This window comes from Vigna umbellata, chromosome 4 (genome assembly GCF_029865625.1).
Source record: "Vigna umbellata cultivar VRB3 chromosome 4, Vumbellata_1.0, whole genome shotgun sequence".
Lineage (NCBI taxonomy): Eukaryota > Viridiplantae > Streptophyta > Magnoliopsida > Fabales > Fabaceae > Vigna > Vigna umbellata.
This window is the reverse complement of record NC_142168.1, coordinates 12,058,558-12,202,736: the sequence shown is the minus strand read 5'-3', so window position 1 is coordinate 12,202,736 and position 144,179 is coordinate 12,058,558. Positions and strand designations below refer to the sequence as shown.

General features: G+C 31.5%; 9 protein-coding genes, 2 long non-coding RNA genes, 1 other non-coding gene and 2 pseudogenes across 22 annotated transcripts; 5 read left to right on the top strand and 9 right to left on the bottom strand.

Annotated features, from left to right (window-relative positions):
• Positions 1-2,705: 2,705 nt before the first annotated feature.
• Positions 2,706-4,676, top strand: LOC124821029 (transcription factor DICHOTOMA-like). 2 transcript variants are annotated; one of them, XM_047292827.2, is made up of 2 exons: positions 2,706-4,170; positions 4,481-4,676. In XM_047292827.2, exons 1-2 carry the CDS (start codon positions 3,126-3,128, stop codon positions 4,483-4,485), a joined length of 1,050 nt encoding a protein of 349 aa, XP_047148783.1. In that variant the 5' UTR covers positions 2,706-3,125; the 3' UTR covers positions 4,486-4,676. The 2 variants fall into 2 exon arrangements, with proteins under 2 accessions (XP_047148783.1, XP_047148782.1); XM_047292826.2 differs by having other exon boundaries at positions 2,709-4,170; positions 4,275-4,676.
• An 11,532-nt stretch (positions 4,677-16,208) lies between these two features.
• On the bottom strand, positions 16,209-16,280 carry TRNAE-UUC (transfer RNA glutamic acid (anticodon UUC)). The gene has a single exon. It is a non-coding gene; the product is annotated as a tRNA-Glu (tRNA).
• Positions 16,281-17,025: 745 nt separating this feature from the next.
• Positions 17,026-23,470, top strand: LOC124822298 (uncharacterized). Its single transcript, XM_088113861.1, has 7 exons — positions 17,026-17,690; positions 19,436-19,582; positions 19,955-20,304; positions 21,659-22,403; positions 22,495-22,591; positions 22,675-22,729; positions 23,111-23,470. The coding sequence occupies exons 1-7, from the start codon at positions 17,213-17,215 to the stop codon at positions 23,171-23,173; spliced, it is 1,935 nt and encodes a 644-aa protein (XP_087969987.1). The 5' UTR covers positions 17,026-17,212; the 3' UTR covers positions 23,174-23,470.
• Positions 23,471-31,685: 8,215 nt separating this feature from the next.
• Positions 31,686-38,278, top strand: LINC1 (little nuclei1). The gene is made up of 8 exons (XM_088112542.1): positions 31,686-32,181; positions 33,523-33,732; positions 33,884-34,137; positions 34,237-34,507; positions 34,592-34,675; positions 34,936-37,022; positions 37,129-37,309; positions 37,708-38,278. Exons 1-8 carry the CDS (start codon positions 31,969-31,971, stop codon positions 37,951-37,953), a joined length of 3,546 nt encoding a protein of 1,181 aa, XP_087968668.1. The 5' UTR covers positions 31,686-31,968; the 3' UTR covers positions 37,954-38,278.
• Positions 38,279-40,160: 1,882 nt separating this feature from the next.
• LOC148199257 (uncharacterized) lies at positions 40,161-54,877 on the top strand. Of its 10 annotated transcripts, none has more exons than XR_015785851.1 (7): positions 40,168-41,480; positions 41,565-41,850; positions 42,161-42,563; positions 44,497-45,690; positions 46,953-47,197; positions 47,669-47,743; positions 53,931-54,877. It is a non-coding gene; the product is annotated as an uncharacterized LOC148199257 (long non-coding RNA). The 10 variants fall into 10 exon arrangements; XR_015785850.1 differs by having other exon boundaries at positions 53,909-54,877; XR_015785856.1 differs by lacking the exon at positions 53,931-54,877 and having other exon boundaries at positions 40,179-41,045; positions 41,107-41,480; positions 47,669-47,840.
• An 8,170-nt stretch (positions 54,878-63,047) lies between these two features.
• On the bottom strand, positions 63,048-65,163 carry LOC148199256 (putative disease resistance protein At5g05400; annotated as a pseudogene).
• Positions 65,164-82,305: 17,142 nt separating this feature from the next.
• LOC148199255 (putative disease resistance protein At1g61300) lies at positions 82,306-85,480 on the bottom strand. Its single transcript, XM_088113402.1, has one exon. The coding sequence runs from the start codon at positions 85,458-85,460 to the stop codon at positions 83,391-83,393; it is 2,070 nt and encodes a 689-aa protein (XP_087969528.1). The 5' UTR covers positions 85,461-85,480; the 3' UTR covers positions 82,306-83,390.
• A 131-nt stretch (positions 85,481-85,611) lies between these two features.
• Positions 85,612-90,185, bottom strand: LOC148199254 (putative disease resistance protein At1g61190). The gene is made up of 4 exons (XM_088113403.1): positions 89,966-90,185; positions 87,960-88,169; positions 87,045-87,089; positions 85,612-86,237 (listed from the first exon to the last, which is right to left on the bottom strand). The coding sequence occupies exons 2-4, from the start codon at positions 88,153-88,155 to the stop codon at positions 85,612-85,614; spliced, it is 867 nt and encodes a 288-aa protein (XP_087969529.1). The 5' UTR covers positions 88,156-88,169; positions 89,966-90,185.
• A 6,868-nt stretch (positions 90,186-97,053) lies between these two features.
• Positions 97,054-104,974, bottom strand: LOC148199253 (proline-rich receptor-like protein kinase PERK8). Its single transcript, XM_088113394.1, has 8 exons — positions 103,167-104,974; positions 101,954-102,367; positions 99,260-99,346; positions 98,898-98,968; positions 98,669-98,745; positions 98,185-98,332; positions 97,680-97,841; positions 97,054-97,579 (listed from the first exon to the last, which is right to left on the bottom strand). The coding sequence occupies exons 1-8, from the start codon at positions 104,191-104,193 to the stop codon at positions 97,337-97,339; spliced, it is 2,229 nt and encodes a 742-aa protein (XP_087969520.1). The 5' UTR covers positions 104,194-104,974; the 3' UTR covers positions 97,054-97,336.
• A 5,833-nt stretch (positions 104,975-110,807) lies between these two features.
• On the bottom strand, positions 110,808-111,630 carry LOC124822594 (large ribosomal subunit protein eL37x-like). Its single transcript, XM_047294614.2, has 4 exons — positions 111,495-111,630; positions 111,280-111,415; positions 111,109-111,210; positions 110,808-111,029 (listed from the first exon to the last, which is right to left on the bottom strand). The coding sequence occupies exons 1-4, from the start codon at positions 111,495-111,497 to the stop codon at positions 110,983-110,985; spliced, it is 288 nt and encodes a 95-aa protein (XP_047150570.2). The 5' UTR covers positions 111,498-111,630; the 3' UTR covers positions 110,808-110,982.
• A 1,184-nt stretch (positions 111,631-112,814) lies between these two features.
• On the bottom strand, positions 112,815-114,786 carry LOC124822593 (protein trichome birefringence-like 19). The gene is made up of 2 exons (XM_047294613.2): positions 114,122-114,786; positions 112,815-113,775 (listed from the first exon to the last, which is right to left on the bottom strand). Exons 1-2 carry the CDS (start codon positions 114,656-114,658, stop codon positions 113,545-113,547), a joined length of 768 nt encoding a protein of 255 aa, XP_047150569.2. The 5' UTR covers positions 114,659-114,786; the 3' UTR covers positions 112,815-113,544.
• A 3,813-nt stretch (positions 114,787-118,599) lies between these two features.
• LOC148199252 (uncharacterized) lies at positions 118,600-120,573 on the top strand. The gene is made up of 2 exons (XR_015786008.1): positions 118,600-119,931; positions 120,402-120,573. It is a non-coding gene; the product is annotated as an uncharacterized LOC148199252 (long non-coding RNA).
• A 1,391-nt stretch (positions 120,574-121,964) lies between these two features.
• On the bottom strand, positions 121,965-124,683 carry LOC148199251 (putative disease resistance protein At5g43730). Its single transcript, XM_088112609.1, has 2 exons — positions 124,055-124,683; positions 121,965-124,024 (listed from the first exon to the last, which is right to left on the bottom strand). Exons 1-2 carry the CDS (start codon positions 124,676-124,678, stop codon positions 123,782-123,784), a joined length of 867 nt encoding a protein of 288 aa, XP_087968735.1. The 5' UTR covers positions 124,679-124,683; the 3' UTR covers positions 121,965-123,781.
• Positions 124,684-135,806: 11,123 nt separating this feature from the next.
• Positions 135,807-137,923, bottom strand: LOC148199250 (putative disease resistance protein At5g05400; annotated as a pseudogene).
• Positions 137,924-144,179: the final 6,256 nt, after the last annotated feature.

The window sequence follows — 144,179 nt, the reverse complement described above, 5'->3', positions numbered from 1 at the left end:
ACGAAATAATATTGCTCAGAATAGAACTCTTTAAATTATACATTAAATATATTTTTAATAAAAATTAAAAATTATAATATCACTTTTCTCTCTCTTTTTTCATTTTTTTCTCTTTTGAAATCTCTTCTTAATTTGTTTTTCTTCTCTACACATTTTGATATTTATTTCTTTTTCTTATATATTAACTTATTTTCTATTTAATTTGTTGATTTATTTAATCTTCTTACTTTCATTGATTTTTATTGGATAATTTTTTTTTACAAATTCCAACTTGATACTCTCCTAAGAATAATTTCATATGTAACATTTGATAACCATTAAGAATGATTTGTCGTGTTGCAGTAGACATTTTTATTATAATGCATTATTCTCTCTATTTTCACCACAATATCAATCATTTATGTTATTTTTCTTTCTTTTATTTCTTTGTTGAATATACAAACATTTTTTTAAAAGAAAATTGAATTTTGAAGTAAGTGAATGATTGGTGGTGGTTGAAAAACATGCATCGTTTAAGCAAGTATAAATTGATGGTATATATACCTGCATGGCCCTAACTGTGAAGAGTGAATCACTGAAGTGAATGCCGAAAAGCGATTACTAGTTTACTACAAAGGGAAGGGAAAAGAATGAGGTCAAGAGACAGTTATGTCCCTATCTTTGAAACGCAACCTCAAATCCTTCAAACATTTACTTTTTTTGGTTCGAATACCGTCAAACCCTTTGTGTTCCCTCAAACATTTGGAGGAGAAAATCAAAATATATAACCATAGCTATCATGTAAAAAACAAAGCATCATCACTGATTCATTTCTTGTTGTGACAACTTCATTCGCTAGTAAATATATTGGTGATTTGTGTCGAGTGCAGATCAGAAGGAAGATGTAACCCCCACCCTGCTGTGCAGCAAGCGAAGCTGTGTCAGACATTGAAAGAGCTTTCTAGCTATATTGAAAATGACAGTAGCTGATACGATAAGACCAAGTCAAAGGAGCACTAAGCTTTTGCTACTAATTACCGATTTCTCTTTCACTCTAAGATCATGTTAAACACATTTCAGGTTTATCAAATAATATGCAGAATTATCTATACATGATCAACAGTTTAAGATCACAACTGAATGATTTCAGTTTTGATGAGAAATAAAAGAGAATGTAAGTTTGAGTAAGTCTTTATATGCTGTGAAAGTGTTTTTTACATTCTTTAGTTTTACACTTATATTAATAATATGCGTTTTTAAAAATATAACAGAAAATAATTGGATTGCTAGGTTTTATTAAGTAGTTAATAACTTATTTGTTGATAGTAGTTTATGTATAAGATGTTATGAAAACTATATATGACATGTCAATATGAATTTTTTTACTTGTTTTCTATTAACTAATTAAAAATCACTAAAAGGATATTAAAATGCCTTATAATGCATGATTAGAAAATATAATATAAAAAAAATTATCTTTGTACTAGTACAATTTAATTAAATGACTTGTAAATGAAAATCCGCGATTTATTTATTTACACTTTGATAGTATGATGAAACCATGTAAGCAAAAAAAAATACATATATCGAAAAAAAATATTAGTCATTGAGTGATTAGTTTATGTAAAAATAAGTTTTTTTTAATCGCTATAAACACTTCCCGTCTAATTAGGATTTGTGATACTAAAAAATAATAAATATTGATTGATGTAAAGTTTTATTTATATTGATAACGTAATTTATTTCTTAGAATAAAATCTTATTCATTAAAACGGGCATAACTTTAACATTTATTAACTACTATACATGACTTTATAAGTGATGGGATTTTTTATTTTGTAATTCAATCAGTAATTAATTTAAAATTCATAATGAAAAACTAAATTTTCAAATTATTGATCGAGAAAGTGTGGTATCCCTATCCTTTGAAATTTCTCTTTTCTAAAAGTTTAATGTAAAATAAGATCTGAACCGAATAAGAAGACTTGCACCATATTGAAAGCTTCTTAACCTCATGTTCCTTGGGAAAAGTGAATCCAACAATTTTACTGTGCAATTTCTTCTGCAGAAAAAAGTCACCCCATCTCCTTTAAATTTGCAGAAGAAAAATAAAAACACGATAGTTAAGTTCTGTTAAGCTATCCATAATCCAATTTAATTATAACTTCTTTCGGAAACATATTACTTAGAATCTATATATTGTTTATTTCACATTAAACACCCTAAACATAGAATAGTAAAATTGATAAAAAATAATAAAAGCGGAAGAGAAAAATAGAAGAAATGTTTTACTTTGATCGCTGACAATATATTATGGTGGCATTTTATAATTCAGAAAGGGAGATAAGAAGAAGAAAAAAAGTATACAAAAGAAACATACAAAAAGTTTCATAAATATAATGCAAACGTCATAGTGTTAGTGTCAATCATTCGAAAAGTATCATCACTGTAACTTTGATTAATAAAATATATGAGGAAAAATGATGGTTATCTGAGTAAACCTAATTTCCCAATTTGTTTTTAAAGTGTGTGCAACCGAAGTTTAACCCTAAATCCAACGGATCCACGCGAAGCCAGAGAATTACACCAAAATAACGTACACAAAACACATATATTAACGGGCTCAAAAGCTCCATGATTTGACCTTCTTCTGTTTACATTGCTTCCACATAATGAGGCACACAATCCACCAATTATGTGTGTCTTATCCTCTGTGTTATGCTACTCATACATACTACACTCTTTCTTTCTCTCTCTTTCTCTCTCTCTCTCTCTCTCTTTCTCCAGAGTCCCCACCCTTTTGGTACCATTCTTCATGGTCCTGCACCACCACACCTGATAAATATGAAGCTCTATTCCAAGTATAATGGAAACTGTGAAAAGCAGACCATACTTCCAACATTGGCCTAAAGCTTTCATCACTTTCTCAAATAAAACCACTTTCTTTTTCCTTGTAATCCACTACCAAATGCTTCATATCTATGTTGTCTTGAAAAAAGTGTATACTTAGAGCTAGGGAAGCTAAGTGGGAAGGTAGATAAGAAACTGAAACCTCTTCTGCGTTTGGGGTGGTCCTCATTCTGCAGAAGCTGTCTAGGGTTTTCTCCTTCATCCGTTGGAAATTGCAAAAAATCTGTTTATGTGAGATGTTCCCTTCTTCTAATTACACCTCCTCGGGCTCTTACCCTCGTTTCCCTTCTTCGTCTTCTTCTGCTTCGCCCTACCCTTCTTTCACTTTCCTTCACCCTGAAAATTCTTCTGCCAGCACCACCTTTCTCCATGATCCACTTTCTGTTACCTTCATACCGACTAATTATCATGCTCCGATTCCTGAAACACTGGCCAATTGGGCAGTTGCAGATTGTGCCGCTGCGGCAATGCTCAATCAGGATCTCGGTGGTGCCCTTTATGGCATCACCAAGAAACCTGCGAAGAAAACGGCCAAGAAAGACAGGCACAGCAAGATTCACACTTCTCAGGGCTTGAGGGACCGGAGGGTGAGGCTGTCCATTGAGATCGCACGCAAGTTCTTCGATCTTCAAGACATGTTAGGGTTTGATAAAGCCAGCAACACCCTTGACTGGCTCTTCACAAAGTCTAAGAAGGCGATTAAGGAGCTAACTCGAAGCAAGCACAGTGCTGATAGCTTCGAATTCTCCTCGTCTTCGGATGGTGAAGTGGTTTCTGTCATCCACCAAGACCAACGACAGCAACAAGGGATGGACTTTGAAGAGGGGAAGTTGAAAGAAGCTGCCTATTGTGTTAAAGCAAAGATGAAGGAATCAAGGGAAAAAGCAAGGGCAAGAGCAAGAGAAAGGACTAGTTGCAAGATACTGTGCAGTGGTGAAGGGAAGGTGCAAGAGTTGAAGAAAAAGGGCCCTGCAACTGAAAACCATCAAATCCTGAACCAATTAAGGTCACCCCTTCAACTTCATCCTCAAGATGTAGATGGAGGAGTGCCAAGAGATGATGACTTCAACGTTATTGAGGAATCCATTGTCATCAAGAGAAAGTTGAAACACTCTCTGATGTCTTCCATTCATCACCAAAACGCTGTGATCCCTAAGGAAGCAAGTGTGAACAACAGTGACTACCACTCCTTCCCCAATTTGTCGCCAAATTGGGAAGCTAATAATGGTGCCAATGGACGCTCCACCTTTTGTGCGATAGCCAGCATGAATCTATCTGCAGGTAAGTTTTTCATTTCCATGAACAATACCTGAATTTCTTTCTTTCCTATTGAAATCGGTGATGACATCTAAGTGATGCTTAAAATCCTATGTGTTGATTTTTAGGGCTTCAAATTTTTGGAAAATCTTGGGAGGAGTGCACCAATCCTCATCCTACCTAATATGTTAAATTTCAGTATTATCCGATGATTGTCCCTAGTGTTTTGCAAGGAATACCATGATCTTGGAGGAATCTTTCTGTGTTTTCTACCAGTAACTTTTGTTGTCCTATATTTCTTTTCCAAAATGTACTGATTTTTTCTTTGCTCTAGATTAACCGAGGGCATGTGACAGAAAAAGGATGCTGCGTGTATAATTTCTGACCAGTATTTTAAGCGTGGCTGATATTATGTAAGGGTCAATTTTATTTACAAAGAACCGTCCTTTGTTGCTAGCAGATTTCAATGTTTACATAATTAGTTTATGATCATATATATATATATATATATATATATATATATATATATATATATATATATATTGATTTATATATTGTATTGTTGGAACTCTTAAAGTGGCAAAATCCTGTGGTCATTTGAGGAGACGGATGCACAGAAGAAAATTCAAGATCATTCAGTCATTCATTGAGTTCTAAACTATGTGTTGGCATACATGTGCTGATTACCTTAGAGATATCATTCTGTTAGAAAATTTCCGCTTTGAAAATTTCAGACAAAGATCTTTTATAATGTAACACTTAATATACACACTCAACTCACATGAATGAATGTAATTGACCACCTTAAAATTTAAGAACTGATCAAATCAAGCAATAATTTTCAAACCTAGATTAATCACTAGGAATTACAAAATAGATTTAGATTTCACTCAACTGTGAAAAACTTATCAAGTCAAGAATTGAAGATTAAGAGATTGAAACTAAATATATGTTGATGATCCTATAGAATTTAAAAGGGATTGAACATGATAACACTAATAAATCTCGTTAAAACAAATTCTATTATTATCTTAATCTTAATCTTATAGAGGAAACTTCACTCAACTTTATAAAATTAATTTATAGAGGAATGTTTCTCCCTGTTTATATGCTCTAGTTAGTGTGTGATGTCTTAATAAGCTTCACTTATACACACTTTTAATTTTGCATAATACAGTTATTGCTTTTCTCACACACACATTGTTCTATTAGTTTCAAGCAAAACACATGGTAATTTTTTTTTTCAGTTGTAAATTTATTCATCATAACGATTTTTTATAATATGTCTGAAGGGTTGGGATAATATGATTTGGGAAACGCATACAAATAAAATTAATAAAGAAGTTAGATCATAATGTAATTGTTAAACTTTGCTAATAAACATTTTTTTATCAACAAAAAGAATAGATATATGTAGAGGAGAAATTGGGATGCCTCAACCTTTATGCATAACTGCATGCCAAAAGTAAGGTTTATAGGACAAAGTTTATAATCCCTAATGTCATTACTACAAGTATCATAAGCATATGAATCATTTAAACACTTCTATCAAGTATTTTCAATGGCTTAAAAAAATAGTTAAGTGATTCTAATATTTTTAACATGATAGTATTTATTTTTATTAAATATTTCATTTCCATCAATCTCTTACATTGGTGAATCATCTTGAACCCATGCAATTTATATATAAATCTTCATTTTATTAGCATTCTTCCCCTAAAAAAAATAAGACGAGTTTGTTACTGTTTTACTTAGTCCATAGATTGTAGTTATTTTTATTAGAATTCTAAGATATCTATTGTAAGAGAAAACAACAATATGTACTTGATGACCACAAAGAGCAGGGCTAAATAATGATCATATAATATTCAAGGAACTTTGTGTAAGACTTGGCTGCATTATGTACGTAGTTATTGTATATCACAGACTGAACTGAATTTATGAGCCAATATGATGATATATTTTGTCAGCTACATTGTATTATAACTAAATAATAATCAGTTTAGCCCTTTGGAGTCATTGCACTAACAATGACTTTGTCAGAACTTTTTAAAAAACTCAGACGTTTATGGATCGATATCTAGCGTTGGCCAAAATAAATGTGATCACTTAGCAGAAGCATTTGTATTTAATGTTACAGAGACAAACTTAAGGTCTGACAGTTCAGATAGACTACTTTTTATATAACTCTGATTTTCTACTTACTGCCAGAAACTGGTTCTTCTTTATAATTTTCTTATGTAAAAGAAATTATACGTTATAAGTATCTGACTGTTGAATCCGAATCATATTCAAGAAAGATCTTTCCAATGTGAACTTTTCATTCACTGCTATGTTGTGGAGTTGATAATCTGAAACATATTTTCTAGCCATCTGGTTTGTGTAGATTCAACCATAATTAAATCAATTGAGGCCTATTCTTATTTTCCAATCTCCCCTGCATGGTAATTAACCTTAAACTCTCACCCACCGAGATTTCCTATATTTAGTATGTTGTGTTTGATGGAGAAATAGGTTGTCCAATAAGCTGAGAGGCACCATTCAAAGGGATTCAAGACTTCAACATTTCTAGCCTCATACAGAGGTATTCTGCTACTATTTTGTTTTTTATGGTGAAGATATATTCGAACATCAGACTAAGAACACAGACTGGTTAATGTATCTATGAAGTGGTTGGTTTCTGCAGGAAAATTGTTAGAGAAAAAAGTTTCTAACTTAAGAGTCATGTCAACATGTTCTCTAGATAGCCAACAAAAAAGGTCTAATAAAATCTTTTAGACAACCCTAAAACCATATAACTTTCACTAGCTAGGTGGAGTATAGCTAGAATAGAATCTAGTGTAAAGCTTTCTGCATAGGTCGAACTCGTGTGTCAATCCATAATAGTCAATGTTGTAACCCAGAATTTTAGGGCAGTACAATTTCAAACATCTGAAGTTTCGTTGAAATCCAAGAGAAAATATGAAGGTTCAACTAAAGTTTCAGCAAGGACTGAAATAAGTTATATGCGATATTACTATTTAGCTCTTTATCTTTCATTTTTTTATTTTTTTTTTAGAATTTGGATAAATTGTAAAATAGTGATTTTTTTTTTTCAATTTTAAGACATGATTTTAAACGTTTTTTATTGATTCAAAATGCTAAAGTTGCACCACTAAATTCAATGACAAAAATTATAAAATCTTACTGAGCTTCAAACCAAAAGTAAGTGTTAAGAATCGTGAGAAAAATAATCTGAACAGACAATAAAGAATTGAAAAAAACATATCAGATTCTTTTTTTGTTATTTGTAGGACTTTTTGGTTTACACAGGTTTAATGATATTTATAACTCTACGGTTTAAACATTAGTTAGTTTTTATATTTTCCCTTGTATGTAACCAAATTAATGGAAATGTTACACAAAAAGGACACTACCAATTTCAAGGGAAAAAACTCTTGAAAGTCCCCTTTTTTTATGAATTATCTATGTAAAAAGTAAAAACTAACATCTATCAAGCTGAAAACATGAATAATTGATGATAGACTTAACCAGCCTAAATCCAATGTGCTTGAGTTTTTATGAGTAATACAAAAAGTAGAAACAAAGAAGGTATTTTCTGTACAACTTCTAACACAAAAAAGTACTTCTTTAAGACGCATATAGTAATATCTCAAACTGTTTTGATACCGAGCAGATAGGGCAAATTAGCAGATAAATATATGAAACTGCTAATGTGGTGTGGTGATCTTAATAACAGTTTCATATAATTATGGAACTTTCAAGGACATATTACTCTTGTTTATAGACATTAGTGAACTTAATTACAAAACTACTTTCCATTACTTTCAAAAGCGGTTTTTTCTTTACAGACATTCTTTTTGGCTTACTTTACTAGTGCTTTTTATGTCTCTATATAGATTTAACCATTTCTCTTAATGATAAAGGAGCATTAAAGAAGTTAGATGTTTTCCTTTATGCAACACCTATTGTATTGAATGTGCTAGTTTTAAGAAAAATGTAGAATTAATTTTGAAAGAAATAAAAGCTTACATTATTAGTTGATTTCGGACTATACTAAAGAACCTATATTTAAGATTTAAAAGTGTATTAGTTTGTTATTAATACAAAAATCAACTCATTTTAAACATTCTTAAAGATAAATTATTTGATTTCAAGCAACAATTAGTCATACTTTTATATAAGTTGCGATAACCCTTTTGTTAAACTGTGTTACATAGCATATTAGGAAGAAGTTTTACTTGTCTAAATGCAATTCTTTGAATCTACAACTAAAAGGAGAAAAATATTAGTTACAAGTTAATTATATGGAATAGATTAATCAAAACATAACATAAAAACATAATGCATAGTTCTTATTCACTATTTATTAAGTTTTAATTCTTAGAATCTTATTATCTACGTATTTATGAAATATTTAACTTTTTATTGATACATTTCTTCGCCATATATGTTTGGTTAAGGTTATTAATTTCTCAAAGTAAACAATTTCTTTTTTTTTTTTTAAATAATTCTCTAGCTAGATAAATTACACAATTTTTCCTCCAAAGTAACAGGAACAAAAAATTCAGAATATCACCAGCCATGTACTATGCCAAACTATTTATTCCTTATTTAATATTGTTAAAACTATACAATTTTTGTGTTACTCTTTTACAGCTTAAATAGATATTCTTTCTTATAAGGCCTGTTTTAAAATGTTACTAAATATTGGTATGAATTACATATCTTTCTCATAATTTGCTTATGTACTGTACCAAATAAGTTAACTAAACGGGGGGAAATTGCATATAGTACCTAAGCCGTGTAGGTTCTGTTTTTATATTTAAAGTTTTCTTTTACTAATTATTCCATTAAATGCATTAGATATAATCAAAATAAAATTTTAAATAGGATTGGAAAGTAGCATCTACAATATGTAAGAGGGTAACTAAATATCATTTTATAATTACTTTTTTATCAAAAAAAAAATATTAATCAAAATTAGAGTACTTGCTCTACTTAGCTCTTTATATATACATGTACATTATTCAAAACTTGCTCTCTCTCAAGTCATTAGACTTGTCTATACTTACTAAGAAATAAAACATATATGTTACTATTTTTCTAAAATTTTACGTCACATATTAAAATTATGAATTGAAATGAGATTTCTAATAATTACTTTTATATATATATATATATATATATATATATATATATATATATATATATTATAATTTTGACTGATCAAAACTTTTCATGGACATAATTCATAATGAATATTCTTTTTTTTAATGTACTAAGCTTTTACCTATATTAACGAATCAGAAAATAGTATTGTAGAAGGTAAGTTAGGTAGTGAAAGGAAAGGAAGGAGATCTCATTGTCACCAAAATCATCCCAACTAAATATTTAAGATAAAAGTACTATGCTATATATTCGTACGTTTAGGTTATTAGATTGCTATTGCACCCTACCTAACCATAATCATCCATACAAAATGTGCAGTTCCATTGTACTTTTACAATATAAAATCACAGACACACATATTCCAGAAGGAGAGACAGGGAACATAAACAGGTAAATAAGCATGTCTAGTTAACCTATACTGATAAAAATTATAATTTACTCATACATGATTTCATGAAAATAAAAGCACTAACATAATTAACCATATCAGTTTCTCTCATCATTGCCATTGTTGCATAATCGTATAGTTTCTTAATCTTCAAACTTATATAACATGTTATTAAGCAGGTAACCGAAGGCTGTAACGGTTGATTTCACTAATAAAAGCATGCAACTTTACCAAGTAACTGTTCTGCACAACATGTCAAATACCTAATCGCTTGTTTAAACTTCTTTTGTGTGTATTAACCAAATAAACCAGGGAAAATCAGTGTTATATTAATGCTTTAATACCTTCATTTGGATAAGACGTTTTATTGGTTGCGTTGCTTGCTCCTCGTTTCTGATCTCTGTCATTTTGTAATCTGCAAACAGATAGTTTCATATATGTTACACAATTTTCTAGATTAAAATCATTTATATGTATAGATACAACTTTATATGCATTGATGTGTAACTCAAAATGCCATATAATGTCAAAGAAGATAAAATATTACACATATATAGCTTTATTCTCTTATTCAGTCATCTAACAACTTTAAAGCTTTGAAACTTGAAAACTTTAAAAGTAAGTTTAATTAATAGTGTTATTTTAACAATCATTTTTAACCATATTATTATTATACTTAACCCTGATTTAAAATTTAATGTTAATGCCTATATATAAATTAGTAATAAAGCTCGGGTTTTTTTTTTTTAAAATACACTACTTTTATTGGTTGACGCGTCTACATGAATTAAAAGTAAAACTTATGAAATGAAATCTTCAAACTTTTTAAATATATTCAAGATTTCATTTTAAGAAATTATAATTATAAGTAATAAATACCATATCTATGTCCTTAGTATTTTCCCAAAAGTTACGCTGTGCAATATATGTGAAAGTTAGATGAAAATGAGTATATGAAACTTAATTTAAGTAAAAGAAGAAAAGATAATGATTGCTTACAGATGACAGAGTGAGCTTTATACATGGCTCGCTTCCACATTGTCTCCTCGTTCGATTTTATCGTAAAAAAGTCAATACTTGAGCTGAAAAGTTGTAAGAGAGATTTGCAGATTCGCTTGTGAGCAAAAGAAAGACAAAACATATGATAACTACAACATATGCAATACCATCAAACCATAACACCATATGATAACTACAACATATGCAATACCATCAAACCATAACACCATATATATCACAGTCTGCGCAGTCATCACTGTATGTGCAGTCATAAATTAGAAGAAAATTTATTCTTGGATACTCTGTCCTGATATGCACAATAGATCAAAAGAAAAATAGAAAAAAAAATATAAATTGATACTAAAACCAATTTAAGGATTCGAGATTGAAGTCTTAATAATTAAGTTAAAAGGATAAAGTTATTTATCAGTTATTTTTAATAAGAAATACATATATTACAAATGAATGTGTGATAAACATAGAAAAGGATGTTTTCAAATTAAAAATTGAGTTTGAGTGGTTCACAAATGTATATAAATAATTAAAATTAAAATTAAAATTATAGCTATAGTATATACAGTTATGTTTTTTTTTCAAATTTAATCAATAATTTGAATATTTAGTTAATTAAAAAATGATCAAGAAAATTATTATCGTTTTTATTGTAGTTTTATCAAAATTTGAGCATATTTTTATGTTAAAAGTTATTAATTAATCTAAGATTATTATTGTTTTAATTAATTTATATATATATGGGTAAGTGTTTTTTTTTATTGGATTAAAAACCCTAAACAAGAGTAAATTTTTTGAACAGACAATCATCTTGCCAATTTCATTGTGAAAGTGTTTTCTTCCATTTCTACAAAAGGATTTCAAGCTTTCAAATTATAAAATCAATAAATAAATAATAAAGATTCACACAGAAAAGGGTGAGATGGGGGATAGTGATAATCTTCATTATAATTTTGATTTCCTTTAGTAAACACCACAGACAGAAACTTATGTTTTTAACTTCATCGATTAACAAGTCATACATTAAAAACAAAAAACTGAACTGAAAATCCTCAACATGATAAAAATGAGGTGAAGTAAACAATGAGAAAACCAGCATATACGGTATAGATATATAGCTTATCAGCTACTAAGATTTCACAGGCTCACATGAAACAGAATAAGGAATAAAGAAGCTCAAGAGTTCTTGAACAACAATATGCATATATTGAAACATAAGCACGTACATTCTATCAAAGAAGATAAATATACGTACTTGACTACAAGAAGAACTTGTTGAACAGAAGCAGCTGGTATTGTACGTAAACAACCTCACAGAGAAGAAACTCCTGGAAAGAACACTGTTGAAAAGCAGAGTGGCAATAACCTCGAGAGACTGAGAGATAGAGAGAGATCTAATTAAGCGTTATCACTGAGAGGTATGGCAAAGAGGGCACTAACACTAACAGGTATATAGCACCTGAGATTAGGTTACATACTCTATGCAGAAGTTTTTGATTACTGCATGTTTTGGTAATTTCTTCTGCATGCTACCTAAAAACCATGCTTAGGTTCTGGCACCCTATACCATATATGGGGAAAGTGAGTGGTAATGGAAAAAGTAGTAAGTGGTTTTTGACCACTACTTATTCACCGTCTCAACTAGTGTGCATAACAAATATTTAGGTTTTACATCTTATCGTGTAATTTAAGCTTAATTTAATTTCACTCAAATTGGCTTATAAGCTGATCGTATTTGTATTTATTTTATACACTGTAAAGTGATTTTAATTTTAGTTGAAGGGAAACTTTTACCACATCTTTTCGGCTTAAAGCATAGTCCTCACATGATGTAGATAAAATTAGTAAAGTCAAAACAAGTTGAAACTTGTGAGTTAATTTGACTCATCATAGATTCGAGTTGGATTGAGTTGATTTTTTTTAAAAAATTTTGATATGAGTCAATTTTAAACTCGACTCACCTGGTTGAATTTGTGGTGATGACTAACCAATGCACCTAATTTTTCCAATAAATGTTTTTTATTAGTTATTTTACATAATATTGAAACAAAAAATCTTATGAAATTATTTTTGTATAGAGTAAGTCTTTAATTAGAAACAAAATTTTTATACAAAAACAAATTTGAATAACTATAAAACCATTGAAAATTTGATCGAAAAGATTTTTTGATATTTTTGTGTGAATAATATCTTATGTTTGATTGATCATAAATGTAATTTAAGAACTTTCTCTTTTATTTAGATTTAAATTAGAAATTTTTTGAATTAAAAAAATTATAATTAAGTAAATCAGTGAGCAAACCCGTGGGTCGAGCTGGATCAGATCAGGTGATCCGTTTTGAGAGCACTAAATAACACAATAAACCAATAAACAATAAATTTTACTGTAATAAACTCTAACTTTGACTCTAATTCTATGTTAAAAGATAAATTTTAAATCTCTCTTAATCTTAAAAGTTATAAGATAAAATTTATATAAATCCCTCATAAGAATATAAATAAAACACTAGGAAAGAAAGTTACCCAAAACTGATATCTCAAGTTGTTGGAGGAAACGAAACAGAATTTAAATGATTTATGCAATTCTTTTGTTACTAGTTATAAAAATGTTTTTGTACATAGATATGATGATTGATAATGATGTTGAGTGCATGGCATGCAGATACCTCTGGTGCTGAAGTTGTACGTCTCTCTTTCTCTCTGGGCCGTATGTAGCAGCAAATAAAATATAAAAAAGCTGATCACACAGCTAAGGCAAAGGCAATAATATTATATTTGGGAAAATGATTTTGTAAGATTAGTCTGACTAAGGTGGATCCTTGAGAAATTTCGAAATTGGTACGTTTGCATATATGCAGCAGTGTCTCATTGATTTGTGTAAGGTTGATGACCCATCCCTTTCTTCAGCTATTTTTCTGCCTCTCATGTGAAATATTAGGAGAATGTGAAGACTAGCTTCCTATATCTCTCTTTACCTAACCACTTTTACCTACACAACTTCCTTTCAATACTCTACTTAGTACGGACTTATTCTCACTCTCTTTATTAGGTTTGATCATAATCACTAAGAAAATTTATCTCTTTAAAGTTTAAGCATTATTATTATCTGTAATATTTAATGAGAATAGGTTATTTTGCATTCCCTTCTAGGATGATGCCTGTTTTTACTATCCTTGTCTTATGTTTTACCCTTTTAACACTATTGTGTGTAGAAAAATTATTATACATACCAAAAATCGTAATGAACTCTTAGATGTACACCTTGAGAGATGATGAAAGTTATAGATTTATAAAATAGATTGGGAGTTAACCAAATTCATCAAGGATATAATTAAAAATGAATCAATTTAATTTTACTTACTTTTTCTTTAAACAAAAATATATAACGGTTTTCATTACCATGAGTTGGTGAGTTGCAATGACTCTTAAATATATTTTATTTTTCTAATATATTTCATATATTTATCCTACTATAATTGAAATGAATTGACGTGTATAATGACACTGTTTATTTAATTTACTAAACAATAGGAAGAGATATTATAAAAAAAAAACGTGTTAACTTAATAGAGTTGATTTTTGAAGAAACATGAACAATTGATCTCTAGAAAAAAAAAGTATATAGGTCATAGTTTAGATTTTCAATAATCTTTTCAAAAATCAACCTATATATCACAACAGTGATTTATGAAGAAACTAACTATATATTTGGATGTTAGTTTAGAGTGGGTGACAAAAAAAAGTCAGTCGTCCATTTTGGTCCATCTTAAGTTAAACTTAGATTGAACCAGCCCACCAATTTTTTAAAATTTTTAATTTATATATATATATATATATATATATATATATATGTATGTATATAATTATATAAATATTTATTAAACTTTTAATTGATTAATTAATACTTTTAATATGATAATTAAAATAATTATTATATTTGTATGTTAGATATTTTATTGTAACTATTAATAAAAACTTAATTTAGAATTGTTAATAATTTACCTTACAATATTATTAAATATTTACATGTATAAAAATGTATAAAAAATTAAATTATTTTTTATTTGATTTTTAATTAAGAAAAAAAATCAATAAACAAGTTTCTTTCATCTCGTTTATGTCTGTCAATTTAAAAGGTAGATAAATAAATCAAAACAAATTAACAAACTGAAAATTTTGTAACTTAATCTATCCTTTTTAAACCAATTAACAAATTGACCCTCAAACTATAACCTACTTTATCATTCATATTTTAGAGTAATACATGTTAAAAACAACTTTTTTTTTATTAAGTGTAACACATGTTAATAATGTTTGAGATATTTTTAATTAAAAGTGTGACATACAAAGTATGTCATAATAAAATAAAGTAAAAACTCAATAATATAAACCAAGGCACCAAACAAAAACCGCATTTAAACCATATACTAACATTTTCAACAGCCATATTAACTATTAAGCTCGTGATCAAGAGTAGGACTAAGAACCTGCTAAGATGTGTTGACCTTTTTGTTAAGAACTAGTGTTTATACTCGTTCATTAGCACGAGTAGTTTTTTCTTTTTTTTTAAATTAATTATAATATATATATATATATATATATATATATAGATAGATAATGAAAAGTAGACTGATTTGCGCCCCTGTACTATAATGATAAGAATATTAATAGGGTAATTGATACAATGGTTGATGACGTAACTACGAATCCTGTATTCAATGTCAATGCACTTTCTTCATTAATTAACAGCAATTATTTACTGTGACTTTCTTTGACTGCCACGAAGACCATTTTGACCAACCTGCATAAATTTTAAATTTAAAAACATTAACCTATTTAGGTATATGCCAATCATGAAAATATCTTTTTAGCATTAATTAATTATCAGTGCAGCCAAAATTAAATTAACAAAATAATGCAAAGCCATGACCCCTTTGTTGCAATCATGACTGACATTCTACTTTGTCAGGAAAGACTTCACCGTCACAATTTTACACAGTGAAAAAAATTAAAATATGATTATCACGAGTTAAACTATGTTTTTGATATGAAAAACAATTCATTTTAATGTCTAGCTCTCAAGTTTGATATTATATTTTTGAAACAACTATAATTTTCAATTTTGAAAAACAGTTGATTTAAAATGTGTAAAAAATACTCATTATTTGAACAAAAGAGTTATAACATGTAAAAATAAAGTAAAAAGTAACAACTACAAACATTAAAAATTGTTATAATACTAATAAATGAAGCATGCTTTTAAAGAAATCAAGTTAATTTAAAATGTGAAAAAAAAATGTATAACTCATTGTTTGAACAAAAGAGTTATAACATGTAAAAATAAAATAAAAAGTGACTACTACAGACATTAAAAAATGTTATAATAATAATAAGAGTTATATATATGCTTTAAATTCTTTTAATATGCATATTCATTCATTGGTTAAAGCATAACACAGAACAAATATAAAAAAAGATTTAAGTGAAAAAATTCCGTTGCCGGGAATCGAACCCGGGTCTCCTGGGTGAAAGCCAGATATCCTAACCGCTGGACGACAACGGATTTGTTGATATCAATTGTATCCGAAATATTTTAACTAATTTTTTCTCCTATATTTCATGCCAAAAAATAAATCACTGAAAATTCAAACCAATTAAATTAAATGTTTTAAGATAATTTTTATGGCTTTGTACAATAAATCAGTAGAATAAAAAATCAAGACTGAATAAAAATTAAGATATTAATAGTGTGAATTCTTTAAACAAACTAAAACACCATTTTAAGAAATTAAAAAATAAAACGTAAAAACATACATCTAAATAAATATATTTTTTTCTTTTACTTATTTATTTAGATTAAATTAGAATGAAAAATTAAATTAACACAACTCATTAGTTTTAAACTAATAAAAGAATATGTTTTTAATTTTCACATTTTTATAAAATATAATCAATGTTTTTGTATTTGAATATTAATAGATTTGAAGCCTAAACTTTAAAATCATTAAAGTTCATTTCAAATTTTATGCTGATTTTTTTTTTTTTTGTAATAACTCTTAAAATGTATTAATTTTGATTTATTAAAAAAAGATTAATATATTTTGCACAAAACAACCTTAAAATTCCAGCATAAAAAAATTTAGTCATATATTAACTTAAATTGAGAAAGTCAACCCACTTGTATTGTAAAGTTAAGGCATGACGTTTATCAATAGAGAAATCAAGACTTCAACAATTGGCAAGAAAACACATGAATTAAAAACACATTAGTGCTAATAAACAAACAATTTTTTTTATTTGTAGTTGTTTTCATTATTTGTCTTGGCTGCTTCAACTTCAATTCCAAGTTCAAATCTGTTCACTAATTTTCTGAAGAAAAGAGAAGAAAACAAAAGAAACTCTTCCCTGTTTGTTTACTTTCCTTGCTACCCAGCCATGATACTCTGCCAAAGTTACTAGACCCAAACAAAACCTAACCCATCTACTATTTCTGTCATGGATGCGCGTAGAGCTCCACGCGCCGTTATTGATCCTAAGGTCCGCAGAGTCGGGTTCTTCGCCCCGCCCGACCGTCCTCAATCGGGTCCTCCACACCCGATCAAACTTGACGCCTCTCCCGCAGCCAACTCCCTCTCGCCGGTCATGATCCCACCGCCGCGCCATTTGTCGGAGAATCTCAGCCTCCACGGCCGTCCCGCTCCGACTTCTCCATCCATCGAGGAATCGGTCACTGCCGGGAGCTATTCTAGCTCGTCGGAGTTCTTTCCCGCTCCGATGTCTCCAGCGCCGTCCTCTTACTCGAACAGGGTGGTTGTTAACGACGGAGACTTCTTCGAGGGCGGTAAAGTGGTCTCTTCGTCTCCTCGCAGAGGGGTTGACTTGACGGGAGGGGTTGACTTGATGGCGACGAAGGCCAGTAGCGTCTTAGCCAGCGAATTAACCACGGTGAATGCTGATTCTCTTGCAACTGGAGGTGAGGTTTTGCTACTTTTGCTTTGTTCAGTTATTTGAATGGAGGAATCAATATGCTTTGAACTGAATTTTTTTGTTAAAGTAAAATGAAATTTCAATTCAATATTTAATACCTATGATAAAGTTTTGTGTCAGCACATCTAAAGGGATGAATGTTTATCGTTACATGCAATTGAATGGAATGAAGTCTTGTGTAGTTGCTCTTTCAGCTTCCTTGTCGTCTAGATTTAATTTTTGATAGCTTATTGAGTGTAAGTCAACTCTACTGTGCATATCACTAGTCAGAATGTTTCACAGTATAGTGTTGCTTGGTCTTTATCCCTTCTGCACTACACGCTTTCAGCTTGCTTATTGTATTTCCAAAAGTGAAGCTGCTGAATGTCTTGTTTAATATTGAATTGAAAAGTAGTGCAAGAAAATTCTTTATTATTGTTATCTACTTCTCACAAATTGGTTACATTTTGTCACTAGTATGTTTGTAGTTGCTTGAAGTTTGTGTGACTGCATAAAATTCGAGATAAAGGGGCTGAATATTACCCAGCACCAGAAAAAATCAGAGATTTGCAGTTGTGGCTAGGACTATCTTCTGTTATTCATACCAACAAAATGATAGAACAAGATCATACTCTAAAGGGAAGAAAATAATAAATTTTTATTGGTGATTTTTAAATAGTCTAAGTGTTTTTCTAACTTGGATCTAACCATGGACTCTGCGGTCTTAGGCCAGGGTAGAAGATACAAAAATGAATGATTTCACTGGATGTTATTCAACATACCAATACTGTTTCCGCTCTTTAAGGGTCTAATCCATTCTCAAATGACCAGATGTATCTCCCTCTCAACCCATTTTTTTATTTATAAACAGCATGTTTTATTTATCTGATTATCCCAACCCGCAGCTAACTAACTAATTATTCCTATAACTCACTATGGGGGGTCAACTAGCACAGAACCATGCTTTAGCTTATCTGGTTGAAACATTGATTGTGGTTATCTTGGCCTGAATAGTTCCTTAAATATTTTACTCTTTTTGTAATTAAAGTCAACTTGATAAAAAGAAGAAGAAAAACTAGAAACTAAGTTTCAATGCAAGTGTAATTCAATATCATTGAATAACATGACTTTAGATAAGTAAAAATATGCAAAGGGAAATGATTATAATTGACTTCATGATAGATGCCTATTTGTTGCTATCTAAATCTAAAACATTTCACAAACAGAACCAGTTATTGTTTTTGTGGTAAAATTGGATTCAAGTCATGTCCAAATGAAACAAAAAAAGTTGAATGTTGGAATGAAGTACTTGATGTTGACTAAAGCTATAGTAGTACCTGATGCTTCGTATACCCTGTGGTTACTTTCCAGAAGTAGTAGCCAACACTTCGTAAGTGACTCAAATTATGTCAAAAAAAATCACAAAATGCACCTAATTTTGTGCCCTTTAAATCTTAGTTTTCTGATTTTTTGTACTTTGGGCTCTGATATTTACTACAAAAGATAGATGTTTATTAAAAAGAGAATTGCTTGTGTTTTTTGTCATCTGCTACATTGTCCAGTCAGAACATATGAAGAATAATTGTTGTATCAGTCTAACTTGCTTGTTGGCAATGGTAGATGTCATCATAACATGATCTTTCTGGTTCTTGTCATCTTTCATGTTCTTCCTTGGATGCCTTTTAAAAGGAATCTTTGACAATATGAAGTTATTATTTGGTATTTAAGCATTTTCTCCTTAATCCCCTTTAGAGAGAGAGAGAACAGACAAGGGAGGAGGATCGACCATGGAAGTGAAAGACCAAGCTCTGAGTACTAAACTGAAGAAAGAAAAGACCTCAAAAGCTGAAAGACGAGCTCTTCAAGAAGCTCAACGAGCTGCTAAGGCTGCTGCAAAAGGTGTGTATTGGCGTTTAGCTTGCCCTTGTTTGATTGAGATTATGCAGTGTTGATCAGGTTTATTTTAGGCATAAACAAACTTTCAGCTAGAGCATGTGAATACGTGAAGTTTCTCTACAAACTCAGAAAGTGAATTAAAAGTTGTAGTTGTTAGTTTGGTCGTCTATTTTTACATTTCCTGTTGAAATGTTGCACATTTTTTTTTGTTTGGTCATTGGATCTAGCTTCTTCAAACCCAATGTATAAAATGAAATTATTTTTGGAAGCCTCAATTGGGAATTTATGATGAGATTTCACATATATTCTTTTTTAATATATTCATTGTGATTAACACTGCTTATTAGTTCGTGCCTTTATATGATGTGTTGTTAGCCGAAGGAAATAAGGCATCTGGAACTCTGGCTTCAGTGAATGTAAAACCAGCTAAAGCTGCAAAGCCCCCACAAAAAGTTGATAATGCTTCAGTTGCAGCCTCTGATAAGAAAGGGGTTGATCGTTCACAAGAAAAAGATAGAAAGAAAGATGTTCCTCAACCGCGGATGCAATATGATGATAAAAGCAGAGTGGAGAAAGCCAAAAGACGTGCTGTAGTAAAACAAACTGAAGCTAAGAACAGAGTTGAACTATTCAGGCATTTGCCACAGTATGAACATGGGAGTCAGCTACCAGATCTTGAGGCAAAGTTTTTCCACCTTGGCCCTGTGCATCCTGCTGTTTATAAGGTAGCTTATGTTGTTCTACTGTTCTGTTTAATCTTTTTTACAACTCATGTTTCTTATGTAGTTGGGTTAGGATCCATCGATTCATAATATATGATGTTCTAATGTCATTCTCATAGCTCACCAATTAGATAAGATCACATGATAAACGGGGTTCCTTGCCCTATACGAAGTTGAATATTGAAAACAGAAGATTTTAGCACCAAATTAATTTAAATCAGTGTTTGATACAGCCTATTGTGAAAAGAATCGTAAAACAAACATTCAGCATATTGGAGTTCATTTATTGTATTCATTCAGCTGCAACACGCAACATGTTTAAATCATTAAATGGAAATGGTTTCTTTATACCTAGCCTAATGTAATATATTAAATTCTAATAGTTTAATTTATACAATTTCCGGACTTATGACTCTTCCAACATATAAATTATAGGCTTTTGTTTTCAGCTTTTCATCAATAAAAAATATCATTACTGAAATTTGCATATTCATCAAACAGACCCTTAAGCTTATTTGCAGTGCGATGGTTGAAATTTTGCATGGTGATGCATCACGTTCTGGGGTAAATTCTATGCTGTCTCCAAGCATTTAGGTATTTTACTCGCAGTTAAAGTTTCAAAAGTCACTTATATAGTAAGATTACTATGGTTCTCAGGTGTCTAAAACATTTTAAAAAGTGGACAGTTTATAAAAAAAAATAAAAATAAAAATCCTACATTGTTCTTCGGAGTTTACAATGATGGTGGCACAATTTGCACCTTATTGGTTATAGTTTGGACTGTTTCCAACCCTGCATTGCTGCCTTCATTTTTTTGGTATTGATATTATGAACATGAAGTGGAAGTCAATTGGAAGGAAGGAAGGAGGGGGAAGTTGAATGCAAAACAAGTACTACTAGATTTAGGTAATAGTATGCTTGAAGTAAGACGCTTGAAGGTTAAAGCTATTATCTATTTCATGCATGGTTCATATGAGAACATAGGCCAGGCAAGATGAAGAATATGAAATAGTATGAAGAGTTACAGTCCTTAAATATGTTCGGCTCCTTACAGGGCTCAGAATGATTTCACGCTTCTAATTTTTTTTTTGCACTCCTTTGTCTAAGACATTGAACTATGTGAAAGGTAAAAGTTCATCCTAAATGACATCTGAACTGAAAACAAATTGTATCTAGGGACCTATTGTATGAATGAAGATACTATAAGCTGAATCATGAGTTCATTAAATTTTTTTTAAGGTGTTGTGGCTGATATGGGACGGGATAGGTTAGTTGTTACCTGGTTCAATGTCTTTTATAAATTTTGCACTTTTTATTTGTGTTTTCCTTTAACCGTTGTGGTCTTAATGATAATCAGGTAGGTTTGCAGTATCTCTCTGGAGATATAACTGGTGGCAATGCTCGTTGTATTGCTATGCTTCGAGCATTTCAAGAGGCCATTAAAGACTACGGGGTTCCATCCGAGAAGACTCTGGTGAGAGACTTAACAGCAAGATTGAGTAGTTATGTTTCTTTTCTCATTGAGTGTCGACCACTTTCTATCAGTATGGGCAATGCAATTAGATTTCTCAAAAGTCGAATTGCCAAGCTACCTTTGACGATATCCGAGTCAGAATCAAAAACCTCTCTTCAATCAGATGTTGAGCGTTTCATAAATGAGAAAATTCTACTTGCCGACAAGGTGATAGTCAAGCATGCTATCACAAAAATAAGAGATGGTGATGTTCTTCTTACTTATGGGTCTTCATCCGCAGTTGAAATGGTACTATTACATGCACACGAGTTAGGTAAACAGTTTCGAGTTGTAGTGGTAGACTCTCGTCCAAGACTTAGAGGGAAACTTTTGCTTCGTAGGCTTGTGGAGAAGGGTCTTAGCTGTACATACACTCATATAAATGCTGTTTCCTACATAATGAAGGAAGTTACTCGAGTATTTCTGGGTGCTTCATCAGTGTTGTCTAATGGGACAGTTTATTCAGCAGTTGGGACTGCTTGTGTTGCAATGGTTGCCCATGCATTTCGTGTCCCTGTTTTAGTATGCTGTGAGGCTTATAAATTTCATGAAAGGGTGCAGCATGATTCCATATGCTCAAATGAGCTTGGTATGTAAACAATGAGAGATCACGTTCATTGCACCGATCTCTTTTGCCTTATGTCTGGAAAAAAGTTAATGCTTCTATAATTTTCTTACAGGTGATCCAGACATCATTTCTAGGGTTCAGAGTAGAGAGGATGTGAACCACTTGGAAGGTTGGGCCCATACTGAAAATCTGCAACTTCTAAATCTGATGTAAGACATTTATATTTACATTATACAAAACCAAAAATGTCATTTTATTACTCTGACCCTGCCATTTTCTATATTGATGCCAGCTATGATGCAACACCTTCAGATTACGTTTCCATGATAATCACAGATTATGGCATGGTAAGTGCTACAATTAAAGAAGATTTGTTTAGTTGCTGCTAGCAAAATACCTAAAGTGTGCCTTATTCCTAGTATGGATTCTGTCTCACTTTTTAGTAGAATGACACAATCAGAATTAAGATCAATTTGGACTAAGAAAATCCAAGAGGATAAAAGGGGAAAAAATTACTTGTATCCTTCCTCAAATATTAGATAAAAGAGATACATTAAAATAGTAGACGACAAGAATTTAAACGAGGTTAATCCTCATAATATAGCTGTTTTGTTTTTGTTGTAAAGTAAATGCATTTCTTATAGTCTTAAGGTGTATTTTCCATTCTATCACTTAGTATTGATTTACGATCACGAAAAATAAAAGATTTAACAATTTAATCCTAACAGGTCCCACCCACAAGTGTACCTGTAATTGTAAGGGAATATAGCAGGGAACAGGTGTGGATATGAATGCTCCAAATGTGGATCATCTCAATTCTTGTATGCATGCAGAGACCCAATTTTAGCAATAAAAGTTTTGTGAAGGCTACGATGATGCCATCGTTCTGTATCATTATTTTCTTATCCAGGAATAATGTAACGGTCCTTTTGTTCTTTTCGAAATTTTGGACGCTTGTCTCTGTATTCTCCTGTCGCAGTGAAGAGTGCAGATTGTCGCCTCTCCCGACAGATTTTGGCCATGCATTCTCACTTGTAACCCCTTTTTAGCGGTCTTCAAATTTTGAACAGTTTTGTTTTGGTGCTTCATTATTCTGTTACCAATTTTTGGTTTCGTTGATGGTAAAACTTCATTAGCTGTTACTGAATTATTTTTTCCACGTGAATGATCCCATCGGTAAGCATAAAAAGTTGCATGACAACGTTAACCAAAGCAGTTGTTTCAACTTAATCTGTATGGTATAGCTCCATGTTAGTTTATGAGGATGCAAATATACTTGGTGAAATTTCACTATCCTAATAGGTGTCTCCGAGAAGATGATGAATATGAATTGAAAGAATAGACATTTGATATTTTTGAAGAAGTATCAACAAATGGTAAGAGTCATTTTGTTTCATCTCTCAGCAATAAGTAATCATGTTCAATTTCAATTCTTTTTCTTTTAAATCTTCTATAGAGATCCTATTTTTGAATGTACATTTGTTTTCGATTCAAGTGTTTTCCTTTCTTTGATTTCATATTCATTTTAGTTCAACACAACTACTTCATACTCAAATACAACATAACATCATCCTAATTCAATTTAATTCAAATATATACAAATTCATTTCAATGCTCAACAAAAACCAAATATAGTAAAACTAAGAAATTCATAGGTTTTTTCTTCATAACAATTAAAGTAGAATGAATTTATTAACTCTCCTTAGTTCATTATTGTATTTCAACCTACAACATTAACACGTTCGATTAGAGTTAAAAATCTACTTCTAAAAAGTCTAAATATATAAAAAATATTCAAAATAATATAATATCAAAATCAAATAATAATTTTGATGAATCATATTGTCAGAATCTAAATTTTAACTCAGACTTAGAAAAACAATAAAAATATATATTAAAGAGCAGGAATAAACTTTGTAAAAAATCTTAACGAGATAAAAGAATCCTTATTACATCACAAATTCATTGATGCTATTTGATCAAGGAAAAAAAAAGTAACTCTAAAAATAGTCAGAAAAATTTAAATAAAACAGTTAGAATAGATGACGGTAACTTTATAAATAAATAGTTAAATAATTAAAGATATAGTTCATACACTCAACATAAAATAAAATTGTAACTATATTTATTCTATAAAAGAAACATCTCAATCAAACAAAAAATTAGGTTTCACACAAAAGTAAAGATTTTTTTATTTATAAATTCAAATATAACAAATAGTTAGCTTATATTAATTAAAAATTTTGGTTAATATTATTCAATATCACTAGTTTTAATGATTTTTTTTACTAAAACTTAATATTACATCTAACATCCCAAAAATATATTGTAAAGCTATATAATATAGAATCATCACATATATAATAATCTAGAACAGTCATCCAGCTATAATATAAAGTATTATCTTTCACAGTTATCTCAAAATAATCATAGAATTTAAAACTTTATATACAGACTACTACAAAACTATATACAATATTAAAAACAACTAGTCTAAGCTGCCGCGTCATCTTCATCCAATGCCTGCTCTAGAGACACCCCATCTCCCTCTGCTCACACCCATAGGATGATCATTGCAGAAGAAAGAATACCAATACATACAAAACACAAACACACAACAGGGTAAGCTAGTTTAAACAAGATTAATCATATATTCATTTACTAAGTTTCATATATATTCATTCACATCACATAAACTCTTTATACATGACACTACACTGACTTTGATTGTCCGGATTTAGAATGATTGCCGAGCTATGGCGGATCGTGAACTCGTGGTGGCTTCTACTGCTTTGCAAAGCCATTGCCAATGGGTTTCACCCTACCACACTCACGAAGTTAGTCTGTTATCACTCACCTTGGATCATACTAGAAGCACCCAAGACTAGGACCTCCTGCTACTCCTCACGACATGGATCAATCTTCTCTACTTGAGAATGAAAGACCATTGGAGTTTTAGGATAACCCCCAAGACTGAGCTCCTGCATTCATTCTAAACATACTTGAATCTCAACAAGAGATTTCACTTTGGATCACAACATAGGGCATCACCACGTAACCTCTCCGTAAGGATCATGTAATTACATCCATTAACCATACTTTGAAATCACATACTTTCACTTTAGAACATAACTCATGACAATAACCAATTATGTAATGTAATACAAACTTAAACATACTTCATATTGCACTCAACAATTCATTTAAATCAACTTAAGACTAAAAGAAAAGAGTGAACTAAACCTGGACCATTCGCATAGCGCACACATTCGCAGAGCGAATCCAGAGGTTTCTCGCACAACGACCCAACTCGCTGTGCGAATCCTCAAACAGAGACCCACTCCTCATAATCATTCGCACAACTATTAAACTCGCTATGCGAATAAACTCCTAATTGTATCATACCCCAAACCCCTCACATAACGCCCGAAATCGCTATGCGAGAGCCCCAGGCAGTGGCTCAGACTCCCTAAACACTCGCAGAGCGCACCTATTCACTATTCGAATAAAATTGGCAGTAGTCCCAGACCCCACCCAGTCGCATAGCGCCCTGATTCGCCATGCGGATCATTAAATAGAGAGCAACCCTCTCAAACCATTCGCGCAACGTGTTTATTCGCTGTGCGATGCCCTGACAGAGAGCATCTCGCTAGGGTGACTCACTGTGTGAATCAATTCGCACAGAGAGTCTGCATAATCTACAGAACGAAATTCTGCAGAAATATGCAACTCAACCACCAAATAGCAATTCTATTTATTTTTCCCAACTTCAAACACCCTCATATTGTTTTATAAACTTAATTAGACTTGTCTAAGTCATTCTAAACCTTCCTAACATCAATCTAAAGTGTTTATGAACCAATTCCTACTCTAAAACATCAAATTCATCAACTTAGGGACCCAAATCCCAATCTACCACTTTAAACCTATTTTTGACCATTTTGATGACTCAAACAAGTCACATATACTTTACTTAAACTGCCCCAACAGACCAAATGAGCCATTGGCCTCTAGTTCTCAATTTCACTACCTCAGTTCCTCTAAAATGACCAAAAACACTACCCAATTCACTTAACTTACTATCATGACTATTATAACAGATTACACTCATCTAACATACTCAATTGCAGTGTACATCACATCCAAAATCAGTTCACAAACATCATTCCACAATTTCACAGTTTACATTATAATACATACAATTACATCTACTCAAAACCTAAAATATGACCCGAACAACATAATAACACAAAATTCAGCATACACATGTCATACAACTAATTTAAAGAAAGTGTCTAGCTTCCCTTACCTTAGAGATAAACTGCCCCGCTCACAGAATCACTCCAACAGTACCTTGCACCGCAATGAAACTCAACAGAAACATACAACTCACCAATTGGTGATAGAGAACAGCTCTTAGAGCTTGAATTGAACTAGGAACTTAAGATGAAAACTACAAGACACATGCAACAGAAGAATTTTCATGATCTCGACTCAAGAACATGATGTGAAAAGGGGGAAAACAGCTTACCAACTAAAATCAAGAAATTAATCGGTCAGTTATGTAGCCCTCTACGCTGTGAACGCCTGGGCACCTCCTCATTGTCAATCAGACATCTCAATAGAGAGAAATTATAGAAAGATGTCAGAGAACTCGGAGAAATAGTGTTATGGAGAGATTAATTGTATTTACATAATGAACCGAGCTTTAGAAAGTTCTATTTATATTATAAGATTATTTTAAAATAATATAGTTCGTTTCATTATTCTAATACACCGATCTACTCTAATACTTTATTTTCTAGGTTCTTACATTACAAATAAAAACATATATTGAAAATAAACTGCAATTAAATAAAAAGTATTTTATGAATGAATGATATCATTTAATATGATATAATTAATTAGATTTATTTATATTTAAGTCTATTCACATGATATTTCTTTTACTATATTTAGTTCAAAATAGTCGGTGGTAAGAGTGTGGTAGCGGAAAGAGCACAATTGACGTGATATTTCTTTTACTATATTTCCACATACGATTTAATTACTTTGATAATGAGAATTATAATAATACAATCTAATTTTAATCATAACTCATTATATACTAATTTGATTATTTTATTATTATTATATATAAAATAAAAGTAATTATTAAAAAAATCGTACAAATGAATCACTCGACTATTTCTAATAACTGTTAGAAGAAACTAAAACTGTTAAATACTTTACCTAACTTTCTATTTTCTTGTGACGTAGAATTTTAATTAGTTCTTGTTTGTTACAAACTTTTCAAAAATATTTTTCACATTTTATTTTTGATTGAAATTTTAAACAAACACACTTGAAAAGATTTAGCAGTAAAGATGTTTGAATAATTTGTTTCATCTGAACAAAGTTTAAAAACAAACGAACTCTAATATATGTCTTGTTAATGAATTAGTGCAAAACATCGTATATTGTCATATTATTAAATTTATTCAAAATTTAATTTACAATTTCTGGTAAAGTATTTTTTTTTACAATGTTATATGTCATAATAATATCAAATATTAATTAAAATCATGGGTTTTATTTCGATAAGTTTTACAAAAGAAATTGACAAAAATAGTTGAAAATAATTTTGTTTAAAAATCACAAATTATCTTATAACTTTACCATCAAACACCTTTAATTTTTATTTGCATACGTATATGATAAGACGAGTTAAAATAAAATTTGTATTCATCGTAATATATATGTTTCATATGCTTATGGATCAGAATTATAGTTCAAGAAATATAACTTCGAAGAGATGTAAATTACTATAATAAAATGTGTAAATTATTGTAAACTATTATATTTAACTTTTACTGAAAAAATATAATTTTTTTACTTAAATACATCCAACACCAATGTATTTTAATATTTTTTAGATGATACATATGTATATTATTTCTTAATATAATTATTAGCTGCACAAGTTATTAAAGTGAAATAATTATATTCAGTATAGGAAACAATAATTAATAGAATTAATGAGATATTATTATAAGAAAGTTTTTATATTATAAGAACAAATATTTTCTTCGATGCAGAATTACAAATTCATTAATATTTCGAGAATATACCAAAAATAAAAGCAATATTACAAGAAAGATTTAATGTTATAGACAAATAACAAGTGTTCTAAAAAACTAAATCATAATTTTTTTATTCAAACATATAAATGTACCCCGTTACGATCTTGTAATGTAATTTCATAGAGTTTTAATAAAATATTTCTCGTTTAATTTATTTATTAGTACCACTGGTTAGAGTGATCTTTAACTTAATAGTGAAAGCTGGAAATTAGTAGGAAGATAAAACGGGGAAATTTAAGATTCATATTCCTTAATAAGAGACCACGATATACCATATATATATATATATATTAAAAGAAAGGCTTAATTACCTACTTAGTCCCCATGTTAGGAGGTAATTTTCTGATTAGTACCCGGTTTTAAAAATGTAGGCATTTGGTACCTATGTTTTGAAATTTGTATCAATTCAATCCTATCTAGTTAACGGCGTTATAATTGATGCGAGAAATTAAGGACCTTAATGATAGCCTGGGTGGAATAGCTATCAAATGTTTGAATGCATCTTCATTAACGTCCTTAATTTATCGCATCAATTATAACGCCTAACTGGATAGGATTGAATTGATACAAATTTCAAAACATAGGTACCAAATGCCTACATTTTTAAAACCGGATACTAAACAGAAAATTACCTCCTAACATGGGGACTAAGTAGGTAATTAAGCCTTTAAGAAAAAACAAAACAATGTTTTTTTATGACAAATATTTTTAAAGCTAATCTTGCTACTTTTGAAAAAATAAACTAAATAAACATTAACATATTAAATGTCTTTAAAATATAAACATCTTTAATATTTATTATACATAAATGTTTAGTGTTTTAAGAATTATAAATATTTTTTCTTCTACGATTTTGCAATGCACTCTTATACAATTTTTAATGAAAATATTCTCTTTTAATTTTTTTAATTAGTTTCCTTACGCTGGTTAGCGTGATTTAATTTTGAACTGGATAAAGAAAGTTGGATTGTAAAATAAAAGAAAAATTTCCAAAAGACATGATATAAAAATGATACGAGTAATTAATGCATTAATTCTCCTAATTATTTCTGCAGACCAATGAAGTCGAAGTATCTTTGCGCATTTAAAGTTGGGCAGAATTAATTCTTGAACATTTAATTTCTTAAATTAAGGTTTAATTAAATTTGAATTAGTATCAGATTTTAATTATTCCTGTAATAATGGTGCACAAGACAAACGGGTGCCTTCCTAGTAAGTGTTAGTAGCCTTTTCTACTTTTTCCGTATCGGTCCCTACAGCAACAACATTAACAAACACATGCATCAATCCAAAATCAAAACCTTATTATTATATAATGATAGATGTTTCTACTATAGTCTTATATTATTTAAAAATCAAAATTTAAAATAATTTTTATTTATTTTTACTTACTGAAATATTTTTTTAAATACAAAGATGTTATTCAACGAACTTTATATTAAAAAAGAAATTAAAAGATTATACTAATAATTAAAGAGTGTAATTGAGTGGAGTGTAATAGAACATCATAAAAATAGTATAGTTACCTATTTTGTTTGAGTTGTTGTGTTTGCCGGTGCATTCGCCAAAGTCCTTATTTATTTTTGAGTTGCGTTTCCCAATGTTCTAATAAACCGCAAAACGACATAACAGAGACATATTATGGTTTTGAGTTTGCGGAGTCCGAAGTAGAGAAGTAAAGAGTGGTTGTTGTGTGAGTGGAGCAGAATGATTAACAGCTTGGAGAAAGGCCATGCCAATTGGCTAATTCTCTTTTCCAACTTAATACCCCTCTGCCACACCCTGCATCTTCTCTCAAGCTCAAAAACCATTCCTTTTACCAAAACACCCCCCACCAATATACTATTTTTTCATTACTATTATTATTATTATTTTTTAATTATGAAAATCAAATACAATATACTTTTATTCTATGCAAAAGGTTAAAGTTTGTCTTTTAACTTTTTCTATTTTCTATTTTTTAAATTTTTTTATTATAATAGAATTTCAAGCTTAAATCCATCTTTAACATTGAATAAGAATATGTGAATGTTAGAATAATATATAAAAATGAAGACTTATTTATTAATTATTTTAAAATTTTAAATAAAGAATGTTATTAATTTTTTATTGGTTAGATTTAAATTTTATTGATATTGTATTTTAGTGAACTTCCTACTATATAAATATAACATATTTAACTTTTGATTGGTTATTTTTGTCTCTTAAATATTATTTAAACGTATTTTTTCTTTTATGAAAGTCTACAAATAATATATTTTAAAATTAGATATATTTATTTTTATTAGAGATTAAAACCAAATTTTAGTTATATTCTTGAAATATGACCACTCTATTTTTAATTACATTTTTAATATAATGTTTTGAAAAGGTCTATACTTACTTATAAATCATTTACTCATAAATGTATCTTTTTTCTCTATATTTGATGTAAAAGAATTTATATATATAATTTTTTAAATTAATTATATCTGCATATGAACATTTTAATAAAAAATTATTAATTATTACACTCATTTCAAAGATTAATTTAAGGTTTTACTCGAATTGAAATTGGAAAACATGTTTTATCCACTAAAAGATTATCAGAAACTTCAATCTTATTTCTCACTGCTTACAAGTGATATTATTAAAATGAAGTAAAATATTCTACCATTTGACGCTTTTAAATGATTTTCATTATTAATAATAAAAATATATAATGCAAGTTTATTATAACTTTAATACTTTTTGATAGATAATAAATAATGTGTTAATTTAAAAGGGTTAAAAGACAAATAAATTTTCTATCATTTTTAAGTTGCTCAAAACATTATTTTTTTTTCTTAATATTGCATTTATTTTACAAATTATTAATTTAAAACTTAAACTCTAATGGAAAAACATGGGTAATATATGTCAACTAAAAATTTATATTTATTTTTGCATTAAATAAAGTGTCTCTTTTGCTAATATTTTCAGATTTTCTTATTCTACCAACCACTAGCAAGGGCAATACCGTCAGTCGAAAAAAATACACGAGAACCCACGTTCCAAACCAAAAGGCCTCGCTGCAGAATCCCGATATTACCCTTGGCGAGGAGGCGCGATCTTGACAAAGGTAAGGGTACTCTCGAACTTTCAGCCACGCTCCAGACATTAAACCAATAAAATAAAAACAAGGAACGTGAGCGATCAGCGCATAAAGCAAAAAGAGGAGAGAGAAAGGAGAAAGAAGTAGAGAGAGAAAGAAGAGAACCGTTTGAGAATTTTATAGACGTTATCGGACTTCAAATCCTCAATTCGCCGGGATTTGGGAACTGCGGTCGCGTCCGGAGGCTCGCTTAGTTAGGCTTCCTTTCTCTTTCTTCTTCTTTTCGGTTTCGAATTTTCGCGATTCGCGATGGTGCAGCAAGGCTGAGGTTGAATTCGAAGGTCGTCGCTGTGGAGTGAAGAATTCGGCTGTGCTGTTTTTTTTTCCGACGATGTTTACGCCGCAGAAGGTGTGGTCAGGTTGGTCCCTGACGCCAAACAAGAGTGGGGTTCGGGGCAGAACCGGGTCGGGTTCGGATTTGGGTCCGAATTCGGGAGATGGGGCGAGCGCGAAGGAGAAAGGTATCGTCGCGGTTGTTGAGAATGGCGGGAACAACTTGGATCGCGAGGTTTTGGTTGAGAGAGTTTCCAGCCTCGAGAAGGAGGTTAGTTAGTTGATTAGTTTTTTTTGTTTTTTTTTTTTAACTTTTTAATATTCTTTTGGTTTTTATTTTGAAGGATTCCTTTTCCTTTTGCTGCGGTACTGTGACAAAGTGTGCCTTCAAGTCTTAGTTAATGGTTGTTTTTTGGTTGAGATTGTAATTTTGATTGCTTTAGGTTTTAATTTGAATATTCTGTGTGTAATTGCTGTGGTGGAGATTGAACAATTGTTACGTAAGTGTCTTCTGTGTAAGATTTTAATTTTTGGAATCATGTCTGGCTTGGTTCTTCATTAAACTTGAAAAATATGCTCTTTATTTACTTGGTTTGGGTACTGACATTTGAAGCTTGGCTCTGGGGCCGTAACTTGGTATGTTTTGTTCTTAGAACTGATTTGAAGATGTTAACTGTAGGGGATTTAGTTCTTAATTATTCTTTTCGATAACTCAGTTCACATGCCTCTCCCGCATTTTAATTATGTTTTCTACTTATTGAAGAAACCTTTTGGCTATTATGAAATTGTTGAAGCAAAGTCACTTTTAGTGAAATCTTGCTTATGGGACCAATGGGGAGAATGATTTTATTTTGTCCTTCTAGTCTTGTTATGATTCATATTAGAGCTTGGCGGTAAAGGTAATTATTATATTTTGTCCTTGAACCTGGGTGATTTTTAGACCGAGAGGAGTGCTGGAATTTTCAGAAATTAAATTACAAATTCACATTATTTGGAGTAACATTGAAATGACTCATTTGGTTCTCGAGTTCATGACCCATCCTAGACTTAGGCGTGTATTTGCCATGAGTTCTGAGAGTTTGGGGATTTCAATTTGGTTGTACTGCTTTGTTTATGTTGTTTTTGGCCTTGTCTTATATTTATGTCCTTATCCATTCTTTGTTACTAACATTTATATTGTTCTGTCAAAAATGGAGGGGGATATTTAGCATTTTAAAGATGTTTTGTCACTAAGACTAGGGTCAGCCTTCTATGTTTGGTATGAATAAGTTTTAGCTTATATGATGTTTGAACCTGACACTTCTATTTTAGAAGAAATTATCTCTCAATTTTTGTGGCTCCAGGTGTTATTCTTTTATTTTCATTCACGCTGGGTTGTCCAATCCAATCTCTGAATGTTGTTGTACTCTGATAAATACTGTTTGGCTTTAGGATGACTACAAGATATTTAGGCTGATGTTAAAATGAAAATAAAATAATCGGAAGGGGATCTTAGTGAGTTAGGGAAATCATAAGCTACTTAAGCTTGTGTAGCTGTGCAACCTAACTGTTTTATTATTTTCTACCGAATATATTTTGTGGTTTGACCTGATTAGAAGTTTTTCTGGACCAGCTTTATGAGTACCAATTCAACATGGGACTTCTTCTGATTGAGAAAAAAGAGTGGACTTCTAAGTATACTGAACAAAGTCAAGATTTAGTAGAAGTGAAGGATGCTCTGGAACGAGAAAAAGCTGCTCATTTAATTGCTCTATCTGAGGCAGAGAAGCGAGAAGAGAATCTGAGGAAGGCCTTGGGTGTTGAGAAAGAGTGTGTTCTTGATGTAAGTTTTTCAACATATGAGTTTACATATCAATCAACTTCTCCCTTAATTAAAAATGCAAGACTTCTGTATGATCTTTATTTGTGTATAGTCTGTATCTGTATTATTCTATTATTTCTTACTGATATCCAGAAATTTGCGATTCAAACAGCTTGAGAAGGCTCTGCGAGAGATGCGATCAGAAAATGCAAAAATTAAATTTACAGCGGAGTCAAAGTTGGCTGAAGCAAATGCTTTAGTGGCTAGCGTTGAAGAGAAATCTTTAGAAGTAGAAGCCAAATTACGTTCGGCTGATGCCAAATTTGCAGAAATCAGCAGAAAGAATTCAGAGTTTGATAGGAAATCACAAGACCTGGAATCTCAAGAATCTGCACTTCGAAGGGATCGATTATCCTTCATTGCAGAGTACTTATTATTGTTCATTGTCTTTTTAGTTTAAATATTTTTCTGCTCTCTTTCAATTGAAATATTATTGGGGCAATAATTATTTTTTATCTGTAACAGGCAAGAAGCACATGAGAATACATTGTCTAAGCAGAGAGAAGACTTGTGGGAATGGGAGAAGAAACTTCAGGAGGGTGAAGAGAGGCTGGCCAAGGGTCAACAAATTATAAACCAAAGAGAGCAAAGGGCTAATGAGAATGATAGACTATGCCAACAGAAAGAGAAGGACCTTGAAGAGGCCCAGAAGAAGATTGATGCGACTAATATAACACTGAGAAGTAAAGAAGAAGACCTGAACAATAGGCTTGCAGATATAGCTTTAAAAGAGAAGGTAAGTATTTGCTTGTGATATTGTTTACCTTTATTCTGCTTTTTCTGGTTGTTGGAATTTATGGGTCCATATTCTCTGATGCAGGAATATGATTCTCTGAGAATAAATTTGGATCTCAAAGAAAAGGAGCTATCTGCATGGGAGGAAAAGCTCAATGCTAAAGAAAAAGTATGTTCTTATATATATATATATATATATATGTACATATTCATTTCCTTAATGTTTGCTCTTTGAAATTATGACAATGACTGTTCAATGGTCGTATGTAAGTTGCTGAATTTTATTGATTTATTTTTTCCATGACTTTTTCAACTTTTGGTCATTCAAAAGTTACTGGTGGTTAGTGACCATGCTTTTTATCAAATGATTTCTCCCAATAGTTCTCTACTTTTTCTTTCCTTTGCTGAATACAGCTTGCATCTTTGCAGGTTGAGATGCAGAAACTTCTTGATGAACACAATGCTATTCTTGATGTGAAGAAGCAAGAATTTGAGGTGGAATTGAATGAGAAAAGAAAATCCTTCGAAGATGGATTGAAGGATAAATTGGCAGAACTGGAGAAAAAAGAAGCTGAAATCAATCACTTGGAGGAGAAAGTTGGAAAACGGGAGCAAGCCTTGGAAAAGAAAGCAGAGAAGCTTAAAGAGAAAGAGAAAGAGTATGAACAAAAAGTCAAAGCTTTAAAGGAAAGGGAGAAGTCTATTAAATCTGAGGAAAGGAGCTTGGAGACCACGAAACAGAAAATAGAAAGTGAGAGAGAGGAACTGGTCACACATATGGCTGAAGTTGAGAAAATAAGAAGTAACAATGAACAAGAGTTGCTGAGGATAAATGAAGAGATTGAACGTCTTAAAGTAACTGAGGAAGAGAGGTCTGAATACCTGCGATTGCAGTCACAATTGAAGCATGAAGTTGATCAGTACAGACACCAGAAAGAGCTACTTCTAAAGGAAACTGAAGATTTAAGGCAACAAAAAGAGACTTTTGAAAGAGAATGGGATGAGCTAGATCTGAAGAGAGCAGATGTTGAGAAAGAGCTGAAAAGTGTGATTCAACAGAAGGAAGAAATACTGAAACTACAACAACTTGAAGAAGAAAAGTTAAAGAACGAGAAGCAGGCCACACAGGACCATATACGAAGGGAGTTAGAATCTCTTGCGTTGGCTAAAGAGTCATTCGCTGCTGAAATGGAGTTGGAGAAGTCAAGCCTAGCTGAAAAAGCACAAAGTCAAAAGAACCAAATGCTTCTGGATTTTGAGCTGCAGAAAAAGGAACTTGAAGCTGATGTGCAGAATCAGTTAGAGCAGAAGGAAAAAGACTTGATTGAGAGAAAGACGTTGTTTGAGGAAAAGAGAGAGAGTGAATTAAACAACATTAACTTCTTGAGAGAAGTAGCTAATAGAGAAATGGACGAAATTAAGCTTCAAAGAAGTAAGTTAGAAAAAGAGAAACAAGAAACTGATGAGAATAAAAAACATCTTGAAAGTCAAAGGATGGAAATGCAAGAGGACATAGATTTACTTGTTGATCTCAACAGGAAGCTGAAAAATCAGAGGGAACAATTTATTGTGGAAAGGCGACGTTTTATTGAATTTGTTGAGAAACTTCGGGGTTGCCAAAACTGTGGGGAAATGATCTCTGAATTTGTGCTGTCTGATTTACAATCTTCAGTTGACATTGAGAACTTAGAGGTGCCTTCTCTTCCAAAATTAGCAGGTGATATTATTCTGGGAGATTCCATTGAAAATTTAGCTTCTTCAAGACAAAATATTGGAGAATCTCCTGCAACAGATCCAAAGTCACCTGTTTCTGTCGGCACTATCTCTTGGCTACGGAAATGTACCTCTAAGATTTTTAAAATCTCCCCAATTAGTAAATTTGATACGGAAGATCCTGGTTCTCCAAAAGATTTTGAGAAAACTAACAGGGAAGATTCACCCGGAAGAATTCCTGGCCATGAAAATGAAGCAGAGTTGTCGTTTGATGTTGTAAATGATTCTTTTGATGGTCAGAGGGTACTATCCGGCAATGACATCAGAGAGGTTGAAGCTGCCGAACAAGATCCTATAGTTGAAAACCAGAGCAACGATGACAGTAAGGCACCAGAAGATTCAAAGGCTGGACAACAACAACCTAGGAAGGGAGGGGGAAGAACCAGAGTAAAGCGCACACACACTGTGAAAGCTGTTCTCAAAGAGGCTAGGGGTATACTTGGGGAAGCTGCTGAATTGCCTGCGGAATCTGTGGATAATCATGAAACTGAGTTTACAAATGGAAATGCCGAGGATTCTGCCAATGTGGATTCTGAAAGTCAGAGACCATCCAATAGAAATGTCAGGAAGCGTAACCGGGTTCAAACGTCTCAAATGACTGTAAGTGGGCATGATGGAGAAGCCAGTGAAGGACATTCTGACAGTGTCATACCAGGGCAGCGCAAAAAAAGGCGACAGAAGGCTGCTGCTCCACCTGCACAAACTGCTGGTGAAACAAGATATAACTTGAGACGACCCAGAACGTTAGTATTCTGATTTAGAACCAGTTTCCATTTTGTTTTTGATTGTGAGCAAATGCTTTTCTATATCACTATTTGTCCGCTTACTAATATAGCTGAGTTTTTATAGTGGAGCCACGACTTCCGCCAGAGCTTCTTCCGCTAGAGCTATGTCTGCTGGTGGCAAGGAAAGTGAAGGAGAGGTTGATCGTGTAAAAGATACAGAAGAGGAAATTGTTGACTCAAAAGTTTCTCATTCACTTTCGGTGGGCATTACTAATGAGAATGGTGGAAGCATACATCTTGAGCAGGTAAGCATGGTGTACGTTTTAAATGGAAACTCTTGCCATTGTGAGAAAGAGAACTATAAAATATAGACCATTAAATCATTTTTGAATAGTCTAAGATTTAAAGATAATTGCGCATTATTTTTTTCAGTGGTTATATGATCTCTAACTCGTAATTTTTGACCATCCATATATATTGTATGACTCAGACTTAAACTTCTCATTAAGAATTCTCATTTCGTAATACACATTAAAAGTTGGGCACACACAAACACAATTACATTATGAATCGTTGAACTATTGAAAATTGGGAAATTGGTAGTAATAGGATCCGGATCTCAACAAGTTTTGAATTTCTGTTTATTGACCGTTTACTCGGTGAACAGTACGAAGCTAATGTTAATTGCATGTCATTATTGCAGTCTATTAAAGGTGTTGAGACAAGGGATGGTTATGGTGGTGATACCACAGGGACCTTCGCAAACAATATAACCTTGAGTGAGGAGGTGAACGGAACGGCAGATGATGCGGAGGAGAATGATGGTGAGTATAGGAGTGAATCCCATGGGGAAGATGCCGGTGGAGTTGAGAACGAGGATGACGAAGATTACCAACAACCCGGTGAAGCTTCAATAGGGAAGAAGCTTTGGAATTTTTTTACAACATAACTCCACATGCTTCTTGATGTCTTGACCTCGTCAACTTTAGGGATGATGTCGGAAGTTATTTTGTATTAACAATTGGATGTAGATCTCTATAATTATAACCACGAGGGGTAGTGCGTAGGAGAGAGGTGATTGAATTTCTCTAGCTTTTTATTTTTTTCGTGTACGTTTTCATGGATGTTTGGATGGAACATATGCTATTTGTTGATAGTTTAGGCATTCGATAGTGTAGCTAGAGTTTAGATATTGGATTTTAGCTACCTCCCTTGAAAATTGATTGTATCCAAATGTTTGTATCTCTTCTGCCAAATGTGATTGTTGAACTTAATGGGTGTCTCTGTATCATTTGTATTAACTTAACGGGTGGCAATTTGGGTTTGCGTCTATGGCGTGTCCAGTGGATAATATCAACGGATCACAAGTTATTATTTAAAAGAAATATTTAATGAGTAATAAAGTCTAAAGCTGATTGATATTCATATTTTCTCACTTTATAGATAAGGTGGTGTGATTGTAGAATTTTCATTCTTCAACCTTATTGGTAGTTTCTTTTTCAACATGGCAAAATCAAAGTGCTTCTCAATTTTAGATCTCACTAATTTCCACCCTTCCACAACCTTGTAATTTTTCACCTAAAACCAGTAAGCCAAAACAAGATGAATGAATGCATGAGATGCGTGGAAAATATAATTCAAGATAAAACTCATGCGTGATCATGCACCAATGCAATACACATCCATGTTCAAAAGGCCATTATTCATTCTTACAAGTTCACCAAAATTAAAGGATGGATAACTTTGGCATGTATCATCCGGCCTTTGGTAAGTGACATCTATAATGTACAATAATATATTAACTTGTTTTAGAAAGATATCAATGTTAATAAGTCGAAGGATACTCAATTATATACTATATATATTAATTTGATAGTTAAGATAAAAAGAGTAATGACTAAACTTGATTCATATTCATATTTTAAGTTGTGTAAGAAAATATTTTGATTTATAAATAGTTTGTCGTCATTGGTTGTGATACAATAATTAATTTTAGACTATTTTGAGTTGTATTTTGGGAACCTCTCTAAATTGGGGCAATCACGAATCTCCAATAATCTCAGACCCACTGACTAGGATTCCTTTAGACACAATCTTCAATTGTGGTAAAATGAAACAATTGAAAAGTGATAAACTCGGAGAGAGTAATGTTGAAACTATTGCCATCACCATGGTTATGGACTGCAAATATGTCCTTGATCAAATAACAACTCCAAACAGTTATAGAATCCAGGTTTTGAATTAGTGGCACTAACCCTGGCGTCAGCAACGTGGTGTTAGGGATGTTTCTATATTATGACATTCGATGATACAAAATTTCATGAGATGAAAGAACACCCCTCGATGACAAAGATTGTGCTAAATCAACATCTTCCTTACAATTAAACTTTTTAAACCGTTAAAAGTAAAAGATTGGAGGTTTCGGATATTACTACATAAGAAACAAGAATTTGACAAACACAGCAAACTCTTCAGCAGAGAAGGATGGCCATTCCATGACAGTGTATTTCATAAGCATTCCCAGTATGAGTTAAAAACAATGCCTCAAGGTCTCTTGGAAACAAATAGTTCCTCACTATCTCCAAACCAAACACGTTGAAGCTTAAATTCTAAATAAATAGGATCCATATAATATTCAGGCATCCAAACCTCACAATTTCCCATAAGGCTAAGATTCAGAAAAACAACATGTTAGCCTTCAAAAGTCGTTTCCTACAAAATACTCAGACTTTCAAAATATAGTTTGCTGTTAGATATATTGTGAAACTAATCTAAATATCGTTTAACTATGCATAATCAAAAGTGAATAGCGAGCAAAAGCTAAGTGAGCTAACTTTGAATGACTTTTTTTAATTGGAAATTTACCTCTGGTCCAGAAAAACTTCTAATCAGGTCAAACCACAAAAATATAATTTGTAAAAAATAATAAAACAGTTACATTGCACAGCTACACAAGCTTAAGTAGCTTATGATTTCCCTAATTCACTAAGATCCCCTTCTGATTATTTTATTTTCATTTTAACATCATCCTAAATATCTTGTAGTCATCCTAAAGCCAAACAGTATTTAACAGAGTACAACAACATTCAGAGATTGGACAACCCAGCGTGAATGAAAATAAAAGATTAACACCTGGAGCCACCAAAATTAAGAGATAATTTCTTCTGAAATAGAAGTGATAGGTTCAAACATCATATAAGCTAAAGCTTATTCATACCAAACATAGAAGACTGACCCTAGTCTTAGTGACAAAACATCTTAAAAATGCTAAATATCCCCCTCCCTTTTTGACAGAACAATATAAATGTTAGTAACAAAGAATGGATAAGGACATAAATATAAGACAAAGCCAAAAAAAGCAGTACAACCAAATTGAAATCCCAAACTCTCAGAACTCATGGCAAAATACACGCCTAAGTCTAGGATGGGTCATGAACTCGGGAGAAACCAAATGAGTCATTTCAATGTTACTCCAGATAATGTGAATTAGTAATTTAATTTTTGAAAATTCCAGCACTCCTCTTAGTCTAAAAATCACCAGGTTCAAGTCCCATTGGGCTGTCTTCACGGGGCTCGCGAGGAGACTTTGAGGGTTTCACCCTGCACCTCCAAGCCCTTCATCTTATACCTCCAAATTTTTCAAAAATACCTAATTTAGCGCGTAATTAAATGATATAAATATTTAAAAAAATTAAACTGGTCAAAGATTCCTTTTTAGCAGTGCGTGAACAGAGATATTTTCTCTCTCATCTCGTTACTGTCTCATATCTCTTCCTTCTCCCTTTCCCCTTCTCTCTCAGAACACACTCACTCTGCTATTTGTTCTTGCACAGCACACAACACACAACAGAGGCACTCTCCGTTTGTTCTTCCTCTCCCCATTCTTGTAGACCACTTTGCACACAGGCAGCCCCGTTTGCTCTTCCTCTCTCCATTCTCGCAGACCACTTCGCACACCGGCAGCCGTCCAGGCATTTTGGAGCTTCCCTCATCTTGCTTTCGTCTTTTTCTCTCGAGCACACGCAAGCACACCCCGCAAAGGTGGGTTTTTAATACTTTGGTTCTGGCTTCGGTGTTTTCAGACTTTGATTGCATTTTGCAGGCACGCACAAACAGGAGCATCGTGTTTGAAGTTCACCCACTCAGTTCTTCCTGCAGCCACCCGCGTCGTCCCAAAGGAAGGCGAGATCTGGCGGCAACGGCGCTACGGTGGCGGCGAGAGCGCGACTCCGACGACATTAGCGTTTTCTGGTGGCTCACGCAAAGGGAGTGGGCTTGTGGCGGCGAAGGCACAACGAAAGCGCGGCGGAGGCTCGATGGAAGCGCGGCGCTTGCGCGGCAACGGCGCGAGGGCGCGTTGGCCGTTTTGTTTCGTCTCCTTCCCTCCTGTCTAGGTCGCGGCGCAAGGAGGGAGACCGTGGTGATTGCAGTGTTTTGGGACTTCTGTTCTGCGTTTTGATTCGCGTTTCCTGTTAGGTTTGAATTAGGATTTTGGTTTGTGAAATTTTGGCTTCCTTTCTGAATTCAAATTTGGGTTGGAATTCTTATTCTTCTTTGCAGATCGGCAGCGGGGTTTCGCATTCAATTTGGGGCTTTAGGGATGGTTCTGATGATCGTGATTAGGGGTGGGTTTTCCTCCTTTCTGTTTCTTGAATTTGATTTCGCGATTCTGGGTTCGGTGGTGGCTATTGTTAGATGCACGGGTTGCGGCAATGGAGGGCTGGTGGATGCTGCCATGGGGTCGTCGGCGTTCGGCGTTCGGCATTTAACCTAAAAGGATGGAGGATGCAAGAGAGAGGCGAGAGCATAGCAGGAAAAAAGAGAGTGAATTTGCTAAAAAAGAAATGTATTACATATGTATTTTTCTGAAAAAAATTATTCATAAAAACTCTTTGAAACTTTTATTGCAATATTCTTGAAAATGTTTTAGAATTGTTTTTTTGCAACAAATATCTAATATATATTTTTTTGTAATAAATTATTATTTACAAATAATTAATATTATTACCCGTTGCATTAATAATAGTATTAGATGTTTCTGTGAATAAAGATATACAAGGTTGGGCATAATTCACAAAACTGTACTGAAACTGAATTATATTATACTTAAAAAAACTAAACTTATTTTAACTAAAACTAATTAAACTATTTTACAGTTCAGTTAAAACAAACTGAACCACAGTTTTCACTCCCAAATTGGAAATCCTTGAAGCTAGGGTTCGAGAGGATCTAGAGAAATTGGAAGAGAGTTCCATGGTTCCTTCGCGATGGACTAGGAGGCTCGATTCAATGGACCAGAGGTTGCCTACAAAGATTGAAGCTACAAAAGGGGATGATTGAGGGGCGCGAACAAAACCTTTGCTTAAAGCTGGTGCGAAGTCACTCGAAGAGGAGCTGTTTCGCTGGTTTGGGTTTTTCTTTCCCTTCCATTTTTCCTTCGCCGCCGTTCGAAGGCTCGCCGCCGTTCGAAGGCTCACCGCCGTCGAAGGTTCACCGTCGAAGGCTTTGCCACACTCTGCCGTAACACTTCTCCTTTAGCTGGAACTGTGCAACCCAAAGGTAATAATGTTTTTCCCTTTCCCTTTCAAAAGGATATATGTTATGACTTTCTTGCATTATAAAGGAGTGTTTGTTTTAAGACCTTATTGTGGAGTCATTGTATCTGTGAATGATCTTTGCTTTAGCTAAAAAATTATGCTTATATTGGAATGTTTGTGCTAATAAATCTTTGTGGTATATTGGAATGGTTAACAAGATTTGTTGATACAATGTAGAATGAAAATTCATTGATTTGAGCATTATCATTTATCATTGATTTAGCAGACACCAACATGGCCTTTCAGAGGTTAGGAGCAGGTAATAGATAAAGCCATTTTCTTCAACTTTACTGGGGTAAACACCCACTTCTCTCTTTCAGTGTTATCACACAGGAATATATAATCTTGCAAGAAAAGTCACAACACAACAAACACAACAGGCATATGTACATTTCATATCTCCTTATATATAAACATGTCACATGTTTAGGAATGGACATCTTGACAATCATGTTCTGGATGACTTCATCCTGTATAATAATATCATTTGGTCCTTTAAAAAATCACTAATTTCATATTTGATTCAGCCATGTTTTGTTACCGAAATGATTCCTCTGATAGTCTTATGTTTGATTTTTGGTGTTTAACTGTATTTTTAGTGTAAATTTTTTAGCATAAGCATTCAGTAGGAATTTAGCATGTCATAACACTATATTAATGAATAGAATGACGTGATAATGGGATAAATTCCTATTAGATATGTGTGAAAAGCTTTCCATGCATATAATTTATATCTTTTTTTTTTCATTTGATCATTCTTAAATGTTACAAAAATTTCATTTGATCTCTCTACACCAGAGACCAGGTAGAAAAATCTTTATATTTAGAGGAACTAAATGAGAAGAAACTCATGATATATACATGAGCCAAATAAGAAAGAAATACTGCACAACTATTTATATTTTTCACTTGGTAAAGAAAAATGTTTAACAGGAACACTAATTTGAAAGAAAAATGTGAAAACAAATTGGAAAATCACAAATGATGTTAGAGTTTAAAAAACCATATATATAAGGAAGGAGAACTTTTTAGAAAATGTAATTCACAGCTTGTCTTGATGCTGCACAATATAGAGAATTATGTGCTATGATGAGACCCTTTAATGGTTGATGTTTGTGATGAAATGACAGTAGTACCAATAACTAATAGACAAGTTATCAAAATTCTAGATATATCTCACACTAATACAACAATATTAGACCCCTACTTTAATCATTCTTCAAGTATATCCATGTTTCCTTTATTTCCTGATGTGGTTAGGATTTTTTTCTCATTGTTTATAGTTCTTTATTTTACCTTTACTGCTATGTTAGTAATATGTTACAGTTTAAATTATATTCGTTGCACCTTACCCTTCATTGCTCAATTGTTAAATCTTTATGTTTGGCTTGTGAGTATGCATTGGAAATTCTAGTTTCTGCATAATATAATTTTAGCAGTCCAGTTCATTAGTTCTGTTTTAGCATTTAACCCATCAGAGGATTTTTCATTTCACTAATCTTTTAGTTCAACTAGTTGTAGTTCAATATTAAAGTAAATGAAATAATAGTTGTTTTTTATCATTCTGGTAGCTTCCAGATCTTAAGTAAATGAATTACTTCTGCCATCCCATTTCCAGACACCTTCTTGGAAATTTCTGAATTTGTTTTCAGAGTTTATCACAACACTTTCATCAATGTAGTGATGTGATTTCTGAATTTCTGAATTTGTTTAGCTTGTTTTGAATGTCAAGAGTAGACGTGAAGTTTACTGTTCTTGTTTGTCTCAATCCCAATGATTTATTTTGCAATCAGCTTGCAGGTGATGAACAAATTCTTCTTTGGATTACATTACATTGATAATGTTTTATTATGTTTTATTTGTATTAGCCTAATAAAACATAATGCTTTTTACAGTTCGTTGGCTGGTCCAGTTTGGAATGAAAAGCAGTGATGTGCAACAGGATTACTCAGTTTGGAATGAAAAGCAGTGATGTGCAACAGGATTACTGCATGCATTATAAGTAAACTAAAAATTAGTTTACTGAACTGCACTGTACTATGAGTGGACTAAAAACCAGTGCAGTTCAGTTCACCCGAACTACTTTTAGTTCAGTTTAGTTTAGGAGAACTGTTTTATAGTTAACTGCAAATTTTTATAGTATAGTGCAGTGCAGTATACTTTGCCCACCCCTAAGTAAAATTACTAAACATTATTACCTGTCTTTTTTAAAATAAAATATATATTTCTTTTTAAAATTTAGTAACCGTTTCTCAGTCTCAGTCCAGTCCGCTACTCTCCGCTCACTCACTCTACAGCTTCTTGTTCTGGTTTAGGGTACCGAATCTCTCACTCTATTTTGGCTCTTCTTCCCCTTGCTTTCTCTCGCGCTCTCTCTCGCCCTCTCATGCTGTATCGTGTTTGTGCTTCACACAGATTCAGTGATTCTATTGGGTTTTCTTTTTTTTACTTTGATTTTATTTGGTTTTTCTTATCATTTGTGATTAGATTGTATTTGGTTTTTCATCTAAGTCTATCTTTGGTCGAATAGAGTTAAGGTAGAGAAAGATTTCCAGTACCATTCGGTTTTTTGTTTCAACTTTGGTGGAGAAAGAGTTAAGCCCAATATTGACAGAAAGTAGAAACCTGATTCACAATCAGAGGAGATAGCAGTGAAATGCACATTCTCTGCAGCTATTAAATCTAGTGCGGGAGACAGTATAGACATTATTAGAATGGGAAAATCTTCGGATCTTGATCTTATACATAAGCGGGAAAGCAGAGACTCTTTATACATTTGTGTTATGTAGGTTTTGAATATTTGGGAGTTACATTTTTTATATTGTTTTACTTTTATAGAAGTGCCAATGGGAATATCATAATTGGTTAAGAACAACAACAATGACAAAGGGAGCAGGTTATCTCATTATTTTATACAACATAGGCTAGGCATTTGGTTTGGTTTTGAAGGTTATGTAGAAATGAACGTGTGATGGACAAAATATTTAGCTTGTAAGCGGGCGTGACGGTGGGTCCTTTTCGGATATGCAAAAATTGGATACCATTTCGATTGTGGGATATGCTTTAGGGGCAGCCTGGCCCATTTGCATGTAAACTTTTTCTACATTTCTCATATGTGGGTTTACTGTTTTATTTACATGTGATGATCAGTTTATTGGATGGTATAAGGCAAGGTTACATATCTCATGGCATTAAGTGCATGCGATTGGTTTATATCGAGATATGCATTTGAATTGTTGTTTTTTGTGGGTCCTATTTAGAATATGCATGACTGCAAGGCCAATTGATTCCTTATGTGTGCCCATTTTACTCTCTTTGCATGAATAATGAGATGCTGAACCACTGGGTTTACCTTTTTGCATGGTGAGGCATGATGCATTTGCATGGGCATTCGGTGAAAGACGTGCATGGATGAGTCTATAAAGAGATTGAACCCTTTTGTTCGTGTGTTTGGCAAACGAGGAAATTTCATGGCTTTGATATTATTATTAGTTTAATGTCCCGATGTCCTCTGCATGTGAGGTTTTTTTGTTTTAGTGTTATATATATCCAGGATATTGCTATAATTCATGTGCTCCAATGGCCGTTGCTTTTATAAAAAATCCCATGCATTTATTAAAAATGTCATTCATTAAAAACTAGTGGGACCACGTTTTTATTAATACATTGGAGTAGAATCATTGTATGATCACTTGAATTTCAGTTAGCATTATGCGCAGGTCATAAAAAATATATAAATGCATAGTTTGGTGTGACATGTGGTCCCCTTTCCTATGTTGGTATGGGTCCCACCTTGAATTTAATATTGGGATTTAATATTATGAGTATGCTTTTATGTTGAATGATTTTTATTTTAGGTATTTTTAATTTATTTTATATCTTAGTTTAATTATATTTGTAAATTTGATTAAGAATCCTCTTTACTTTTATTTCTTCTTTCTTCTGTATGGGAAAATAGTTTTTCGTTATTGATATTAATTGGAACTATCATGTGGTTTGAGCAATTAGAATTTTACATTGATTTTCTAACTAAGGATTATGCATTAATTTTAAAAGCCTTTTTCCTTTTAAAAGCATTATCATTGGTAGATTAATTTTGTAGTAACTATGCTTCTTGTATGGTAATATCCCCTTGCATTGGGATTTTGAATGTTGAAAGCATGCTTGAAATGTGAACTGAACATGTTATTACGGCCAAAGCAGAACGCATTACTGATTTTGCAATTGATAACACTTTCAGTAAACCCTCTATCAGTAGCCTTAATTAGACCTGTTTGAGCTGATAAGCATGAAATTTGATTAAGAAAAGTGGTCTCATTCTCCAGCTATCCATTTGATTTTGTGGGTACAGGAAATATAGTAATTATGGGTAGGCGAAAAATAGGTACTGCTGGAATCAAGTTGATAGAGAAAAAGATGGTGGGTTGAAGTGTAAGCACTGTGAACTGAAATTCAAAGGAGTGATTTCAAGATTTAAAGCTCATCTTACCGGAACACAAGGAAAAGGCATTCGTGTATGCCCCACTCCTCCTAGTGATACTACATATTCAATTCATTCCCAGCAGCATAGGAATGTCATCGCTACTACATCACAAGGTACAACTATTTTTTATTTTTCTCTTGCACTCTTTTTTTGTGTGTGTAAATATATTGTAATTTTTTTACAAGGTTATTAATGTTTCACTTAATTAGTCCAAGGAATAAACTTTAAGATGAAGAATTCTAAATCATGCACCAATATAAAAAAAATCTCAAAGAGGAGAAAATGTAAAAAAAACAAACTCTAAACATTTCATCATAATAAGTCTTGGGTCCTATAAAATTTGTAGTGTAACAATATCCAGATATATTTTTTTCTGAATAGTTTTTATGATGCTATTTTATATAACATTATTTTTTGTTTATATTAACAATTTTATCACATTTTTATCCTTATCACAATTAAATACAATTTTCTTGTATGATATCTTTTAAGAAAAAAATTATAATTATAAGTAAAGATAAACACTCGAGTTTATATATAACATATATACATGTGACATTTAATGTTTTCTTTTTGTATTGAAGGAATAAGAGGTGGAAATGACTAATATTGTTGGTGGCTTAATCCTGAAAGAGTTATAGGATCAACCTTATTAGAAGGTACGTAATTTTATTACATGTATATTGTTTTTTTATCATTATATGTTCTTTTCATGGATAAATTTTCTTATATAAAAGTGTTTAATATAATTTAAAATTTTCTATACAATAACCATATTAAATATGATTTTTGTAAGAAAAAACTTATAATTAAGAAAACGGTACTTAATAATATACCGTAAGGGATGGAAAAGTTGTTTAATTAACTATAAAACAGTTACAAAATCATAATTGTTAGGGGTATGCAATTTTGTTACAAATTTATTATTTTTTTTATTATTAGTTTTTTTTATGGATTAATTCTTTTATTATTTAATATAATTTAGACTTTTCTAAAATATAATCGTATTAAATATGACTTTTTTAGAAAAAAACTTATAACTAAGACACTAAGTTTGTTTATATATATATATATATATATATATATATATATATATATATATATTTTGATAAAAAATTGCAATAGGAGGAGAAACAACTATATTAATATTATTGGTGGTTCAATTAACGATGAAAAATATATAAGATCAATATTATTGGGATTATTGGAAGGTATACAACTTTGTTATATGTCTTGTGATATATGTCTTGTGAAATTTAGCTTAATTATTTCTATTTGAATAGATATATGTATTCTGAAGTTTATCTTAATTATTAACTTTATTATAGTTATTTTTTTCTTGATATTAAGCTTAAGATACAAATAGATTTTCTTGTCTACCTCTCTTGTTGTATTGAAAGTATTGAAGTTGTGGAAGGTAGTATAAAAATGGTTAATGGTGCAATTAACTCTGAAATCAACACCACTTTATTAGAAGCTACTATTTATTCTTATTTATCATTTCATTTTGTTATTTTATTAGAGTTTGTATCAAAAGATGTATTTGCATTTTTTTCTTTATTTAAATATATAAACACTTTTAAATGAAATAACATTGACTAAAACAATGAATCATATAATGAAGCAGAGTCTAGTAATGCTGTCATGACTACTCTGCAAAGAAATTTAGATGAGTTTATATCTAATTTAACTAGGGAAGAAGATGACCTTAAGCAACAATTACAATATCTAAAGTTTTAAGGCAAGAATGCAAGCGAGTTATCTATGAGTGGTTTGACAAACTACAGAATATGAAACAGAGAGCTATGGATATAAAAATCTCACTGAATCAGTCTGGTCAGTGTAACTTTAATGTATAAGAAGGATAAATAAGACATCTGATTAAAGAAATGTAAAATCATAAGAAATGCAAGTCTCTTATGTCAAATGAATTTGTTGATAGGGAATTTGAAGTTAATGTCAAGAAGATGTGGAAGCTTTTGCGAGATGATCGGGTTTTTATTATTGGGGTATATGGAATGGGGGAGTCGGAAAAACGTTTTTAGCAACTTATATCCAAAGGCAGATAAAAAGAAGCAAAATTTTTTAGGATGTCTTATGGGTAATGGTCTCTTATGAATTCAATATTTTCAAACTGCAATAGAATATTTTAAAAAAAATAAAAGGTAAACCTTTGTGGATATGATGATGAGAATAGTAGAACAATAATTTTGACATCAGAGTTGGAGAAAAGAAAAATCATAATACTTATTGTGGATGATATTTGAAAATATATCAATCTAGAAAATGTGAGAATTCCTTTTGTATTAAAGGGTATTTAAGTGGTGATGACAAGTCGGTTGAGACATGTGTGTCAAGGGATGTAGTATCTATCAGGTAATATGATAGAAGTGAAGGCTTTCTATGATGATGATGATGAATATGAAGAAGCTTTTAAGAGTTGTTTTTGCTACGACTTGGACACCTTGGAACACCTTCAAAACTTCCTCTTCAAGTGCGAGATATTGCAAGATGTGTTGTAAGTAAATGTAATGGTTTACCACTTGCAATAAATGTGATGGCTCGAACCATGAGGTGAAACTAGCATCCATGAGTGTGGATATGCTCTCAATAAATTTGACAAATGGGAAATGAGAGTGGCAATGCAAGAAGAAGTGTTAACTGTACTAAGACATAGCTATGATAATTTAGCTAGAAAGGAGGTGGAAAAATGTTTCTTGTACAGTGCATTGCTACCTAAATTTTTTGTTCGAAAGATTTGATTATGATTTTTGTTAATATGAGACTCTTAAATGGAAAGAAGAGTTTGGAGGAAATATTTGACGAGGGAAATGAGATAGTGGATGAAGTCATAAATCATTCATTATTGTTAGAGAATGATTCAATTCTAAGAATGCAAAGTATGATGAAAAAAATGGGATGAACTATGTTGAAGGAAAATGACGCTAATACCATGCTTAAATGTAATGAATATGAAAAACATATCTAACATAGGAGAATGGTTTGAAACATTCTCTTGCTAACAATAGTATAGAAGAAATTTTAGGGGACACATCTCTTAATTGTCCATACTTGTCCATCTTGCTTTTATTTGACAATTCAATTGGATATATTCCAGAGTGTTTTTTCACATACATGAATGCTTTAACAATAGTTGGATTATCAAGAAGGCAGAACGTAACACGTTTGTCTCGTTCTTTACGTGAGGTCTCCACTTCTTTGGTGCTCCACTAATGTTCAAAATTAAGTGATATACTTCCACTGGACGAGATTTGAAAATTTTAATAAACTTGAAATGGCTAGATTTGTCCAATAATGTCAATTTGGAATTGGTACTAGGAAGTTTTCTCTCTAGTTTGACCAAGATTCAATATTTGAATCTCTGACATTGTTTAGGAGGTATAGAAATAGCAGATGTAAAGGGGAAGACACATAAAAGTGGAAAGACGAGATTCACAACCCCAAAGTGGAGAGACCTCACGTTTGATAAAGATCGAGGCAAGCGTGTTAAGTTATGCTTTCTTGATAAACCAAGTGTTGTTAGAGCATTCATGTATGAGAAAAAACCCTCATAAATATGTCCAATTGAATTATCAAATAAAAGCATGGTGGACAAGCGTGGACAATTAAGAGATGTGCCATCTGAAAGTTCTTCTATAGTATTGTTAGCAAGAGAAACGATTTCCGAATCAATTGACCATTCCAGTATTTCAGATATGCTATTCATATATTCATTGCATTTTAGCATTGTGTTAGCATCACTCTCCTTCAAGATATTCTAGGCCATTTTCTTCACCAGACCTTGCATTCTTAACATTGAATCATGTTCCAACGATAATGAATGGTTTATGAGTTTATCCACTATGTTATTTTTCTCTTCAAATATTTCTTTCAAACTCCTCATTCCATTTAAGAGTCTCATGTCAACAAGCATCATAATCAAATCTTCCCTAACAAAACAACTTAGGTAGCAATGCATTGTATAAAAAACAATTTTTCACCTCACTTTTAGTTAAATTATCATAGCTACGTCTCAGTACAGTTAACATTTCTTCTTCCATTTCCTGTCCCATTTCCCATTTGTCAAATTGATTCAGGGCATATCTCCCTTTATGGATGTTAGTTTTCCCTCTCATGATTCGAGCCATCACACTTATTGCAAGTGATAAATCATCACATTTACTTACCACACATCTTGCAATATCTTACACTTGAGGATGAAGTTTGGAAGGTATCCCAAAGTGTTGAAGTTGTTGCAAAAACAACTCCAAAGTTTCTTCATATTCATCATCATAGAAAGTCCCCACTTCTATCATATTATCTGATAGGCATTGCATCTCTTGACACACATGTCTCAAGCGAGTTGTCATGACCACTTTAATACTCTTTACTTGAAGAGGAATTCCCACAATTTTTAGATCGATATATTTCCAAGTATCATCGAAAATAAGTATTGTGTTTTTTCTTTTCCGCAACTTTGATACCAAAATTATTGCTCTACTTTTCTTGTTAATATATCCGCAAAGGTTTACCTTTATTTCTTCTACAATGTTCTCTTGCAATTTGGAGACGTTGAAATTATGAGAAACAGTTACCAATAAGACATCCTCGAAAATTTTGCTTGTTTTTATCCCATTGTATATATAAGTTGTTATGAATGTTTTTCTGACTCCTCCCATTCCATATATGCCAATAGTGAAAACTCGATCATCTTGCAAAAACTTCCACGTCTTCTTAACATTTACTTCGAATTTCTTACCAACAAATTCACTTGACAACACAAGAGGCTTGCATTTCTTATGATTTTGCATTCTTGTAATCAAATGTCTTATTTCTCTTTCTTGCATATTGAAGTTAGGCCAACTAGATTGATTTAGTGAGTTTTTTATATCCATAGCTCTTTCTTTCATATTTTATAGTTTGTCAAACTATTCATCAACAACTCGTTTGTGCTTCTTGCCTTGTGACTTTAGATATTGTAATTGTTGCTTAAGGTAATCTTCTTTACTTGTTAAATTGGATATAAACTCATCTAAATTTCTTTGTAGAGTAGTCATGACAACATTATCCGACTCTATTTCATTTTCTGATTCATTATTTTGGTGAATGTTATTTCATTTAAGAATACTTATATATTTAAATAAAGGAAAAAAATATAAATACATCTTTTAAGTACAAACTCTAATAAAATAACATAATGAAATTATTATTAAGTAGAATACTTACCTCCTAATAAGATGGTGATGATTTTAGAGTTAAGTGCTCCATCAACTATTTTTATACTATCTTTCACCACTTAAATATATTCAATACAACAAGAGATGAAGACATAAAGAAAATCTATTATCAAGAAAAAATTAAGCTAATATAAAAAAAAATAATAACTATAATAAAGCTAATAATTAAGGTAAAGTTCACTCTACATATATCATGGTTGAAATAAAGCTAATAATTAAACTAAATTTCACAATACATATAACAAAGTTGCATGCATCTCAATTATCCCAAAAATGTCGATCTTATATCTCTTTCATTGTTAACACCAACAATATTAATTGTTTCTTCTCCTACTGTAATCTCTTTAACACAACATGAGATGATTAAAAATATTAAGTGTATATATATATATATATATATATATATATATATATATATATATATATATATATATATATATATATATATATATATATATATATGTGTGTGTGTGTGTCTATTTTTGTTTTCTTGATTATAAGTTTTTTTTAAAATGTTTCATATAATTATCTTTTAGAAAAGTCTAAATTATATTAAACAATAAGAATATTAATCTATGAAAAAAAACTAATAATAATAGAAAGATAATAAATTTATAACAAAAGTCTAAATTATATTAAACAATAAGAATATTAATCTATGAAAAGAAACTAATAATAAAAAGATAATAAATTTATAACAAAAGTCTAAATTATATTAAACAATAAGAATATTAATCTATGAAAAAAAACTGATAATAATAAAAAGATAATAAATTTATAACAAAGTTGTATACCTCTTAATAATTATGATTTTATAATTCTTTTATCGTTAATTAAACAACCATTCCATCCCTTACAATAAATATATATATTAACTATCTATTTTTGTTTTCTTAATTATAATTTGTTTTTCCTAAAAAAATCATATTTAATATAATTATTTTCTAGAAAAGTTTAATTATATTAAACACTTTTATATAAAAATATTAATTCACGAAAAAAAAACAATAAATATGTAATAAAGTTGCATACCTCCTAAGGTTGATTCTATGACTCTTTGATGATTAATTGAAAGAACTATTAAATTAATTTTATATTTAAGATAGAGTAAAGTCTATAGTTGATTTATATTCGTATTCTAAGCGCCGTCAGAAAAGATACTTTGATTTATAGTTTGTAGTCAATGGTCGTGGCATAATAATTATCTTAATTTTCAGTTGTATATTTGTTCTCACTTTTAGATAAGGTGGTGTGATTGTCGAATTTTCATTCTTGACCCTTATTGGTAGTTTCTTTTTCAACATGGCAAAATCAAAGTGCTTCTTATTTTTGGATCTCATTTAATTTCCACCCTTTCAGAGGTTACGTTTCTCTTTAACAAATTTTGAAATTAATTAATTTTTTTTGACAAATTTTAAAATACATTAAAAGTTTTAAAAAAAATTCAACAAATTTTAAAATCCTTTAAATCATAAAAGATGAGATATAATAATTTTTGAATTGCAGACTGAAAAACTTTAACATATTTTAAGTTAAATTTTTTTATAGAAGATAGTTTTTGAATTTAAAAAAAAATTAGAGATGCAGATAAAAATGGTTGGAACTGCAGGGAGAAATGCTCATGCATGAATCATGATCATGCACCAATACAATGCGTATTCATGTTCAAAAGGCGATTATTCATTCTCACAACTTAACCACAGGTTCCGGCTGTACACTATCAAAGCAAACATTTCCATCTGTGCACTATCAAAGGTTCCGACACTTAAGAATCTAAAATAATATACATACACTCACGAGTCTTAACATTCAATTTCGTTTAGATGAATGGAATTTATTTTCCAAAAATAAAAAGTACGTGTTTAATTAACTTTAAAAAAGTTGTAATAGAAAGAGGTAGAAATCAATTTTTCTTAAAATGAAAATTATTAACTAACTTTTTTATTAAAATATTAATGAAGTATTATAATTTTAGAAAAAAATAATTTTTAAAAAAATGTAAAAAATAAGGAAGTAGAATAAAATTTTCTTAAATAAAAAAAGTTTAAAATTAATTGAATAAAAATTAAAGAAAAGATTCAAAAATTAGAAAGTTCATTTTCGTTAAAAATGATAAAAAGAGAAAGAAGAGAGAAAAATAAAATAGAAATGAGTTTAACACGTGAGTTTCAATGTTTGTGGAGAGTAAACGAACAATTATGGGCACAATAAAGCACACACGTTTTATTCATCATCTCATCCATGATGAATACAATACAGAAGGCGCAGTAATCTATCCAACTTCATCATCGATGTTCATTCTCTACTGCTAAGTTGCTTAAGCTCACCAAAGCTACGTTCTTCTTCACACTATTTTTACAATATTTGAGTAATCAATTTAGTGTGGAAAGATTATTGTAGTGGTAAAAGAAAAAGATGATAGAGATCATTCTTTAAGAATAAATTTTGATGATGACAAAACAAGTTCAGGAACTTAAAATGACAAAAAGATACTGAAAGATTTATATTTTGTTTATGTATTTAATTGAGATTTTGTAATAAGTTATATATTAGTTTTTCTTAGGCTTAATAGCCTTTTTTTTTTCCAAATTTGCTTAATTTTTTTTAATTAGGTCCCTCCTTTTAAAAGTGTGTCAAATTGATCTTCATTTATTAAATTTTGCATCAACATCGTCCCTTCTGTTAAATATGCACAAACGACGTTAATTTTTTCTTTCTCTCTCCTCTGCTATTATGTGTAGTGCAACCTTTTGTCTTTATCGTGTGTCTTTCTCTTTTTAAATTATACTTTATTTTGAAAGAATGGTATTTAATTTTAGATAAGTGATTTTTAAAAGATACTTATTTTGAAAATTCTGAATTTTAACTTAATTGAAATTATTGTTCCGTGAAGATGAAACATGTATAAAAAAGAATAAATAATAAGAATTAAAATACTAGAATTAAAATGGGCTGATAGTGATGCATACAATACAACTCTATTTTCACTCCTTAAAACGTGAAAAACATTCTTCATTTCTTCACTGGAGCAATAACACAAACGTTTCATCTACTTTAACCCTTTCACGACGCATACGCAACATAATCACCACCCTCTCTTGCACTGTTTCATCATTTTACGTGATAGTGCAACAATTGCACCCCTCATGCTTGATAGATCTCTCTTTCTTCCCTTCCTTTTCCACTTATTGTTGTTGTTCTGGTATGCGGATCCTGCTCCGAATTGCACTCAGGATAGCACCAGCTTTGAGGATCTCTCAAAATCATAGACGATTGCTCCTTTAGGGTTTCTCAATTTGACATGCTTCTTGGTTCCAATGTCCACTGGTGGGGTGTGTAGGGTTACTGGTTTCAATAATCTCACCAAAGGATTTATTGTTTCCAATGACGAATTGAATGGAAATTATAAGAACTCCACCTTAGATGTGCATTTGCTACGCAATGTTACGTGGAGCATGATCGATGTTCTTACCGTCTGGAGAAGGAGAAGTAAAAAAAGAAGAATGAGGGGGAAAAAAAGAAGGTCTGGAATAATAGATATTAGATGAAAGGATGGAGGGTTGCTGGAACCATATGGGTTTCGTGAATTTGGAGAGCATAGGTTTGCGTAGAAAAATGGTTAGATATGGAAGAAAAACCTGTACGTGAAATTGGAAACCAATGTTGCTGCTTTGGGCACCATGATTTTATACGAGGAGCGAAATGGAGGGGATCATTGCAAGAGCTTCTTCACATGTGTAGTGGAGTGAGTTAGGTTTTGTAAAATAAATAAGGTTGGGATTGGCTAATTTTATAAGAAAGGAGAAAGTGAAATAGGTGTGGTTTAAATAAAAAGAAAGAATAGAGAATAAAGAAGGTAGGGCGGAACGTGAATTTAAAAGAGAGTGTAGAGGAGAATGGTCATAGACGGGTATTGGGTTTCATTGAACATCCATTAGTTTTGAGTTTGCATGCAGGAGACAACCCATCTTCTCAGTTAGGCTTGGAAGGCAAAGATGCGGGTGGCTGCAAGATTTTGGAAGAGAAAGAAATAAAGATTATTCATGGTGAAGAACTTCCTGAATGCAACATATACAGGTGAGCGAGGAGTGAAAATTTGCATTGAAACTTTGATTGAGTATGGGACCCACAGTGTAAGGAATAATGGGGTTTAATAAAAGTGTGCAAAGTCTTACTTTTTCCTTTAGAGGTTTTATTAAATATTTAGTGGTATAATCAATAATCAATTAAACATAGCGATGCACATGGTTTTTTTAAGAGAAATTTTCTGGGTGGGTCCCATTGTGATTTAAACCATCTTTGAAGGCTCACTTTTAGGTGAGGGGCTCACGTAATTACTGATAGAAACATTGACCAAAGGCTACACTGCACAAAAGAGCAGAGGAGAGAGAAAGAAAAAGTTAACGTCGTTTGTGCATATTTAACGGAAGGGACGACATTGACGCAAAATTTAATAAGTGAAGACCAATTTGACACACTTTTAAAATGAGGGACCTAATTGAGAAAAATAAGCAAATATGGGGACAAAAAAGGCTATTAAGCCTTTTTCTTATAAGAAGTCATATATTAGTAAATATTTTGCGCTATGACTCTAACATAATGAAGAGAACAAATTTTGGTTGGGGTTTCACAATAGCCAAATAGAAAGTACGTCTCAAGTGAAACTACTATACAACCCCTTTTAATTTTAAGTTATGCTCAAACCTAGGTATAAGACTCCACTCATGATATACAAAAAGTGTGTGTATAAAGGGAGAATGTAATGCATATCCCAAACCTCACCTGCAAAACAACTAATTTTTTTTTCTAGGAAAATATAAATATTTCTTCTACCTTAGGATTCAAACCTGGATATAAAACCCCACTCATGATATGCAAAAAGTGTATGTATAAAGGAAGAATGTAATGCATATCCCAAACCTCACTTATAGAACAATCAAAATTTTTTTCTAGGAAAATGTAATATTTCTTCTACCTTATGATTCTATATCCAACAATATAATTATTCCAAACATTAATACATACAAGAATAATGTAGACAATGATTGCAAGCATCAAAATAGATAAGGATATAAATACAAAAAAAAATAGAAAGAAAGACCACACCAATTTTGCATATTCAATTAAAAACGAATGACTCTCTAGAGTCTAAAGTTGCCATCTGTCATAATTGAAAACATTGTCGATGATGAATAAAAGAAAAAGATTTTAAAAATGGGGGATTTAAAGTCACTATAGTTTATTATGAAAAATTTATGAAAAATCATGAAAAAAAGCAAACTCTACGAAAATCAAATTTTAGGTTTAGGAGTCACTTACCCTTAGGAAATGTATTAGCACCCAATTACTCCCACCTAACAAAGCCATTGTCAACGACATTCGTTGGAGCCAACCCTAGGGTCGCACCACTTTTGAGCACCCAATCTTCTTTCCATTTTATATTTTGCAAAAATCGTGCATAAGCCCCTAGCACAGTTAGCATACATGCTTCCTTTGTCTCCAACCCTTATAGTTTCCGGTAACATCGATTGGAGCTTGAGCCGCTATTAGTGTTGATGGAATTCCCTAAGCCCTTCCTCTTATCAAGTGCAAGTCGTGTGACAACCATGTGAACCCTAAGGTTATTGTTGTTTCTTCCATGTGTTTTGCTTTTTGTTTCAATGCTCTTCACTGCTTGGATTTGTGATTCAGTCTAATATTGTGTGCTCTGATGTGGGAATGTTAAAGATAAAGGAAAAAGAGTCATGAAGTGGTTTAGTTTGCTATAGAGCTATCAAAACAAGCCACTTGACCCGACCCAGCCTGACCCCATAGGTTGACCACTTAATGAGTCAACCCAATCCGACTCACTTAATTAAAATAATTACAACTTTTTTTTTCTTCAATCTAACATTATTTTTAATATGTAACCAAAATCCAAAACGCCCAAAACTATTTGATTTTTTTTTTCTCATTTTAGACAATACATAAATCATTCATCCTAAAATTTGTCATGGATGTGGGCTCTCTCCAAAAAAATTAAAAAAATAAGTTGTTTGTATTTTGTGTTGGACTGTTAAGTTAAGAGTGCAGTGAGTTTTTTATGTTTGAGTTTGTGAGTCGAGTTCTTAATAGACCGAGTCTATTTTTGGTTGTGGTGGGCTAGATTGACCCATGAGTTTTAATCCATTTTGATAGTTTTTGTTCTCTATGTGCATTGCCATGTGAGTTTGTAGCTCTATGTGTATTGTGATGTTAGGTTATATAGGTATTTGGGGATGAAAAATGAAGATTGGTTGAGATGAAAAAAGAAGGTGTGAGAGGTTGGCTAATGTCATAGAGGATACAAAAGAAGACAATGTGGTGAGGGGACAAAAGAAATAGTGTTATACGTCAAATTATAGGGTAAAAGAATAAAGTAAAATATACATTTCATAGCAAAGCAAATTCGAGAGTACATGAATTAGTGTCAAATAAAATAGAAAACAACACATACATGCTTTCAACAACCCAAATCATATCTTCATTCTATAACCAAGTAAAGTACAAAAGGGAGAGCATACTTGATTTTTGGTGTATGCTCCTTTTTATTGTTGCTTGCTCTCTTCATGCCTGAATTTCATTTGGATGAAGGTAAAAACTAGTAGGGTAGATAATTTCTTCTCCTCTCCTTATTCACCGTTCATTTCTCTTCATTATTCTCTTACCCTCTATGACTAAAATAATGTATCTTAGAATGCATATGGTTTATGGAAAATAAAGGAAAATTCAAAGCTCAAGAAACGTATTTGTGCGTCCCTTCTACTCATTGTCCTTTGATCCCTTTAATTGTTTTTACCATTTGTGTTTTGAACTTACTTGTGCTCATGCTCTCTATAATCGTTTGTCATTTGAAGATACTCTAAGATTAGTGTGCCACATGTATGCATATGAACGAGGAGGATGTGTGGGGGGTGTGACCAGAATATGCATGGGGTGAGATGGTGAAAACATTAGAATGATAATCCATCCTTTGACGCATATTAAGTGACAGACAATCCATCCTTTGACGCATATGTCTTAAGCGACTTATCATGACAACTTTAATACCTTTAACTTCAAGGAGAATTCCCACCTTTTTTAGATTGATATATTTTCAAATATCATCCAAAATAAGTATGGTATTTCTTCTTTTTCCCAAATCTGATGGAAAAGTTATTGCTCTACTGTTCTCATCATCATATCTGCAAAGGCTTACCTAAAATGTTGTTGCAATTTGAAAATGTTGAAACCATGAGAAACAGTTACCCATAAAATGATTAGGACCAATATAATAAAATAAGAGAAAGAAAAATAGACATAAGAATTTAACGTGGTATAATGCACAACTGTTTAAATATTGTATGCCTATGTCCACACTCCTCTAGAAAGTAGTATATTTATTTTGGTGTATCTTTCAAGGTTTACATATGATTGCTTATACAGCTAAATAGTAAACAACATCTAACAATACTTAACGATGTGGGACTAAATTAAATCCCACAATAATATCAAAGACATCCTCGAAGGTTTTTCATCTTTTTATCTTAATATGGACATATGACGTGAGGAATATTTTTCCAATGATTGCAGCTCTCCAACTAGAGGAATATCATTTAATTCTGAACATTTATGGATCATAAAAACTTGTTGATTGATTTCGGCAAGTGCACCGAATCATTTCAAGTAATAAACTATGGTAAGATCAGGTATCATTTTCCCAAGAGACTCATAATACTAGAGAATTGTGCGATTAACAACTCATCTAGACTCAATAGAACAACATTCATTTACAAGCATGTGCAAGAAAGATAAATTTACACATAATTACATGGTTGGACTTTGGTGTTGAAGGCACTTAGAAATGGAATAGACTATAAATGACATTGTTAAGGTTAGGTTTCACCAATTTACTCTTGTGCATACAAAATTTCATCTCCTCTCCATCAATTGACTAAAGTCAATCCACAAAATTACTCTAGCCCTAATATCTTAGGTGAAAGAGCCTAACTTTTACCTATTAATTATCAATCCCTTGACTAATTAACAAGAAAAAGCCGCATTAAGAACTAGGATCTAAGACAACATGTGAATCATCTTCCATCCCTAGAATCAATGAACCACAAGGACTCTTGTTTCAGTTCTGGGTTCCATCTTACGTCCCCATAACTCATGAAACCCCAAAATCAAGTCATGAACGCCCCCATTACATGAAAGCTTTAAGATTGGAAACAAGAATACTAGCAATTGATAGAAAAGGCATATATATATATTCAAATCATTCAACAATTACACAAGATTCAAAGGCTACAACTAACCCTAACAAGATGGGTTTGGCTCTCCATTTCCATGGAGAGCCTTTAAGCTTACAAAATGGCCATGGAAGAAGAAGAAGAACCCAAAGAGGAAGAAGGAAGTGTTCCCACAAACCCTAGCAACCCTCCAAGCTCTCCTCTGAGTGAAACCGCGCCTCCAAACCACCAAAGACCTAAACCCCTTCGCGTTTTAGGTTTAAATAGAACAGATCTGCCACATCAGTGAAGGTCGCACTCAACCCCCTCCTGGGGCGCCCGGGCGCGAGAGTTGCGCGAAGACTGGCGCTCAGCCCCCTTCCTAGGGCGCCTGGGGAGAAATTCTGACAGCAAAATGGCGCTCAGTGCCCTCTGCTAAGGGGCGCTCAACGCGAGCACACCAAAGATCAGCTTTTAGCAGTTTGTGCTGGTGGCGCTTAGCCTGATTTTTCTGAATTGCATCTTTTTCTCTTTTTCTGCAGATCTACTTAATTCTTGTGGTTGGTTCAACTCTATACATTGTTGGAGATTCTTCCAAGCACATTATTAGCTACAAAATAAGGGATTATAGATGAAATTACATCAAAGTAGCCCAAACCACAATTATTTATAAAACTAAGATAAAAGAGAGGATTAAGCAAGTTATAAGCTAAGGGGGAGCTGATTTTATCTCTAAAATGAACCTCAGATAATGGTAAGAATTACCGTTATCAATCATCAATGAGGTGAAAGACCTCACGTTTGACAAAGAACGAGGCAAACATGTTAAGTTATGCATTTATGATAAGTGTTGTTAGAGCATTCATCTATGTAAAAAATATATGGAATATGTCCAATTGAATTGTAAAAAAAAAGCAAGGTGAACAAGCGTGAACAATTAAGAGATGTGTCCTTGGAATTTCTTCTATATTATTATTAGCAAGTGAAACTATTTTTAAATCGATTGATAATTCTCCGTCGGACGTCGTCCTTCGGAGTCGACCAAAAATGTGTTTCGGATCCTTGGCACGTATGGTGCCGGGGTTTGGGTTTTGCCTGGAGAGGTGAGGTCGGTTGCGACCGCCCCTCTCCCGACGCTTCGTTGGATATGTTTTTCATATATTCATTGCATTTTAGCATCGTGCTAGTGTCACTCTCCTTCAAGATAATCCAGGCCATTTTCTTCATCAAACCTTGCATTCTTAGAATTGAATCATGCTCCACAAATGATGAATGATTTATGACTTCATCCATTATGTTATTTATTTACCTTGTCAAATATTTCCTCCAAACTCCTCTTCCCATTTAAGAGTCTCATGTCAACCAGTATCATAAATAAATAATCTTTGACAAAAAAATTTGGTAGCAATGCATTGTATAAGAAATATTTGTGCACGTCCTTTCTAGCTAAATTATCATAGCTACGTCTTATAATAAAAGAAAAATGTATGAAACAATTTCATAGTGCATATTATGGGTTCACATAATTTTGGAAAGTTAAATACAAATGATTGCAATCCAAATTTACAAATTAAAGTTACAAATTAAAGTTCCCTCGCACATCATCTATTGTTGTGGTAAACATATTACTTTCAAACAAGTCAACTTATAAAGTCTAATTTTGTTCCTATTATCATGTTCACCTTCATCATCTTCTACATTTTAATTTTTGTCTTCATCTTCATCCTCCTCCTCCTCATCATCATTTTTTATCATTATAATCATTCCCAAAAAGGTCTTAGAAGATTAAAAGAGGTCCATTGAGCGCCCCACTCTTATGTCATAATAGATTCGAACACTTGCCCCGAATTGACTTCGAGATCATAATTGTTCTAGTGAAAAACTAAAGAAATGAAATTGACTAAGATATCCAATACATGAGAGATAGGAGAGAACAAAACTCAATAGAAACATCTCTAATAAGTTCACTAATTCTGTTTTATGTTGGCAGGTCTCTTTGTATAAGTCATTGCAAATATCTGTTCCATTGAATCACAGTGTGACACAATTAATGTTTCCAAATTTTGAAGGTGTTACACTGACCTTCATGTCATCAAAATCTCTATTTTATGATGTTCGTAGAAATACAAGGTTTTTTAGATGAGAGAACATGCCTCTCGAAGGCAACTCCTTAGAACTGGTGGTTAAATTTTCTAAATAATAAAACTACAAAGATTGAGGTTTCAGATATTGGTGCACAAGAAACAAGATGAACAAAACAAGCTTGTTAATTTTGTCCAATCACAAATGCAAATTACATCTAAGGTAGAACTATCATTTAATGATAGAGCATCACACAAGCATACCCTATAATTATTGTAGTCTAGTAATATTTTCAGAAGGTTTCTTAAGGGGACATGGGCAATTTTTTTACCATCTCTAAAAGACATAGTTCGACACTCAAATTTGGAAAAACGAGATTCATGACCCCAAAAAGGCATCTTATGCCCGTTGTGCTTCTAATAAAGATAATGGATTATATAAGTTTGAGGTCCATTAGCATTATACAAGATTTCTCGCACATAATGATTGAGATTATCCTTATCGACAAATGTTCCTGCAAAACATTCAAGCATTGTCATCCCTTCTCTACATCGTCTACTTCTATACCTCCCAAACAATACCACAAATTCAGATATTGAATATTGGTCAAACTAGAGAGAAAATTTCTCTTACCAATTCTAAATTGACATAATCAGAGAGATCTAGCCATTTCAAGTTTATAAAATTTTCAAACTTTTCGGTAATGCTTCCATGGAACAACCTAAAATTAGAAACCTTAACAATGTTTGTAGCTCTCCAAGTGGAGGTATTTCATTTAATTTTGAACATTCATGGAACATCAAAGAAGTGAAAGACATCACGTTCGACAAAGAACGTGGCAAACATGTTAAGTTATGCTTTTATGATAAACCAAGTGTTGTTAAAACATTCATGTATGTGAAAAAAAATTCTAGAATATGTCCAATTGTATTATCAAATAAAAGCAAGGTGAACAAGCATGGACAATTAAGAGACGTGTCCTTTGAAATTACTTCTATATTATTATTAGCAAGAGAAGCTATTTTTAAATCAATTAATCATTCCCGTATGTTGGATATGTTTTTCATATATTCATTGCATTTTAGCATTATTATATTGTCACTCTCCTTCAAGATATTCTAGGTCATTTTCTTCATCAAACCTTGCATTCTTAGAATTGAATCATACTCCAACAATAATGACATGTTTAATGAATTCATCCACACATTTTCCTCGTCAAATATTTCCTTCAAACTCCTCTTTCCATTTAAGAGTCTCATATCAACAAGCATTATAATCCAATCTCCTTTAATAAAAAATTTAGGTAGCAATGCACTAAAAAAGAAACATTTTTTCATGTCCTTTCTTGGTAAATTATCATAGCGACATTTTGGTAAAGTTAACACTTCTTCCTATGTCGCTACGACCATTCCCCATTTGTCAAAATTATTCAGGGCAAATCTTTACTCATAGATGTTAGTTTTCCCACTCACGGTTGAGCCATCATAATTATTGCAAGTGATAAACCATCACATTTACTTACAACACATCTTGTAATATCTCACACTTGAGGGGAAAGTTTCTAATGTGTTCGACCACTTTACTAACATTAAAGAAGAACTCCTTTTTTAGAGTGATATATTTCAAAAATCATCCAAAATAAGTATTGTATTTCTTCTTTTTCCCAAATCTGATGGCAAAATTATTTCTCTACTATTCTCATCATCATATCTGCAAAGGCTTACATTTATTTTTTCTGCAATGTGCTTTTGCAATTTGAAGATGTTGAAATCCTGAGAAACAGTTACCCATAAAATGGTTAGGAACAAATAATAAAAGAAGAAAAAGAAATATAGACATAAGATTTTTAACGTGGTTTAACGTACAAATGTCTAAATATTGTACGCCTACGTCCATACTACATTAGAAAGTATATTTATTTTTGTGTGTCTTTCAAGTTTTACATATAATTGCTTATATAGCTAAATGAAGAACAACATCTCACAATACTTAGAGATTTAGGACTAAATTAGACCTCATAATACTATCAAAGACATCCTCGAAGGTTTTTAACCTTTTTATCTCACTATGGATATATGATGCTAAATCAATTGACCATTCTCGTTTGTCAAATATGTTTCTCATATATTTATTGCATTTTAGAACCGTGTTAGTGTCGCTCTCCTTCAAGATATTACGAGCCATATTCTTCATCAAACCTTGCATTCTTAGAATTGAATCATGCTTCACCAATAATGAATGATTTATGAGTTCATCAACTATGTCATTTCCCTTGTGAAATATTTCCTCCAAACTTCTTTTTCCATTTAAGAGTTCCACATCAATCAACATTATAATGAAATATTCTCTAACAAAATATTTAGGTAGCAATGCATTGTACAAGAAATATTTTTTCACATCCTTTCTAGCTAAATTATCACAACTTCGTCTTAGAACAGTTAACACTTCTTCCTACATCTCCACTATGATTCCCCATTTGTCAAAATTATTCAGGGTGCATCTCCACCCATAGAGGCTAGTTTTCCTACTCATGGTTAAGGCATCACAATTATTGCAAGTGATAAACCATCATATTTACTTACAACACATATTGCAATATCTCACACTTGACAGAGAAGTTTCGAATGTGTTTGAAGGGGTCCAACTTGTGGCAAAATCAATTTCAAATCTTCTTCATATGCATCATAATCATAGAAAACCCTTTCTTTTATCGTATTAAGTGACAAACAATTCATCCTTTAACGCACATGTTTTAAACAACTTATTATGACCACTTTAATACCATTAACCTCCAGAAGATTTCCCACCTTTTTTAGATATATTTCCTAATATCATCCAAAATAATTGTTGTATTTCTTCTTTTTCCTAAATTTGATGGCAAAGTTATTACTCTACTATTCACATCATCATATCTGCAAAGGCTTTCCTTTATTTTTTCTGCAATTTAAAAATGTTGAAATCATGAGAAATAGTTACCCATAAAATGGTTAAGAACAAAATAATGAAATAAGAGAAAGAAAAATAGACATAAGAATTTAACGTGGTTTAGCGTACAAATGTTTAAATATTGTATGCCTACGTCCACACTACACTAAAAAGTATATTTATTTTGGTGTATCTTTCAAGCTTAACATATGATTACTTATATAGCTAAATAGAAAACTACATCTAACAATACTTAGCAATGTGAGACTAAATTAAATCTCACAATACTATCAAAGACATCCTCGAAGGTAACATCTAACAATTATCTCCTAGGTAGAACTATCATTTGATGACAGAGCATCACATAAGCATACCCAATAATTATTGTAGTTTAGTAATAATTTCATAAGGTCTCTCGAAAGAACATGTGACAACTTTTTACAATCTATAAAAGACACAGTTCGACACTCAAATGTGGAAAGTCGAGATTCACGGCCCCGAAGGAGGCATCTTATGCCCATTGTGCTTCGAATCAAGATAATCAATTAAATAAGTTTGAGTTCCATTAGCATTGTACAAGATTTCTCGCACATAACGATTGAGATTATCGTGATCGATAAATCTTTCTGCAAAACATTCAAACATTGTCATCCCTTCTCTACATCTTCTACTTCTATACCTCCTAAACAATGCCAGAGATTCAAATGTTGAAAATTTGTCAAACTAGAGAGAAAACATTCACTTATCAATTCTAAATTGATATAATCGGACAAATCTAGCCATTTCAAGTTTATAGAATTTTCAAACTTTTCGGTAATGCTTCAATGGAATAACCTAAAATTCGAAACCTTAACAATGATTGTAGCTCTCCAAGTGGAGATATATCATTTAATTTTGAACATTCATGGAATATCAAAGAAATGAAAGACATCACATTCGATAAAGAACGAGGCAAACATGTTAAGTTATGCTTTTATGATAAACCAAGTGTTGTTAGAGCACTCATGTATAAGAAAAAAGTTCTAAAATATGTCCAATTGTATTGTCAAATAAGAGCAAGGTGAACAAGCGTGGACAATTAAGAGACTGTCCTTTGGAATTTCTTCTATATTATTATTAGCAAGAGAAACTATTTTCAAAGCAATTGATCATTCCCGTATGTTGGATACGTTTTTCTTATATTCTTTGCATTTTAGCATCGTTATAGTGTCACTCTCGTTCAAGATATTTCAGGCCATTTTCTTCATCAAACCTTACATTCTTAAAATTGAATCATGCTCCAACAATAATGACATGTTTAATGAATTCATCCATACATTTCCCTCGTCAAATATTTCCTCTAAACTCCTCTTTCCATTTAAGAGTCTCATATCAACAATCATCATCATCAAATCTCCTTTAACAAAAAAAAATTTAGGTAGCAATGCACTAAACAAGAAACATTTTTTCATGTCCTTTTTTGCTAAATTATCATAGCGACATCTTAGTAAAGTTAACACTTCTTCGTACATCGCCACAATACCCCATTTGTCAAAATTATTTAGGGCATATCTTCACTCATAGATGTTAGTTTTCCCACTCACGGTTGAGCCATCACAATTATTGCAAGTGATAAACCATCACATTTACTTGCAACACATCTTGTAATATCACACACTTTACGGGGAAGTTTCGAATGAGTTCGAAGGTGTCCAAACAACTCTTAATCTTCTTTACATTCATCATCATCATCATAGAAAACCCTCACTTTTATCATATTAAGGTGTCATGACCACTTTAATACCATTAAGTCCAAGAAGAACTTCCATCGTTTTTAGATTGATATATTTCCAAATATCATCTGAAATAAGTACTGTATTTTCCACTTTTTTAGATATATTTCCAAATATCATCCAAAATAAGTATTGTATTTCTTCTTTTTCCCAAATGTGATGGCAAAGTTATTGCTTTACTATTCACATCATCATATTTGCAAAAGCTTACCTTTATTTTTTCTACAATGTGCTTTTGCAATTTGAAAATGCTGAAATCATGAGAAATAGTTATCCATAAAATGGTTAGGAACAAGATAATAAAATAAGTGAAAGAAAAATAAACACAAGAATTTAACATGATTTAACGTACAAATGTCTAAATATTGTACGCCTACGTTCACACTACACTAGAAAGTATATTTATTTTGGTGTGTCTTTTAAGCTTTACATAGGATTGTTTATATAGCTAAATGGAGAGCAACATCTCACAATACTTAGTGATGTGGGACTAAATGAAACTCCACAATACTATCAAAGACATCCTCGAAGGTTTTTCATATTTTTATCTCACTATGAACATATGACACTAGAAATATTTTTCTGACTTCCCACAATCCACATATGCAAATAAAAAAATCTCTACTGCCTCGAATAAAGCTCCCACATCTTCTTAACATTTCCTTCAAATTCTCTACCAACATAATATTGAATAAAAGACAAATGCATGAAACAATTTCGTGCATATTTTGGGTTCACATAATTTCGGACAATCAAATTTGAATGGTTCCAATCCAGATTTACAAATTAAAATTCCCTCCCACACCATCTTCAATTATGGTAAACATATCACTTTCAAACAGGTCAGCTTACGAAGTCTAATTTGTTACTATCATCATGTTCACCGACATCATCTTCATTTTCGTTTTCATCTTCATCATCATCATCCTCTTTCCATTTAAGAGTTTGATATCAACCAGCATCATAATGAAAGAAAAAATTAGGTAGCAATGCATTGTACAATAAATATTTGTTCACGTCCTTTCTATCTAAATTATCATAGCTATGTCTTAGAATAAAAGAAAAATGCATGAAACAATTTCATAGTGCATATTATAGGTTCACATAATTTTGGACAATCAAATACGAATGATTCCAATCCAAATTTACAAATTAAAGTTCTCTCGCACAACATCTTCTATTGTGGTAAACATATTACTTTCAAACAGGTCAACTTATAAAGTCTACTTTTGTTACTATTATCATGTTTGCCTTCATCATCTTCTTCTTCATTTTCGTCCTCGTCTTTTTCTTCATCCTCATCTTCATCATCATCATTTTTATCATTATCATCATAAGTCATTGCAAATATTTGTTCCATTAAATCACAACGTCATACGATTAAACTTTTCAGATTTTGAAGGTGTCGCACTAACCTTCATGTAATCAAAATCTCTACTTTATGACGTTCGTAGAAATACAAGATTTTGAGAGGAAAGAACATGCCTCTCGGAGGTTAAATTTTCCAAATAATCAAACTGCAAAGATTGAAAGTTTCAGACATTGGTGCACAAGAAACAAGATGAACAAAACAAGCTCGTTAGTTTTGTCCAATCACCAATGCAAATTACCTCGAAGGTAGAAGTATCGTATGATGACAAAGCATCACATAAGCATACCCAATGATTATTGCAGTCTAGTAATAATTTCAGAAGGTCTCTCAAAAGGACATGTGACAATTTTTTACAATCTCTAAAACACATAGTTCGACACTCAAATGTAGAAAGACAAGGTATATCATTTAATTTTGAACATTCATGGAACATCAAATAAGTTTGAGGTCCATTAGCATTATACAAGATTTCTCGCACATAATGATTGAGATTATCCTTATCGACAAATGTTCCTGCAAAACATTCAAGCATTGTCATCCCTTCTCTACATCGTCTACTTCTATACCTCCCAAACAATACCACAAATTCAGATATTGAATATTGGTCAAACTAGAGAGAAAATTTCTCTTACCAATTCTAAATTGACATAATCAGAGAGATCTAGCCATTTCAAGTTTATAAAATTTTCAAACTTTTCGGTAATGCTTCCATGGAACAACCTAAAATTAGAAACCTTAACAATGTTTGTAGCTCTCCAAGTGGAGGTATTTCATTTAATTTTGAACATTCATGGAACATCAAAGAAGTGAAAGACATCACGTTCGACAAAGAACGTGGCAAACATGTTAAGTTATGCTTTTATGATAAACCAAGTGTTGTTAAAACATTCATGTATGTGAAAAAAAATTCTAGAATATGTCCAATTGTATTATCAAATAAAAGCAAGGTGAACAAGCATGGACAATTAAGAGACGTGTCCTTTGAAATTACTTCTATATTATTATTAGCAAGAGAAGCTATTTTTAAATCAATTAATCATTCCCGTATGTTGGATATGTTTTTCATATATTCATTGCATTTTAGCATTATTATATTGTCACTCTCCTTCAAGATATTCTAGGTCATTTTCTTCATCAAACCTTGCATTCTTAGAATTGAATCATACTCCAACAATAATGACATGTTTAATGAATTCATCCACACATTTTCCTCGTCAAATATTTCCTTCAAACTCCTCTTTCCATTTAAGAGTCTCATATCAACAAGCATTATAATCCAATCTCCTTTAATAAAAAATTTAGGTAGCAATGCACTAAAAAAGAAACATTTTTTCATGTCCTTTCTTGGTAAATTATCATAGCGACATTTTGGTAAAGTTAACACTTCTTCCTATGTCGCTACGACCATTCCCCATTTGTCAAAATTATTCAGGGCAAATCTTTACTCATAGATGTTAGTTTTCCCACTCACGGTTGAGCCATCATAATTATTGCAAGTGATAAACCATCACATTTACTTACAACACATCTTGTAATATCTCACACTTGAGGGGAAAGTTTCTAATGTGTTCGACCACTTTACTAACATTAAAGAAGAACTCCTTTTTTAGAGTGATATATTTCAAAAATCATCCAAAATAAGTATTGTATTTCTTCTTTTTCCCAAATCTGATGGCAAAATTATTTCTCTACTATTCTCATCATCATATCTGCAAAGGCTTACATTTATTTTTTCTGCAATGTGCTTTTGCAATTTGAAGATGTTGAAATCCTGAGAAACAGTTACCCATAAAATGGTTAGGAACAAATAATAAAAGAAGAAAAAGAAATATAGACATAAGATTTTTAACGTGGTTTAACGTACAAATGTCTAAATATTGTACGCCTACGTCCATACTACATTAGAAAGTATATTTATTTTTGTGTGTCTTTCAAGTTTTACATATAATTGCTTATATAGCTAAATGAAGAACAACATCTCACAATACTTAGAGATTTAGGACTAAATTAGACCTCATAATACTATCAAAGACATCCTCGAAGGTTTTTAACCTTTTTATCTCACTATGGATATATGATGCTAAATCAATTGACCATTCTCGTTTGTCAAATATGTTTCTCATATATTTATTGCATTTTAGAACCGTGTTAGTGTCGCTCTCCTTCAAGATATTACGAGCCATATTCTTCATCAAACCTTGCATTCTTAGAATTGAATCATGCTTCACCAATAATGAATGATTTATGAGTTCATCAACTATGTCATTTCCCTTGTGAAATATTTCCTCCAAACTTCTTTTTCCATTTAAGAGTTCCACATCAATCAACATTATAATGAAATATTCTCTAACAAAATATTTAGGTAGCAATGCATTGTACAAGAAATATTTTTTCACATCCTTTCTAGCTAAATTATCACAACTTCGTCTTAGAACAGTTAACACTTCTTCCTACATCTCCACTATGATTCCCCATTTGTCAAAATTATTCAGGGTGCATCTCCACCCATAGAGGCTAGTTTTCCTACTCATGGTTAAGGCATCACAATTATTGCAAGTGATAAACCATCATATTTACTTACAACACATATTGCAATATCTCACACTTGACAGAGAAGTTTCGAATGTGTTTGAAGGGGTCCAACTTGTGGCAAAATCAATTTCAAATCTTCTTCATATGCATCATAATCATAGAAAACCCTTTCTTTTATCGTATTAAGTGACAAACAATTCATCCTTTAACGCACATGTTTTAAATAACTTATTATGACCACTTTAATACCATTAACCTCCAGAAGATTTCCCACCTTTTTTAGATATATTTCCTAATATCATCCAAAATAATTGTTGTATTTCTTCTTTTTCCTAAATTTGATGGCAAAGTTATTACTCTACTATTCACATCATCATATCTGCAAAGGCTTTCCTTTATTTTTTCTGCAATTTAAAAATGTTGAAATCATGAGAAATAGTTACCCATAAAATGGTTAAGAACAAAATAATGAAATAAGAGAAAGAAAAATAGACATAAGAATTTAACGTGGTTTAGCGTACAAATGTTTAAATATTGTATGCCTACGTCCACACTACACTAAAAAGTATATTTATTTTGGTGTATCTTTCAAGCTTAACATATGATTACTTATATAGCTAAATAGAAAACTACATCTAACAATACTTAGCAATGTGAGACTAAATTAAATCTCACAATACTATCAAAGACATCCTCGAAGGTAACATCTAACAATTATCTCCTAGGTAGAACTATCATTTGATGACAGAGCATCACATAAGCATACCCAATAATTATTGTAGTTTAGTAATAATTTCATAAGGTCTCTCGAAAGAACATGTGACAACTTTTTACAATCTATAAAAGACACAGTTCGACACTCAAATGTGGAAAGTCGAGATTCACGGCCCCGAAGAGGCATCTTATGCCCATTGTGCTTCGAATCAAGATAATCAATTAAATAAGTTTGAGTTCCATTAGCATTGTACAAGATTTCTCGCACATAACGATTGAGATTATCGTGATCGATAAATCTTTCTGCAAAACATTCAAACATTGTCATCCCTTCTCTACATCTTCTACTTCTATACCTCCTAAACAATGCCAGAGATTCAAATGTTGAAAATTTGTCAAACTAGAGAGAAAACATTCACTTATCAATTCTAAATTGATATAATCGGACAAATCTAGCCATTTCAAGTTTATAGAATTTTCAAACTTTTCGGTAATGCTTCAATGGAATAACCTAAAATTCGAAACCTTAACAATGATTGTAGCTCTCCAAGTGGAGATATATCATTTAATTTTGAACATTCATGGAATATCAAAGAAATGAAAGACATCACATTCGATAAAGAACGAGGCAAACATGTTAAGTTATGCTTTTATGATAAACCAAGTGTTGTTAGAGCACTCATGTATAAGAAAAAAGTTCTAAAATATGTCCAATTGTATTGTCAAATAAGAGCAAGGTGAACAAGCGTGGACAATTAAGAGACTGTCCTTTGGAATTTCTTCTATATTATTATTAGCAAGAGAAACTATTTTCAAAGCAATTGATCATTCCCGTATGTTGGATACGTTTTTCTTATATTCTTTGCATTTTAGCATCGTTATAGTGTCACTCTCGTTCAAGATATTTCAGGCCATTTTCTTCATCAAACCTTACATTCTTAAAATTGAATCATGCTCCAACAATAATGACATGTTTAATGAATTCATCCATACATTTCCCTCGTCAAATATTTCCTCTAAACTCCTCTTTCCATTTAAGAGTCTCATATCAACAATCATCATCATCAAATCTCCTTTAACAAAAAAAAATTTAGGTAGCAATGCACTAAACAAGAAACATTTTTTCATGTCCTTTTTTGCTAAATTATCATAGCGACATCTTAGTAAAGTTAACACTTCTTCGTACATCGCCACAATACCCCATTTGTCAAAATTATTTAGGGCATATCTTCACTCATAGATGTTAGTTTTCCCACTCACGGTTGAGCCATCACAATTATTGCAAGTGATAAACCATCACATTTACTTGCAACACATCTTGTAATATCACACACTTTACGGGGAAGTTTCGAATGAGTTCGAAGGTGTCCAAACAACTCTTAATCTTCTTTACATTCATCATCATCATCATAGAAAACCCTCACTTTTATCATATTAAGGTGTCATGACCACTTTAATACCATTAAGTCCAAGAAGAACTTCCATCGTTTTTAGATTGATATATTTCCAAATATCATCTGAAATAAGTACTGTATTTTCCACTTTTTTAGATATATTTCCAAATATCATCCAAAATAAGTATTGTATTTCTTCTTTTTCCCAAATGTGATGGCAAAGTTATTGCTTTACTATTCACATCATCATATTTGCAAAAGCTTACCTTTATTTTTTCTACAATGTGCTTTTGCAATTTGAAAATGCTGAAATCATGAGAAATAGTTATCCATAAAATGGTTAGGAACAAGATAATAAAATAAGTGAAAGAAAAATAAACACAAGAATTTAACATGATTTAACGTACAAATGTCTAAATATTGTACGCCTACGTTCACACTACACTAGAAAGTATATTTATTTTGGTGTGTCTTTTAAGCTTTACATAGGATTGTTTATATAGCTAAATGGAGAGCAACATCTCACAATACTTAGTGATGTGGGACTAAATGAAACTCCACAATACTATCAAAGACATCCTCGAAGGTTTTTCATATTTTTATCTCACTATGAACATATGACACTAGAAATATTTTTCTGACTTCCCACAATCCACATATGCAAATAAAAAAATCTCTACTGCCTCGAATAAAGCTCCCACATCTTCTTAACATTTCCTTCAAATTCTCTACCAACATAATATTGAATAAAAGACAAATGCATGAAACAATTTCGTGCATATTTTGGGTTCACATAATTTCGGACAATCAAATTTGAATGGTTCCAATCCAGATTTACAAATTAAAATTCCCTCCCACACCATCTTCAATTATGGTAAACATATCACTTTCAAACAGGTCAGCTTACGAAGTCTAATTTGTTACTATCATCATGTTCACCGACATCATCTTCATTTTCGTTTTCATCTTCATCATCATCATCCTCTTTCCATTTAAGAGTTTGATATCAACCAGCATCATAATGAAAGAAAAAATTAGGTAGCAATGCATTGTACAATAAATATTTGTTCACGTCCTTTCTATCTAAATTATCATAGCTATGTCTTAGAATAAAAGAAAAATGCATGAAACAATTTCATAGTGCATATTATAGGTTCACATAATTTTGGACAATCAAATACGAATGATTCCAATCCAAATTTACAAATTAAAGTTCTCTCGCACAACATCTTCTATTGTGGTAAACATATTACTTTCAAACAGGTCAACTTATAAAGTCTACTTTTGTTACTATTATCATGTTTGCCTTCATCATCTTCTTCTTCATTTTCGTCCTCGTCTTTTTCTTCATCCTCATCTTCATCATCATCATTTTTATCATTATCATCATAAGTCATTGCAAATATTTGTTCCATTAAATCACAACGTCATACGATTAAACTTTTCATATTTTGAAGGTGTCGCACTAACCTTCATGTAATCAAAATCTCTACTTTATGACGTTCGTAGAAATACAAGATTTTGAGAGGAAAGAACATGCCTCTCGGAGGTTAAATTTTCCAAATAATCAAACTGCAAAGATTGAAAGTTTCAGACATTGGTGCACAAGAAACAAGATGAACAAAACAAGCTCGTTAGTTTTGTCCAATCACCAATGCAAATTACCTCGAAGGTAGAAGTATCGTATGATGACAAAGCATCACATAAGCATACCCAATGATTATTGCAGTCTAGTAATAATTTCAGAAGGTCTCTCAAAAGGACATGTGACAATTTTTTACAATCTCTAAAACACATAGTTCGACACTCAAATGTAGAAAGACAAGGTATATCATTTAATTTTGAACATTCATGGAACATCAAATAAGTGAAAGACATCATGTTTGACAAAGAACGAGACAAACATGTTAAGTTATGCTTTATGATAAACGAAGTGTTGTTAGAGGATTCATGTATGTGAAATTTTTTTTTTGGAATATGGCCTATTATTGAATTGTCAAATAAAAGCACGGTGGACAAGCGTAGACAACTAAGAGACATGTTCTTTGGAGTTTCTTCTATAGTATTGTTAGCAAGAAAAATTGTTTTTAAATCAATTAAGCATTTCCGTATGTCCTATATGTTTCTGATATATTCATTGCATTTTAACATAGTGTTAGTGTCACTCTCCTTCAAGATATTTCAGGCCATTTTCTTCCATTGACCTTGCATTCTTAGAATTGTATCACGTTCTAACAATAATGAATGGTTTATGAGTTCTTCCACTAGGTCAATTCTCTCGTCAAATATTTCCTCCAAACTCCTCTTTCCATTTAAGAGTCCCATATAAACAATCATCATAACCAAATCTTCTTTAAGAAAAATTTAGGTAGCAATGCATTGTAAAAGAAACACTTTTTCATGTCCTTTCTAACTAAATTATCATAGCTACATCTTAGTACAGTTAACACTTCTTCGTCACTACCATTTCCTATTTGTCAAATTTATTCAGGACATATCTCCACTCATGGATGCTAGATTTCCCACTCATTGTTCGAGCCATCACACTTATTCTAATGCTAAACCATCATATGTACTATAACACATCTTGCAATATCTCGCACTTGAAGGGGAAGTTTCGAAGGTTTCCAAAGGTGTCCAAGGTATAGTAAAAACAACTCGAAGCTTCTTCATTTTCATCATCGTTATAGAAAACTGCCACTTCTATCATACTAATTGACAGGTAATTCATCCATTGATATACATGTCTTAAGCGACTTGTTATGAACACTTTAATACCCTTTACTCCAAGGGGAATTTCCACCTTTTTTAGATTGATATATTTCCAAATATAATCCAAAATAAATATTATGTTTTTTCTTTTCTCCTACTTTGATTCCAAAGTTATTGCTCTACTACTCTTATCATCATATCTACAAAGGTTTACCTTTATTTTCTCTACAATATACTATTGCAATTTGAAAATGTTGAAATCATAAGAAACAATTACCCATAAGACATCCTTAAAGATTTTTCTTCCTTTTATCTGACTTTGTTGCTAGGAATGTTTTTCTGACTCCTCCATTCTACATATGTTAATAATAAAAAATCTATCATCTTGCAATTTGAAAATGTTGAAATCATGGGAAACAGTTACCCATAAGACATCCTCGAAGATTTTGCTTCTTTTTATCTGACTCTAGATATATGTTGCTAGGAATGTTTTTTCGACTCTCTCCATTCCACATATGTGAAAAATAAAAAGTCTATCGTGTCACAAAAGCTCCCACATCTTCATAACATTTTCTTTGAATTCCCTACCAACAAGTCACTTAACAACACGAAAGGCTTGCATTTCTTATGATTTTGCATTCCTTTAATAAGATGTCTTATTTTTCCTTCTTACACATTGAAGTTAGGCGAACCAGACTGATTCAATGAGTTTTTCATATCCATAACGTTGTTTCATATTCCACAGTTTGTCAAACCACTCATTAACAACCTGTTTGCACTTCTTACCTTGTGACTTCATATACTGTAATTGTTCCTTAAGGTCATCTTCTTGACCTATTAAATTGGAAATAAACTCATCTAAATTACTTTGCAAAGTAGTCATGACAACATTACCAGACTCTGCTTCATTACTTGATTCATTGTTTTGGTGAATGTTAGTTGATTTAAGAGTACTTATAAATTTAAATAAACAAAAGATATATAAATATCTTTTAAGTACAAACTCTAACATGGTTGTTGGAATTTCTTTTTATTAACAATTAAATGCGAAAATAATATATTACAAGTAAGATGGTATGAGTTGTATTTTAATAAAGAGTTTTTAAAGGAGAATTCAAAATTTTAATTGATTTATGATACATTATATCAAAATAATTGTTGAAATATATAGGTTTAATACCTGTTTTGGTCTCTATTTTTGTCAGTTTTGTTCAAAGTGGTCCTCAACATTTTGAAACGATCAAAGTGGTCTCAATTTTTATTCAATTTGGTCTTTTTCTATGATCGTTAATGACATAGTGTCCACGTGAACCATTAATGAATGACATTTAACTTTTTTGACATACATGGCAATTGGCCAATGAGGGACTGCCACATGATAGTTTGATCTTCCACCCAAAATCAATGTGTTACTGTTGTGAAGGTTGTTGTTCGAAGATGGAGGCGCGATAAGCCGTGATAGGTGTCTGGTTCGTGATTTTTTTCCAATTGGTGGCTTTCTACGATTTGGGTTTTGTTTTTTCTTTTGCAGGTTTGATAGCACATAAGAGAAGACAAATCTCGCTATTTGGGGCTTTTTGCAAGTTAGGATTCGTGATTTTTGGGATGAAAAGTTCAAACAAGTGGAGAAGATCTTGCAATTTAGCGTTTGCATTTTGGGATTTCGCGGTGCTCTCGAACTACTGCAGTGATTGTCATGATGGTTAATGAGGGTTTCGGTGTGGTGGATCTATGTGATTTGCGTTATTTCTTTTTTTTTTTTTACAGGTTTGGTGGCGCGAAGAAGACAAAGCTCGCGATTTGGAGCTTTTTGCGAGTTAGGGTTCGTGATTTTTAGGATTTCAAGTTCGAACAGGTGGATAAGATCTCATGATTTAGGGTTCGCTATTTGAGATTTTTCGGTGCTCTTGAACTACTATAGTGGCTGTTGCGATAGTTAACAAGAGTTTCGTGTTTTCACGTTCTCTGGGTGGAAGATGAAACTGTCACGTGATTGACCCTCATTGGACAATTGCTACGTATGTAAAAGAAGTTACACCTCATTTACTAATGACTCATGTGAATACTATGCATTTAACAATTTAAACGCCGTCATAAAAAAATCAAATTAACAAAAGTTATAAAAATTGAAATCACTTTAAATATATGAAAAAGTGAGGACCACCTTAAATAAAACTGAAAAAAATTAAGCCATATATATATATATATATATATATATATATATATATATATTCTAAGCGAAAATATTTAATTAAACTTTATAATTTTATGCTTTTGATTTTGGTAGATTTTTGTTTTTACTTTTTATTTTTTTTCTAAATAATTTTAGTCACATGTTGATTTTTAATTATAAATTATAAAGAAATCTAGTCTCGGAGAAATACTTATAATGATAAAGAAAATAAACTCAATAAATCTATAACAAAGCTACATACCTCTCTTAATAATAATAATGATTCTATAACTCTTTTATTAGTTAAACCACCAATAACAGATGTTATTGTATATGCATACATGTTATATCTAAGTTACATACCTCTCTTAATAATAATAATTCTAGAACTATTTTATTAGTTAAACCACCAATAACAGATGTTATTGTATATGCATACATGTTATATCTAAGCTTGAGTGTTTATTTTTGTTTTCCTAATTATAATTTTTTTCTCTAAGAGTTTAAATTATATTAAACACTTTTATATAAAAAAATTAGCCCACGAAAAAGACTAATAATGATGAAAAAAACAAACACTGAATTTATAACACAAGTTGCATGCCTCTTAAAAATATTGATCTTATAACTCTTTTTTATGGTTAATTGAACCACCAATCCTATTAGCCATTTCCCTCCCTTTCAACTCCTTCAACATATAAAATGAGATGATTAAAAATATTAAATGTCAGATTGATTATATATATATATATATATATATATATATATATATATATATATATATATATATATATATATATATAGATAGATAGATAGATAGGATGACACCGGTTTGAATTAAATAGGGATATGATTGAATATTAACAGTTATTTGTTAATACTTGTTTAAAAAATATATATAAATTTTTTAAAATTCACGGATATATATAAATATTTAAGATATTTTAAAAATTATAAATTTTTAAAATAAAATTTCAATAAAATAATAAAAAAATATAAAATATAATATAATATAAATTAAATTAAATATAAATTAAATTTAAATTTTTATTAATAATAAATACATAAGTACGAATAAAATGATACTTACCCCTATCCATATATAAATATATTTATGATACCTGGTTAACGTATTTGTAAGAAATTTTATCATAATCATAAGTACTTTTTTTATCCCTGTATACATGTTATATTTAAACTCAAGTTTATGTTTTTTATTTTCTTAATTATAACTTTTTTTTTTCTAAAAGATGTTATGGTTATCTTTTAGAAAAGTCTAAATTAAATTAAATACTTTTATATAAAAAAAATATTTTTAATTTGTATTAATACATTATTCAATAATGATAGGATAGAAAATATGTTATATAAAATAGTAATATAAAACTATTCACAAAAAATATCACAGTATAGTGGGACACTAAAAAATTTATAGGACCCCAGTTTATTGAGATTTTTTATATTCGTGCAAGATTTAGACTGCTTGATCTTAAAGTTTATTCCTTGGATTAATTAAGTAAAAACATTAATAACCTTGTAAAAAATTACAATAAATTGAACATTTAAATATATAAAAGAAAATGTGAATGTGAGAAAAAATAAAAAATAGTTGTACCTTGTGTGTAGTGATGACATTCATATGTGGGTGGGAATGATGTGAAGATCTGATATTGTTAGGAGGAGTGATTCCTTCCATCAATATGTACTTTAATTCTTGAAAATGAATAGTTTCTTCTGCGATAGGGTCGAAGGGATATCTATTTCTAAAGAGTGAAATTTGAAATTTCATTCAAAGAGGTAAGAAACCATAAACCACACATGATGCAATAATTTTCATTAGAAAATCAGAATGAAAAAATGAATTACCGATTAAAACTCTCCTTTAAAGTATCACGTATGTGAGCAGCTACATGTTCCATTTATGAAGCTCAAAATGTGCCTTTAGTTTGACTTTTTATCCTTTTAAATTAGTGACTGCATATGTCTATAATGTTTTGCAGCATATATTTAACCACACTCGTTTGGTTAAGCTACCCATGCTTTACACCTATTTTTCAAGGTTTCCTAATTTTGTTAGACGTAATCATCTAATAATGAAAATTTCTGATCTCTGTTGTGGAAACTGACTATTGTTTGTGCGATTTATAATTGCTATCATTGGCTTAGACAAATTAGTCCTTATATAATTCTAATATTTTGCAGTGTAAACCCATTTATACTCATTGGAGTTGGATTATCCGTTTGGACTCTTGCAACTTTGTGTTATGGTTTCTCTTTCAATTTATGGTCCATTTCAGTCTGTTGCAAGTAAGTGTCTTTAATTATATTTTGAACTCCATGTGTAGCCATTTTGTACACTTTAGTTATTGAACACTGAAGCAATTTTTATGTGATCCTTGTTCAGATATGTACAAATATGACGTGAATATATGTTAACTTCAATATAAACGCCTTTTAAATAGTGAAGCTATTTCCTTTATCCAATTACATTTTGAATTCAATTATTAAAATTATACGTTACAGAATGATAATATTGGTTTAACAAGTTGTCATTGGTGGTCCATTTTCGCTAAATCTGTGGAATATTTGCTTTAACCATTTTGGACAGTTGATCTACGTTAGTTTCGTGTAGTAATGAATAATTTTAGATGAGACAATAACTGCATACAAGAGCATTCTAAGCAATATATGATGCATCCTGATCAATACTATATATATAAATGTTGAAATGTGTCATTAACGTTTTAAATGAAATCTTCTGTAAAATAGTAGGTGAGGAAAGGGTGTGGCTCACTACACTTAGTAGAATTAACACTGTGGGGGTGACGAGTAGAGAGTAACAGACTGTGCTCCATTTGGTTCTGTAGCCTACTCTGCCTATTTCCTGTATAACAATTTCAATATGGAAATTACACTTTCCACTATGTACTCCAATTTTTCTTAAAGAAACATTGCTAAATAATTAAAATATTTCTATTGACGGTAAAGGTAATTATTATATTTTGTCCTTGAACCCAGGTGATTTTTAGATTGAGAGGAGTGCTGGAATTTTCAAAATTAAATTTCAAATTCACATTATTTGGAGTAACAAGGAAATGGCTCATTTGGCTTTTCTAGAGTGCATGACCCACCCTAGACTCTTGAGGCGTTTATTTGCCTTGACCTTTGAGAGTTTGGGGATTTCAATATGGTTGTATTGTTTTTTTCAAGTGTTGTTGGCTTTGCTTTATATTTATGTCCTTAATTAACAATTCTTTGTTAGTAACATTAGGATATTTAGCATTATTATAACCAATTTTATTATTGGTATGGAGTATTTGGAGACTCTCATCGAGATTTAATGTTTTGGCTGTGAAAGTAACTAAAAAATGTAGTTAAGATACATAGAATAATGGCTAAACTTGGTTAATATTCATATTCCAAGTGCTGTCAGAAAATATCCTTCGCTAATTTTCAGTTGTATTTTGAGGAACCTCTCTAAATTGGGGCAATCGCTAATTTCCAATCTCAGACTCACTGACTAAGATTACTTTAGACACGATCTTCAATTGTGGTCAAATGGAACAATTGAAAAGTTATGAACTTGGGGAGGGAGTATTGTTATGCAATGCAAATATGTCCTTGATCTAATAGCAGCTCCAAACAGTTATAGACTTCAGATATGGAAGTTAAACCTTTTCATACAGTTAAACCTTTTAAACCGTTAAGAATAAAAGGTATGAGGTTTTGGATATTACTACATAAGAAACAAGAATTTGACAAACATAGCAAACTCTTCAGTTTTTTTTTTTAATTTCTAGTATTCCATGACAGTGTAGCTCATAAGCATTCCCATTGTGAGTTACAAACAATGCCTCAAGGTCTCTTGGAAGCAAATAGGGAATTCCTCACTATCTCCAAACCAAACACGTTGAAGCTTAAATTCTAAATAAATTGGATCCAAAGACTTCAAAAATATAGTTTGCTGTTAGATATATACTGTGGAACTAATCTAAATATCGTTTGACTATGCATAATCTAAATGTCGTTAAACATGATAGTGTAGAAATCGAGCTGGGAGGTATAATACCAATTTGTATGTTATCTGGGAAATATACTTCATTTTATATAAATTAATTTTCTGGACAAACTATCCAGAACATACACATACAAACACAACACTTTAATCTCTCTTTTACAGTACACACACTCAGACACTTTCTCCACACAATACACAAACATGGAGACTCTCTCCTTTCTCACTGCCCATTCTCCACGGTGCACACACTACAAGTGTGCCACACTTCATACAAGACTACATCTCCATATTTATAACCTAACATCTCTACTAACATCTCCACTAATCTCCACTAATCTCCACTACTATGTGGGTAATGATAGTGCTACCACAATACCTAACTTCTTTTACAAATGGGGTGCATAATCTTCAATAAGACAAAACACTTTGTGGCAATGGGTCCATTTAAAGTTTACCCAACAGATAGACCAGTTTAATGAACACTTGCACAAACACAAAAGCAGATTAGAGGAATATTGATATCTTTTTCCCCATCTAAAGAGCACAGGATATACAACCCTTAACCAATGTGTGTCATGCTCATATCAACTCTCTTCTTGCATGCTATCTACCTGCGTTCACACCTTTTCCTACACTCTTTTCTTACTCTTAGCCTCCAAAATAATAAGGAGACATCTTTTTTAATGTGCTTTTCTTTCACCTGGATATTTCTTTTTATTCAGCAATGCCCTAGAGTGATATTAAAATCTCATCTTTTACCTTTTTTTATTGATGTTTATGCTGTTGTAGTTTCAGTTTTTAATAAGAACAGTCTCTCTCTTTTTGGTGTATAAATAATCTAAATCTGCATTTTATATCAACTGAATTTCTGGAGCTTGGTGTTTGGTTTGTTTTCTAACTTTTTGGAAATGTTTCTTTGATATAATCTTGATGACAAAGATCTCAGCACCACACATAACAGAAGAAAAGAAAAACATCTTACACTTGCCATTTTTCTATTTGAATGGAACTTCTGAAAAGAGGAATGATTTGGAAAAACTTATCCCTTCAACTATTTTAATGAAAGCATAGAGTATTGAATAAAAAAAATGCATAAAACAATTTCATCATGCATATTCTAGGTTCATATAATTTGAATTTGGGACAATCATAAAGCCACGTATTCTATTATGGGATTACATAATTTGGGACAATTTAATATGGATGGTTCAAATCCAGATTTACAATATAAAATTCCCTCGAACACATTCTTCAGTTGTGGTAAATGTGAGACTATCAAACAGGTCAACTTATGAAGTTTAATGTTGTTTCTATAATGAAAATATTCACCTTCATTTTCATCGCTATCATCATAAGCCACTCCAAATATTTGTTCCATTGAATTGCAGTATGACACACTTATAGACTTCAGATGTGGAAGTTTTTGCGCTATACAAAATGTTAGCAAAATCTTCATTCTATGACATTCGTATACATCCAAGGTTTTGAGATTACAGAACATATCTTCCTCAGGCAATTCCTTGTAAATGGTAGTTAAACTTTCCAAATTATTACATCTCAAAGTATGAAGCTTTGGGAAATTGGTGCATATGGAACAAGATGAACAAAACAAGCTCGTGAGTTTTTGCCAATCATGAATGCAAATTTCCTCCAAAAGAAAATTATCATTTGATATAGCATCACATAAACATACCCAATAATCATTGCAGTACACTAATAATTTCATAATATATAGAGGAAGAACATATAACACTTCTTTGCAATTTCTAAAAGATATAATTCGACCATTAAATGTGGAAAGACAAGATTCACTGTAAAGAGACATCTTACTCCCATGATCCATATGGATGAAATAAGTTTGAGGTCCATTAGTACTATTCAGGATTTCTTCAACATAATTGTCAAAATTATCGTGGTCGACAAATGTTCCTGCAAAACATTCCAGCATAGTCATTTCCTTCACATCTTCTACTCCTATGCCTCCTATACAGCCCGAAAGATCCAGGTATCGAATTTTTGTCAAACTAGGGAGAAAACTTCCTGATACTAATTTCAAATTCTTATTCATGGAGAGATCTAGCCATTTCAAGTTTACTAGATTTTCTAAACCTTCCGGTGGTGCTCTGATGGAACAATTTGAAATCTCTAATCTTAACAATGATTGTAGCTCTCCTAACGGAGGTATATCTTCCAATTTGTTACATTCATTGAGCATTAAAGAAGTGAGAGACCTCAAATTAGATAGCGAATGAGGCAAACATCTTAAGAAAAAATTTTCTGATAGATCAAGCGTGGTTAGAGCATTCATGTGAGTGAAAAAACACTCTGGAATATGTGTAATGTAATTTTCAAATAAAAGTAAGGTCAATAGGCGTGGACAATTTGGAGATGTGCCCTCTGGAATTGTTTTTATCTTGTTTCTAGCAAGAGAAACTACTTCCAAATCAATTGCCCATTTTTGTGTGTCTGGCATATTTCCATTACATTTTATCATCATCTTACTAACACTCTCCCTCAAAATATTCAAGGCCATTTTCCTCACTAAACCATGCATTGATAGTACCTCCACTGATGATGGAACTCGTGCTTCCTTGGCCTCCAATAAAGAATGGTTTATGAGCTCATCCACTATGACATTTGTCTCATCAAATATTTCCTCCACACTTTTATTTCCATCTAATAGTTCTGTATTAACAAGCTTCCCAATCAAACAGTTTCTAAACATAGAATTAGGTAACAATGCAACGTACAAGAAACATTTTTGCAAGTCTTTTCCACTTAAATTATCATAACTACGTCTTAACACAGTGAAAACTTTTTCTTCCATATCTACTCCCATCTCCAATTTATCAAATTTATTTAGCACATGTCTCCACCAATGGATATCAGTTTTCCCTTTCATGGTTCGAGCCATCATACTGATTCCAAGGGGTAAACCATAGCACTTCTTTACAACAGATCTTGCAATATTCCCCACTTGAGGGGAAAGTGTTAAAGGTGTCCCATAAGATTTGAGTTTCAGCAAAAATAACATCCAATCTTCTTCATAATCATCACAATAATCCTCGTCGTCATCATCATCATTATCAAAATCATTATGAGAATCATTATCAGGATCATCGCTATCATGATAATAATAAGTACGAAAATAATTATCACTATCATAATGATAATAGAAAGGGTTCACTTTTACTATATTAATTGATAGACAATTCATTTGTTGAAACACATTCTCAACCGACTTGTCATGATCAATTTAATACCATTTACTCTTAAAGGAATTCCCACATTTTCTAGATCAATATATTTCCAAACATCATCCAAAATAAGTGTTATGTTTTCTCTTTTTTCCAACTCTTTGGCCAAAATCATTGCTCTTTCCCTCTCATCGTCTGTGTGAAGCTCTCTACCTTTATTATTTTTGCAATGCGCTCTTGCAATTTGAAAATGGTAAAATAATGAGAAACAGTGACCCATAAGACATCTTTGAAAGTTTTGATCCTTTTTATCTCATTTTGCATGTAATTTGCTAGGAATGTTTTTCCCACTCCCCCCATTCCATGTATGCCAATGATGAAAACTCGATCATCTCTCATAAGCTTCCACAACTTCTCAACATTTTTCTCAAATTCCCTACCAAAATATTCATTAGACAACACCAGAGGCTTCCATTTCTTATGCTCTTGAATTTCTTCAGTCAAATATTGTATTTTCTTTTGTGATTGTTCAGCCAAATACATTTCTCCCTGTGGTACATGAAAGTTAAAGCACCCAAATTGATTCAGTGAGTCTTTCATATCAATAGCTCTTTGTTTCGTTTTTTGTATTTCTTCCAACCAATGATCAACCTTTCTCTTGCGCTTCTTGCCATGTGACTCCAGCAATTGTAATTGTCCCTGAATGTCCTCTTCTTCACATATTAGATCGGACCTCAACTCATCTAATTTGCTTTTCAAAGTAGTTAAAACACCATTACCACATTCCTCTACGTTACCTGTTTCATTGTTTTGGTGAATCTTAATTCATTTAAGAGTGTTGATATATTCAAACAAATGGAAAAATAATACATATTACAAAATCTCATTAAACAGTAGTCTGTTGACTTTTCCTTTTAGTTAGTATTAATTAAGAAATAATATATTAGAATAGAAATCTATTTAAATAAGAAGTTTTTAAAAGAAATTCTTCGATTTATAATATATTACGTGTCAAAATAGTTGTTGAAATATATATTACTTTATCAAAATAATATACATATTTTTTAAGCTAAAGTATTCGGTTAAAATTATTATATTTAATTCTTTTAGTCAATAGATTTTTCTTTACTAATTAATTTTAGTCAAATTTTTTTTACCAATATTACCTCACGACATACTTAAAATAAACAAAAGTAGTCCATGAGATAGACTAATATTGATATATATATATATATATATATATATATATATAAAAGCGAGAGTTTAGAAATGGTAAAAATAATTACAGGAACTAAAATAAAGTTTAAATTTTTAAGTGATTGAAAACTTAATTAGCCCTCATAGATAATTTAAAACAATTCCAATATATATATGGAATGTAATGAATATACTCTTTTATATCATGCTCGCAGTAAGAAATTAAAAAACTGTGAATTTAAAATGCATAGTAATGAAACGTAAAATCTTCATTGGGTGAAAACAAAATTGACAATTGAGAATTAAAATAAAAAATACATTTATATTGCATCACCTAAATAAAAGATAAAAACAGCTATGTGAAAATAAGAAAAAGAACAAAATGGAATGCTAACTAGAATGCGTACCTTCAAATAAAGCAGCTAATGATGTACTTGCAGCACCATCCATTTCTAAACCATTAATGCAAGAGATGTAGACAAAAGAAAAAATCTACCATTTTTTTTAAACTTCAACTAAATTCAAGAAAAAAATATAATAAATCTAGTATTGAGGTAAGTTTCACAAGATATCTCTCTCTAACACAACTAATATAATTAAGTGATGATTGAAAAATATAAAGCAAGCTATGTTGTATATGACCTTAAAAAATACAAACACAAGAGTGAAGAGAAGGAAATCAACATGATGGATCTGTAATAAAGATGCATACTTTTAATGATGATCCTATAACTCTTTCATCATCATTGAACCACAAACAATATAAGTTATTTTTCCAACCTTTCACCAACTTCAACTATATATAAAGTCGAGTGCATTTTTTTTTCTTAAAAGATCTTTTATATGTTTATCTTTTAGAAAAATCTAAATTATATTAAACTCTTCTATATAAGAAAAAAAACTATTTTAATTTTTAATAATAAAATTTTAATATTGAACAGATAAAAGAATGGGATGAAATATTTAATATATGATAAAGGAAAATTAGTGTTATATAAGTGTAAAAGTATAATACAAATAATACAATTATTTTTAGTTAATCAGTTTACAAAAAATATGACGGAATAATGAGACACTAAAAATTTTATATAGGACCCAGCTTTAATATGTTGTAATGTTTAGATTTATTTTTTATTTACATTTTTCTCCTCTTTGAGATTTTTTACATTGCTGCAGGATTTAGACTTCATCTTAAAGTTTAGTCCTTCAATTAATTAAGTAAAAACATTAATAATCTTGGCAAAAATTATAAAAAACATTTTAAATAGGATATACACAATACAGAGTGGGATTGTGAGTGAGAAATAAAAAAATAGTTGTACCTTGTGATGATGGGACATGGATATGTTTCGGAGGTGTGCGACATATACTAATGCCTTTTCCTGTTACTCCATCAATATGTGCTTTAATTCTTGAAACTCCTCCTTTGAATTTTAATCCACAGTGCTTACACTTCAACCCACCATCTTCTTCTCTATCAACTTGACTCCAGTAGTACTCATTTTTCTTCCTACCCATTATTACTATATTTCCTGAATCCACAAAATGAAATCTAATTAATATTCATTTCATTCACAGTTGGAAAATGTGACTTCGTTTCTTAATCAAATTTCATGCTCACCACCTCAAAGGGTTAATGAAAGTGTCAAAGAAAATGCAGCTGCAGAGTCAGACATGAGTTCGGCTTTCGCCGTAATAACATGATATTTCAATTCAGATTTTAAGCATGCTTTCAAAGTTCACCTTGATACAAGTGTTTTTCTCGGCTTTTATCGTAAAAAAAATGTCATATTGGATCAATTATTTTGCTTTTCTTTAATTAACAGTGATTCATTTTTACAACTCTATATGCATGTCTAAAAAGTAAAAAAAATCAATAAATGTAGTCCAATTTTTTATATTTTATACTATATAAACTATGAACTCAAAAAGACTATCACAAGTTAGTGATGTTATAGTACATAATAGTATTAACATGTGATTTTTGGTTTTGATAACTATAGTTCTTATTTTTGTTAGATTTTTTTTACTACTATTTAGAACCTGTATTTCAAAGAAAACACCAATAATTACTTTAGGTCTATGTGAAGTATAAAAATTATTTGAAAAATCAATTCCGATAAATTTTTAAATGACCATAACATTTGTTCCGGCTGTCTTTCTAGATTTTAAAAAAATGTCCTTTTTTATTTTTTGTCAATTTTTTTTTGTTTTTTCCAAACTTTGCAAAAATATTTCACATACTTAGATTTTGAATTTTGAACTTAAATTCTTTTGTGGGGCTTCTCATGATATTTTGGTGTTTTGAACAAATTTTCAAGTCATTTAGAGTTGTTTTGAATACACTCTTAGTTTTATCCTAAGCTTGGATGTACAATGTATAGTATGAACAATAAATAAGTTCAACAATACAAGAAGCAAGTTCAACAATATCGATACCAACAAGTTCAACCTTCTTGAAAATGAAAACGAAAACGAAAATTAATCTTCTTGAAGGTGGGTTCGTCGAATAAAGTATTGTTGGTAGTGAGTGAGAAAGGAGAATGCACCTATGCTCCAAAGAGTACTTATACACAAAATCAATCGATTAAAATGAACGAAAATCATACCTAAAGTAGTTAATCAACATGCATTAATATAAAATGAAAGAAAGATGACTGATCATCGAAATCTTCATCCGAAAAAGAGAAAGATTTGAGCAATGAAGACGGTCTCGCGCAAATATAAAGTTAATTAATTTTCAATCTCTCACCGAAATTTTGAATGAATTCACTAATATAAAAAGTTTGAAAAGTGATATTACGATGTTTTATAGCCTTTTGACGTATGAAACTAGAACATTTGATGTCATACATGAATATATTTTCACTTTTACGCTAAAGATTTTCGTTAAATTTATCTAATATGATAAATTTCTTAGGTCTAATAACCACGTTGTAAAAAATCTAAATTCCAATATCTTAATTAAACTTTTATTTACAAAAATGACATCAATCATTTATTAAGTTAATATTTTGGTTTTTTAACTTTGTAAGACGTTGAAGCCTTAGTACTAGTCTCAAAACATTAAAACAACTTTTGGCTTTCTACTGTAAGGTAGAAGAGATATCTCTTTCTAAGGAGTTAAATTAGTTTAAATTTCATTCAAGCTGGTTAGAAGGGTTTAAGTAATCATTTAAGCACCCGTTAACTTTGATTTACAACTAAGTGAGAATCCAATTATCATGAAATGCTAAATTAGATAAATAAGGAAAAACAAAACTAGTTCAATAAAGGACCGTGAAGCAATAATTTTCATTGAAAAATCAGATAGAGAAAAAGGAATTACCGAATAAAGCCCTTCTTCCAGCTGGCTGATTACTGATTCTGTTTCAAAATTTAGGAGTGATTTGAAAAACAGAGAGCAAAAATGAAAGATGCATCTGTCTGACGTTGGGTATATAGAATTGAGTCTGTGGTATTATTCTATAGGCTGTTCAAGGGTTGGACGCGGTTCGGGAAGAGACAGTTTGGTCGAAATTTCCTTATACGCGCTTGTACGCGTGATGACAAAACAATAATTCGTTGACCCAGTAGCATGGCTCATAAGTCTTCTTTTATAGAAGTACTTACTCTTCCTATATTTATGATATTATTATTATTTGCAGTGTCTTAAAAAAGACTTAATAAATAATTTATCTAAATTTAAGATCTATATGATATATTAATTTTTAGAAGTGTTGTGTTATTCTATAGAAGAATTATATAAAATATTTATTATTTGCTTTTTCACTAGAATAAATATAATTGGATCATGACCATTCACTAAAGTCATCGTGAAATTTTTAGGCAAAATCTTTATAAACTATAATTGCACAATAAGTGTGAAAATTTTCTCAAAGAATCTTATATGTAAACGTAGTTTATCTTACTCTCTAGTTATCCTTGACACAAAGCCTTCAAATACTTTCTAGACTTTCATAAAATATCCATAGATTAAGAGATAAATTAAATTACTGAACAAAGTTATATAAAACAAGTTGAACAAAACACTTGGCCAAGTCAAAGGCCCCTAGATTAATGAGATTCCAATTACAATCTCCAATCATCGATTAAAGAAACTCCTTTCTAACTAACATAGGGAGCAAACTTCATGATCCCTATTTAGTTCGGAGGATCCTTATGCAAAAGACAAAACTTTGATGAAGTTCACAATGATGATAACTAACAAATTGGTCTCAACTACGACGACCACAAATACTTAATCCATGAGAACATTGATAGACCAATAAATGATCAACCTTATATACAAGGTACGTGAAGAAACTCATGTGAAAAAGGATAAAGTACAAGTGATATATGTCATGGTTAAGAATGTCAAATGTTTTTGAAGATTTCTATTGGAAAAGTTGTAAAAATTGTCTAAGCAAAACTCTAGTTAGGAAACTTTTGTGACTCACCTCTCTTTCTTGAGAGAATACTTAGTCTACTTTCCACAATATTTCTTTCTAGAAAACTTTTATGCACCACGCAACTAGCAATTTTGGTGGTCCCAATAACAACTTATGTCATCCATCGTCAAAAGCCCAAAGATTGTTACATTATTGCATCCTCACACCTCCTCACCGAAAAGGGAATCATCCACTACTAAAGCTCGATGAGATGTCATAGAGAAGGCAACGCTCTAACGAGGAGCACAACGAGGAGGATTGTTAACTTGATCTGCAAATACGAGAAGAAATAATGAAACAAGTTGTATGGTGATAAAACAAGCAAGTAAAGGAGTAAGCTTTTCACAAAGGCGACTTGGCGAAATCTCAAAGAAACAAGAAGAGACAAACTTGAAGGAAAGTTGTCACCTAACTTGATGACCATTACTTCACAAATGATGCACTTTAGAAAGGATCATACAAGCTTGAAGATCTCGGTGACAAACAAATATCGAGGACATGGAATGCCACTTTAAAGATGCACTACTGATGTTACATTTGAGTATATATGTACTCTTCCTTAGCTCATATTTTATCCCTAAGTTAGGTTTTGTTAGACAAGGTTCTAACTAGTTACATCAAACATTAACATTAATAAAATTCCTCTTTTTTACATATGATAACATTATGTGTTTTACAATCACTACTCGAGGAAATCCAAGTAGAAATGAGCATTCGAATATGTGACTACTCAATAAATTTGAGCATGAACATCTGGATACGTGATTACTCGGTAAATTCAAACATGAGGGTCTAAATATGTGACTACTCAATAAATTCGAGCATAAAAGTCTGAATATGTGATGACTCGCTAAATTCGAGCATGAGCATCCAAATATGTGACTACTTAGTAAATAAAAACATGAGCGTCTAGATATATGACTAGTTGGTATAACTGAGCATCCAAATATGTGACTAATTAGTAAATTCGAACATGAATGTCTAAAAATGTTATTAACACAAGAATAATTTAAGCGTCCAAAAACATGACTACCTTGGTAAATCTGAAAATTCAAAATAAAATATAAGGTATGTCAAACCGTGTCCAGAAAATATTATAATTGTGGATAACTCAGCATGAGCTAAAAATAACATATAAACTTGTTCGTTTAATAATTTGATTCATATGTAATAGTTATTAACTTTTGAGTTTAGGGAACTTATGAACCTACCCGACCTATATTTAGAATATTAATATTATTTGCTAGACCCTAAAAGGGTCCAACAAGCAAAAGACTCAAGAGTGAGATCCATATATTAACCTCTTTAAAATAAGAGAAAGATAATATTCATAAGATATATAATATTATATATCTCATAAAAACATGACCCATTAATAATATTTATTTGTTATTCATATGCCTAAAAGGGCTATGAATATAGGCTATCATATAAGATCCGCAAAAAATAAAAATATTTTTCTATTATATATTATATTGTCTGGTCTTAAATAACTAATTATGGTGTGTAATAGTGTGTAGGAAGTATTAAGAAAGTGAATAAAAATTAATTTATGTTAGTTTTTATATTAATTTTCGAAAATGTTTGAAAGAATGGTTAAGTATCTTTGTTTGCAATACGCTGTCAATGTATGGAACCTTGGTCTAGTGGTCAGTGTGTATTTGCTTTCCTAGCTTTTATTTTTATCAACTTATATGTGGAGATAGAAATTGATGGTTGAAAGGCCTTTTGGTTATTTTGTATTTAATGTCTTCCATAGTTTTGGTTCCTTTGTCTTTGCATGGTTCAGAGAAAGAAAGCTTTGTTTTTCTTGTCACAGGAATTTGGTAGAGGGTATGTGTGTATTATTTTCCTTTGTTTTTTTTGGTCTTATTACTTCTTATTCTCTCTTTGCATGGTGCATTTTTTGGTTGGTAGTGAATAAAGGGTCATTGGCCAAGACTTTTGGGTCTCTTTTGAGAGGGGCTTTTTTGTCTCGTTGTAAACTTCAGATAGCCACTATAGGGGCATCTTTTTTACTCTTTAAAACACTTTGCACCATGTAATTTTGGTTACTCTCAGAAAGGACCATTAACTTTGATCATAAGTGAGTTCTAAGTGAGAAGCTGAGGGTTTAGAGAGGCACTTGTTGAAGGAACGTGAAAACTAAGGGAGGGGTGTGGACTTTGTTGTTGTTAGTGAAGAGAAAGCTTTTCAAAACTTTTTGCAACTAAAGAAGCCTTGGGAAATTTTTCTGGAAACTTGAGGTAAGGGGATTAGCCTTGTACAAAATGTAAAGATGCAAGATGTTGTCAACTCTGACTTTTGCTTACTATTTTGCTCATAACTCCTTTTACAAAATTTCAAATGATATGATTCCTTTTTTATTGGAAACTAGACTCAAAGAGCTTCAATTTTACTACTTATACACATTCTTTTGACCTCAAGAAGGGTCTCAATTATATATATATCATGAGTATTTCAAAGCTTGTGGTAGATGTGAAAGTGTACATGTTTTGGTTTCCTTGTGGTGTTTCATGTTTGAATGTACATATTGTGTTTCTTTTTTATATTTGAAACTCTTCATGTTATGTTTTTATGGCTTACATGTGGGGTACATTCATACACTCTAAATCTAGAGTGTTTGATGTGTGTTAGGGTGAGTTTTCTCTTCCTTTAGTGGAAGAGATGAGTGAGTAAATGAGAGTGTGAGAAGGGTGGTGATGGTTGTGAGCTTATGAGTTTTGGGGTATATGTTTGATCTCTGTTTTACAGAGAATATAGTGGTGGTTGTGCATAGAGTTACTAAAGAAGACTGGGTGGAAACCTCATGAAGTTGAGACCAAATAGCCATGAAAGAAGGAGAAAAAGAACCCAAGAGGAAGAAGTGAGTGTTCCCACGCGTTCTAGCAACCTTTTTGACCCTTCTCTGAGTGGTAGAACGTCTCTAGACTATCAAGGAACACTTCCCCTTCGTGTTTGCGAACTTAAAAAGTCAGATCTGTCAAAACAACGAAGTTGGCGCTCAGCATTAGAATTCTAGCGCTCAACGCCCTATTCTTTAGAAACCAGGCACCTGACGCCCTAAAAAGGGGGCCAGAGCCTGACAAGTAACGCTTAGTGTTGGAAAAGTGACACTCAGCGCCCTGCTCTCTTGAATTGGACGATCAACAGCCAGAAGGGGCACCAAGGCGCTCCCTACACCTTTTTTTATTTTCCCTGATTTAATTGAGACCCTTCCTGAGGTCAAAAGAATGTCAATGAGTAGTAAAATTGAAGCTCTTTGAGTCTAGTTTCCAATAAAGAAGGAATCATATCATTTGAAATTTTGTACAAGGAATTATGAGCAAAATAGTAAGCAAAGGTCAGAGTTGATAGCATCTTGCATCTTTACGTTTTTCCCCAATTTTTTTGAGACCCTTCCCGAGGTAAAAAAACTTACATATAAGTAGTCAAATAAAATTTCTTTGAGTCCAGTTTCCAATAGAAAAGGAATCATCTCATTTGGAATTTTGTACAAGGAGTTATGAGCACAATAGTAAGCAAAGGTTACAGTTGACAACATTCTATTTTACAAGAGTACTTTGGCTTTAACGCAAAAGATGATAGTTTCTCTTCCTTTTAGTGGAAGAGAAGGATGAATGAGTAGGAAATCAAAAGAAAAGAGAAAAGAAAAGAAAAAAGAAGAGAAAGGAGCTGGTAGAGGATTAGTTGCATGTATGTGCATGAATTGGTATAAAAGTGAGAATATGTATGAATTTGTGATTGAGCATGGTTATTTTTGTTTGGCCTACGCTTTTGATTGGTGTATACATATTATTGAGAATATGTATGAGTTTGTGTTGTGAAGGTAAACTATGGTATTTACTCGTAATTTCGCCAGACGTGTGAGCATATCGATACGATGATAAGATTCAGTCTCGTGTGAGACATAGATTCGGGTGTCCCCTTTCCTTTTGCACGAGGAAATAAAAGGGTGGATGTCTCGTCCAATGACTTCGACTCGTGTTGAGTATAGTGCACCGGTACGCGTAGTATCGGTATTTTTACTCGTTAGTTCTTGAGGAGTTGGGGAGATATGTATGAAGTTACGATGGAAAACGACTCGAATCGCCTGTTATTGAGAACATGTTATGACGACAAAAATACAAGGAAATGACATTGGTTTATGAAAGGCCTGATTGTGATGTTATGTTTTTGCGTGGATATATGATGTTATGGTTTGTTATAGTCTGTGTATAATATGTTTTACTATGTTATATATATGATTGTTTCTGGTTGTTCATCCTTGAATGTTGTAGTTGTGGCTCCACATGCAATGATTGTACTTGTATAAGAGTAGATGATATTGTAGATGATGATGGATTGGAATAGCTCGACGAGAGAGATCGGAAATAAAACTTGTTGAGTTTTTTTTGTTATTATTTTCATATTTCACATGTGTTTGATCTTAGTTTTTTTTAAAAAAAATTAAGTAAGATTTGGTTTGTTGTAATATATGGATATAAGATATGTTTATGAATTGTTTCCGCATTTTTAATCTTCAAATAAAATAAAAAAAATTGATGAGAACTTGTTATACATTTTAAATATTAATCTTTTATAAGTAGCGTCCTATTAAGGGCATTACATATCACATGAAGCAAATTTTATCACATAATTACTTTTACTCATAAATACTCACTCCCAAAATATTTTAATGTCTTGAGTGTTGGAAACTATTTTTAGGTGGACTTCTCTCTCGTGGTGTTTCGATGTTCAATCACACATCAACAATTAAGTTAACCCATCTCGAAGATTACTTAATCAAATCCATTAAGAACTCCTAAGGAACGTATTTCTCAACTTATTTTTATTAGTTTGTTGTTCTATCATCAAATCCTAGATAGTAGATAGGTGAAGTGTAATAGGTACATCCATAAAAATTTCAAATATGACATTGAGGTTGGGTTTGTTTGGAGTGATATATTAAAGCAAAGGAAAGAAAAAGGAGGAACGAGACTTGTTTAGATAAACTCATTTGGAGGGATTAGCACAAATATATTTTAGGTGGTGAGCTTTCTGGAATCCTTCCACGAGTGAAGAGATTAGAAGATAAAACTAAATCATCTAATACTTAATTCCAATAATAACTTTTTGCTTTTTCACTGTCCAAGTCATATTTTCAGCTCCATGTTTAATATATTTTTGTCAATTTTAATTTCTTTTCATGATAACTCACATTTCATAATAATAATAATAATAATAGTAATTATATTTTTATTTAAACTAATCACTCATCCACAGTTTGTTTGAACTTAATTTCTACCAATTCTTATTTTATTTTAATATAATTTTATCATTTGGAATTTTTTATTTTAAATAATAGTTTATTTTATTTTAAATAATAATTCACATTTCATTTTAACATAATTCACACTTATTAAACTTTTATGGATAAAATGTAATCCTCTATTTTTAACATTTAAAATAGTTTTTATTCTATCAAACTCATCACATTATTTACAAACTTTCATAAATTTTTGTCTTAAATCCCTTCATTGCTTACCATATTTTCCATAATACAAATAATTCTACTTCCATCACTTTTTCTCTCAAATCCACTCAAATTAAAAACAAACACATCCAAACTATGCTATACATACTATTTTCAAAAATAAATTATTACGCAAGCTCAGTGAGTTGCGGATATTTGGCATTTCAACCTGTAGAATTGTAAAATAAAGGGTGACAGACAACTTTGTGAAAACTACAATGAAAGACAATGTTTATTTGATCCATCTCCCCAGTTTAGAAATCCAAGTCTCAACAGAGATAAAAAAAATTAAAAAAAAATACATAAAAATAAAAAAAAAACTTCCAAATCCAATGTTTTAAAGTTTTAAATAGAATGTGGTATGTAATCTTTTCTATGAACGTGATTTTTCCCTGGTGTTTGGTTGTAAATCTTGTATGTGACCGTTCACTTCTTGAACGTTGATGTTCAATTCAACCGAAAAGTATAAAGTAAAAAAAGAGCTGCGTACATTGTGATTTTGTGTTAGATTGGGAAGTGTTAGAACTCATACATAGTATTTTACATAAATAAATACATTGCTTTACGCAACAAATAACCTAATTTACAAAGAATGGAAAGGGCCTTAGAAGGCAACATGATATTAGGAAAATGAGAACAAAAATAGTAAAAACAAGATTTACACCATTGGACATGTCCCACCAGCAAACTGTGTTGTGTCGTGTGCATGAATCAAAATTTGTGCAATCCCTTAAGAGTGAATGAGTCATGAGACTCAAACATTCCAAGACCCAGTTTTGTTTTGGGAAATCATGGTTGCTGAGTGCTGATCTCTACTCCTCCAGCTACTCTGAGATTCATTGAAGAAACTTGAACTATCTTGGCTCCCAAAAGCCATCCTTCTAAACATTCTGATCTGTGCAGATTGCTGTGCAGAATCAAACACCGAACTCTGCCCCGGTTTCATTCCATTATTCAGATCCGTAAACTCGTCTAAGGAATCTAAAGCTCTCACCACCTGCCAACCACCAATGCACACTCAGCATCTTCAAAATCACAACAAATATACATCTTCATGCTCACCTGCATTGCATGCTCTATACACACGATAAACTTACCTGACTCATCCGTGGCCTCTTCACCGACGAGTGGCGTACGCAGGCTGCAGCAGCCTCGATCATCCTGAACATTTCATTTCTGTCGTAGTTCTTTCCCAGTCTTGGATCCACCAAGATTTCAAAGTCCTCCTTCTCAAGTGCTTCACTCAACAAAGGCCGAGCCTAGAAACAAGTTTCTTAATTATTAAAATGAACAGTTTATAGGTATTCCATTAATCCATTCCCTTGTCCTGTTTTCTTTTATAATCTTTACAGAATGCATGTGATTTAAAATAAGGTAAGCACAAGTTCCTCTAATAATTCATCACTGCACAAAGAAAACAAGGAAAAATTGAGCTCGCTTGGTTTGCTCTGTTCACATTTTCAGGTTTATGTTTTCATTGATAATTGTAAAATTTTTACTATGGTTTCGTTTTACTTCTGGTTTTCAGAAATTTCAAACGATGGAACCAGAAATTTTAAAAAAGCTATGCATAATAATAATCAAAAGAATAACGTGACTCACCCATTCAACCAGACTCTCATCACCGATTGGTTGAGATGCATCTACAGGCTTCCTACCCGTAATTAACTCCAAAAGCACAACACCGTAGGAATATACATCAGACTTTTCCGTTAGTTTCCCACTTGTTGCATATTCTGGTGCCATGTACCTGTCAATTCAGACCATTATTCCTCTCAGGTATGTAAACTCACAATAGGAACACTTCATACTTCACCAATATCCAAAACACTCTAAAAGATTTCTATGCCATAAACAGCCTTAAAACAAAGGTATAATAGATCAAAGATCAATAAATAATATCCACACAAAATACAGTCCGAGAGAGAAAAAAAAATACTATGAAAACGTTTCCATTGGAATTTAAATTTCGTCAGATAAGAAATGCAGATAGTCAAACTACATAGTAAAATTTAATGGCTAATAATAAGAAAGGATTTCAATAATAAACGCTAAATTATGTGACTTGAGCAACAATATAACCTACCCAAAGGTTCCCATTACTCGTGTTGTCACATGTGTATTTGAATCTAATGCCAGTTTTGCAAGCCCAAAGTCCGAAACCTGATGATCAAAATGTCACAATAAAGAAAATAGTCTGAGATGCTGATGCAGCACAAGCTGAAATTTAAGTGTGAATCAATTTACTTAAATGAGTTCATCAAAAAATTTCAAAATGTACTCTCCCATCAGATGTACAGGTTAAAAAAGCTTACTCGAGCTTCATAGTTGAGATCAAGAAGGATGTTTGATGACTTAATATCTCGATGAATAATGCGTGGATGACCTGATAAATTAATTAAATTGAATTAAGGAGGTTAAACAATTTATTATGCTACGAAAATCAGAAAGATAAAGGGGAAAGCACATAAGTAATTATGAATGTGCAATCAACAATAATGCAACCATGTCTGATGCTAGCATCTTAAGTGGTTGCAAAATTTCTAAAGAACTCAATGTCCTTATTTTAAAATCAATACTCCAAGCATCTAAGGAGCATGTAGTACCATGGAAACACCTTGTCTTCAACGGATGATAACTGTATACATGGGAATACTGAAAAAAAGAAGAAACTTACAGTCTTCATGCAGGTAAGCTATTCCTCGAGCTGCACCAGCAGCAACCTTGATTCTGGTAGGCCAATCCAGAACTGGTCTATTTTCGACTGAAAAAATGAATAAATTTACTGGTCAAGTTTTAGATCAAATTTTAGGTGAACTACAGACAACATGATGATGGGAACTTACTCAACAACCTAATTGGATTATAAATTCAGGTGCAACCACAATGATGATAATAATAATAAATTCAAGGAAAAACAACATATTACGTGTTTCTACTACCACAGTAAATAGATAGATGTATTATCCAATATTTTTTAATATTTTTAAGTTCGCTACTAAACAAATAAAAAATAATATAAAAAAAAGGATTTAAATAGTTTGTCATCACATAAATAAATGATACTTATTTCATAGCCCATCAAAAGGGATAACAAACATATACACTCCACAAGGCATGGAAAAACCGTATCATTGCCACATACTTGTGCAACAGGACCGACATGGTGACACCTGTATGAGACAACCTGTGTTTGACCTTAACTACATATCCTACAGAAGTGGGCTGTATCCATATTTTTTTGTCATGGAGGGATGCAGCATAGATATGACATGGAAATTTAAAAAAAAAAAAAAGTAGCATTGGTCTGTTTTAAATTTTTCAACAAATTTCAAAAATAAAAAACATACGTAAGGTAGGGGTGCTAACTAAGGTCAATGTAGTAAATAATTTGTTAGAAATATTATATCTTTTATCTTTATCTTTTATCTTTCGGTTAGTTTGTTATTATTTCTTATTTGTATTTTGGGCTTAGCCCATATTTCTTCTATTATAAATAGAGAACCCTATGTGTGTTTAACACAAGGGAGATTAATTCAAATATAGTAGTTTTTCACTATATTTAACATGGTATTTAACATGGTATCAGAGCAGGTTTTTTGATCTCTTCCAGTGGTCTTTGCCTGCCGGCGGCCGGCCGTCATGGCCGCCGGTAGCCCCTAAAAATTTCATAAGATTCATTTTCTCTTCTTCTTAAATCTCAGCACCCAGAATCAAAGAGACAAGTCTCCTGGGAACCACTGTCTCCTTTGAACCAGTCGCCGCCTTCTCACCGGCCACCGTCACAGTTTTGACCGGTGACCAGTGGATCTGGACCGTATCTTCAAGCACGACCTAACCCTAGCGGTCGTCGTCTTTGTCTCGTTTGCATGCGATGTCATGCGCCTCCACTCTCCGGAAGTAGATCTTGAACGCATGTTCATCACGCGCCGCCTTCTCGGCGTCGGTATCAAACCGCGCCGCTGCCAGTGGTCTCATCGAACCTCCCTTTCTCTGTTCAGACCTTCCAGAGCAGCCATTGCTGCCATCGATGTCTGTCTTCTTCTCGCCGCATGCTTCCGCATCTTCGGACCTCCTTCTTCTTTCTGCGTTTTTTTGTGCTTCCTCTCTGTTGTAGAGGGTTTCGCCTCTGTATTGCTGTTCTTGCCTTGTTCTTCCTTTCTTATTGTATTTGCCGCACAGATCTGCTGCGTTTATTGCCTCCTTCTCCACTGCTCTCCTTCATCCACTTCTGAAGTTGAAGTGTTTATTGCCTCCTTCTCTACTGCTCTCCTTCATCCACTTCTGAAGTTGAAGTGTTTATTGCCTCCTTCTCTACTGCTCTCCTTCATCCACTTCTGAAGTTGAAGTGTTTATTGTCTCCTTCTCCGCTGCTCTCCTTCATCCACTTCTGAAGTTGAAGTGTTTATTGCCTCCTTCTCCGCTGTTCTCCTTCATCCACTTTTGAAGTTGAAGTGTTTATTGCCTCCTTCTCTACTGCTCTCCTTCATCCACTTCTAAAGTTGAAGTGTTTATTGCCTCCTTCTCTACTGCTCTCCTTCATCCACTTCTGAAGTTGAAGTGTTTATTGCCTCCTTCTCTACTGCTCTCCTGTATCCACTTCTGAAGTTGAAGTGTTTATTGCCTCCTTCTCCGCTGCTCTCCTTCATCCACTTTTGAAGTTGAAGTGTTTATTTCCTCCTTCTCCGCTGCTCTCCTCATCCACTTTTGAAGTTGAAGTTTCACAAGCTGTTGTTGGTTCATTGACATGTGATAACCCATCTCTGTTTGCCTCACACTCTTGAAGACAAATCATTTAGTTCAAAACCAAGTTCAATTATTTCAAACTTGGTTCATACAATTTGTATGCTCCAGCTTGAGAGAGAGTGTTAGAAATATTATATCTTTTATCTTTATCTTTTATCTTTCAGTTAGTTTGTTATTATTTCTTATTTGTATTTTGGGCTTAGCCCATATTTCTTCTATTATAAATAGAGAACCCTATGTGTGTTTAACACAAGGGAGATTAATCCCATAAATAATTTTCACTATATTTAACATAATTGAACATGGTCTATTTGGATGAGTTCATTTAGGTAATATTTTGAAACATGTCAACAGAAATGATGTTCCATGTTTTATGGAAGGGGCTTACAAAATAGCCGATATTGTACATATGACATATATCTAGATATTGCTAATATTGAAATTCATTTATAATATTATAATCAAAGAACCTTTTTTCCTTAAATAGTGAACTATGTGTGTGCTGTCTATGTCATACAAATTTAAGAAACAACTCTAATTTTTCACACCTTATTTTCTACACCCCTCTCTAAAAATGGGTGTCAAACTCTCATCTAACCGTGCAATCAATATGTATTTATCTTACCATGGAGATGGTAATGAAGAGTATTGTTGGGAACATAGTCATATACAAGCAATCTCTGATGTTCAGATATACAGTAACCAACCAAGGAAACCAGATGACGATGATGCACACGGCTGATTATCTCAACTTCTGCCCTGAATTCACGTTCCCCTTGCCCACCACCTATTTTGAGCTGTTTCACAGCTACTTCTCTTCCATCTACGAGTAAACCTTTATAGACACAACCAAATCCACCTTCTCCCAGCAAATTTTGTGCCGAAAATCCATCTGTAGCTTGGATAAGTTCTTCATACGTGAACCATGATCTCGAGCTACTTACTCCACCTGCTTCTGATGGAGAATACACAAAATCACTACCAGATCCACTACCTGCTACAAAGTTGGCTGGAGACTGTGGCCTCAAGAATAAGGTACCTAGAAGAGAATACCAATGATTTAATACATAACATTGTAGCCCAATTAAGATGTTACTACAAACAAATACAACTCTATGGTGTCATGCCATTTAAACATAATGCAACTACGATTCCAAAAATTTTCAGAACAAAGTCCAACAACAAACATACTGCTTAATTTATCTTGATCACTTAAAAGAAATAATGTAGAAACCAAAGTTGCACCGCCAGCAAGGAAGTTTGAACCAATAAAAGGCTTCAAACTTCCAAAACTGTCAGTCTGTAGTCACAAACCAATTCTAGCATCTTGCAACTGAGTTTAGGGTTCAATTAATGAAAAATAAAGACATTGTTAATGTCATTGATTTGAATACCAGTTCTTGGTCATATAGCTAAAGATGCATTTACACCTTTATAAACTAAAACCACCCATTTTCAAGTATCAATTTGTCGCATTTCCCGAAGATGGCAAGCCATAGTGTAATACGTAAATGAACTCAATATTAAATTAAGAGAAATTGGTATTAAGTGGTAATGAAAATTGATACATTGACATCGAACTTCTGGGTTTGAGTCTATGATGAATATTTTAAGAACCAGAATTGTGGGACTTCTCTAATTCATAAATGAAGTATCCAGGAACCAGAATCCATTATATCTGGATCATCTAATTCGAGTATAAGGCTCTAGGAAATATCGACAAATCCTTTCGTATTTATCTTAATAAAAAATTATCAACGTTAACAACAAACAACATGCAAGAACCAACAAGATTATATTCCCTAAGCCCTAATAGTTGCCAATACATAATGCAATACCTGAATTGTGGGATGAGGTAAATGGAGAAGGAGCAGCATAACCACCTCTTGATCCTTTTTCCTTCTTCTTCTTCTTCTGTACAAACCACACGGCCATAACAAGAAAACTGAGGACGATAAAACCAACTACAATTCCAATGGCGACGGATCCTCCAGCACTTAACCCACCTGAATGTGAAGGCGTGTTGTTTGTAGCTATATCGTTAGAACCATCATTAGTTGGTCTAGCAGTGGGTTTCTCAGTTGGAAGAGACGGCAGTGGTACCGGTGGACCCCCAACGGCTGTTTCATTGGTTGGGGGGTCAGGCAAAGAAGCTGGAGGTGAAGATCCTGAAGGGACTGAAGGAGTTGATGGCAATGTGGATGGAGGGGGAACATCAGAAGAAGGAGGCTTAGGAGGAGATTGAGAAACTGATGGAGGAGGTGCATGTGAAGGAGTAGTTTTGGGAGGACTTTCTTTCTGTGGAGGAGTACCAGTGGATGGTGGCCTTGGAACATTGGCAGGAGGAGGAGGAGATGGTGAAATTGGTTGAGAAGGAGGGGGAATTGTAGCGGGAGGAGATTGGGGAGGAGGGGAAACAGTTGGTGAAGATGGTGGAGACAAAACTGGAGGGGAAGGTGGAAGCTCAGCTGGAGGAGGGGCAGTGGTGGTGGCTGGTGGTGAGGGGGGAGATGTTACAACTGGTAGCGTTGGAGATGCTGGTGGTAATGGCGGTGGAGAATCTGGTGGTGAAGGAGGGGGCAGAGTTGGTGGTGGTGGAGAAGATGGTGGAGGAGAGAGTGAAATGGAAGGAGGAGGGGTTACAGGCACTGCCTGAGGAGGTGAAGGAGGTGGAGCTGAAGGGTCAGAGGGAGATGAAGGAGCAGGGGAATTGGGTGTTTGATTGGGCTGGGAAGAATTGAGAGATGATGGGGGGTTGGAGGAATTGGTTGGAGAAGATGAAGAAGGTGGTGGTGATAAAATACCACCAAGAACAGGAGGCACTGCAGCAGGGGAAGCATTTGGAGAAGGGTTGGTTGAAGCCATCACTGCACAAATCTTCCCTCAAAAGCAAAATGTACTAGTTGAACACTTCCATCACCATTCCTCTGATACTTTCTCAAACCACCATCACTCCAAATTCCTATGCTTTCCAGAAACAAACTCGACACAGCACCCCAGATCAAGCATCAACAAAAAATTTCAATTTTCAGATCAACCCTTCTACAAGCAATGCTCGAATTTCTTCAGAGAAAAAAAAAACACAACCACCATGACCCAATCCTTTAAAAAAAACACTTAACTTTGGCAAAGAGCAAAAAGTCAATACCCACAAACAACTTTCAAGAAAGCTAATACTTTAGTGAGGTACAACAGCTGACAAAAAGCAAATTCACAGTGGGGAAAAAGAAGTCCAGCTCGAGAAACAAAACCTTTTCGCAAATCAAGGAGCATCTTCCAACATTATGACCCAGGTTGGTCACTGGTCTAACCCACTTGAGAGAGCAAAATACAGCATACCCAGATCTCCAAAAATCACCAATGAGCTAAAAATGCAACCTTCAGCGATATCTGAAGAGAGGGTGTTCGAAAATTTCATGTACAGTTGGCCATGGGCAAGAAACGGAAGGTTCAGAACTTCATACGAAAAAGCTGATTTTGTGGAATATGAGAATAGTGGAACACAGAAACAGACACAGCACACCCCACAATTAGTGCAAAGGAGAACGTGGAGACGACTTTCAGAATAGGCTCCGTTTCACACACTCTCTATGTCACTCCTTCACTCACCTCACATGCACTGCTGATGGGAAAAGGTCGTGTCCCAATTGAAAATTCAGAAAAAGCAATCATTAAACCATATGATTTTATTTTGAATTACTTTTTTGAATTCGAGGGACCAAAGTGCTTCTGATGTTGTATGCTGTCACTTTATTTTTTGAAGGGAAATCCCACCACCACTAGCACATTGAAATGGTCAAATTTATTAGACCTATGACAAAATTTGACATTCCCTTTTTATTTTAATAAGTTTCTTTTTATGATTTACATTTTAATAAACTTTAAACAATAATAAAATATGTTAGAAAGTGCTAATAGCATTTTTTTTTCCTTTATTCAATCATTAGTTTTATCGTTTCAAGAAGTATAAGCATTCTGTCATTAGCAAAATTCATCAAAAAGTATAAAATAATTTGATACAAATAAAAGATAAAACTAGCAAATTTTGTGACTTTTAATCAACTTTAGATTGTGTTAGAACTTGTAACCTCTTCTCTTATTACCATATATTATAATGTTTCATTTAACATTTGTAAGTTTTTGTTTTCAGTATTTTGTAAGATTCTTTACTATTTTGGTGAAGACATTTAATCCCTCTTGTGCTTAGATTTTTTCACTATGTTGGTTCTGAGGAATAATACTTCTTGTCATCACCACAAAACACCATCTCCCTTTTGATGGCTTAAAAAATTCAAAGTGTCTCAAAAAGTTTTTATCTATAATCATAAACTAATCAGTAGATAAATTTATTCGTAATTATAAAATCCCCTTTCAGTACTATTGTAGCTTTTTCATTAAGATTTCTCATCGAAAAATAATTAAAATGAATTACAATGACCAGCTGTTTCCTATAAAAGAATGATGATTAGAATTTATTATATATAGTTGGAGAGTAGTGGCATGGAATGTTGCAGTTATTGGCTGTTATTGAGTTATGGTTGGCTTTAAATATTAAATATAAACTATAATAAGTGAAGAAGCAAAGCAAAATATTATAAAAAAATCTGTGTTAAAATATATTTTCCCTGTGTGGTGGTTGTTGGTTGGATCACAAGGTCATCATTTCTATGAAAAATAAATTAATTAATTAATAAATAAACTGCAAGAAGGGAAATACTCTTGACAAAACACAAAATTCTTCAAAGCTAAGTTTACAGTTTGTTGAGCTAAAATATTGTAAAAAGATGGCTAATTAGACTTAGAAGCTCTTTTGCCAACTTTTCAAAATGTCTAAAGAGAAAATAAAGGAAATAAAACTATTATTACTTAAAAAAAAACTTATTTATATTCTGTGGTAGAGTTTGTTATTGTTCTTTTTTGCTTTATTCATAAGATTTCAACGATTTATGCCTTATATAAATAAATTGTACCAATTTCATTTTAATCGCAGAATTTTTAATATAATGTGAGTAATAATTAATTGTCCCTGGTGAATGTGCATGGAGTTGTTTTCTTTAAAACAATTAAATGGACAGTGAAAATATTGAGAAGTATTAAAATATTCATTTTAAGAAAGAAAGAAAGTTTGCATGAACAATGAAATAGTTTTCATCGAGTAAAATGTTGCACATGGAAAAGACATTCCTACGTGCTTAAATTAGTTGATAGCTTTTTTTTATTAAAACGTTTGACTTCTAGTTCATTAAAGTGTAGTTTGTAAAATCCTTGTTTTGTTGTGTAAATTTCTTTTATTTACAAAGTATAATTATTTTGCTATTTAATTGCTTGCTATTGTCATTGGTTGAGTTTAAATAATAGTGTTACAATTATATATTTTTTCACGTAATTCGTCAAAAAGATTCATAGAATGTCGCCTATAAGAAACATTAGAAGTTTAAATAAATTAATAATTTGTGCACATGAAATAATGTTTTGTGAAACTTTAAATACTGAACATGAAGCTCAATAAAAATAAAGTAGGTAAAAATTAAATTAATTAATTAAAATTCAATTATTTGATTAGGTATTGATCAGGTTAAATCAATTAAATAATTGTGTAGTGTAAATGGATAATAAGATTTTTTTTATTAGTGATATAGATATTAGTTGGATTATATAATTTTTTTCTTGTGGGCAAAAGACACACCCAGTCCATTTTGGGCTACACCACCACTACCTGAAGATTGATCCATTTAAAAATTATCCAAAAGGATTAGAAAAGAGAAGGAATCTTCACTGTTAAATTAAAATTAGGATAAGAATATTGTAATAATGAATAAGTATAGGAATAAAACATCAATAATATTTTAGTGAATATTTTTTATTTAATATTAAAAATTAAATGTAATACCATGGAAAAGTAACTTCTAGTAGTAGATAAATAGCATACAGAAACGAGGTAAGGAATGATATCAGTGAAAAGTTTAGAGAAGAGACATATAGAATATTTTATATGTCAAACTTATTTACATCAACTTAATACATTGTTTAACACATCTATTAAACATAAATAAATTAAAATAATGATAATGATAAGTCGATCGACGCTAAATTTTTATTATTCTACATTCATTTTGATACTATTTTCACTATCTTTTACTCTTTCTTTACTTTCTTTTCTTTAAATATAAAATTTAATTATTATTAAGACCATATTATCTCTATAAAAATTGTCAAACGGTGTCAAACCTTCACTCCTGAAAAACTGTATGAGATGATATTTATTATTTGATGTATCCGAAGAAAATGTTTTAGAAACATATAAGATAATATCATATGATATTAGAAGCATCTCGAAGTGAGATTTTGGAGATAATTTTGGAAACGTCAGTGACTATATATATAAGACAATCTTTGACACTTCTAAGATGATGTTACACTATTAAATAAATACTTATTTTTTCTCTTATAATAAATTATCACATCATTAAAATGTATTAACCTTGAATTCATAGAAGAAGAAAAAGTCTTCCACTTGGATTATCAACGTCCAGATAAACCTATAGCTATTATGAAGTTTAGTTAAAGAAAAATATAGTTATTTTGTTTTTAGTTTAGAACAAACCATTCATGTTTAAAATATTGGATCTATTAAAAAAAGATTTATTAAGAAAATAAAATATTAATAAAACCTGAATTCAATCATGTAAAAGATTAATACAACTTTTTATCAAGAAAACCTTAAGACAATAAGTTCTTCAATCTTTAACTTTATATGATGTTCTACTCTTTTATTTCTATGCAACATTAAACTTAGATTCACACTTAAAATTTTAATACTAAATACTATATTGTTTTTTATTCATTAAGATGTGGACTAAGAACACTGTAGATAATAGTAAGTTTATTCTAGTTTCTAATACAAATTAGTTCCTAAAAGATAAAATTATCTATAATTTTTTTATATCTTGAGAGTGGATCATGATTTCTATGAAATTTATTTAAGTAAAAGTATTAAGATAATCTCAATGTATCTATATGATTATGACCAATTTTGATATAATAAATTAATATTTTAAAGTTATTAAAAGTTAATAATATTTAGTTACATGTTAAATTAGTCGATAATCAAAACTACATATATCTTAAACACCTAGTAATGTCTTCATGCAAAGTTGACTTCACTCAACAAATGTTTTTCATTCAAACATCAAAAATATTGCAACTAACCACAATTTAACTTTAACAATATTGTAATATTCCAAATTAATATTACAGCACGTTGCTAAATTCTGAGCAAAATAATAATTTGATGGAATGAACTTATTAATAAATCAATATGTAATTGTCGGCTAGATGTGTCAGCCTGCTTGCAAGTTTTGTTTTATTCTTATAATTTGACATTTCCTATTCGCATTGTACATTTTGTCTCATTTACTTTACACTGTTTAAAAGAATAAGTTCACATATTCAAAGAATCGATTCTAAACTTTTTCATAATAAATTTAATATTTACTTTATAAAGTATCATAAAAAACGACTTTACTAAAAGATTACTGACTGGAATGAAGATTTAAATATTCTGTAACGATAAGTTGGGTACTTTTTTAAAATGGAATTGATAGCTATCATTATCTATTATTCAGCATAATACAAAAATATCTTATCTGTTTAAGCCACGTGTTAAAACTTGATTGGAGCTGTTCCAGTTTAAGTAGTGATGTTAAGTTTGAGTAATGATAAAATTAAGTGGTTGATCGTAAGAGTGTCCATTTTATTATTAGAGTTTTCGTAATATAATATTGAAATATATTATTTATAATAGAAAAAATAAGGGTTAAATATGTTTTTAGTCCCTAAACTATTGACCGTTTCTGGTTTTCGTCCCTCTTCCAAAGTAAGGTACGATTTGGTCCTCAATCTTTAAAAAAAGGTTCGTTTTAGTCGAAAAAACGAACGTTTTGAGGACTAAAACGAGGACTAAAAACAAAAATTTGAGGACTAAAACGAACGTTTTTCTAAAGAATGAGGACCAAATCGTACCTTACTTTGAAAGAGGGACGAAAACCAGAAACGGCCAATAGTTTAGGGACTAAAAACATATTTAACCCAAAAAATAATATTGATATAATTGAGTACTTTGAACACATATGAGACGTTGCTAATTGAGCCATCCATGGAATATTTTGCATTCGTCCCTTCGTCTAATTTATCCCTCTAAATACGTCATCTTCTTTTGAAGCGTGAGAGTTGATAACTCAGTTAACTATTATACTCACTTCCAAATATTTTACAATTTAAATATATAGCTTTCACTTTATTACTTAACAAGATTTTGTATGGCATACCAATATTTTTTAATTCACTTAAGTATTATTTTATTCTCTATTTTCATCAAGTTTATTTAATATATTTAGTATAATTCTCATTTTTTTTCACGTTCAATTAGATCCTATTTAATCAATTTTGTCTCATATTATCCTTTTTTATAAAGATGTTAAATTGTTAACAGAAGAAAAAGACATTATTTGTTTTGCTTAGGTGATCCGTTTTTACCATGTGAGTTGTAATATTTTTTTTAATGTTGCACCATTTTATCGCATATGAGCTGTTATCTCAAGACGGTCAAGAGTTAGCACAATGAAGGAAAGAGAGATAAGACCCCAATGGAGTTGCAACAATTTATGTTATTCATAAGTGAACGTATTAGATATAATACATAAGTCTATTTTTAGAACAATTTGTCACTTTAGTAAGTCTTACAAAGAATTATCAAGAACAAATTTCTTTAAGCAATATATATATAACGTTCAAATTTAATTAATCTAACTTTGCTTTTCATAAATTTGCCTGCACCGTCTATTTTCCTGAAAGCATGGGAATTTTAAATACTCTTTATTCTCTTCTATAACTTAAAATATGTCAAACTTAGCACTCACCCATGTTCAGTTCAGAGACACCGAACTTGTGCGTAAGCTACATATCCATTCATTTGACGAAATAACCCTATGTTATTTTCTTAAAATGAGACCAAAGTGAATACATGTAAAATGGGAAAACGAAATTGAAAACATCATCACAACATTAGAATAAAAAACTTATTTGGCAGTAAAATCCCTTATACATTGTATTGTCAGATATTTGAGAAGGAAAACAGAAAAGACACGAAGTGATCCCTTCTTAAACTTCTATCATCTGATTTCAAGAAATTATGTACCACTGATACAATTTTATACGAGAAACATCTTGACTATCTCCTACCATTACATGTTATCTACCGCAAAGTAGCATACTCTCCTATCTTCTTCTTTTGATAAATCATTAAGTAGTAGCATATTCCAATCTCAAATTCTCCTATAGTAGAAAAATCTAAGCCAGGCAGCAATCCAAACTACCTTATCAATATGATTAATATAAACTAGTTGAATATAATTCATTGCCAACAACCACAACACCAAAAATAAGGGCCTGAGTTGAAAAACTAAAATAAAGACGTAAAGTAAAAAAACCATCAAACCAAAATTCCTTATAATGCTCAAGTCGAAATACAAAATCCATATAAGTCAAATGAGATCAAATCGACAGAAAGAAAAAATGTCCGACAGGGTTTCGCACAGCATGGAACCCTTAACTCCTACAATTCAATGATCCAGAAAAAATGCTACCTTGGAAAGCTTAGGCAGTGGTAGCCGCTCCTCTCTTCCTGGGTGCAGCCTCGGTACCTGATTCAAAATCACCACGTTAGCCAAAACCCTAAACCAATGCCCAAATTTAAACAATAAAATAATCAACCGATTATACCCTCTCTGAAGCCGCTCTTGAATCTGCGAGGCACGTGACGCAGGTACCTCATCCTTCCAGTTCCAGTGGTCTTTCTCCTAATAGCCTTCACGCTCCAGTTATCTGAAACCATCGATCAGTGAAAACCGAATCCTTAAACAAACCCTAATTTGAAAAAAGTAAAAGAGTTACATTTTCTAGTGCGCGCTGCCGGGAAAGCACAAGCAGCACACCGACTCTTCTGGAGGTGGAAGCTGCGACGGCCGCATCTAACACAAAGGGTGTGGGTCTTGTTTCTCCTTTTACCGAAACTCCCTGTTCCCTTCCCCTACACTCATACAAAATCCAAACACCATCAGAATCAGATTCGTAACAGGTCTACAGATAATAGGCGGAAAAAACGATACCATTGTAGCAGCAGAGCAGAAACCCTAGTTTCTCTGAGAGGAGAGTACTTATAAGCGTGCCGGGACAGCGGTAGGTTATTGTTTTTGTATGGGCCTTCAGCCCAATTATATAGCGGTGCAAAAACAAATAAAAAAAAGGTGAAATTAATAGAAATAGAAAATATGAAGAATGTAAGCTCTATGCTATCATTAAATTCAATGAGATAAATTTATGCTCTATTTAAATGAGATTAAATATAAGTTATATGCTATTATTAAATTTAATAAGATAACTTTAAGTTATACATATAAAATATAAAAATTCTATATTCTGTTTAGATGAGATAAAATGCTATTATTAATTTTAATCTAATTGAACTATTTGTTAGCCGACGAACTTATGGGCTTTGGTGTTGGAGCACTTTTGCGAAACTTGATTTCGGCCTTCTTTGCTCAGTTTTAAATGCTGAATTAAAACTGAGGTAAATGGCATTGCATCTTAAAAAAATATCAAAACAATAACAACACATAGTTAACAGAATTAGAAAATAGTGAACAATAAAACCAAAATTTATTTTTTATTAAAATAAAATGAGGTAAAAAAAGAAAATAAGAGTGGTTTTAGTTGTAATTTTGTTTGTAAGAAAAGTTAGTAAAAGTCATTAAAAGATATGTGGCTAAAAAACATATTGGTTAATTTATAATTTAGTAAATTTTTATTGAAAAAAATCAAGTGAATAATAATGAAGTTCAACAAAGTAGATGTATATTTTAAAAAAAGTTAAATTATTCATTGAAATAAATTGACTTTATAATACTCAGAAAAGTAAAAAATTATTTTACTTTTACTTTTGTTTTTAAGAATTGTTAGTAAAAATTATTAATAGACGTGTCGGTAAAAAAAGTATTGGTTTATTTTACAAATTAATTGTTAACTATACTTTAATTATATAAATATATATTTGTCAACTTTAATTCAAATAAATAATCTTAAATCATTTCAAACTAATGAGTTTTTTTATTAAACAATAATTTTTCTCCCTATTATTTTTTCATTTATTTTTAAACTATAATTTTAATAACTATAGATTCAATAAATTATCATCATAATAAATTACATTACACTTGTACATTTTCCATTTCTCAAATAATTTATTTTCCATCTCCTACCCTTTAATAATTCAAAAAAAAGAATGCATTCCAACCATTTAATTATACAAAATCCAACCATAAATATAAACATGATTTGAATTCGGATCTCCAGAAACTAAATTGCGTCATAGAATGTGTCATCGGGATAATTATAATGCTATCTTATATAATAAAAAAGTGAAACAGTGCTACCCAAAAAGTGAAACAGTGTTATTCCAGAAAAAAAAAAATCACACTTTGTATTAAGAATTGAAAGTTACCGATTGACTAAAGAGATAATATGATTTCATAATACCTACAAATATTACTTAAATTGTGTTCTATAAAATTGAGTTAGATTTAGAATGAACTAATGTGATGTATCCTTGACAAATCCGTGTAACGAAGAAATAAAAGATTTCAGAGTTTTCAACTTATAGAATAAAAGCTCATTCCATGTGTCAATGGGGCCAGGCAAGCACCAATGAACACAATCACTGTGCGTGTTCTTCGTTTCATGTCCCCAGACATGGATGTTGGGATGTCCATCAGGCCTACGCAACATGATTTCAGTCGTGTTCAGCATCAAAAACTTCAAACCCCTCTTCCTTCCTAGCTTTTTCGCTGCTCTAAACTCCTCCACCTGAACCTTGTATGTCTCAAAAATGTAACCATCAAACTTCATTTCCTCCTTCCCATAAGGCTTTGTCCTCTCACAACTCCCTCCTTTGTTCCACTCAGCATTCTCGAAGTGTGCAGGCGAGAATGTTCTCAAAAATGTCACCCCCTTGAACCCTTCAAGGTTCAGTATACTTCTGAGTGCTGTTCGGAACGCTTTTCTGTATCCGTAGTAGTGACTCAGGTCTGTGATGTTGCTTTGCTCACACTTGTGGCACCCTACAAGCTGTCCTTTTTCATAGAACAATGCTGGCCGAAAGAATCACTGCCCAGCTGAGATAACGACAAAATCGAAGTTTTTCACTTCACTCCACGATTCGTCTGCCCTATCTAGATACAGATTCGTGATGAGGCTGCTGTGGACATCGTTGGTTCTCACCAAAAACGGGGACCAGAGTGTTACAACTGTAAAATTGTAATCTGCGTAGAACCACCTTCTGAAATATATGGGATTTGTATCATATCTACTGGAAATATCCTCAGGACGAGCCACCTGAAAGAAAGTCATGAAATCATATTTTCCGACCAGGACGAGGACTTTCTTTCAGATATGCATGTTTTTGAGTAATGAAAATATGTACGGAACTCATCAACACATTTGCTATACGTGCGTTATACAACAAGTGAAAGAGAGTAAAATAGTACTTTGCCCAAAGGAGACACAAAGCCTCTTTCTTCGGTTTTTGTTCCCAAAAGCAACCAGTACTTTTCTTGTTTGTTAGGAAATAGCTTTCATGCATGGTCACACAGTAAAAAAGTATAATTTAAGGATAGAAAAATTCAGCTTCTTCAAGTAGAAAGTTACACTGTGGCATTGATTGATGAGTGTTCTTACTTACAGGACTCAGGAGGCACAACAAAGAATTCATTTGATTTCTTCCGACGGAGTCTCCGACAAAGGCCATGGACTTTCCTCTGACAATCTCTAAGAAAAGGGTTGCATCGAAGAGTGGAAGCTCACATTCATCAGGTTTCCACCTCCATTTGAGAAACTCTCTATCAGGTCTCCCAAACTTCATGCAGTTTTGCTGATCCAGTATCAAATTACAGGTCTCGTTATCATAATAAGGTCCTTTACTGTACGGAACCCACTCCCCAGAAAACACGTTGCATCGTTTCATCTCTGTCACGTTCAAATCATAGCTGCTTCTATTAACATACACCTTATTAGGCGAGGAAAAGCTAGAGTTTTTAGGAGAGGAAAAGCTAGAGTTATTAGAAGGTAAAAAGCTAGAGTCATTAGGAGATAAAAAGCTAGAGTTTTTCCTAAGAGGAAACGGTAACATGAGGATGAATAGGGTGAAGGGAAGAAGGATAACAACACTCTTGAGAAGTTTTCCTGGTGCATGCTTCCCATTCCCATTGAGAAGTTTCATGTCTTAGATCAAATCTGCTTCAGAAGCTTTCCTGAGATGGTTTATATATACGTACATATATCTTGATGTGTGGTTAGAGTAAAGGTAAAGAAAATTCAATTGAACCAGCACCTGTAGTGGCTTGGAATATTCATATTATGTATTTTACGATAAGTCATTGTTTTTGGCTAGAGTGATCATTACACATAAGGATAAACCCTATAAATAAATAAATCTTATTCTTTTTTTTAAGGCATTCCAAAGTATGCAAAATCAATATTATTATATTAAAATCAATACAAATGTATATATTAGTATTTTTGTGTGAATTGGCCGATAATACTTTAATTAATTAGCATCGGACGCTAATTCTTTATTATTACACTTTAAATAATATACTGTTATTTAATTTTTCTGCTGGGGCCAGTCCATACTATTTTATCTTTATCTTATTAATAAGACTAAACATAGAAGCAAAAAAGAGGGAGAGTCACGAAATGGGACACCTCTTAATATTGAGAGATACCATATAAAATTGTGGTACTTTTTTACTCATTTGTCATGTGCCTTTGGCTTTGGTCATAGTGTATTTTTAAAAGGAGAAAAAGTTCAAAAATCCACACATATGCATGTTTCGTATTGTATACGAGATGAAGATGTAAATTGGTTGATGATTGAAACTGTTATCTCAACATTTACTACATTTACTAGGTTGATGGGATAACACAACTGATCTTTGAGATATAAAAGCTCGGATAAGATTAAGAAACAAAATATGAAAGGTAAATTTTTCATATTAATTAGTATCTATATCCAAAAATATATGTTTAATTTGTTTTACATTAATTTCAAAGTGAGATAAAAACAAAGATTTCATATGTTATTATCCTTCATTCTAATCTTTTATTACCATTATTTATATTATATGTTGTTTTATTATTAAGGTTTTCTAGTAAACTTACAGTAAAGAAGATAATTATAATTTACGGAAGTTTGTTGGACCTTATATTTTTACAAATTTATTATATGTTAAATATAGAATGTAGAATTTTTTTTATAATATTGAGTTTGTAAAAATCATAAAATTATCTCATTTGTGTTTTATCTCATGGGAGTTTGGTGTTGTCTGTGAATTTCATATGTTGAAAAGATTTAATATTTATAAGTTTCAATTTCTCATCTTTCTTTTTTAATTTGTATTGTACATGAGTGGAAACATCCTAATGTCTCATTTTTTTATTTATATATTAATTATTGCTAATTAAAAAAATATGATGTTTATAATAATTAACTTAAGTACTTCTTTTATTATACAAACTCGAAATATACATGGTACATGAATCCTATATAACAAAAATATTTATGTCCATGAGTATTTTGAGATAAAATCCATAATAGATATTAAGTATTTATTATCTGTAGATAATACGTAACGAATATTTCAATACTGATTTATAAATGGGTCGAGTGAAGATATTATACTATCCATATTTACGCGTATTTGTAACCCACAAAAAATAAAAATAAAAATTTAATTTATATTTTATTAAGTTAAATTAATTAAAATTAAAATTAATTTATATTTTATCATATTGAATTTAATTAAAATTAAAATTTATTTTATTTTATATATTTTTTTCTAATTTTATTTTAAAAGTGTATAAAATATATTTTTTTAAATATTCATATGTATTCGCAGATTGTAAGGTAATTTTTAAATGAATATGTACACACATAATAGACGGGTAACAGATAAATTTTTTGTTTTAGATTGAACAGTGAATAGACACTATTTGTGTCGATCCGATCCGGTATCATCCCAAATCTAATGAATAAATTATAACTTAGAGTTTTTTCTTTTTAGTTTTAACGTCTTCTTCAATATAATATTTATAATTTACAGGGTGACAAAACATCTCAAAACTCAAAAAAATTATGTCTATAAGAAAAAGGTAGCCATATGTTCAAGGTTAGTTACTTTCAGTCTTTGTCGTGGTAATGGTAGGACATGGCACTTCAAATTCTGAAATAAAAAAAATTAAAACAACCAAGAAATAGACATAAAGTAATAACCATGCTCAAAAGTATATGTGGCACTTGACACCACAAGCAAAATCATTTTTGAAAAACATTAATTTTTATATATTCACATAACTACTTAGTAATAAAATATCAAAATATAAAGATAATATAATAATTATATAAAAAATAATTAATCAACATTAAAAAAATAGTTGTAAAGTACTTATATTGAATAATAAATTGTCAATCTATCGTAATTCAACATTAAAAAAGATGGATGAGAATTAAAGGAGTGTGGGTGCCAAATTTTGGATATTCATATTTAAAAAAAAAATTAATTATAAATATTAAAAAATAACAAGATATTAGCCTTAAGTCCCTATATATACTTTATCGTATACACACATTGAAAATGAGATTTTATGCATAGAATAATTGGACCACATAAAAATAATTATTGCAAAACATTATGAAAAAAAATTGCTTTTACAAATGGTTTATAGTGCGTGGGACTCTCTCGAAGACATTGGTCAATTTATGCAGTTTTAGTTTCCATATGCCATTAGTGTGGAAGAAGTGGTTGATTAAAGTTGAGAGAGATATTTATAGGCAATATTCAATGATATTTTAAGTATGATTATTTCTTAAAAAGTTCAATTTAATTAAAATATGTTTAAAATAGAATTAAAAATAGTCTTATAAATGAAATTTACATATATAAAAAGATATTTCAAAACTGATTTTTTTTTTATGCAAATAGAGATTGCTATATTTTATTACTCATTTTTTTGTGAAATTGAGAAAATAATGTGAAGATATAAATAATGAGTTTCCATTATTGTTCTGAAGAAACTTTACGGAAAAACTAATTGAAAACAAAGGAGTTGCCAGCTAAGGAAGAATAACGCGCAAGTGAAGCCAAAATCCTAAACGCCACTTGTAAGTGGTCCTCCATGGTCTCCAAAATATATATATATATATAACAAAATTATATATAAATCGATTTTTATATTTTTATTTTATTATAATTTTATATATTGATATAAATAAATTTAATTTAAAATATATAAATGGATGTAATTTATAAATCGATTTTATAAAGTTAAATTAAGTTTAAAATTTACTTTTTAACTTATGAGTTAGAATTTATTGTATTGAAATTTTTATTTATTCCACCTATTATACTATTCGTTATTAAAATATTGATTATTTATTGAATATTTTTTTTCTAATAATTAAAATGTATATCTAATTTATAAACTGATGTTGTGAAATTAAATTAAACTTAAAATCTACTCTCTTACCCTTCGTAAAACCTTCCAAAATAGCAATCTCTATTTCATTTAATTTACACCGAATAATATTTCAAATTGATGCTGCTGCATATACTTTAAATTAAGCCTACAGTTTGTTTTATTAGTTTAATCTGGATTAGCATAAGCCTTTACAAAAATATTCATAATTTAACTACAAAGCATTTTCTTAGTTTTTTTATTCTGAAAGGAGACGACACTGACAAGATTTAAAGCTGATAATGAGATCTAAACTAATTGATATAGTAGATTTAAAATACCACCTTTAACAAAAAACAAACTTTAAAATAATATATTTATTTTTCTTTTATTTCTATATATATTTATTTTCTTATCCATTTCTATTTAATATGAAATTTCAACTTAAATTTAACTACTACAATCTCTTCTTAAAAGATAAATCCCTAATATGAGTCTCTTTCATATTATCCTTCAACAAATAAACTTAAGCAAATTAATTAAAAAAGAAAAGGTAATGGTTATATTTGTACTGATATATATATATACACGATAAAGAAAATGTAGCAATATTGTGCTTTAAAAAGTGTTTGTGTAGCATTTCAAAGGGTTCAATCGATTACATAAAAGAGGGTGCCACGTTTTTGTTATGGGTATCATCNTAGAATATGCATGACTGCAAGGCCAATTGATTCCTTATGTGTGCCCATTTTACTCTCTTTGCATGAATAATGAGATGCTGAACCACTGGGTTTACCTTTTTGCATGGTGAGGCATGATGCATTTGCATGGGCATTCGGTGAAAGACGTGCATGGATGAGTCTATAAAGAGATTGAACCCTTTTGTTCGTGTGTTTGGCAAACGAGGAAATTTCATGGCTTTGATATTATTATTAGTTTAATGTCCCGATGTCCTCTGCATGTGAGGTTTTTTTGTTTTAGTGTTATATATATCCAGGATATTGCTATAATTCATGTGCTCCAATGGCCGTTGCTTTTATAAAAAATCCCATGCATTTATTAAAAATGTCATTCATTAAAAACTAGTGGGACCACGTTTTTATTAATACATTGGAGTAGAATCATTGTATGATCACTTGAATTTCAGTTAGCATTATGCGCAGGTCATAAAAAATATATAAATGCATAGTTTGGTGTGACATGTGGTCCCCTTTCCTATGTTGGTATGGGTCCCACCTTGAATTTAATATTGGGATTTAATATTATGAGTATGCTTTTATGTTGAATGATTTTTATTTTAGGTATTTTTAATTTATTTTATATCTTAGTTTAATTATATTTGTAAATTTGATTAAGAATCCTCTTTACTTTTATTTCTTCTTTCTTCTGTATGGGAAAATAGTTTTTCGTTATTGATATTAATTGGAACTATCATGTGGTTTGAGCAATTAGAATTTTACATTGATTTTCTAACTAAGGATTATGCATTAATTTTAAAAGCCTTTTTCCTTTTAAAAGCATTATCATTGGTAGATTAATTTTGTAGTAACTATGCTTCTTGTATGGTAATATCCCCTTGCATTGGGATTTTGAATGTTGAAAGCATGCTTGAAATGTGAACTGAACATGTTATTACGGCCAAAGCAGAACGCATTACTGATTTTGCAATTGATAACACTTTCAGTAAACCCTCTATCAGTAGCCTTAATTAGACCTGTTTGAGCTGATAAGCATGAAATTTGATTAAGAAAAGTGGTCTCATTCTCCAGCTATCCATTTGATTTTGTGGGTACAGGAAATATAGTAATTATGGGTAGGCGAAAAATAGGTACTGCTGGAATCAAGTTGATAGAGAAAAAGATGGTGGGTTGAAGTGTAAGCACTGTGAACTGAAATTCAAAGGAGTGATTTCAAGATTTAAAGCTCATCTTACCGGAACACAAGGAAAAGGCATTCGTGTATGCCCCACTCCTCCTAGTGATACTACATATTCAATTCATTCCCAGCAGCATAGGAATGTCATCGCTACTACATCACAAGGTACAACTATTTTTTATTTTTCTCTTGCACTCTTTTTTTGTGTGTGTAAATATATTGTAATTTTTTTACAAGGTTATTAATGTTTCACTTAATTAGTCCAAGGAATAAACTTTAAGATGAAGAATTCTAAATCATGCACCAATATAAAAAAAATCTCAAAGAGGAGAAAATGTAAAAAAAACAAACTCTAAACATTTCATCATAATAAGTCTTGGGTCCTATAAAATTTGTAGTGTAACAATATCCAGATATATTTTTTCTGAATAGTTTTTATGATGCTATTTTATATAACATTATTTTTTGTTTATATTAACAATTTTATCACATTTTTATCCTTATCACAATTAAATACAATTTTCTTGTATGATATCTTTTAAGAAAAAAATTATAATTATAAGTAAAGATAAACACTCGAGTTTATATATAACATATATACATGTGACATTTAATGTTTTCTTTTTGTATTGAAGGAATAAGAGGTGGAAATGACTAATATTGTTGGTGGCTTAATCCTGAAAGAGTTATAGGATCAACCTTATTAGAAGGTACGTAATTTTATTACATGTATATTGTTTTTTTATCATTATATGTTCTTTTCATGGATAAATTTTCTTATATAAAAGTGTTTAATATAATTTAAAATTTTCTATACAATAACCATATTAAATATGATTTTTGTAAGAAAAAACTTATAATTAAGAAAACGGTACTTAATAATATACCGTAAGGGATGGAAAAGTTGTTTAATTAACTATAAAACAGTTACAAAATCATAATTGTTAGGGGTATGCAATTTTGTTACAAATTTATTATTTTTTTTATTATTAGTTTTTTTATGGATTAATTCTTTTATTATTTAATATAATTTAGACTTTTCTAAAATATAATCGTATTAAATATGACTTTTTTAGAAAAAAACTTATAACTAAGACACTAAGTTTTATATATATATATATATATATATATATATATATATATATATATATATATATATATATATATATATTTTGATAAAAAATTGCAATAGGAGGAGAAACAACTATATTAATATTATTGGTGGTTCAATTAACGATGAAAAATATATAAGATCAATATTATTGGGATTATTGGAAGGTATACAACTTTGTTATATGTCTTGTGATATATGTCTTGTGAAATTTAGCTTAATTATTTCTATTTGAATAGATATATGTATTCTGAAGTTTATCTTAATTATTAACTTTATTATAGTTATTTTTTTCTTGATATTAAGCTTAAGATACAAATAGATTTTCTTGTCTACCTCTCTTGTTGTATTGAAAGTATTGAAGTTGTGGAAGGTAGTATAAAAATGGTTAATGGTGCAATTAACTCTGAAATCAACACCACTTTATTAGAAGCTACTATTTATTCTTATTTATCATTTCATTTTGTTATTTTATTAGAGTTTGTATCAAAAGATGTATTTGCATTTTTTTCTTTATTTAAATATATAAACACTTTTAAATGAAATAACATTGACTAAAACAATGAATCATATAATGAAGCAGAGTCTAGTAATGCTGTCATGACTACTCTGCAAAGAAATTTAGATGAGTTTATATCTAATTTAACTAGGGAAGAAGATGACCTTAAGCAACAATTACAATATCTAAAGTTTTAAGGCAAGAATGCAAGCGAGTTATCTATGAGTGGTTTGACAAACTACAGAATATGAAACAGAGAGCTATGGATATAAAAATCTCACTGAATCAGTCTGGTCAGTGTAACTTTAATGTATAAGAAGGATAAATAAGACATCTGATTAAAGAAATGTAAAATCATAAGAAATGCAAGTCTCTTATGTCAAATGAATTTGTTGATAGGGAATTTGAAGTTAATGTCAAGAAGATGTGGAAGCTTTTGCGAGATGATCGGGTTTTTATTATTGGGGTATATGGAATGGGGGAGTCGGAAAAACGTTTTTAGCAACTTATATCCAAAGGCAGATAAAAAGAAGCAAAATTTTTTAGGATGTCTTATGGGTAATGGTCTCTTATGAATTCATATTTTCAAACTGCAATAGAATATTTTAAAAAAAATAAAAGGTAAACCTTTGTGGATATGATGATGAGAATAGTAGAACAATAATTTTGACATCAGAGTTGGAGAAAAGAAAAATCATAATACTTATTGTGGATGATATTTGAAAATATATCAATCTAGAAAATGTGAGAATTCCTTTTGTATTAAAGGGTATTTAAGTGGTGATGACAAGTCGGTTGAGACATGTGTGTCAAGGGATGTAGTATCTATCAGGTAATATGATAGAAGTGAAGGCTTTCTATGATGATGATGATGAATATGAAGAAGCTTTAAGAGTTGTTTTTGCTACGACTTGGACACCTTGGAACACCTTCAAAACTTCCTCTTCAAGTGCGAGATATTGCAAGATGTGTTGTAAGTAAATGTAATGGTTTACCACTTGCAATAAATGTGATGGCTCGAACCATGAGGTGAAACTAGCATCCATGAGTGTGGATATGCTCTCAATAAATTTGACAAATGGGAAATGAGAGTGGCAATGCAAGAAGAAGTGTTAACTGTACTAAGACATAGCTATGATAATTTAGCTAGAAAGGAGGTGGAAAAATGTTTCTTGTACAGTGCATTGCTACCTAAATTTTTTGTTCGAAAGATTTGATTATGATTTTTGTTAATATGAGACTCTTAAATGGAAAGAAGAGTTTGGAGGAAATATTTGACGAGGGAAATGAGATAGTGGATGAAGTCATAAATCATTCATTATTGTTAGAGAATGATTCAATTCTAAGAATGCAAAGTATGATGAAAAAAATGGGATGAACTATGTTGAAGGAAAATGACGCTAATACCATGCTTAAATGTAATGAATATGAAAAACATATCTAACATAGGAGAATGGTTTGAAACATTCTCTTGCTAACAATAGTATAGAAGAAATTTTAGGGGACACATCTCTTAATTGTCCATACTTGTCCATCTTGCTTTTATTTGACAATTCAATTGGATATATTCCAGAGTGTTTTTTCACATACATGAATGCTTTAACAATAGTTGGATTATCAAGAAGGCAGAACGTAACACGTTTGTCTCGTTCTTTACGTGAGGTCTCCACTTCTTTGGTGCTCCACTAATGTTCAAAATTAAGTGATATACTTCCACTGGACGAGATTTGAAAATTTTAATAAACTTGAAATGGCTAGATTTGTCCAATAATGTCAATTTGGAATTGGTACTAGGAAGTTTTCTCTCTAGTTTGACCAAGATTCAATATTTGAATCTCTGACATTGTTTAGGAGGTATAGAAATAGCAGATGTAAAGGGGAAGACACATAAAAGTGGAAAGACGAGATTCACAACCCCAAAGTGGAGAGACCTCACGTTTGATAAAGATCGAGGCAAGCGTGTTAAGTTATGCTTTCTTGATAAACCAAGTGTTGTTAGAGCATTCATGTATGAGAAAAAACCCTCATAAATATGTCCAATTGAATTATCAAATAAAAGCATGGTGGACAAGCGTGGACAATTAAGAGATGTGCCATCTGAAAGTTCTTCTATAGTATTGTTAGCAAGAGAAACGATTTCCGAATCAATTGACCATTCCAGTATTTCAGATATGCTATTCATATATTCATTGCATTTTAGCATTGTGTTAGCATCACTCTCCTTCAAGATATTCTAGGCCATTTTCTTCACCAGACCTTGCATTCTTAACATTGAATCATGTTCCAACGATAATGAATGGTTTATGAGTTTATCCACTATGTTATTTTTCTCTTCAAATATTTCTTTCAAACTCCTCATTCCATTTAAGAGTCTCATGTCAACAAGCATCATAATCAAATCTTCCCTAACAAAACAACTTAGGTAGCAATGCATTGTATAAAAAACAATTTTTCACCTCACTTTTAGTTAAATTATCATAGCTACGTCTCAGTACAGTTAACATTTCTTCTTCCATTTCCTGTCCCATTTCCCATTTGTCAAATTGATTCAGGGCATATCTCCCTTTATGGATGTTAGTTTTCCCTCTCATGATTCGAGCCATCACACTTATTGCAAGTGATAAATCATCACATTTACTTACCACACATCTTGCAATATCTTACACTTGAGGATGAAGTTTGGAAGGTATCCCAAAGTGTTGAAGTTGTTGCAAAAACAACTCCAAAGTTTCTTCATATTCATCATCATAGAAAGTCCCCACTTCTATCATATTATCTGATAGGCATTGCATCTCTTGACACACATGTCTCAAGCGAGTTGTCATGACCACTTTAATACTCTTTACTTGAAGAGGAATTCCCACAATTTTTAGATCGATATATTTCCAAGTATCATCGAAAATAAGTATTGTGTTTTTTCTTTTCCGCAACTTTGATACCAAAATTATTGCTCTACTTTTCTTGTTAATATATCCGCAAAGGTTTACCTTTATTTCTTCTACAATGTTCTCTTGCAATTTGGAGACGTTGAAATTATGAGAAACAGTTACCAATAAGACATCCTCGAAAATTTTGCTTGTTTTTATCCCATTGTATATATAAGTTGTTATGAATGTTTTTCTGACTCCTCCCATTCCATATATGCCAATAGTGAAAACTCGATCATCTTGCAAAAACTTCCACGTCTTCTTAACATTTACTTCGAATTTCTTACCAACAAATTCACTTGACAACACAAGAGGCTTGCATTTCTTATGATTTTGCATTCTTGTAATCAAATGTCTTATTTCTCTTTCTTGCATATTGATGATAGTTAGGGCCAACCTAGATTTTTTTGTGTCTTTTCATTTTTTTTTTCTCTGTGAGTGAGTTTTTTATATCCATAGCTCTTTCTTTCATATTTTATAGTTTGTCAAACTATTCATCAACAACTCGTTTGTGCTTCTTGCCTTGTGACTTTAGATATTGTAATTGTTGCTTAAGGTAATCTTCTTTACTTGTTAAATTGGATATAAACTCATCTAAATTTCTTTGTAGAGTAGTCATGACAACATTATCCGACTCTATTTCATTTTCTGATTCATTATTTTGGTGAATGTTATTTCATTTAAGAATACTTATATATTTAAATAAAGGAAAAAAATATAAATACATCTTTTAAGTACAAACTCTAATAAAATAACATAATGAAATTATTATTAAGTAGAATACTTACCTCCTAATAAGATGGTGATGATTTTAGAGTTAAGTGCTCCATCAACTATTTTTATACTATCTTTCACCACTTAAATATATTCAATACAACAAGAGATGAAGACATAAAGAAAATCTATTATCAAGAAAAAATTAAGCTAATATAAAAAAAAATAATAACTATAATAAAGCTAATAATTAAGGTAAAGTTCACTCTACATATATCATGGTTGAAATAAAGCTAATAATTAAACTAAATTTCACAATACATATAACAAAGTTGCATGCATCTCAATTATCCCAAAAATGTCGATCTTATATCTCTTTCATTGTTAACACCAACAATATTAATTGTTTCTTCTCCTACTGTAATCTCTTTAACACAACATGAGATGATTAAAAATATTAAGTGTATATATATATATATATATATATATATATATATATATATATATATATATATAATATATATGTGTGTGTGTGTGTCTATTTTTGTTTTCTTGATTATAAGTTTTTTTTAAAATGTTTCATATAATTATCTTTTAGAAAAGTCTAAATTATATTAAACAATAAGAATATTAATCTATGAAAAAAAACTAATAATAATAGAAAGATAATAAATTTATAACAAAAGTCTAAATTATATTAAACAATAAGAATATTAATCTATGAAAAGAAACTAATAATAAAAAGATAATAAATTTATAACAAAAGTCTAAATTATATTAAACAATAAGAATATTAATCTATGAAAAAAAACTGATAATAATAAAAAGATAATAAATTTATAACAAAGTTGTATACCTCTTAATAATTATGATTTTATAATTCTTTTATCGTTAATTAAACAACCATTCCATCCCTTACAATAAATATATATATTAACTATCTATTTTTGTTTTCTTAATTATAATTTGTTTTTCCTAAAAAAATCATATTTAATATAATTATTTTCTAGAAAAGTTTAATTATATTAAACACTTTTATATAAAAATATTAATTCACGAAAAAAAAACAATAAATATGTAATAAAGTTGCATACCTCCTAAGGTTGATTCTATGACTCTTTGATGATTAATTGAAAGAACTATTAAATTAATTTTATATTTAAGATAGAGTAAAGTCTATAGTTGATTTATATTCGTATTCTAAGCGCCGTCAGAAAAGATACTTTGATTTATAGTTTGTAGTCCAATGGTTCGTGGCATAATAATTATCTTAATTTTCAGTTGTATATTTGTTCTCACTTTTAGATAAGGTGGTGTGATTGTCGAATTTTCATTCTTGACCCTTATTGGTAGTTTCTTTTTCAACATGGCAAAATCAAAGTGCTTCTTATTTTTGGATCTCATTTAATTTCCACCCTTTCAGAGGTTACGTTTCTCTTTAACAAATTTTGAAATTAATTAATTTTTTTGACAAATTTTAAAATACATTAAAAGTTTTAAAAAAAATTCAACAAATTTTAAAATCCTTTAAATCATAAAAGATGAGATATAATAATTTTTGAATTGCAGACTGAAAAACTTTAACATATTTTAAGTTAAATTTTTTTATAGAAGATAGTTTTTGAATTTAAAAAAAAATTAGAGATGCAGATAAAAATGGTTGGAACTGCAGGGAGAAATGCTCATGCATGAATCATGATCATGCACCAATACAATGCGTATTCATGTTCAAAAGGCGATTATTCATTCTCACAACTTAACCACAGGTTCCGGCTGTACACTATCAAAGCAAACATTTCCATCTGTGCACTATCAAAGGTTCCGACACTTAAGAATCTAAAATAATATACATACACTCACGAGTCTTAACATTCAATTTCGTTTAGATGAATGGAATTTATTTTCCAAAAATAAAAAGTACGTGTTTAATTAACTTTAAAAAAGTTGTAATAGAAAGAGGTAGAAATCAATTTTTCTTAAAATGAAAATTATTAACTAACTTTTTTATTAAAATATTAATGAAGTATTATAATTTTAGAAAAAAATAATTTTTAAAAAAATGTAAAAAATAAGGAAGTAGAATAAAATTTTCTTAAATAAAAAAAGTTTAAAATTAATTGAATAAAAATTAAAGAAAAGATTCAAAAATTAGAAAGTTCATTTTCGTTAAAAATGATAAAAAGAGAAAGAAGAGAGAAAAATAAAATAGAAATGAGTTTAACACGTGAGTTTCAATGTTTGTGGAGAGTAAACGAACAATTATGGGCACAATAAAGCACACACGTTTTATTCATCATCTCATCCATGATGAATACAATACAGAAGGCGCAGTAATCTATCCAACTTCATCATCGATGTTCATTCTCTACTGCTAAGTTGCTTAAGCTCACCAAAGCTACGTTCTTCTTCACACTATTTTTACAATATTTGAGTAATCAATTTAGTGTGGAAAGATTATTGTAGTGGTAAAAGAAAAAGATGATAGAGATCATTCTTTAAGAATAAATTTTGATGATGACAAAACAAGTTCAGGAACTTAAAATGACAAAAAGATACTGAAAGATTTATATTTTGTTTATGTATTTAATTGAGATTTTGTAATAAGTTATATATTAGTTTTTCTTAGGCTTAATAGCCTTTTTTTTTTCCAAATTTGCTTAATTTTTTTTAATTAGGTCCCTCCTTTTAAAAGTGTGTCAAATTGATCTTCATTTATTAAATTTTGCATCAACATCGTCCCTTCTGTTAAATATGCACAAACGACGTTAATTTTTTCTTTCTCTCTCCTCTGCTATTATGTGTAGTGCAACCTTTTGTCTTTATCGTGTGTCTTTCTCTTTTTAAATTATACTTTATTTTGAAAGAATGGTATTTAATTTTAGATAAGTGATTTTTAAAAGATACTTATTTTGAAAATTCTGAATTTTAACTTAATTGAAATTATTGTTCCGTGAAGATGAAACATGTATAAAAAAGAATAAATAATAAGAATTAAAATACTAGAATTAAAATGGGCTGATAGTGATGCATACAATACAACTCTATTTTCACTCCTTAAAACGTGAAAAACATTCTTCATTTCTTCACTGGAGCAATAACACAAACGTTTCATCTACTTTAACCCTTTCACGACGCATACGCAACATAATCACCACCCTCTCTTGCACTGTTTCATCATTTTACGTGATAGTGCAACAATTGCACCCCTCATGCTTGATAGATCTCTCTTTCTTCCCTTCCTTTTCCACTTATTGTTGTTGTTCTGGTATGCGGATCCTGCTCCGAATTGCACTCAGGATAGCACCAGCTTTGAGGATCTCTCAAAATCATAGACGATTGCTCCTTTAGGGTTTCTCAATTTGACATGCTTCTTGGTTCCAATGTCCACTGGTGGGGTGTGTAGGGTTACTGGTTTCAATAATCTCACCAAAGGATTTATTGTTTCCAATGACGAATTGAATGGAAATTATAAGAACTCCACCTTAGATGTGCATTTGCTACGCAATGTTACGTGGAGCATGATCGATGTTCTTACCGTCTGGAGAAGGAGAAGTAAAAAAAGAAGAATGAGGGGGAAAAAAAGAAGGTCTGGAATAATAGATATTAGATGAAAGGATGGAGGGTTGCTGGAACCATATGGGTTTCGTGAATTTGGAGAGCATAGGTTTGCGTAGAAAAATGGTTAGATATGGAAGAAAAACCTGTACGTGAAATTGGAAACCAATGTTGCTGCTTTGGGCACCATGATTTTATACGAGGAGCGAAATGGAGGGGATCATTGCAAGAGCTTCTTCACATGTGTAGTGGAGTGAGTTAGGTTTTGTAAAATAAATAAGGTTGGGATTGGCTAATTTTATAAGAAAGGAGAAAGTGAAATAGGTGTGGTTTAAATAAAAAGAAAGAATAGAGAATAAAGAAGGTAGGGCGGAACGTGAATTTAAAAGAGAGTGTAGAGGAGAATGGTCATAGACGGGTATTGGGTTTCATTGAACATCCATTAGTTTTGAGTTTGCATGCAGGAGACAACCCATCTTCTCAGTTAGGCTTGGAAGGCAAAGATGCGGGTGGCTGCAAGATTTTGGAAGAGAAAGAAATAAAGATTATTCATGGTGAAGAACTTCCTGAATGCAACATATACAGGTGAGCGAGGAGTGAAAATTTGCATTGAAACTTTGATTGAGTATGGGACCCACAGTGTAAGGAATAATGGGGTTTAATAAAAGTGTGCAAAGTCTTACTTTTTCCTTTAGAGGTTTTATTAAATATTTAGTGGTATAATCAATAATCAATTAAACATAGCGATGCACATGGTTTTTTTAAGAGAAATTTTCTGGGTGGGTCCCATTGTGATTTAAACCATCTTTGAAGGCTCACTTTTAGGTGAGGGGCTCACGTAATTACTGATAGAAACATTGACCAAAGGCTACACTGCACAAAAGAGCAGAGGAGAGAGAAAGAAAAAGTTAACGTCGTTTGTGCATATTTAACGGAAGGGACGACATTGACGCAAAATTTAATAAGTGAAGACCAATTTGACACACTTTTAAAATGAGGGACCTAATTGAGAAAAATAAGCAAATATGGGGACAAAAAAGGCTATTAAGCCTTTTTCTTATAAGAAGTCATATATTAGTAAATATTTTGCGCTATGACTCTAACATAATGAAGAGAACAAATTTTGGTTGGGGTTTCACAATAGCCAAATAGAAAGTACGTCTCAAGTGAAACTACTATACAACCCCTTTTAATTTTAAGTTATGCTCAAACCTAGGTATAAGACTCCACTCATGATATACAAAAAGTGTGTGTATAAAGGGAGAATGTAATGCATATCCCAAACCTCACCTGCAAAACAACTAATTTTTTTTTCTAGGAAAATATAAATATTTCTTCTACCTTAGGATTCAAACCTGGATATAAAACCCCACTCATGATATGCAAAAAGTGTATGTATAAAGGAAGAATGTAATGCATATCCCAAACCTCACTTATAGAACAATCAAAATTTTTTTCTAGGAAAATGTAATATTTCTTCTACCTTATGATTCTATATCCAACAATATAATTATTCCAAACATTAATACATACAAGAATAATGTAGACAATGATTGCAAGCATCAAAATAGATAAGGATATAAATACAAAAAAAAATAGAAAGAAAGACCACACCAATTTTGCATATTCAATTAAAAACGAATGACTCTCTAGAGTCTAAAGTTGCCATCTGTCATAATTGAAAACATTGTCGATGATGAATAAAAGAAAAAGATTTTAAAAATGGGGGATTTAAAGTCACTATAGTTTATTATGAAAAATTTATGAAAAATCATGAAAAAAAGCAAACTCTACGAAAATCAAATTTTAGGTTTAGGAGTCACTTACCCTTAGGAAATGTATTAGCACCCAATTACTCCCACCTAACAAAGCCATTGTCAACGACATTCGTTGGAGCCAACCCTAGGGTCGCACCACTTTTGAGCACCCAATCTTCTTTCCATTTTATATTTTGCAAAAATCGTGCATAAGCCCCTAGCACAGTTAGCATACATGCTTCCTTTGTCTCCAACCCTTATAGTTTCCGGTAACATCGATTGGAGCTTGAGCCGCTATTAGTGTTGATGGAATTCCCTAAGCCCTTCCTCTTATCAAGTGCAAGTCGTGTGACAACCATGTGAACCCTAAGGTTATTGTTGTTTCTTCCATGTGTTTTGCTTTTTGTTTCAATGCTCTTCACTGCTTGGATTTGTGATTCAGTCTAATATTGTGTGCTCTGATGTGGGAATGTTAAAGATAAAGGAAAAAGAGTCATGAAGTGGTTTAGTTTGCTATAGAGCTATCAAAACAAGCCACTTGACCCGACCCAGCCTGACCCCATAGGTTGACCACTTAATGAGTCAACCCAATCCGACTCACTTAATTAAAATAATTACAACTTTTTTTTTCTTCAATCTAACATTATTTTTAATATGTAACCAAAATCCAAAACGCCCAAAACTATTTGATTTTTTTTTTCTCATTTTAGACAATACATAAATCATTCATCCTAAAATTTGTCATGGATGTGGGCTCTCTCCAAAAAAATTAAAAAAATAAGTTGTTTGTATTTTGTGTTGGACTGTTAAGTTAAGAGTGCAGTGAGTTTTTTATGTTTGAGTTTGTGAGTCGAGTTCTTAATAGACCGAGTCTATTTTTGGTTGTGGTGGGCTAGATTGACCCATGAGTTTTAATCCATTTTGATAGTTTTTGTTCTCTATGTGCATTGCCATGTGAGTTTGTAGCTCTATGTGTATTGTGATGTTAGGTTATATAGGTATTTGGGGATGAAAAATGAAGATTGGTTGAGATGAAAAAAGAAGGTGTGAGAGGTTGGCTAATGTCATAGAGGATACAAAAGAAGACAATGTGGTGAGGGGACAAAAGAAATAGTGTTATACGTCAAATTATAGGGTAAAAGAATAAAGTAAAATATACATTTCATAGCAAAGCAAATTCGAGAGTACATGAATTAGTGTCAAATAAAATAGAAAACAACACATACATGCTTTCAACAACCCAAATCATATCTTCATTCTATAACCAAGTAAAGTACAAAAGGGAGAGCATACTTGATTTTTGGTGTATGCTCCTTTTTATTGTTGCTTGCTCTCTTCATGCCTGAATTTCATTTGGATGAAGGTAAAAACTAGTAGGGTAGATAATTTCTTCTCCTCTCCTTATTCACCGTTCATTTCTCTTCATTATTCTCTTACCCTCTATGACTAAAATAATGTATCTTAGAATGCATATGGTTTATGGAAAATAAAGGAAAATTCAAAGCTCAAGAAACGTATTTGTGCGTCCCTTCTACTCATTGTCCTTTGATCCCTTTAATTGTTTTTACCATTTGTGTTTTGAACTTACTTGTGCTCATGCTCTCTATAATCGTTTGTCATTTGAAGATACTCTAAGATTAGTGTGCCACATGTATGCATATGAACGAGGAGGATGTGTGGGGGGTGTGACCAGAATATGCATGGGGTGAGATGGTGAAAACATTAGAATGATAATCCATCCTTTGACGCATATTAAGTGACAGACAATCCATCCTTTGACGCATATGTCTTAAGCGACTTATCATGACAACTTTAATACCTTTAACTTCAAGGAGAATTCCCACCTTTTTTAGATTGATATATTTTCAAATATCATCCAAAATAAGTATGGTATTTCTTCTTTTTCCCAAATCTGATGGAAAAGTTATTGCTCTACTGTTCTCATCATCATATCTGCAAAGGCTTACCTAAAATGTTGTTGCAATTTGAAAATGTTGAAACCATGAGAAACAGTTACCCATAAAATGATTAGGACCAATATAATAAAATAAGAGAAAGAAAAATAGACATAAGAATTTAACGTGGTATAATGCACAACTGTTTAAATATTGTATGCCTATGTCCACACTCCTCTAGAAAGTAGTATATTTATTTTGGTGTATCTTTCAAGGTTTACATATGATTGCTTATACAGCTAAATAGTAAACAACATCTAACAATACTTAACGATGTGGGACTAAATTAAATCCCACAATAATATCAAAGACATCCTCGAAGGTTTTTCATCTTTTTATCTTAATATGGACATATGACGTGAGGAATATTTTTCCAATGATTGCAGCTCTCCAACTAGAGGAATATCATTTAATTCTGAACATTTATGGATCATAAAAACTTGTTGATTGATTTCGGCAAGTGCACCGAATCATTTCAAGTAATAAACTATGGTAAGATCAGGTATCATTTTCCCAAGAGACTCATAATACTAGAGAATTGTGCGATTAACAACTCATCTAGACTCAATAGAACAACATTCATTTACAAGCATGTGCAAGAAAGATAAATTTACACATAATTACATGGTTGGACTTTGGTGTTGAAGGCACTTAGAAATGGAATAGACTATAAATGACATTGTTAAGGTTAGGTTTCACCAATTTACTCTTGTGCATACAAAATTTCATCTCCTCTCCATCAATTGACTAAAGTCAATCCACAAAATTACTCTAGCCCTAATATCTTAGGTGAAAGAGCCTAACTTTTACCTATTAATTATCAATCCCTTGACTAATTAACAAGAAAAAGCCGCATTAAGAACTAGGATCTAAGACAACATGTGAATCATCTTCCATCCCTAGAATCAATGAACCACAAGGACTCTTGTTTCAGTTCTGGGTTCCATCTTACGTCCCCATAACTCATGAAACCCCAAAATCAAGTCATGAACGCCCCCATTACATGAAAGCTTTAAGATTGGAAACAAGAATACTAGCAATTGATAGAAAAGGCATATATATATATTCAAATCATTCAACAATTACACAAGATTCAAAGGCTACAACTAACCCTAACAAGATGGGTTTGGCTCTCCATTTCCATGGAGAGCCTTTAAGCTTACAAAATGGCCATGGAAGAAGAAGAAGAACCCAAAGAGGAAGAAGGAAGTGTTCCCACAAACCCTAGCAACCCTCCAAGCTCTCCTCTGAGTGAAACCGCGCCTCCAAACCACCAAAGACCTAAACCCCTTCGCGTTTTAGGTTTAAATAGAACAGATCTGCCACATCAGTGAAGGTCGCACTCAACCCCCTCCTGGGGCGCCCGGGCGCGAGAGTTGCGCGAAGACTGGCGCTCAGCCCCCTTCCTAGGGCGCCTGGGGAGAAATTCTGACAGCAAAATGGCGCTCAGTGCCCTCTGCTAAGGGGCGCTCAACGCGAGCACACCAAAGATCAGCTTTTAGCAGTTTGTGCTGGTGGCGCTTAGCCTGATTTTTCTGAATTGCATCTTTTTCTCTTTTTCTGCAGATCTACTTAATTCTTGTGGTTGGTTCAACTCTATACATTGTTGGAGATTCTTCCAAGCACATTATTAGCTACAAAATAAGGGATTATAGATGAAATTACATCAAAGTAGCCCAAACCACAATTATTTATAAAACTAAGATAAAAGAGAGGATTAAGCAAGTTATAAGCTAAGGGGGAGCTGATTTTATCTCTAAAATGAACCTCAGATAATGGTAAGAATTACCGTTATCAATCATCAATGAGGTGAAAGACCTCACGTTTGACAAAGAACGAGGCAAACATGTTAAGTTATGCATTTATGATAAGTGTTGTTAGAGCATTCATCTATGTAAAAAATATATGGAATATGTCCAATTGAATTGTAAAAAAAAAGCAAGGTGAACAAGCGTGAACAATTAAGAGATGTGTCCTTGGAATTTCTTCTATATTATTATTAGCAAGTGAAACTATTTTTAAATCGATTGATAATTCTCCGTCGGACGTCGTCCTTCGGAGTCGACCAAAAATGTGTTTCGGATCCTTGGCACGTATGGTGCCGGGGTTTGGGTTTTGCCTGGAGAGGTGAGGTCGGTTGCGACCGCCCCTCTCCCGACGCTTCGTTGGATATGTTTTTCATATATTCATTGCATTTTAGCATCGTGCTAGTGTCACTCTCCTTCAAGATAATCCAGGCCATTTTCTTCATCAAACCTTGCATTCTTAGAATTGAATCATGCTCCACAAATGATGAATGATTTATGACTTCATCCATTATGTTATTTATTTACCTTGTCAAATATTTCCTCCAAACTCCTCTTCCCATTTAAGAGTCTCATGTCAACCAGTATCATAAATAAATAATCTTTGACAAAAAAATTTGGTAGCAATGCATTGTATAAGAAATATTTGTGCACGTCCTTTCTAGCTAAATTATCATAGCTACGTCTTATAATAAAAGAAAAATGTATGAAACAATTTCATAGTGCATATTATGGGTTCACATAATTTTGGAAAGTTAAATACAAATGATTGCAATCCAAATTTACAAATTAAAGTTACAAATTAAAGTTCCCTCGCACATCATCTATTGTTGTGGTAAACATATTACTTTCAAACAAGTCAACTTATAAAGTCTAATTTTGTTCCTATTATCATGTTCACCTTCATCATCTTCTACATTTTAATTTTTGTCTTCATCTTCATCCTCCTCCTCCTCATCATCATTTTTTATCATTATAATCATTCCCAAAAAGGTCTTAGAAGATTAAAAGAGGTCCATTGAGCGCCCCACTCTTATGTCATAATAGATTCGAACACTTGCCCCGAATTGACTTCGAGATCATAATTGTTCTAGTGAAAAACTAAAGAAATGAAATTGACTAAGATATCCAATACATGAGAGATAGGAGAGAACAAAACTCAATAGAAACATCTCTAATAAGTTCACTAATTCTGTTTTATGTTGGCAGGTCTCTTTGTATAAGTCATTGCAAATATCTGTTCCATTGAATCACAGTGTGACACAATTAATGTTTCCAAATTTTGAAGGTGTTACACTGACCTTCATGTCATCAAAATCTCTATTTTATGATGTTCGTAGAAATACAAGGTTTTTTAGATGAGAGAACATGCCTCTCGAAGGCAACTCCTTAGAACTGGTGGTTAAATTTTCTAAATAATAAAACTACAAAGATTGAGGTTTCAGATATTGGTGCACAAGAAACAAGATGAACAAAACAAGCTTGTTAATTTTGTCCAATCACAAATGCAAATTACATCTAAGGTAGAACTATCATTTAATGATAGAGCATCACACAAGCATACCCTATAATTATTGTAGTCTAGTAATATTTTCAGAAGGTTTCTTAAGGGGACATGGGCAATTTTTTTACCATCTCTAAAAGACATAGTTCGACACTCAAATTTGGAAAAACGAGATTCATGACCCCAAAAAGGCATCTTATGCCCGTTGTGCTTCTAATAAAGATAATGGATTATATAAGTTTGAGGTCCATTAGCATTATACAAGATTTCTCGCACATAATGATTGAGATTATCCTTATCGACAAATGTTCCTGCAAAACATTCAAGCATTGTCATCCCTTCTCTACATCGTCTACTTCTATACCTCCCAAACAATACCACAAATTCAGATATTGAATATTGGTCAAACTAGAGAGAAAATTTCTCTTACCAATTCTAAATTGACATAATCAGAGAGATCTAGCCATTTCAAGTTTATAAAATTTTCAAACTTTTCGGTAATGCTTCCATGGAACAACCTAAAATTAGAAACCTTAACAATGTTTGTAGCTCTCCAAGTGGAGGTATTTCATTTAATTTTGAACATTCATGGAACATCAAAGAAGTGAAAGACATCACGTTCGACAAAGAACGTGGCAAACATGTTAAGTTATGCTTTTATGATAAACCAAGTGTTGTTAAAACATTCATGTATGTGAAAAAAAAATTCTAGAATATGTCCAATTGTATTATCAAATAAAAGCAAGGTGAACAAGCATGGACAATTAAGAGACGTGTCCTTTGAAATTACTTCTATATTATTATTAGCAAGAGAAGCTATTTTTAAATCAATTAATCATTCCCGTATGTTGGATATGTTTTTCATATATTCATTGCATTTTAGCATTATTATATTGTCACTCTCCTTCAAGATATTCTAGGTCATTTTCTTCATCAAACCTTGCATTCTTAGAATTGAATCATACTCCAACAATAATGACATGTTTAATGAATTCATCCACACATTTTCCTCGTCAAATATTTCCTTCAAACTCCTCTTTCCATTTAAGAGTCTCATATCAACAAGCATTATAATCCAATCTCCTTTAATAAAAAATTTAGGTAGCAATGCACTAAAAAAGAAACATTTTTTCATGTCCTTTCTTGGTAAATTATCATAGCGACATTTTGGTAAAGTTAACACTTCTTCCTATGTCGCTACGACCATTCCCCATTTGTCAAAATTATTCAGGGCAAATCTTTACTCATAGATGTTAGTTTTCCCACTCACGGTTGAGCCATCATAATTATTGCAAGTGATAAACCATCACATTTACTTACAACACATCTTGTAATATCTCACACTTGAGGGGAAAGTTTCTAATGTGTTCGACCACTTTACTAACATTAAAGAAGAACTCCTTTTTTAGAGTGATATATTTCAAAAATCATCCAAAATAAGTATTGTATTTCTTCTTTTTCCCAAATCTGATGGCAAAATTATTTCTCTACTATTCTCATCATCATATCTGCAAAGGCTTACATTTATTTTTTCTGCAATGTGCTTTTGCAATTTGAAGATGTTGAAATCCTGAGAAACAGTTACCCATAAAATGGTTAGGAACAAATAATAAAAGAAGAAAAAGAAATATAGACATAAGATTTTTAACGTGGTTTAACGTACAAATGTCTAAATATTGTACGCCTACGTCCATACTACATTAGAAAGTATATTTATTTTTGTGTGTCTTTCAAGTTTTACATATAATTGCTTATATAGCTAAATGAAGAACAACATCTCACAATACTTAGAGATTTAGGACTAAATTAGACCTCATAATACTATCAAAGACATCCTCGAAGGTTTTTAACCTTTTTATCTCACTATGGATATATGATGCTAAATCAATTGACCATTCTCGTTTGTCAAATATGTTTCTCATATATTTATTGCATTTTAGAACCGTGTTAGTGTCGCTCTCCTTCAAGATATTACGAGCCATATTCTTCATCAAACCTTGCATTCTTAGAATTGAATCATGCTTCACCAATAATGAATGATTTATGAGTTCATCAACTATGTCATTTCCCTTGTGAAATATTTCCTCCAAACTTCTTTTTCCATTTAAGAGTTCCACATCAATCAACATTATAATGAAATATTCTCTAACAAAATATTTAGGTAGCAATGCATTGTACAAGAAATATTTTTTCACATCCTTTCTAGCTAAATTATCACAACTTCGTCTTAGAACAGTTAACACTTCTTCCTACATCTCCACTATGATTCCCCATTTGTCAAAATTATTCAGGGTGCATCTCCACCCATAGAGGCTAGTTTTCCTACTCATGGTTAAGGCATCACAATTATTGCAAGTGATAAACCATCATATTTACTTACAACACATATTGCAATATCTCACACTTGACAGAGAAGTTTCGAATGTGTTTGAAGGGGTCCAACTTGTGGCAAAATCAATTTCAAATCTTCTTCATATGCATCATAATCATAGAAAACCCTTTCTTTTATCGTATTAAGTGACAAACAATTCATCCTTTAACGCACATGTTTTAAACAACTTATTATGACCACTTTAATACCATTAACCTCCAGAAGATTTCCCACCTTTTTTAGATATATTTCCTAATATCATCCAAAATAATTGTTGTATTTCTTCTTTTTCCTAAATTTGATGGCAAAGTTATTACTCTACTATTCACATCATCATATCTGCAAAGGCTTTCCTTTATTTTTTCTGCAATTTAAAAATGTTGAAATCATGAAAAATAGTTACCCATAAAATGGTTAAGAACAAAATAATGAAATAAGAGAAAGAAAAATAGACATAAGAATTTAACGTGGTTTAGCGTACAAATGTTTAAATATTGTATGCCTACGTCCACACTACACTAAAAAGTATATTTATTTTGGTGTATCTTTCAAGCTTAACATATGATTACTTATATAGCTAAATAGAAAACTACATCTAACAATACTTAGCAATGTGAGACTAAATTAAATCTCACAATACTATCAAAGACATCCTCGAAGGTAACATCTAACAATTATCTCCTAGGTAGAACTATCATTTGATGACAGAGCATCACATAAGCATACCCAATAATTATTGTAGTTTAGTAATAATTTCATAAGGTCTCTCGAAAGAACATGTGACAACTTTTTACAATCTATAAAAGACACAGTTCGACACTCAAATGTGGAAAGTCGAGATTCACGGCCCCGAGGAGGCATCTTATGCCCATTGTGCTTCGAATCAAGATAATCAATTAAATAAGTTTGAGTTCCATTAGCATTGTACAAGATTTCTCGCACATAACGATTGAGATTATCGTGATCGATAAATCTTTCTGCAAAACATTCAAACATTGTCATCCCTTCTCTACATCTTCTACTTCTATACCTCCTAAACAATGCCAGAGATTCAAATGTTGAAAATTTGTCAAACTAGAGAGAAAACATTCACTTATCAATTCTAAATTGATATAATCGGACAAATCTAGCCATTTCAAGTTTATAGAATTTTCAAACTTTTCGGTAATGCTTCAATGGAATAACCTAAAATTCGAAACCTTAACAATGATTGTAGCTCTCCAAGTGGAGATATATCATTTAATTTTGAACATTCATGGAATATCAAAGAAATGAAAGACATCACATTCGATAAAGAACGAGGCAAACATGTTAAGTTATGCTTTTATGATAAACCAAGTGTTGTTAGAGCACTCATGTATAAGAAAAAAGTTCTAAAATATGTCCAATTGTATTGTCAAATAAGAGCAAGGTGAACAAGCGTGGACAATTAAGAGACTGTCCTTTGGAATTTCTTCTATATTATTATTAGCAAGAGAAACTATTTTCAAAGCAATTGATCATTCCCGTATGTTGGATACGTTTTTCTTATATTCTTTGCATTTTAGCATCGTTATAGTGTCACTCTCGTTCAAGATATTTCAGGCCATTTTCTTCATCAAACCTTACATTCTTAAAATTGAATCATGCTCCAACAATAATGACATGTTTAATGAATTCATCCATACATTTCCCTCGTCAAATATTTCCTCTAAACTCCTCTTTCCATTTAAGAGTCTCATATCAACAATCATCATCATCAAATCTCCTTTAACAAAAAAAAATTTAGGTAGCAATGCACTAAACAAGAAACATTTTTTCATGTCCTTTTTTGCTAAATTATCATAGCGACATCTTAGTAAAGTTAACACTTCTTCGTACATTGCCACAATACCCCATTTGTCAAAATTATTTAGGGCATATCTTCACTCATAGATGTTAGTTTTCCCACTCACGGTTGAGCCATCACAATTATTGCAAGTGATAAACCATCACATTTACTTGCAACACATCTTGTAATATCACACACTTTACGGGGAAGTTTCGAATGAGTTCGAAAGTGTCCAAACAACTCTTAATCTTCTTTACATTCATCATCATCATCATAGAAAACCCTCACTTTTATCATATTAAGGTGTCATGACCACTTTAATACCATTAAGTCCAAGAAGAACTTCCATCGTTTTTAGATTGATATATTTCCAAATATCATCTGAAATAAGTACTGTATTTTCCACTTTTTTAGATATATTTCCAAATATCATCCAAAATAAGTATTGTATTTCTTCTTTTTCCCAAATGTGATGGCAAAGTTATTGCTTTACTATTCACATCATCATATTTGCAAAAGCTTACCTTTATTTTTTCTACAATGTGCTTTTGCAATTTGAAAATGCTGAAATCATGAGAAATAGTTATCCATAAAATGGTTAGGAACAAGATAATAAAATAAGTGAAAGAAAAATAAACACAAGAATTTAACATGATTTAACGTACAAATGTCTAAATATTGTACGCCTACGTTCACACTACACTAGAAAGTATATTTATTTTGGTGTGTCTTTTAAGCTTTACATAGGATTGTTTATATAGCTAAATGGAGAGCAACATCTCACAATACTTAGTGATGTGGGACTAAATGAAACTCCACAATACTATCAAAGACATCCTCGAAGGTTTTTCATATTTTTATCTCACTATGAACATATGACACTAGAAATATTTTTCTGACTTCCCACAATCCACATATGCAAATAAAAAAATCTCTACTGCCTCGAATAAAGCTCCCACATCTTCTTAACATTTCCTTCAAATTCTCTACCAACATAATATTGAATAAAAGACAAATGCATGAAACAATTTCGTGCATATTTTGGGTTCACATAATTTCGGACAATCAAATTTGAATGGTTCCAATCCAGATTTACAAATTAAAATTCCCTCCCACACCATCTTCAATTATGGTAAACATATCACTTTCAAACAGGTCAGCTTACGAAGTCTAATTTGTTACTATCATCATGTTCACCGACATCATCTTCATTTTCGTTTTCATCTTCATCATCATCATCCTCTTTCCATTTAAGAGTTTGATATCAACCAGCATCATAATGAAAGAAAAAATTAGGTAGCAATGCATTGTACAATAAATATTTGTTCACGTCCTTTCTATCTAAATTATCATAGCTATGTCTTAGAATAAAAGAAAAATGCATGAAACAATTTCATAGTGCATATTATAGGTTCACATAATTTTGGACAATCAAATACGAATGATTCCAATCCAAATTTACAAATTAAAGTTCTCTCGCACAACATCTTCTATTGTGGTAAACATATTACTTTCAAACAGGTCAACTTATAAAGTCTACTTTTGTTACTATTATCATGTTTGCCTTCATCATCTTCTTCTTCATTTTCGTCCTCGTCTTTTTCTTCATCCTCATCTTCATCATCATCATTTTTATCATTATCATCATAAGTCATTGCAAATATTTGTTCCATTAAATCACAACGTCATACGATTAAACTTTTCAGATTTTGAAGGTGTCGCACTAACCTTCATGTAATCAAAATCTCTACTTTATGACGTTCGTAGAAATACAAGATTTTGAGAGGAAAGAACATGCCTCTCGGAGGTTAAATTTTCCAAATAATCAAACTGCAAAGATTGAAAGTTTCAGACATTGGTGCACAAGAAACAAGATGAACAAAACAAGCTCGTTAGTTTTGTCCAATCACCAATGCAAATTACCTCGAAGGTAGAAGTATCGTATGATGACAAAGCATCACATAAGCATACCCAATGATTATTGCAGTCTAGTAATAATTTCAGAAGGTCTCTCAAAAGGACATGTGACAATTTTTTACAATCTCTAAAACACATAGTTCGACACTCAAATGTAGAAAGACAAGGTATATCATTTAATTTTGAACATTCATGGAACATCAAATAAGTTTGAGGTCCATTAGCATTATACAAGATTTCTCGCACATAATGATTGAGATTATCCTTATCGACAAATGTTCCTGCAAAACATTCAAGCATTGTCATCCCTTCTCTACATCGTCTACTTCTATACCTCCCAAACAATACCACAAATTCAGATATTGAATATTGGTCAAACTAGAGAGAAAATTTCTCTTACCAATTCTAAATTGACATAATCAGAGAGATCTAGCCATTTCAAGTTTATAAAATTTTCAAACTTTTCGGTAATGCTTCCATGGAACAACCTAAAATTAGAAACCTTAACAATGTTTGTAGCTCTCCAAGTGGAGGTATTTCATTTAATTTTGAACATTCATGGAACATCAAAGAAGTGAAAGACATCACGTTCGACAAAGAACGTGGCAAACATGTTAAGTTATGCTTTTATGATAAACCAAGTGTTGTTAAAACATTCATGTATGTGAAAAAAAATTCTAGAATATGTCCAATTGTATTATCAAATAAAAGCAAGGTGAACAAGCATGGACAATTAAGAGACGTGTCCTTTGAAATTACTTCTATATTATTATTAGCAAGAGAAGCTATTTTTAAATCAATTAATCATTCCCGTATGTTGGATATGTTTTTCATATATTCATTGCATTTTAGCATTATTATATTGTCACTCTCCTTCAAGATATTCTAGGTCATTTTCTTCATCAAACCTTGCATTCTTAGAATTGAATCATACTCCAACAATAATGACATGTTTAATGAATTCATCCACACATTTTCCTCGTCAAATATTTCCTTCAAACTCCTCTTTCCATTTAAGAGTCTCATATCAACAAGCATTATAATCCAATCTCCTTTAATAAAAAATTTAGGTAGCAATGCACTAAAAAAGAAACATTTTTTCATGTCCTTTCTTGGTAAATTATCATAGCGACATTTTGGTAAAGTTAACACTTCTTCCTATGTCGCTACGACCATTCCCCATTTGTCAAAATTATTCAGGGCAAATCTTTACTCATAGATGTTAGTTTTCCCACTCACGGTTGAGCCATCATAATTATTGCAAGTGATAAACCATCACATTTACTTACAACACATCTTGTAATATCTCACACTTGAGGGGAAAGTTTCTAATGTGTTCGACCACTTTACTAACATTAAAGAAGAACTCCTTTTTTAGAGTGATATATTTCAAAAATCATCCAAAATAAGTATTGTATTTCTTCTTTTTCCCAAATCTGATGGCAAAATTATTTCTCTACTATTCTCATCATCATATCTGCAAAGGCTTACATTTATTTTTTCTGCAATGTGCTTTTGCAATTTGAAGATGTTGAAATCCTGAGAAACAGTTACCCATAAAATGGTTAGGAACAAATAATAAAAGAAGAAAAAGAAATATAGACATAAGATTTTTAACGTGGTTTAACGTACAAATGTCTAAATATTGTACGCCTACGTCCATACTACATTAGAAAGTATATTTATTTTTGTGTGTCTTTCAAGTTTTACATATAATTGCTTATATAGCTAAATGAAGAACAACATCTCACAATACTTAGAGATTTAGGACTAAATTAGACCTCATAATACTATCAAAGACATCCTCGAAGGTTTTTAACCTTTTTATCTCACTATGGATATATGATGCTAAATCAATTGACCATTCTCGTTTGTCAAATATGTTTCTCATATATTTATTGCATTTTAGAACCGTGTTAGTGTCGCTCTCCTTCAAGATATTACGAGCCATATTCTTCATCAAACCTTGCATTCTTAGAATTGAATCATGCTTCACCAATAATGAATGATTTATGAGTTCATCAACTATGTCATTTCCCTTGTGAAATATTTCCTCCAAACTTCTTTTTCCATTTAAGAGTTCCACATCAATCAACATTATAATGAAATATTCTCTAACAAAATATTTAGGTAGCAATGCATTGTACAAGAAATATTTTTTCACATCCTTTCTAGCTAAATTATCACAACTTCGTCTTAGAACAGTTAACACTTCTTCCTACATCTCCACTATGATTCCCCATTTGTCAAAATTATTCAGGGTGCATCTCCACCCATAGAGGCTAGTTTTCCTACTCATGGTTAAGGCATCACAATTATTGCAAGTGATAAACCATCATATTTACTTACAACACATATTGCAATATCTCACACTTGACAGAGAAGTTTCGAATGTGTTTGAAGGGGTCCAACTTGTGGCAAAATCAATTTCAAATCTTCTTCATATGCATCATAATCATAGAAAACCCTTTCTTTTATCGTATTAAGT

Coding starts and splice junctions, on each gene's coding strand:
- LOC148199255 (XM_088113402.1), bottom strand. CDS start 85,460: ATGAATTGTCTATCAATTAATATAGTAAAAGTGAACCCTTTCTATTAT.
- LOC124821029 (XM_047292826.2), top strand. CDS start 3,126: ATGTTCCCTTCTTCTAATTACACCTCCTCGGGCTCTTACCCTCGTTTC. Junction 4,171..4,274: donor CAGCATGAATCTATCTGCAG/GTAAGTTTTTCA, acceptor GTTGATTTTTAG/GGCTTCAAATTTTTGGAAAA.
- LOC124822594 (XM_047294614.2), bottom strand. Junction 111,211..111,279: donor GGCAGCGCGCACTAGAAAAT/GTAACTCTTTTA, acceptor CGATGGTTTCAG/ATAACTGGAGCGTGAAGGCT. Junction 111,030..111,108: donor CAAGAGCGGCTTCAGAGAGG/GTATAATCGGTT, acceptor ATTTTGAATCAG/GTACCGAGGCTGCACCCAGG.
- LOC148199253 (XM_088113394.1), bottom strand. CDS start 104,193: ATGGCTTCAACCAACCCTTCTCCAAATGCTTCCCCTGCTGCAGTGCCT. Junction 102,368..103,166: donor TACCTCATCCCACAATTCAG/GTATTGCATTAT, acceptor ATTCTCTTCTAG/GTACCTTATTCTTGAGGCCA. Junction 98,746..98,897: donor ATCTCAACTATGAAGCTCGA/GTAAGCTTTTTT, acceptor TTTGATCATCAG/GTTTCGGACTTTGGGCTTGC.
- LOC124822593 (XM_047294613.2), bottom strand. CDS start 114,658: ATGAAACTTCTCAATGGGAATGGGAAGCATGCACCAGGAAAACTTCTC. Junction 113,776..114,121: donor TGTTGTGCCTCCTGAGTCCT/GTAAGTAAGAAC, acceptor ACTTTCTTTCAG/GTGGCTCGTCCTGAGGATAT.
- LOC124822298 (XM_088113861.1), top strand. CDS start 17,213: ATGGATGCGCGTAGAGCTCCACGCGCCGTTATTGATCCTAAGGTCCGC. Junction 22,404..22,494: donor CATATGCTCAAATGAGCTTG/GTATGTAAACAA, acceptor ATTTTCTTACAG/GTGATCCAGACATCATTTCT. Junction 22,730..23,110: donor TAATCACAGATTATGGCATG/GTAAGTGCTACA, acceptor TAATCCTAACAG/GTCCCACCCACAAGTGTACC.
- LOC148199254 (XM_088113403.1), bottom strand. CDS start 88,155: ATGGGTAGGAAGAAAAATGAGTACTACTGGAGTCAAGTTGATAGAGAA. Junction 87,090..87,959: donor CCATGTCCCATCATCACAAG/GTACAACTATTT, acceptor TTAATGGTTTAG/AAATGGATGGTGCTGCAAGT. Junction 86,238..87,044: donor ATTAGCTGCTTTATTTGAAG/GTACGCATTCTA, acceptor ACAATGAAACAG/GTAACGTAGAGGAATGTGGT.
- LINC1 (XM_088112542.1), top strand. CDS start 31,969: ATGTTTACGCCGCAGAAGGTGTGGTCAGGTTGGTCCCTGACGCCAAAC. Junction 34,138..34,236: donor CGATTATCCTTCATTGCAGA/GTACTTATTATT, acceptor TATCTGTAACAG/GCAAGAAGCACATGAGAATA. Junction 37,310..37,707: donor GAAGCATACATCTTGAGCAG/GTAAGCATGGTG, acceptor TCATTATTGCAG/TCTATTAAAGGTGTTGAGAC.
- LOC148199251 (XM_088112609.1), bottom strand. CDS start 124,678: ATGCAAGAAAGAGAAATAAGACATTTGATTACAAGAATGCAAAATCAT. Junction 124,025..124,054: donor ACTTTGGGATACCTTCCAAA/CTTCATCCTCAA, acceptor GATATTGCAAGA/TGTGTGGTAAGTAAATGTGA.